This window comes from Rhinolophus sinicus, chromosome 1, assembly GCF_057876585.1.
Source record: "Rhinolophus sinicus isolate RSI-liver-muscle chromosome 1, RSI-T2T, whole genome shotgun sequence".
NCBI classification, from domain to species: Eukaryota; Metazoa; Chordata; class Mammalia; order Chiroptera; family Rhinolophidae; genus Rhinolophus; species Rhinolophus sinicus.
This window is the reverse complement of record NC_142501.1, coordinates 85,995,330-86,139,508: the sequence shown is the minus strand read 5'-3', so window position 1 is coordinate 86,139,508 and position 144,179 is coordinate 85,995,330. Positions and strand designations below refer to the sequence as shown.

Genomic DNA, 144,179 nt, shown 5'->3' with positions numbered 1-144,179 from the left:
TCCCTAACTCATTTTATGAGGCCAACATTACCCTGATACCAAAACCTGGTAAGGATAACACAAATAAAAGAAAACTACAGACCAATATCTCTGATGAATACAGATGCAAAAATCATAAACAAAATTCTAGCAAATCGAATGTAATAATGCATTAAACATATTTTTCATCATGACTAAGTGGGGTTCATCCCCGGGGCACAAGGATGGTTCAACATATGCAAACCCATCAATGTGATACATCACATAAACAAAATAAAGGACAAAAATCATATGATTATATCAATTGATGCAGAAAAAGCATTTGACAAGATACAACATCCATTTATGATTGAAACACTTAATAAAATAGGAACAGAAGGAAAATACCTTAATATAATAAAGGCCATATATGGCAAACCCTCAGCTACTATCATAATTAATGATGACAAATTGAAGCTCTTTGGTCTACATTCAGAAACACGACAGGGCTCTTCCCTATCACCTCTGCTTTTCAACATAGTGTTGGAAGTCCTCACCAGAACAATCAGGCAAGAGAAAGAAATAAAAAGCATCCAAGTTGGGAATGAAGAAGTTAAATTGTCACTCTTTGCAGATGACATGATGCTATATGAAGAAAACCCTAAAGACTCCACCAAAAAGCTATTAGAAACAATCAATGCATACAGTAAAGTTGCCAGCTACAAAATCAACGTACAAAAGTCCATTGCATTCCTATATACTAACAATGAAATCTCAGAAAAATAAATAATAAAAAAAAAGAATTCCTTTTGCAATTGCAACAAAAAGAACAAAATACCTAGGAACAAACTTAACCAAGGATGTGAAAGACCTATATGCTGAAAACTAAAAGACATTTTTAAAAGAAATTGAAGAAAATACAAAGAAATGGAAAGACAGTCTGTACTCATTGATTGGCAGAATCAACATATTTAAAATGACCGTATTACCCAAAGCAATATACAGACTTAAAGCAATCCCCATCAAAATCCCAATGGCATTTTTTTAAAAAAAGAACAAAAAATCATCAGATTTGTATGGAACCACAAAAGACCCCAAATAGCCAAAGCAATCCTAAGAAAAAAGAACAATGCTGGAGGTATCACACTCCCTGACTTTAGCTTGTACTACAGGGCAACAATAATCAAAACAGCATGGTATTAGCAGAAAAACAGACCAATGGAATAGAACTGAGAACCCAGAAATAAACCCACATAAATATGAACAGATAATTTTTGACAAAGAAGCAAAAACATACAATGGAGAAAAGACAGCCTCTTCAATAAATGGTTCTGGGAAAATTGGAAAGCCACGTGTAAAAGAATGAAACTGGACTGCTATCTGTCTCCATGTACCAAAATTAACTCAAAATGGATCAAAGACCTAAACATAAGACCTGAAACAATAAATTGCATAGAAGAAAGCATATGGACTTAAATTTATAGACCTTGGGTTCAAAGAGCACTTTGTGAATTTGATTCCAAAGGCAAGGGAAGTAAAAGCTAAAATAAATGAATGACTATAGCAAACTTAAAAGCTTCTGCACAGCAAAAGAAACCATTGACAAAATAAAGAGGCAGTCAATGGAATGGGAGAAGATTTTTGCAAACAGCGCCTCTGATAAGGGGCTAATATCCAAAATATACAAGGAACTCATACAACTTAACAAAAAACAAACAAACAACCCGAATGAAAAATGGGCAGAGGACCTGAAGAGACATTTCTCCAAAGAGGACCTACCAATGGCAAATAGACATATGAAAAAATGCTCAACATCACTAATCATCAGAGAAATGCAAATCAAAACCACAATGAGCTATCACCTCACCCCAGTCAGAATGGCTATCATCAACAAGACAAATAATAACAAATGTTGGAGAGGCTGTGGAGAAAAAGGAACCCTCATCCACTGTTGGTGGGAATGCAGATTGGTGCAGCCGTTATGGAAGGCAGTGTGGAGGTTCCTCAAAAAATTTAGAACTACCATATGACCCAGCAATCCCTCTCCTGGGTATCTACCAAAAAAATCTGAAAACATTTATCCATAAAGACATGTGTGCTCCAATATTCATTGCAGCTTTGTTTACGGTGGCCAAGACATAGAAACAACCAAAATGTCCCTCGATAGATGAATGGATAAAAAAGTTGTGGTACATATACACGATGGAATACTATTTGGTGGTAAGAAAAGATGAAATAATACCGTTTGTGACAACATGGATGGATCTTGAGATTATAATGCTAAGTGAAATAAGTCAGAGAGAAAAAGTAGAGAACCATATGATTTTACTGGTATGTGGTATATAAAACTGAAAACAACAAAAGAACAAAACAAACAAATGAAGGAACTAAAACTCGTAGACATAGACAATCGTTTAGGGGTTACCAGAGGGTAAGGAGGGCGGGGAGCTCTAGAAGAGGGTACACAGGGTCTAATATATGGTGATGGAAAAGGAACTGACTTTGGGTAGTGAACACATCATGTGAGATATAAATAATGTATTATAGAATTGTACACCTGAAATCTATGTAACTTTACTAACAATTGTCACCCCAATAAACTTTAATTTAAAAAAGAAAGAAAGAAAGGAAGGAAGGAAGGAAGGAAGGAAGGAAGGAAGGAAGGAAGGAAGGAAGGAAGGAAGAAAAAGACATGTCTAAGTGCCTGGAGATCATTCAGGTAGCAGCCCAATAGATCTGCTGCAATGACTTGTGGGAAGACAGTCTTAAATGCTGGAGAAGAGAGAGACTGATAATAGGAAGAGTTGTGTTTAGCTGAGTCTCGTTAAATTCCTTTTAAAGCCTTAGGATGGCTTGTTAGGGTGTATACATGACAGAATAAATGCAAGGGTTTCTGTGGCTCTAACACTTTGTAAATAGGATCTTTTAGGTAGATTTAAAAGAATTTGAGGTAGAGTTAAAAGAATTTGGGGGTTGAATAAAGAGTTTCACAAAGTGAAAGTCTAAATCTGGTGAACGTAAGTTAAAGATTCCACATTTCCCTGTTTGAATAATATTCATTGGTTTGAAATTATAATTGAGGAAGTTTTGGAGAAAACTTTAGACTCAAGAGCAAGGTGTCTGTTTTAATACTTAACATAACAATTTATTTCTATAAGGAAATGAGTAATTTTGTGGTGATTTTTGAGTTTCAGAACACCCCATTTGTAACCCTACTATAAACTTTGGGATATACATATATTGCACTCCATTAAGTTGCTACAACAGTTTGGATTTTTAAAATTTTTTTTTATTTTGCAGCCATTATGTGCTATAGCACTTGGATTAGATTCATAATGCTTCTCAGTCCAACCGTAAATCTCTAAAGCCCAGAGCCCTGGGACTGATTCCAACAGAGCAGTAGGTCAGCATTAGAAGAGAAAGAAGTTGTTGCCCAGATCGCCACAAATGGAAATGAGAGAAGAGAAATGTTTATCGGGGTAAATAAACTCAGTCTTATTATCAGTAAGTGGGTAGTGCGTGGGTGGAAGAAGAAAGAGGCATGGGGCTGACTTGACTGAACCCTTACTCAGTGTCTCCCATGTTAGTAGATGCTTAAATACTTTGTTTGCATCCTGGCCTCACTAAATCCTAATGGTTTTATTATCTTCATTATTATAGATAAGAAACTGAAGAGAGAGGTTAAAAAAATTTACCCAAGGTCACACAGCAAGCATATAGTGGAGATTTGTTAACTCAGTGACTGAATCTAACACCTATGTTCTTCCTACTCTGCCACAGGTAGGTATCATTTAGGTGAGTTGTTATTAGTGTCTACTGTAGAGCTGTAATTGTTCAGACCCATGTGCAGTTTTCTAGGGCTTCAAAAAGTCAAGGTACAGAGTTCATGGTGCCTTCACAATTAGCCTTTGTTAGACATCTTTGGCTTCGTTCACTCATTCAACAAATATTGGTTGAGTACTGAGTATGTGCCAGGTACCGAGGTAGGTATTGGTACTGTGGCAGGACATAAAAGAGATGCAATTCCTGTCTTCATGAGCTTACACGCTGGAAATAGTGAGCAAGTAAGGAAATACACACATTCAAGTCCCCAAAGTGATGAGTTCAGTAAGTAGAACCCCAATGTTATCCCCATACTCCAGGTTGCTATGGGGAGGAGATGGACGAGTAAATGGACTATTCTCGTTTTCTACATAGACTTTTTTGAGAAGTGGATCTGGCCTCTCTGCATGGGAACTCTCCAGATGAGGATGGATGCCTTCATCTATGGATTGTTTCACCTACTGATGAGCTGCTATAAATGGTTCCCCTCATCTTTCTGTGTATATATCTTTCAACCTTTGCTTCTTTAAAAGTTTTGTGTTTTTTTTGTGTGTGTTTTTTTTTCCCCCTTTGGGAGAATTTTGCTTCATGGCACTGTTACTGAAAGGGGAGTAGTAGAGCACTTCAAATAGGGTTATGACATCTCTATTTTGGAATGGGGGGTAATTTTTCAAGAAACGGAATGGATTTCTCTTATTTTAATGGTCACACTGTTTTGATTTAGAATACTCTCGGAGACATATAGATGAATTTAAAAAATAAAATTTACAAGTGAATGATATAATAACATTGATTTAAAAAAATATATCAAAAATACTGCAAAATTTTTAAAGGTAACATACATATGAAGAAAAATAGGAGACACTCCAGACCTTGGGGAGAATGTGGGATTACAAATGGTGCCCAAATGCAACTATGTTTAATTCGTGCTATTATAATATTTTACCTGGAGACTGTATACATATAATTAAAAAATAACAATGTGAAAATGGTAAGTTTAATGGAGACCAGCTGGGAAGCTGTGGTAACATTTCAGAGGCGAGATGATTCTGATCTGAAATAAAAGTGGAGATAGTGTGCCTAGTGTGGAGAACAAGGGCTCTGATTCTGGACTGCTTGGACTTCAATCTCTGCTCTCACCTTCCCCGGCTGTGTGCGCATTGAGTAAGTTACCTCACCTATTGGCGCCATGGCCACTTCATCCGTAAATGAATATGCAAAAAACAGCACCTACTCGTACAGCACTTGTGATAATGAAATGACTCAGTACATGAAATTTGCTTAGAACAGTGGTTAGCACTTAGTAAGGGCTCTATAAAATACCAGTTGCCATTTTAGGGTAAATAAACAGGACTGGGCTGGAGGAAATGGGGAGAATGATGCTAAGTAAAGATGCTAGTATATTGGATACCAAATTGATGCTGAATGTCTTGTCAGGCCCTGAGAATCATCATGCTTTTTGTACTTCCACCTGTAGGCCCTGAGGTCACGGGCATGGAGACCATCATAAGGACTCTCTACAGACTCTATGGCAGGTACCGGAAGTTGCTTTTCTAATCAAGAATTCTAATCTGGAAGGAGATGGTCACATCACTTAGCCTCCTGTCTAGTTCTCTAATTAGTAAGTCGGTAACCGTGTCACTTATCTTTAGTGCTTAGATTTTTTTTTTTAAATTAATAAGGTGACTATACACATTTCAATAGCTGTAAAATGCCTCTTCTTCACTTTCCCCTGCTTACTCTATTGCATTTTCAGTCACTGATAAATCTGCTTTTCTGATAATGTGGAAAACAAGACAGTTCAAAGGAAAAACTTATTACTTCTCAGGGTCTGTTTGTGTAAAAACACAAAGATAAATATCACGCAGGAGGTAGAAAGGGCATAGGGGGGAGATTCTGGCACATTGTCCACCTCTGTGGATTATTTTAAGGATCCACTGAAGAAAAATATGCTTTGAGAAAATGTAATGCACTGTACACATTAGTATTTAATCTATTGATCTTTTATATCTCATTTTTTTTCTATTCCATGTGAAAATACTATAGAGAAAATTCTTGATGGCTGCATTCTGAATAAACAACATTCACTGAGTTGAATTTCTCTTTAGTTTTATCGACCTGTCTCCTCTTTGAGTTTGCTGACTATTGAGTAATTGTTTAAACTTTGGCATTTTATTCACTTTAGTTTTTAGGACACTGATAGAACAATTGTCAAACCTTTGGAAGAAAACAAATATTTGCTTTAGATGCTATTCTCCCTTCTCTACGCAATGTATCCTTGTACATTTTTTCCCATTATGACCCTAAATGAAGTTTTGATGACTGTTCATCTGAGCTCAGGAAACTCTTTGAGCCTTTCCTGGAGGTCTTCATTTGGCTTTTATTTGCCTCACTTTGGGTCATAATCTTGCCCAATGTCTAGCCTTTTAGGTAAATCTATAATGATCTATGAACTATAACCATAATTCAAGTCCTTTCTCTATGCTGGCCCATATTCCAGGTCATTATGCCGTTCTGATTTCTACCGTAAGAAAAAAAATGTGCTTCTGTTCCTATTGGTCTTGCCCTTATTATTGTTATTTGTAAAACAGGAGTACTAATTTACATACTTCTGGGTTTTTCCTCATCCTGGATTTTTCTAATTCATGTGTCAGGAAATATCTAAATATGTTATTATGAATTTGAAATTTGATTCTCAAATGAGAAGATACCGATATTTTGTGATATTCTAAAGCATGGTTTTTAAAAATACCTCCTTATTGGAGTATAACTGGCATACAGTAAACTGCAAACATTTCAAGTGCACGTTTTAAAACCTGCTTTTGAGTAGTCAACCTCAATTCACTTCCCACAGAATCTCCTAGATAAGTACAGGATCAGCCTATTTTCCTGTCTTCAAGGCTAAGCTTGGCAAGGATACTGTCTTAACTCACATTCCTTCAGGAAAGTCCCTTCGCAATCCCTTTCCATCTGTTCTCATTACTCAGGTGAAATTGCTGTAGCAAAGCTCAACTGCCAAACCCAGTGGACATGTTTCTAGTTTTTTTCTTCCTTAGATATCTTGTGACACTTGCTGCCATTGACCATTCTCTATCATCTTGTGAATTTTAACTTTCTTGGCATCCACAGTGAAGCGCTCTTCTGGTCCTTCCAGCGCTGACTAGGTTCCTTCTCAGTCTTCCTCCTCTCCCTGCCCCGTAAGCGGTGGGAAGACCAGGGCTCTGCCTTTCATTGCTCTTCTTCTCAACCTCTACACTCTCCCCAAGTGAGCTTATGCACTCAACATGTTAGTCGTTAGTCACATGAAACAAATGCTTTTAAAATATATATATATATATAATTTTATTACAATTAAAAAAAATGCAACATTCTAAAAAACCCCAAATTTCCTATTGATACCAATTCCTATGTGTTTACTGTGTTGTCATACATAAGAAATTAAACAAACCATTAAATATTTAGAAACATTTAACATCAGAAGCCTTAACATCTAATGGTATGGAGTAGCTTGTCAAAAAGCTACAACCTGCATTTCTAAAAAGGTGATTTCCCTACATAGAATCTTATCAACTATACAAAAATCTGTACGGTGTTTATACTGAAGCTCATATTGGGCTGCCCTTGAATTCACATTCTTAGCAAAACAATTGTCTGAGCACACACACACACTCCACACACGTCATTACAGGGTAGCCACTTATTATTCGTCTGTATCCTCCTCCTCCTTCTCATCTTCCGCTTCCCTTTCCTCCCCCTCTTGTTCTGGTTCATTCTTCCTCTTTGAGCCATTCGGCCTGCCAGGGCCCTTCTTTCTCGCTTCACTTTTGCCCTCGGCATGGTATGCAGTAATATCCTTTTCATATTTCTCCTTTAGATCAGCTGCTTTCTGTTGATATGGCTGCTTCCCTGTGGCTGGCTGTTCAGATCACATTTCTCACAATTTATTTTATGTTGATGAGTCACAAACGAATGATTTCAGCTTAGACAACTCTTCTGACATGAGATCATATACATAAACTGCCTATTGGACAGTTCTACCTGCATTTACCATAGGCGTATACAACTTAGTATTTTAAAAGCTCACTTTGTTATCATTCTCTCAGCAAACTTCTCTTCCTCCTCTCGTCCTTGGCCTGAGACATAGGTTTCCCCTGTGAGAAGCTTATAGTATTGGCTAGGGACCCAAAATACGGGTGTGTGAAGTAATCACAAACAAGCTTGTGCTGTTTATATCAGTTTGGTGCAATGATGCAGCCAAGAGATGAGTGGTGCTACATGACCATTAGCAAGGAGGGCCTTAGAGAAGAAAGTCCTGGAGATGGGGAGGAGCTGAGAGGTGCAAAGAGTAATCAGAAAAGGGAGAACATCCAAGGCAGGCAGCAGTTGTCGAGCAAGACTTCACAGAGCTGATGAGACTTCATCCCTTCATTTATTCAACAGATGCCGTTGAAGATTTTCTTCTCTTTTTTTTTTTTTTAATTTATTGGGGTGACAATTGTTAGTAAAATTACATAGATTTCAGGTGTACAATTCTGTATTACATCATCTATAAATCCCATTGTGTGTTCACCACCCAGAGTCAGTTCCCTTTCCATCACCATATATTTGATCCCCCTTACCCTCATCTCTCACCCCCCCACCCACCTTACTTGTAACCACTAAACTACTGTCTGTATCTATGAGTTTTTGTTTCTCATTTGTTTGTCTTATTCTTTTGTTGTTTTTGGTTTATATACCACATATCAGTGAAATCATATGGTTCTCTGCTTTTTCTGTCTGACTTATTTCGCTTAGCATTATACTCTCAAGAGCCATCCATGTTGTCACAAATGTTCCTATATCATCTTTTCTTATCACCGAATAGTATTCCATTGTGTATATATAGCACAGCTTCTTTATCCATTCATCTATCGAAGGACATTTTGGTGGTTTCCATGTCTTGACCACCGTAAACAAAGCTGCAATGAACAGCACACGTGTCTTTTTTTTTTTTTTTTTAATTTTATTTTATTAAATTTATTGGGGTGACAATTGTTAGTAAAATTACATAGATTTCAGGTGTACATTTCTGTATCACATCATCTATAAATCCGACCGCGCGTTCGTCACCCAGAGTCAGCTCTCCTTCCATCACCATATATTCGAAACCCCCACCCTCATCTCCCACCCCCCACCCCCCACCCCCCTTACCCTCTGGCAACCACCAAACCATTGTCTGTGTCTATGAGTTTCTGTTTCTCATTTGTTTGTCTTGTTCTTTTGTTGTTTTTGGTTTATATACCACATATCAGTGAAATCACATGGTTCTCTGCTTTTCCTGTCTGACTTATTTCGCTTAGCATTATACTCTCAAGATCCATCCATGTTTTCACAAATTTTCCTATATCATCTTTTCTTACCACCGAATAGTATTCCATTGTGTATATATACCACAACTTCTTTATCCATTCATCTATTGAAGGACATTTTGGTTGTTTCCATGTCTTGGCCACCGTAAACAAAGCTGCAATGAACATTGGAGCACACATGTCTTTATCTCTGAATGTTTTCAGATTTTTTGGGTAGATACCCAGGAGAGGGATTGCTGGGTCATATGGCAATTCTATTCGTAGTTTTTTGAGGAACCTCCACACTGCCTTCCATAACGGCTGCACCAGTCTGCATTCCCACCAACAGTGTATGAGGGTTCCTTTTTCTCCACAGCCTCTCCAACATTTGTTACTATTTGTCTTGTTGATGGTAGCCATTCTGACTGGGGTGAGGTGATATCTCATTGTGGTTTTGATTTGCATTTCTCTGATGATTAGTGATGTTGAGCATTTTTTCATATGTCTATTTGCCATTTATAAGTTCTCTTGGGAGAAATGTCTCTTCGGGTCCACTGCCCATTTTTCAATTGGGTTGTTTATTTGTTGTTGAGTTTCATGAGTTCCTTGTATATTTTGGATATTAGCCCCTTATCGGAGGCACTGTTTACAAAAAACTTCTCCCATTCAGTTGGCTGCCTCTTTATTTTGTCAATGGTTTCTTTTGCTGTGCAGAAGCTTTTAAGTTTCATATAGTCCCATTCGTTTATTTTAGCTTTTACTTCCATTGCCTTTGGAATTGAATTCATAAAATGCCCTTTGAACCCAAGGTCCATAAGATTAGTACATATGTTTTCTTCTATGCAGTTTATTGTGTCAGGTCTTATGCTTAAGTCTTTGATCCATTTTGAATTAATTTTGGTACATGGTGACAGATAGCAGTCCAGTTTCATTCTTTTGCACGTGGCTATCCAATTCTCCCAGCACCATTTATTGAAGAGGCTGTCTTTGCTCCATTGTATGTTTTTTGCTTCTTTGTCAAAAATTATCTGTCCATATTTATGTGGTGTTATTTCTGGATTCTCAATTCTATTCCATTGGTCTATGTGTCTGTTTTTCTGCCAATACCATGCTGTTTTGATTATTGTAGCCCTGTAATACAAGCTAAAGTCAGGGAGTGTGATACCTCCAGTATTGTTCTTTTTTCTTAAGATTGCTTTGGCTATTTGGGGTCTTTTGTGGTTCAAAACAAATCTGATGACTTTTTGTTCTATTTCTTTAAAAAATACCGTTGGGATTTTGATGGGGATTGCATTAAATCTGTATATTGCTTTGGGTAATATAGCCATTTTAACTATGTTGCTTCTTCCAATCCATGAGCACGCAATGTGTTTCCATTTCTTTGTGTCTTCTTCAATTTCTTCCAAAAATGTCTTATAATTTTCAGCATATAGATCCTTCACATCCTTGGTTAAGTTTATTCCTAGGTATTTTATTCTTTTTGCTGCAATTGCAAAAGGAATTCTTTTTTGTATTTCTTTTTCTGAGATTTTATTGCTAATATATAGGAATGCAATGGACTTTTGTACGTTGATTTTGTAGCCAGCAACTTTACTTTATTCGTTGATTGTTTCTAATAGCTTTTTGGTGGAGTCTTTAGGGTTTTCTATATATAACATCATGTCATCTGCAAAGAGTGACAATTTAACTTCTTCATTCCCAATTTGGATGCCTTTTATTTCTTTCTCTTGCCCGATTGCTCTGGCAAGGACTGCCAACACTATGTTGAAAAGCAGAGGTGATAGGGGACAGCCCTGTCGTGTTCCTGAACGTAGAGCAAAGGGCTTCAGTTTTTCACCATTAATTATGAGATTAGCTGAGGGCTTGTCATATATGGCCTTTATTATGTTCAGGTATTTTCCTTCTGTTCCTATTTTATTAAGTGTTTTAATCATAAATGGATGTTGCATCTTGTCAAATGCTTTTTCTGCATCAATTGATATAATCATATGATTTTTTGTCCTTTATTTTGTTTATGTGATGTATCACATTGATGGATTTGCGGATGTTGAACCATCCTTGTGCCCCGGGGATGAACCCCACTTGGTTATGATGAATAATCTTTTTAATGCATTGTTGTATTCAATTTTCTAGAATTTTGTTTAGGATTTTTGCATCTGTATTCATCAGAGATACTGGTCTGTAGTTTTCTGTTTTTGTGTTGTCCTTACCAGGTTTTGGTATCAGGGTAATGTTGGCCTCATAAAATGAGTTAGGGAGTACTGTCTCTTCTTCAGTTTTTTGGAAGAGTTTAAGCAAGATTGGTATTAGATCCTCTTTGCAGGTTTGGTAGAATTCAGTGGTGAAGCCATCTGGTCCTGGACTTTTGCTTTTGGGAAGGTTTTGGATGACTGATTCAATGTCGTTACTGGTGATCGGTCTGTTTAGATTTTCCAGTTCTTCATGGTTCAGCCTTGGAAGGCTATATGTTTCTAAGAACTTGTCCATTTCTTCTAGGTTATTGAATTTGGTGGCATATAGTCCTTCATAGAATTCTTGGATGATTCTTTGTATTTCTGTGGTGTCCGTGATGACTTCCCCCTTTTTTTTTTTTCTGATTTTGTTAATTAGTGTCTCCTCTCTTTTTATCTTAGTGAGTCTAGCCAAGCTTTTGTCAATTTTATTAATCTTTTCAAAGAATCAGCTCTGTGTCACATTAATTTTTTCTATTGTGTTTTATTTTCTATTTCATTTCCTTCTGCTCTGATTTTTGTTATTTCCTTTCTTCTGCTGACCTTGGGTTTCACTTGTTCTACTTTTTCTAGTTCTTTAAGGTTTAACATGAGGTTTTTTGGGATTTTTCTTGTTTCTTGAGATAGGCCTGTAACGATATAAATTTCCCTCTTAAAACTGCTTTCGCTGCATCCCAAAAATTTTGGTAGGATGTATTTTCATTGTCATTTGTTTCTATGTATCTTTTGATCTCTCCTCTAATTTCGTCTTTGACCCAGTCGTTCTTTAAAAGTATGTTGTTTAATCTCCATGTATTTGTGTTTTTTCCTGTTTTCTTTTTGCAGTTGATCTCCAATTTCAAAGCCTTGTGATTAGAGAATATGCTTGGTATGATTTCAATCTTCTTAAATTTGCTGAGGCTGATTTTATGGCCCAATATATGGTCTATCCTTGAGAATGTTCCATGTACACTAGAAAAGAATGTATAGTCTGATGTTTTAGGATGAAGTGCTCTATATATGTCAATTATGCCCATTTCATCTAATGTGCCATTTAGGGCTGTTCTTTCGTTATTTATTTTCTGTTTGGATGATCTATCCATAGCTATCAATGATGTATTTCAGTCCCCTAGTATAATTGTGTTTTGGTCAAATTCTCCCTTTGGTTCTGTTACTATTTGCTTGGTATATTTTGGTGCTCCCTGATTGGGGGCATAAATATTGATGACTGTTATGTCTTCTTGTTATATATTCTCATTTACCATTATGAAATGTCCATCTTGTCTCTTGTTATCTTTTTCACCTTGAAGTCTGTTTCATCTGATACCATTATGGCTACACCTGATTTTCTCTGGGTACCATTTGCTTGGAGTGTCAATTTCCACCCTTTCACTTTGAGTCTATGCTTGTCCTTGTAGCTGAGATGTGTCTCTTGGAGACAGCATATGGTTGGGTTTAGTTTTTTGATCCATTCTGCTACTCTGTGCCTTTTTATTGGTGAGTTCAGTCCATTTACATTTAGGGTGATTATTCATATGTGAGGATTTCCTGTCATTCTATCTTTAGTTTTCTGGTGAGGCTGTGTCTCCATTGTTTCTTTGCCTTTTTGTTGTCTATTATTTCTGTGGTGGTATTCTATGATGTTTCCCTCTGTTTCTTCTTTTATTACCGTATATATTTCAGTTCTGGTGTTTTTTTGAGTGGTTACCCTGAAGTATATGTAAAAGAAAGTTTGATATTTAGCGTATTCCATTTTCTTCAGCACGCTTACTTTCTCCATTCCCATATTCCGGTTCAGGCCTTTACTCTCCTCCTTTTTATGTTTTAGTTGCCACAAATTGTCCCTGTTGATGGTGGTCGAATAGTCTCCTTTAGTACTTCTTGTAGTGCAGGTCGTGTATTACAAAATTCCCTCAGCTTCTGTATGTCTGGAAAGGTCTTTATTCCTCCTTCATATCTAAAGGATATCTTTGCTGGATATATTATTCTTGGCTCATGATTTCTCTCTTTCAATAGTGTGAATATTTGTTTCCACTCCCTCCTGGCTTGTAGAGTTTCTGCTGAAAAATCTGATGATAATCTAATGGGCTTTCCTTTGTAAGTTACCGTCTTCTTTTCCCTGGCTGCCTTGAGGATTCTTTCTTTGTCGTTGATTTTAGACAGCTTCAATACAATGTGCCTTGGAGAAGGCCTGTTGGGATTGAGGTAACTAGGTGTTCTATTTGCTTCTTGGATTTGAGTTCTGTCCACAAGTTTGGGAAGTTCTCATCGACAATTTGTTTGAATATATTCTCTGTTCCCTTCTCTCTTTCTTCTCCTTCTGGTATGCCCATTATTCTTATATTTCTCTTCCTGATGGAGTCAGAAAGTTCTTGTAGAGTTCTTTCATTTCTTGTGAGTCTCGAATCTCCTTCTTCTTCCATCTGTGTAATTTCCAGGTTTCTATCTTCCATGTCACTGATTCTTTCCTCCATCTGGTCAACTCTACTACCTAAGCTGGTTATTTCATTCTTGATTTCTTCTATTGAGTTCTTAATCTCCAGAAATACTGTTTGGTTCTTTTTTAAAATTTCAATCTCTTTCGTAAAATGCTTATGTTGTTCTTTGATTGTGTTTCTGAGTTCATTAAACTGCCTTTCTGTGTTTTCTTGCATCTCGTTGAGTTTTTTCAGAACTGCAATCTTGAATTCTCTGTCATTTAAGTCACATATTTCCATATCTTTAAGTTCCTTTTCTGGATACTTTTCACTTTCTTTCTAGCTGTCTTGTTGCGTTGGTTATTCATGGCAATTACTGATTTATTATTTCTCTTCCTAGACATCTACAGGAGTGGCTTTTGCAACAGGTTGATAGGAAGTGGTCTTTCTTTTGTTTTCCAGTACTTGTTGGTAGAATGTTTTATTTTCTCTCTGACTTCATTTTTTTTTTTTCTCTCTGACACAATAGTGCTATGTTTTCTCTGCACTATTCCAGCTTCTCACACAATGGGGGGATTCCCTGGGAGATGGGCTTCTCCTCTATTAATAGTTCGCCTGAGTCACAGGGCGAAGTGTCCGTGTGGGTATGTGGAGAACTTTAGAAGTTCCAAAGCTCTTCCTGCACCTGATTCAGAGCCTGTATGTTTCAGCAGTTCTGTTTACTCCTGCAGGGATCTGCCCAGCTATGTGGGGCCAGGGGCAGGGTTAGGTGTGAGAGGTGGTCCAGAGCAATGGCAGCGACCACCACCACAGCCGGTGGAGCTTCCACAGCTCCCTCCCCTTTGCCAGAACTAGTTGGGCTGCAAATCTGTGTCTGCGGTCCACTTTTCTCAGAACAGCAAATATTTTGTTCTTTTGATCTGACACTTCTGCTGTTACGCTTCTAGCACCAGGCAGGTGTGGTTGGGTGAGCTCTGGGAGGGTAGGGATGGGGCGGCTAGTCTCAGTGCCTAAGGCTCTGTTCTCTGCTCGGCAGTGAGGGCTTAAACCACCGTTTTCAGCCTTCTTCCCTCAGTCTTTTCTCCAAGGTCTCTGCTGTGAGCATTGGGTTCAGCCGTGTTATATGCTGTCCCCTCAGCCCTGTGGGCCATAAGCGGAGTCCTAGCAGTCTGAGTTATTCCCTCTCCCGCAGCTGCGGTAGTTCCAGGATGCAGTGAGCTCGGAGCACTGAGCTAGGTCTGCATCCTGCACCTGCGTGGCTCTGTCTCCGCCCTTCTCCCCTCTTTCCCCTGCTCACGTGATTCGCCCACCTTTAGGTGAATTCAGTAGTGGGCCTCTTCGTCTTGCCTATCAGCTGTGCAGGGAGTCCTTTGTGGAGTTATTGTTGTTCGATTAGTTGTAAATTCCAGGGGAGCTTTATAGAGGCTCACCTCACGCCACCATTTTGGTGACGTCTGAGGATTTTCCATGTGTTAGAAACTCTTAGCCCTTGGAGAAGTGTCAGTGGACAAGATTCAAGACTCTTGCTCTCATGAAGCTTATATTATGCCAAGAAGAATCGATAATGAACATGGAAAATGTGAATAAAAATATAATTTTTGATAGAGATAAATACTACAAAAAATTGATTGAGTGTAATGACCTAGAAAATGTTAGAAGGGTAGGGGGATTCCGTTAAACATTATGGAGGAGAACCTCTCAGAGGTTGGACATTTGAGATGCTTGTTGAGTGAATAAATAAATCTTCCTGTTTTTTTGTTGTTGTTTGTTTGTTTTTTGCTCGGAAGAAAATAAGGATTAAGAACCAAATTGAGCTATTTAAGGAAACCCACAGAGTGGGTGTGAGGCACTGAATGTATTAGAATCTCTGTGACAAATCTGGAACAAATGTTTCTGTTTTACTTTCTTTCTTTGGTATTTGAGGTAAGATGCAGTTATTGGACTTTTTTTCTCACCCAAATATTGTGTTTGTGCTTGCAATGCAGAGAAAAGAGAAAAATTCTGAGTAAGGACACCCCTCTGTAGTGTCTAAAGTGAAAAATCCTTAGCAATGAACAAAATTTGGTCTCTCCTCTTTGTCTTTACTGTTATCTCCAAATCCTACAGTTTCTCTAATATATGAGGAGAAAAATGTAACTGCCATATAAGTGATGTCCTGAATGTTATTCATGGAATTGAATCAGGATGCTGGTTCCTAGGGGAAGAGCAATAATGAAAACAAATTCACATAAAGTTCTTATCTTCTAGTAGGAGGAAGCAGAATAAATAAGTAAACAGATAAAAATATAACATCAGACAGTGATAAGTAATATTAATAAAACAAAGGGGAGGAGGGCAAGAGGATAGATGTAATGGAGAAGGAACAATTTTCGAAGGCATCTCCTGGGAGGTGATATCTGAGTAGAGAACGGAAAGGGGAGGAGACACCAGCCCTATGAAGAGAAGCAAGTCAGGAGGGGCAGCAGTGAGTCAGCCAGGATTCTGGTTTATTGAGCAGGAGGATCATTTCTCGCTTTGATACTTTGCTATTCGCACCATCCCATTTTCACAAACATGATATTTAGACCAGGAGGGGGAAGTCCATTTGACTTATAGACCTCTTAAATCAAGGGAGTTTTTTTTCTAAAGTTGTCTCACCATCCTGAATGAACTGATGTCTTCAAAAAGTGCAAGCTTAATTCTCTTGTTGAAGGCAAGTGTCATAAGGAGTGGACGCACCATGAATTTAATTTTGCTAGACCAGCAACAGGAGGATAAAAATATATAAGTACAAAACTTGCCCCTTTTGGTCTCATTGAGTTTAAATTCAGTGAAATAAAATGTAAGAAAATGAAAGGTGTATGTCACACTGTTAGAAGGAAGGAAAGACAATGTCATTTGTGAAAGTTTCATTTCCTAAGCTGATGCCTTGTCGCTCCACCCTTGGAAAGCCCGCAACTTGTCTGGGGAGTTATCCTTTCTCACATGGAACAAAAAGAAAGAACTAAGAATCGCTAACACTGAGAAGCCAGAAGCCACTGGTACTTGGTTTTCATTGTTTTTGGTTTCTATTTAAAGATGCTTGCTATTGGACAATACATAGTATTGACCTGGGGAATTTCTTCTTGAGGTTTGCAAATGACCCAGATGAACTAGCTGATGAGACAGACATCTTTTCTTTAAAGAGCATTTTAGAAGATGGGGGATTTGAAGTCACAGCCTAGGGTTGAGTCTGGTCATAAGGAGACTTGCTGTGTGGCTTTCAGCAAGTCGGAGAACTCACCTTCCAGGATCGTGAGGACCCCATGAGTCTGGTGTGTAGCAATTGCAAAGCACTTTGAAAATATTGTCTATTGGCCACTATTGTTCTGATTATCATTGTTTTTATTCTTTTGTTAGATTTCTCCTTCCTGGGACTCATTTTCCCCAACAAACTTACTAATTTGAGTTGTTTCATACCATTCTTGTTTTGAAGCAGGGTGTTCTAATGATTTAATTCAATACAACAAACATTTAATTTTGGAAAAAAAAGAAAATTTCATATGAGAAGGAGTTCCCAAGACAGACGTGGCCTTAACTTAATCCAATGTAGATTGAACAAAGAGCCAGGAAGAGAATGTAAGCCAAGGTTTAAAGGAGTGTAACAGAAAACAAACTCCCTCTCTCTGTCAGGGTGAACCAGGGCCAAGACTCCATGGAGAAAAAGTAGTGTGGGGAAAATTCAGTTACTTGCACAGGGGTAAAACAGACTGAGAAAGGCCTTGACCTGGACGTAGACCGACCCCCCGTATAGGGGCAGGCATGGGACAGAGCTCATACAATATGTGTCTGGTATGCATGGCAGCGCCAGCATGTGATTTTCCAGCAGAACTGTCAATATCGGAAGGACAGGAGCAGGAAGGAAGGGCAAGGCCCTACAGGCCCAGTGACAGGAGTACAGGAGTGAGTGATAATAATAGCTCCTGACAGCCAGGCAGCCGCTAAGTGGGACCTGACCCCCGTAGCAGGGTTTCGGAAAGCTTTCCTGCCATCACTCCACCACACACACACACACACACACACACACACACACACACACACGAGCACACACACAGATACACATACATACACACACATACACACACAAACACGCACACACATACATACACACACACATATGCACACAAACACATGCACACAAACACACACGTACACACACGTATACACACATGTACACACATGCATACACGCATGCACACACATACACGCATGCACACAAACATATGCACACATGGCCCCCACTCTTTCTTCTACTGAAAGTTATAACTATTTATTGAGCATAGCCTCTAGAGTCAGAAGGCCTGGTTTGACTGGATTCCACTGTCTATTGGTTGTGTTACGTTGGGTAAATTTCTCAAACCCTCTGTAACACAGGTCGATGAACAGTAAGGTTCTGGGAGGGGTAAACAAGACCATGTGTAGGAGGTGCGTACCACAGAGCCTGGGACATAATAAATGCTCAAGAAATAGGATGAATGAAAATGAAACCAGTGCTAGAGCCCAAACTGGGCTCACACATGAGATGCAACCTGGAGCAGCAGAAACCTAAGCTAGTGCTGCATCTCAAAGGGTGGGGGGAGTTATCTTTATGTCTCTTCTGCCTGATTCAGGGTAGTTCAATGGATTGACACAGGGTCGTGCTTCAGGTGAGTGTTGAGAAGAGAGATGCAGGGTCTGGAAACCTGGCAGGTTCAGAGTATGCTGCCAGGCAGTGGTATGCACATTCTAGAATGGAAGGAGGCTGCAGCAAGGCCACAAACATATAGTCAGGCCAGGAAGGCAGGTAACAAGGGCCTGAGAGTGGGGAAATCAGTGATTTAACCCACAGGTCCTGATGTAAAATTCCAGAGAGTTGGAGGTTGGTTGGAAAGATAAACAAGACTGAATGAGACCCCCTTCAGGAGAGGGGAGACTTGAGTAAATTGTTGGTTTAGGAATAGGTGGCAGGAGTGAGGGAGAAAATATATAAAGAAGAGAGAGCATGATGGTGGAACAAGTTTATGGAAGAGAGCGGAAGAGAGAGATCATGTGGTCAGGTGGAGTTACTTTTGGAATGAAGGAGGCATTCCTTTCCAGAAAATGGAAGGTAAAGATGTAGAGAAATCATGAGATGGAAAAAAAGGAAAATGTAGTTTTTGTCTGGTGACCTTGATCTTAGAGAAGAAGACAAAGTCATCTGGGGTGGGGGAAGGGGATTTAAGGAAACAGTGTTCAATAGTGACTACGGGGAGTTTGGTAGGAAGCCAAGTGGGGATGAATGGCTCCATGGTCATGATTTTGGCATATCTGGAAGGCACCTACCCAGGCTGGCTCAAATAGCAACTGAAAGTCGCCTGTGTTGATGGCCTGAAATAGCAAAACCAAGCTCATCCTCCCCTGCTCAGCTAACACAAGTTGCCCACACCCTCTGCCCCCACTTCCTACCACCGACGCTGCCCTTCTCACCCACCCCACTCTGCAGGCACTGCTCTCAGAGGTCGCCCAGGCAACCAGGAGGAACTGCTGCCTTGTCTCAGTTCTCATTCTTACAGCTCCTCTTTCTTCCTGAGACGTTCTCCCTGACCCTCTCTCCCCACGTTTGACAACAGATTCCTTCTCATTTTGCAAGTCTCATTTTAAAGGTCACCAACTCAGAGCAGGCTTTCCTGATAACAAACAGAAGGTCCTTTCCTAGCCCATGTTCTTATTGTATTTTCCCCTTTCCACCCCTGTAACATATAAAAAGGAAGAATAGGTCTGTTGCTTTGTTCATTTTCTGTATCTCCAATTAGTATGCCAGCTCCCTGAGGACAGAGATCCAGCATTTAGCACAAAGGATAGGACATCGTGAGTGCTCTACAAATATTTGTATAATGAGAGAATGCACAAAATAATGAATTAACTTTGAGGAACTCCTATTCTCTTCCCATCTCTTCTTGCCACCATGTATTTCTCCACCTAAGTGGCCCACTGATGCGGCTTCACATCAAAGGCCAAGTGTGACCTTCATTCTGGTCAGTTCCATTTGCTTCAGGGCCCTCCCTCGGAACTTCAGGCCCCTTTGGTCCCCTAAGCCATCCTATGCAACCACACCATCCAATTCCATGCCTCCCTTTTCTGCTTTACCAATCTCCCTTTTCTGACACAACCATTATTTCCACCTGCAGTTATTCTAGATCCAGACAAAATTTCTTATAATTTCAGATACTTCCTAGAATATACTCTCCAGTTTCCTGACAAACACAAGTATGAAACATAATAAAGGCTGAAAATGACCTGATCTAGAGGTAGCCCTGAAAATTGTCATCATGACGCCCAAGGTGGGAAACAAACTTAGTTCTAGTAACCACAACGGTTAGCACGAGGTATCAACTAAGCAGGCAGGGCATGGAGCAGAGAATAGCCACTACTCATGAGTCAGGTGGTGGTTTTCTGGAACCATTTCTCCCAGCTTCAGAGTAATAGGGAAGTATCCTGGGGAAACATCTGCTCAAGAGTATGGGCTCTGGAGTCAAATGGTAGATTAAAATACCAGCATCACCTCTTATTGGCAGAGCAGCCTTAGTCAAGTCACTTGGTGTCTCTGTAGCTCGTTTTATTATCTGTGGCAATAATTGTGCTTAAATCATTGGGTGGTTGTGGACATTAATGATTTAGTACACAAAGCACTTAGACCCATACCTGGCCCATCATAAGCGCCATCATAATTCAGCTGTTTGTGATGGAGGAGAGTCCAATCATAGAGTAGAAGACTGGCAAGAGAGAAATGGGGTCCAAAGACTGCCACCTTCAGGCGGTGGTTCATGTGGGGCAGGAGACTGGGTTCCATGCATGAGAACTAAAGAGGAGTGGGGTCGGAAACTGACTCACCCTCAGACCTTTCTGTCTGTAGGGTGGGGTTAAGGCCCAGAACATGTGCATGTCCTCTGAGCTGAGCTTCCCGCAGACCTTGCATGAGTTCTCTGCTCATATCGATGGTTTCCACCTGATGCGCACTCTCATTCTTCACTGGATGGGAGCCCATTTTGGAACCTTAGTCCCATTGGCTGCCTAGAGCCCCAACTTGATGAAGACCATAGACATGAGCATAACACATGAGCCTGCCAAGGACTCTGACAGGGTAGAGAAGGGACTTGGAGTGGCACTGGTGCTCTGGCAATTCTACTGAGGAGAGTTAAAGATGATTTTTATTGCTGTTTGAGTTGTTCCCATACCTCTTTGATTGCACCCCTTGTGCAGTTATGAAATCGGAAATTAGGTTTTTTCTGGAACTCTACAGTCAGCCCACATCTACATTTCCAGATTTTCCCTACCCCCCATGACCATCATGCCAGTATTTTGAATGGTTTCGAAGCAGGCCCACTTGCCATCCCCTAAACATACTTGAGAAAAACCGTGGAATTTTCCTCTTTTGAACTTTGGCTTATGCTTTTCCTTTTCACAAGTTCCATGGTGAAAGCTTAGCTATGCCTGAAGCTCCTTTGTAATGTAACAGGAGGTGTCCACACATGCCTTTGGTTTCTGAAGCACTGAGTGATATCCCCTTTTTCTGAAGTCCTAGATGTTTTTGTTTGGACCAGTGTTTCTCAATTGTGCATACAAATCACTTAGGGCATTTTGGTGACATGCACATTAAGATTCTAGGGGTCGTGTGTGTGGCCTGAGAACCTACATTTGTAACAGGCTCCCGGGTCGTGCAGATGCTGTGATTTCTTGTGTCAATTCCATGATGCTTATCTAATTTTGTCCTATGTCACAGTTATATCTATGCCTTTTTCCCATTATGTTTAAACTAGTTGAAGGTGGCATTGGTATATTTATACACCCAACTGCCTGGTGTGTTGTCTGGTTGCCGGTGCCCAGTAAATATCTGAGGAATTCATAACAAATGTTTAAAATTGCTACTTTGTGTCACACTGGGCTTATAGACAGAGCCTGCCTTCTCCTTTCCCTTCTCTTTATTGTCATCTCATCTCACTTCTACTAAAGCCTATAACCTCAACCCTGGGCCCCAGCTGTCACTAGAAGAAATCTCCTTCATACTAAAATGTTAATGATATGAAATATTACCTATTTGAAGATTATTTGAAAGACAAAAGATCACCCGAGAGGTCAGTGTTTAACATATACAATACACCATAGTCTATGTAATTTTTCTCCTGTTCCCTTAAGTAATCAATTTTATAGCATCTTGCCAAGTGACATAGCTCTCCTGGGTATATCTGAACAATGGAAGAGGCATTCCCATCACAGGATATTTAGAATTTTTATAATCTGAGAGTCCCTTATTATATAGATATCAGAATTGTATAGACACTTATAATTCTTCTGCTTTGGCTTCTGAATAATCACTAACCACCTGGTAATTGGGAGGAGGTATTTCTTTGTGATTCAGGCTTCACCATTTCCCACTGTCCTGGAACATCGGCGAGCGTGCTGATTTCAGTTTCCTCCATGTCCACATGGTACCACATGATATGCAGGCTCAGTCTTGGAAAAAGGAAAATAAACGCCCTCTAATCCTTCCTGGGGGAATTACCATCTCTGTTCCGCCCGTGCTTGTCTGGGGTGCTGTGTTCTGCTGCAGCTGCTTTTGAGAATTGATAGATCTTTTTTTAAGGTTCCCCATTATTGTCAAATTTTTTTTTTTTTTTTTAATATGGTGATACAAGGAGAACTGACTCTGGGTAGTGAACACACAATGTGATATATAGATGATGTATTACATAATTGTATACTTGAAATCTATGTAACTTTACGAACCATTGTCACCCCAATAACTTTTAATTAAAAGGAAGAGAGACTTGATAAATCTTGTAGTCACTGCATAGCCAGCTCTCTACTCATGGCTCCACATCAACAAATTCTGATGCTTCTGGAAAGAGAGGGAAGAATTCGTTTATTTTATGCAGAATGTCACTGATTTTGATTTTCTTTATCATGTCAACTATAATATGATGGAGAGACTTTGCTGGAGAGACCCTCTCTAGCTCCCAGTGGGACCTTTTTCATCCACGTGTCTCTGCCCACTCGGTCCTCCAGCCTATACTCCGAACTGTGGTATGTGCCTCTTATGACATTAAGGGCATAAAGGAAGTAGGTTCTCATGATGGGATTCTGGGGCTTTAAGCATTAAGCTTAAGCAGTAAGGATATATTTGACCAGAGTGGTCCTCCCACATCTATAGTGTCCATTCCATGTAGCCAATGATTTTCTATGCCTCTGTCTGAATTGCATCCTGACCAGGGGAGGTCATCTCATTGAATGAACGATAACTTTGGGATCTGCTTTGCCATCACAGCCTCATGTAGGCACAACATGCTTTCTGAATGTGGCCCTTTCTCAGGCTACGTATAACCTCCTACCATAAACCACTGGTGTTTAATGCTGCATGTGATGTAGTATGTAGGGCTGTTTGCCATTACAACATCATGGTTTGAGACAGAGCATTCTCCAGTGCTCTCTTCTGTAGAGACTCTTTACCCATCGTCTCAACCCTCCACTGTGGATGGTAGTTCTTATTCTGATCGTTTTAGTAACGATTTGCCCCCCCCCACACACACACAAAATGCATCTTTGTTCATCAGCATCATATCTTGGTCTCTTTTGTGGGGGAGGATGAGCCTGTCACTCAGAGTCATTTAAAATGACCCATCTTTAAGAAGGACATGTTCAGGGTATAGAGAAAGGAGTTTCATCTGAAACTCCAGAAATCATAGGTGGAGAGTGTTCCACAGCCTGTTTGAGACAGGCCACCCTGAGGTAATTATTACAAGTCTGGAGCAATAACTACCATATAGGCTGTTTCAGAAATTAACTTAATGTGAAAATAGGGGTCATCTGACTTGCTTAAGTATAAGGACAGGGTGCAGCATATGGGCCCAGATTTGGCTTCAGTTTCCCTTTGAAGTTAATGGACGTTGCAGGTGCTTATCTAATCATGGCATTTGCACCAGTGTGTTTTGCACACTCAGGACTTTATAATGTGATGCAATGTTTATTTCTGCTCTATACTCTTCCCCACAGACTGCAAAAATACCCTTTGCTCAACCCTATTTAATCATTGCAAGTGTCAACAGTCAAAGCAAATCACAGAAGGTAGGTTTATGGGGCAGTAACCCTGCCCAGTTGGCATCAAAGATCTAGTCCCAGAGGAAAGGTTTAAGCAATTATGTGAAATTCAGTGTGCTTAAAGGAGCCTCAAAGGTGTGGCGATTCCAAAATAATGATCTTTTGGTCAGATTAGTAGTCAGTATAGAAGTGTGGGGTGGGTAGAGGAAATTGCATTTGACAGTTGTTTAATATGTAGAACATGAGTCTCAGCTTTATTTCTTTCAAAGTCAAGTTCAAATCCCTAAGTGTGGTGTCTCTGTCCGCTAAAACACTCACAGGTCAATACCTAAATTAAACTCTATTTATTAAACATTTACCAAATACGTAGTAAGTTCCAGGTGCTGGGTTAGGCCTTGGAGAGTCAAAGATAAAAGATGTGAGAGTTCCCTTAAGAGTTTCTTTCATCTACTTCTGAATCTGGACATTATCTTTTGTCTAGAGTGTGATTCCCAAACTTGGCTACTCAGTGGAATCACCACTGTAGTTTTCTTTTTAAAAAATGCTGATGCCCGGATCCCTTCCCAGATACATCAAATCAGAGTCTCTGGGTTTGGGGCCCCCAAACCTGTATATTTCACATGTTGTCAATACAATTCTTATGCAGCCAGCTGTGCAGTAGTCTGCAGATCTGAGTTTGGGGACCACTCACCTATACTGCTTATTTGATACACAGCACAGTTATTATATGTTAAGCTCATACAACCTGATTTAAAACTACCTGGGAAAATTCTGACTTCTTATATTCTCCAAGTCAATCATAGTATTGTGTACAGGCCTTCAATAAGTCAACACTTCAACACTTCTTAAGCCTGAGTGCATGTTAGAATTTTGGGGGGAGCTTTTACAAAATGCTGCTACCCAGTCTCTACTCCCTACAAATTAAATCATAAACTCTAGACATTGAGTCCTGGGCATTGACATTAAAAGAAAATATTCTCCATAGTTCTGGACTATGAATCCAGAGTTGAGACCCATTGGAATAAATGTGTGCTGTTGCTGAGAATAAACAAGCGGAACTGCTATCTTATGTAATCAGGCTGTACCTTTTGGTAATTCCTTCCGTTTGTATGGTTATCATCAGTTTTCAAAGTGTTTTCATCTGTCTACCCATAATCTTGTAAACCCCTGGAAGAGATCTTTGAGATGGTCTATGCCAGGAATTAGCAAACATTTTCTGTAAAGGGCTAGACAGGAAATGCCAGCTTTGTGGACCAGATGTCAGGACTACTCTACTGCTGTAGAACGAAAGCAGGTGTAACAAAAGGTGAAGGAAGGCACTGGTGGGGGTGGGGGTTAAATTCCGGTAACTTTATTTACAAAACAGGTTGGAGCTGGATTTGGCCCTCAGGCTGTTATTTGGTAACCCCTCATCTACACTAACTTTGTAATTTTACAGATTAGGAAATGGAAATCCAATTGATGACGTGATTTGACCCAGATCTTACGGCTAGGAAAAGGCTAAAATGGACCTGAAGTTCAGGTATTTAGACTTAAAACAAAACAAAACAAAGACTCATAATCAGTGACTGGTGTTTTTAAAAATTAAAGCACTGGGGAGATGGTTTTTTCATTCTTATGTTTTCCTGGATTGCGTTGGCTGTGGTCAGGATGCAAGGTCCTAGGGAGTGGAACCTGCGTTTGTTTGGTGTTGTGTCTTCCTGGGCCTGGGGCAAAGTAGTGCCCAGTACATGTAAATGAATCAGCTATATCAGAAACTGTGTGTTTCTAGCTCAGTCTCATGGGTTTATTATTTCAAGACAACCTGAGGCTGGCTGTCTTATTGACTTCCTTAGCTGTCTTTTGTTAATATCTAGCTCACTAGGCTGTGCTTATGTTCTTTGTGACTTCCATGACGTTTATATAAGGACATAAAAAGTTTTGGGGTTGGGACAGTTGGATAAAGCAAAGGTCAGAAATCTAATTATTTTTAAAAAGTCAACTGTCATGTTTGCCAAAAACCTGAGAAATCAATTTCAGCATCATTATCCCAGATAATGTTTTCTCTTCACTTTTTCCTCTGTCCAGGCACGGAGGACAGTGTATATGCGCTGTGTTTCTCTAATTTCTTACGTCCAGGAGCCCTTCCCACCTGCCCCCAGTGCTGCGCAGACACTCCAGTTTGACCTTGGGAGGTACTGTTTACAGTTGGTGAACCTGGAACTCTCCCTTCTTGATTCAAGCTCAGCAAATGGACAAGAAAAACCTGCAGAACCTGTTAAGCAATTTCAGATTATAAACAAGCACTGCAAAGGGAATAAGGGGTAGATATTATTTGATGACTGCAATTAAAGTCTTTTCTCCCAAGGTTGTCAACACACTAAGTTGAACAGAGGCCTGAGAAAGCTGCTCACTTTCAGGCAGGTTTGCTGGTTAGCAAACAAGTAACACCATCCTGGGTGCTTGCTTAATGCAACGTACAGTGGTCTATTATCCTATATCTGTTGCTTTATCGGAACACATATTTTTCACACACACATACATGCACTTTCACACACTTACACACACAGTTGCTAGTATGGAAGAAGTACAAGATGGAATGTTACGGTCTTATGAGGGGAAAAAAACTTTTAAAGGACAATTTATTCTGGGGCAGAGTGTGTCAAATGCTTAGGAAATGAATGAGGAGGACATTTAACAAACAAATGAAAGGTGTGTCATATAATTTTCATATCTACTGTACAGAATCACATTGTTGGGTTTATAAATGTTGTACCATGATGAAGAATTTGGGAGCTACAAAAGAAACAGAGAGCATGGTTCCTGCTCCTCACTGGTTGACAACTGAGGAAAAAGGACAATGAATGCGTCTATTAGTGAAGGAATGAATGATGTACGATTTTTTTTTTTGAATGATGAAGACCCTAGATGAAAGTTTTACATGAATTCAGAGGAGAGGGTTTTCTGTGTGGAATGGAATGACAAGGAGAGGGTGGTATTTGAGTTAGGTTTTGAAGTATGGATGTGGAGAGCAGAGCAGAAGCTGCAGGCCATGTCAAGCTAGAGGCTGAACCAATAGAAGAAGTGAAGTGTGTCATCTGGGAATGGTAGTACATTTTCTTGGGGGATGGTAGTGCATTTTCCTGGGGGATGGTTTCAGAGGAAGGTAGAAATGGCTTGTGGGAAACCAAATGATGTCATGGTAAAGTTGGTGAGCTTGGGTTTAAATCCCAGCTCTCCCACTCCCTATCTATAACTTGGGGAAAGTAGCTTAATTTCCCTGAACCTCAGGTTCCTCTTCTGTAAAACTGAATAATAAAAGTGTCCACCTCATCGGATGTTTTGAGGGTTAAATGAGATAATCCGTGGTTAATCTCTGTGCAGTGCTTGGCATACAGTAAGCACACAATAAATAATAGCTCTTAAATGTCAGATGCTGAAGGTCAAAGGGAATTACATTTTTTCAGATATGTTCGTCCTCACCTTTTTTGGGCATTTCCTTGTGACCTAAAAAGTCTCTTGTCAGACTAGCACTTCTTTCTACTCTTGTCCCTGACTCAAGCAAAGCTTGTCCCCATCATGGAGAGCCATGTCATGCACTCATGGTAGGACGCGGAGGCCTAGCTCATAAACATCCTGAGTCAGGACTTTGGAGTTCTAATCTGAGTGATATGACTTACACATTCTCTGTGCCTTGCCTTTGGTTTTCCGGCTCTTTAATCTTTAATCTATAAATTGGCCTTAGCTGCTGATACAAGGAGAGAATAAACATCACCTCACCACCATCTGCCATTCCCTGAAAGATATAAAATTCTAAGAAAGATAATGTATCTCTTTGTGCACTTTGCTGCATGTGTGCTAAACCTCAACTAAAATTTTTTAAAAGGGAAAAATAGTAAATTTGGGGGGGGGTATTCAGAAAAGCCCACAAGATGCCTCCTTAAACAAAAGGTTTATAGATGAACAAGCGAAAGCCTCAGTGGCTGACATGACATGCTCAAGGTCACCCAGAGCTGGTCTGATGCAAAGTGGAGGGCTCCTTGTCCATCATACTAATCCATCTTGCTGATTTACAGAAATATTAACAGCCTTGTTTTCCCAATAATAAGGACCTTTGGTTAGGAAAGAGAGTAAATCTTGGTTCCAGAAAGAATTATGCCAAGTAAAGATTATGCATGAAACATTTATTATGCAAAATGCTAGCCTTCATAAATATTATAGAAAGACCCCTTGAACTGTGTTCCCTGCCCTGGGACTGTCAATGTGTCTAAATTGCCAGGAGAGTCTCCCACCAGCCTACATATATGAGCTGTTCCTTTGATGAGCCTGTCATGGCTGTTTGATGGCCATGAAATATCATTTAAGAGAGGGGTTAATGTCTCTTTGTTGTTGATCCTTAACCTTCATGGAGCCTGAGATTCAGAGGTCTGTTTTCATGCCAGGACCACAGAAAGGTTTTGCTCAGCCTGAGCCAGGGCGCTGCTGGTTGCCAGGACCAGTGTGCACGGGCTGCTGCTGTGTTTCCCAGCGGGGGTCTTTTTCTTCATATCTGCTCCCTGAAGCAATTCTTCCGGAGCAGCTTTGTGTGTGCTCTTCGGCAGGCCTGAATGGTTGGTGGCTTGGGGATGATGGCTGCATCCTGCCTTCTCTCCTTGTTTCTGAGCCCTAGGAATCTGATTTCCAGGGCAATTGCAGTTTGGGCTGCACCCCAGGACACCCTCTGGAGGTGGCTACTCTGTCCTGTGCTGTTTGGAGGACCTAGATAGGTCCTTTGGGAAGCTTATCAGATGGTCTGATGAGAACAGAGGGAGCCGGTCTCCCCCAGTCAGACTGTCATTTTCATCATCACCTTTGCTTTTGGGTTTCTCTTTTAAGAAAAACTAACAAAAACATACTCCTTTCTAAAGAAGGGGATTTTTATCATGATGACTCAAAGGAGCGTCTGTCTAAATACCTCTCCTTTCATTCTCATGTAGCAGCTTCTTTATTTGCTTTGAACCTGGCTCAGACCTGGTGGTTTTATAACCTTGCCCTGTTCCCACCATCCCTACCTTCTCCCCCTCTGGTCTTCCTTGATGTTTCTGATTCTCAGAGGATGGCTAGACAATGCTTCCCAGGATGGGTTAGGCCAGGTAAGCTTCTGAAGTTACCTGGGCAGCTAAAGACCCCGAATAGTCACAACGACCACATCATGGCAAGCCATGTCCAAGAGAGACTGACCAGGCCAGAAGGCTGGGAAAACTTGGCACAATAATAACCATTAGCAAGTACCGAGCATTTGGTGTTTGTCAGGCCAGAGGTCAGTGTTTACAGGGGTTGCATTATTACATTCATAACACTCCAAGAAAGTGTCTTCCATTATTCCCATTTTACAGATTAGAATATTGAGGCTCTGAAAGGCTAAATGAGTTTCCTGAAAGCACATAGTTAGTGGTAGAATCAAAATTTGATTTCCAGGACTGTTGGACCCTGGAGGTCATACTCTTAACCACTAGTTTATCCTGATTTAGGTCTGGTGTGTGGAGACCATTGCCAGTTTTGAGAATAAACTGTGTCTAGGTATAAATAAAGCACAAATATGGGTGTGTCCGGTTCATGGGCACATTCCTTTCAAACTGCAAAGGACAAGAGGTTATCCTCCTGACTTTGATAGGAAACATAAGACAGTTTGTGGAGTTTCTTGAATAATTCTGGACATTTGGACACCTGTTCAGCTATTCTGGGATTCTGTGGTGAGGGTAAGGGGAACACGGGGAGGATGAGGCCCTTATTACAAAAACCATTTCCTGAGAGCTCAACTTCAGGAAATGCTGGAGCATTAAAAATACCAGTTGTGTGGGAGCAGTGGTAGAAGCATGACTCATATTCAGCAATTGTGTCCATAGGTCACAAAGGAATTGGGGAACACAGGGGATATTCATACAAGATTGTGTTTGTGGGTGGTTTATGATGAAAGTTTTAGTAGGTTGAGCAGCAAGGTCAAATTTTGAAAAGAGTGACATTTAAGATTCTCCATGGAAATTATGAGACTTGCCTCATCTATTCATGCAATGACTCATAGATATCAACTGTCCACCTACTAAGTGCAGGACCTCGTGCCAGTGCTTTGGGGTAATACAAGAGGAATAAAGCATGGTTCTTACCCTTTAGTGCAGCATTTAGGAATTGGTAGCAGGGAGACAGGCTTTCTAAAATTCTTTCTTCCTTTGCCCCTTGAAGCATTGATGAAAAGAGGACTAGTCCTTAAAGAAAGACATTTTGTCTTATTTTTCAGCACAAATGATTTCTAAACACCTGGTTTGCTTTCTCCCGGGCCTTCCCATCGGGAGGAAGTGATTATCAGGAGGAAAGAATCAGGAGCTTGGCCTGGTTAAGATACATTTTTATCACTGTAGAATGAGGAGAGGAGAGGCAATAGGAGTTGTTAATTGACTGCTCATGTTTTGTACTTGTGACATGTGCCCAGATGATTTTTTTAGCTTTGTTTAATAGTTTAAAATTATATTTTATATAAAATTTGATACATACTAAAGTATAATAATGTAATAATGACCCGTGAAACCACCACCCAACCTAAGTACCAGAACAGTATCAATAACTTGCCTCTCCCCATGTTTTCCTCCTCTGGCCTAATGCCCATTCTCTTCCCTCCCCTCCAACAGGTAGCATTGTATTGAATTTGCGTTTACCAGATAAAGTGTGGACATTTAAGATCTGTCCATCTTTATGGGATGCTGTGCATGAGGGAAAGCTGGTGTATTCAGAGATGTAGCTCAGTGTTATTAAAAAACAAAATTCAACTGAGTAAATTTGAAAGATCTTATTGGCTTTCTTCAATGATTCATGAATTGTGCAGCATCCCATCTAGCAGATAGAAAGGAGCTGCACAAAATGAGAGACTTATAGGCAGAGGGGAGCAGACACAAGACACTAGCAAAAAGCAGATTCATTGTGGCAAGGTCACCTTCCTTTAGAGGATGGCAGGGGTTAATCGGACAGATTACCTCGCTAGTACTGACCAGGTTATTCTTCGTTGACTGCTTTGTGATTCTGTTTCTGGAAAAGGTCAAAACTATAATTAAGTCTTGATTTGGTGATGTGTGGCTTAGCATAAGTGACTCCATTTTGGGCCTGTTATCTTGTTTTTAGTAGTATCCCGGGCTTGTTTTGGCACTGCTAATATATCTGTGACTGTGTTTGTTTGCATACAGGGCACAGCCTATACACCAGTTTAATTCTTCCTAAAGAGGCTATAGAGCAAAAGGTAATGAGTATGAACCTAAAATCCAGTAGATCTGGCTTCAACTCTTATCTCCATTGGTATGAATCAGCTATATGACCTCAGGCTAAAGTTTCTTTTGGGGTTCTTAGTTTCCTTATCTTTAAAACAGAGAAGAAGCAAGTAATACCTACATCTCATAGTGGTGGTAAGAACTGAAGGAATAAATGCATGGAAACTGCTTTGCACATGGTTAGTACTCAGTTAAAGATAGCCAAAGTTGCAATTCAGCTCAAAAGAAGAACTAAATAACTCTTTGAATTAAAACACAGTGTGCTAGCTATCACTAAGGAAATACGCAGAATCTAAATTTGGTAATCTAATTATTTCTTTTTTTGCGTTTTACTTTCTCCTTTTATGGTCTTTCTGTCACTCTTCACCACTGGGTCTTCACATGTTTGCCAATATTATATATAGGTCATCAAGAGAAAAGTGAGTTGAATGGTAAGTATTTTAGGCAAGATGTAAAATGATGGAATTCTAGGTTAAAAGCATAAATGCTTATAGTGAGCAAAACTAATGCAAATTAAATGCAATCATAGAATTGATTTAGTCATTTCTTTGTGTTGGTGATACCTGATTAACAATATTTTGGTGGTTTAACAAATTCACTATTTTTTTCAATTACGTTAATCTTTACAACTTACAAGTACCAGTGTATAAAAGTAAAATATTTTTTACAGTCTTATTTTTTCCTTAGTAAATGAAACTATTTTTTCATTTTAAAAAACTTTGTCTCCGAATAGTATATATGTATATCTGTATACACATATACATATGTATGTGTGTATGTATATGTATGTGTATTGATTGCATTTTCAAGATCCTTTTACCAGATTTCACAAAGAAAGGGCTACTCAACTATGAACTGCTGCCTATGAATTGCCTACAAACGAATGTTAGGGTTTTTTTAAATTAACAGAGCTCATTCATTCAATAAAATATTCAGCAAATATTTATTGCATAGGTATTATGAAATAATTGTATTTTTAGGGGTTGGAGGGAAGGCATAAATGCCAGGAGACATGAAGATGCCATTTTTTTTTCTGTGAGATAGTTTTCAAGTTGGATTTTAATCACAAAGTTAGTACATTTAAGAACTCTCTATTTGAATACATATTTAAAATAGAAACAGTAGAAATTTAGAAATAGAATGATAGATTTCCTTAACAGATAAAGAATATATTCTAGATGGAATTAAAAGCTGTTAAGCACCTGAATGCTAGGTGCTTTACATGTGATAGCTCAGTTATACCTACAACTCTGAGACATAAGTGTTCATATCCTTATCTTATTGATGAAGAAAAACTAGAGTTCAGAGCAAGTGTGAGGTTTGGCCTGAGTTTCAAGCTGTAAGAGACACGATCAGTATAAAGCAACCGTAAAGTCTTATTCCAAAGTCTCTTTTCTCCTATTAGAAATGTTCCCCTTAAAATCAGTAAGAAAACAAAGACAACCATTTTCATACGTGTGAAGTATTGTCTTGGAGGTTCTGGTCAGTGCAAAAAGATATTTAAAAAATCAGAAGAATTAGTGTTTGAAAACAAATTTAAAATGCCATTTTTGGATATAGTGATTGAAAATTAAAATAGTTTAAAATAATCCTATAGACATCAATAAAGTGGAAAAATGAATGCAAAATAAATATATACATAAATCATTAAGAGCCTTTATCCCATGTCAAAATAATGAAATAAGACATAAATTACTTTAGAATAAGTATTCTTTTAAAAGAGATGCACATCTTAATAACATAAACAAAAGTGTAAATTTTTATTGAATAATATTAGAGAAGACAAATACAGAGATGCATTATTGTCCTTGAAAGTAATGCTAATAATTGGCTCCTGTTAAGGATAATGGAGTAGGTAAATGCTGTGCTCACCTCCTCCCATGACCACATCAAAATTATAACTAAACTACAGAACAACCATCATTGAGAATCACATGAAGTCTAACTGAATAGAAGTTTTATAATGAAGGACATATAAAAGAAGCCACCTTGAGACTGGTAGGAGGGGACACAGGCTCTGAGCAGGCTGGTCCCACACCCACATGTGGCGTTTAAAAATCTGGAGGGCTATCAGGGCTGTGGAGGTCCCCCCTGAGGAGTGAAGTGTCCCGATCTGACACCAGGCTCCCCAGCCAGGGTTCCAGTGCCAGGAGGAAAAGTCACCATAACTTCTGGCTGTGAAAATCAGTGGGGACTGTGGCTGAATGAGATGGAGTGTGGCTGGAGTCCCAAGAGTTCCTCTTAAAAGGTCAATGTACAGACTTACTCACTGACAAACTCACTCTCTCTGAGCTTTAGCACTGGGGCAGCAGATCAAAAAGTGCCAGGGACATATGGGGAGGAACTGAATTATCTGAATTCAGGACGAAGGCTGGAGGGGAAGCTTCTGCCCAGAGACAAGTGCTGGCAAAAACATTGTTCCTTTGTTGAGCTCCCCCCAACCCCACCCCCAGCCTGCACTCGCAGGTGAAAGTGGATGCCATATCTGCTTCATCAAACTCGCTAACACCTTTTGCCTGACCCTGGTGATTCCTTGAGACACCACCCCACCCAACTTGTGGCTCCACCCAAGCTACTTAGAATGTCTTTGCCATGCAAATAGCCTGTCTTGGCTCATGTTGTGGACTTTCCTAAAATCTTTCAAAGCTTTACAAACCCCAAACAAGCAGAATCTGGCCTTGGCATGCCCCATGCCTCTTGCTAAGCAAGCCCAAGCCCAGCACTGGTGGCAGCTGACCTTGGTTTGCAGCTTGGCAAGTTCCAGGCACCTCCAAGCCCAGCACAAATGACAACCATCTGTAAATCACTTCGTAGCTCTTCAAAAGTGGCCCCGGGCAAGGCACAGGCAGTGGCTGACCTTGGCCGGAAACAGAGCCCCTCCCTAGAGGCTCTAAAACCAACATATCTGGTGGCCAGTTTCCAACCACACCAGAGCATCACCCAACCACCTCCACAAATGACACACCCAACGGTCAAACTGTGCAGGCACCAGAGCCCCACTAAAGTGAATCCTGCTCTGTAGGAACAGTCCCCGCACAATACTCCTCCACTGTAGCCACAGCCAGTCCTCACAACCAATCAGGCCAAAGGTCAATTTCTCCCACTGATGTCTATACAGTAATCAAAGCTCAACTATGGCAGGAGGGCACAAACAACCCACATGAGGGAAACACCTGGCTGAGGTGACCAGGGAGACTGTGCCACTGGGCCCCACAGGGCATCTACTACATAAGGCCACCTACCAAGACCAGGAGGCATAACAGCCCTACCCAATACATAGAAACAAACACAGGGAGCCAGCCAAAATGATGAGACAAAGAAATATGTCCCAAGTGAAAGACAAGAAAAGGCCCATAAAAAGAACTAAACAAACTGGAAACAACCAATTTACCAGGAGCAGAATTCGAAACACTTGTTATAAGGATGCTCAGTGATCTCAGTGAGAACTTCAGAAAAGAGATAGGAAACATAAAAATGGAGATAGGAAACATAAAAATAGAGATAGGAAACATAAAAAAGAATCACTCTGAAACAAAGACTACAACAACTGAAATGAAGAATACATTAGAGGAAATCAAAAGTAGATTAGATAAAGCAGAGGCTCAAGTCAGCGATTTGGAAGATAAGGTAGCAGAAACCACCTAATCAGAACAGCAGAAAGAAAAAAAATTTTCTCAATGAGGATAGTTTAAGAGACTTTTGGGACACATCAAGCATACCAACATTTACATCATAAGGGTACTGGAAGGAGAAGAGAGAGAGCAAGGAATTGAAAACCTATTTGAAGAAATAATGAGAGACAACTTCTCTAACCTGGTGGAGGAAATAGACACACAAGCCCAGGAAGTGCTGAGAGTTCCAAACAAGATGAACCTAAACAGGCCCACACCAAGATACATTGTGGTTAAAATGCCAAAGGTTAAAGACAAAAAGAGAATCTTAAAAGCAGGAAGAGAAAAACAGTTAGTTACCTACAAGGGAGCTCCCATAAGACTGTCAGCTGATTTCTTAACAGAAACTTTGCAGGCCAGAAGGGGTTGGCTGAAAATATTCAGTGATCGAAAGCAAGGACCTACAACCAAGATTACTCTACCCAACAAAGCTATCATTTAGATTCAAAGAACAGATTTAAAAAAAAACACACAAAAAAAACTTGCCAGACAAGAGAAAAACTAAAGGAGTTCATCACCACCAAACCAGTATTACAAAGAATGCTAACAGGACTTCTTTAAGAAGAAGGGGTGGGGATAAAGATAAAATGACAATAACTACATATTCATCAATGGTTACTTTAAATGTAAATGAATTAAATGCTTCAGTCAAAAGACAGTGTTGTTGAATAGGTAAGAAAATAAGACCCTTACATGGGCTGCCTACAAGAGACTCACCTCAGATCAAAAGACACACACAAATTGAAAATAAAGAGTGGAAAAAGATATTTCATGAAAATGAAAATGAAAAAAATAAGCTGGGGTAGCAATACTTACATGAGACAAAACAGACTTTAAAACAAAGGCTATAATATGAGACAAAGAAGGATCTAGCAATTTCACTTCTGGATATTTATCCAAAGAAACACCAAACACTAATTCAAACAGACATGTACATCCATATGTTCATTTCAGCATAACTTACAATAGCCAAGATATAGAAGCAACCTAAATGTCCATCAATAGACAAAAGGATAAAGAAGTGGTAGATATGTACGATGGAACATTACTCAACCATAAAAAAAAATGATACCTTGCCATCTGCAACAACATGACAGACTTAGAGGATATTATGCTAAATGAAATAAGTGACAAATACCATATGATTTCACTTATATGTAGAATCTAAAAAACAAAATAAATGAACAAATAAAAGGAAACAAACTCATAGATACAGAGAATATTTTGCTGTTTTCTGGATGGGAGGGGTGTTGTGGGGATGATTGAAAAAAGGGAAGGGATTAAGAAGTATAAATTGGTAGTTACAAAATAGTTATGGGATATAAAGTACAACATAGGGAATATAGTCAATAATATTGTAATAACTATGTATGGTGTCAGATGGGTACTAGATTGATTGGGGTGATCACTTTGTAAGTTATATAAATGTCTAATCACTGTGTTGTACACCTGGAACTAATATAATATTGTATGTCAACTACAACTGAAAAATAAAAAAAATATTTTAAAAAAGAAAGTAATGATAAATTGGGAAAGACTTCTATTGTATTTAATCAGATTAAAGGTTGGACATAATCCAACTCAAAAATGTTAGTAATATTTTTGCCCTTAATGATTATAATTTGCATGCATTAATAGATATTTTTATTGAGCATTTATAATATGGCATCATTTTTTTCCCCAAAGCCTTTACATACAATAAATACCTCACTTAATCTTCACACAAAAATGATAGCTATCTTTATTATCTCCATTTCACAAATAAAGAAACTGAGGCCCAGAGAGATTAAGTAACTTTCCCAGTTTATACAATGACTACTAAATTGTTGAGCCAGGTTTCTAATTCAGGCCACCTGGTTCCAGTGCCATGCACTTAATACTACCATGCTCAACTAAGACTTTAACTAGTACCTTGTAAAGTGGAACATTAAAGTAGAGCTAAATAGGTCTTCTCCAAATAAGCACGTAGATAAATAAAATAAAATAGTCCAGAAAAATGCATATTGTATATAAGGATATAATAGACAACAAGAGATACTGCAAAAGAACGGTGAAGAAAAGAATTATTTAATATACATTATTTAGGATACTTAGCATTTTTGGGGGGAAAATATCAATTTAGTACTCCAATTTCATACCCTTGATCAAAATAAATTTTGGATGAATAAAATGATAGATAACAGTAATGTGGCAGAAAATATAAATTTATTTCTCATCAGATGTCTGAAGAAAGCATTTTTATTTTTTACTTAGAAGTGACAGAGGAATCACAAAGGAAAAGATGGACAGATTTGGCTACATAAAGAATTGTCAACACATGTACAACAACAAGAACAAAATAACTTAGGTCAGCAGATGTGAAAGGATTACATGAGACATGATAAACAGTGCCTGTCATCTGTGGTGAAAACCCTCAAAGGAGAAGTGAAAGCAATGGACCAGTTCCTCTTCATGTGCAGGGCGGTGAGGGCAGAAGAAGACCTGCTTCCACACAGGAGCAGGGCTGGTGTTGTTGGGATTCACCTGGCGTCTCACCATGGCACGCAGCCTGTACACAGGAAGAAGGGCGCTGGCTGGCCTGATGCTTGCCTGTGTCGGGTGAGGCGCTGGGGAAAGGAGAATCAAAATGGTCCTAGGGCAGGGCAGGATGTGGTCGCCCAGGAATTTTGTCTTTCTAGGAGGGTCCTTTATTTCAGAAGGAAAAAAGGAAGGAAAAACAGAGGATACAGCCCTAGATGTGGGAAGAATTGGGAGAGCTGTCCTAGAAAATCAACCTCTGCGACAGAGAAACTGCTTCCACAGGCAAAGAAGATAGAGACGATGTCTCCCAAAGATGCATTAGAAAGATGGAAGGTCTCCAAGCAGGAGATACAGGGTCCCATGGCAGGTGGATGTTTTTTAGCTGTGAATAAACTCTTTATGTGGTGGTGACAGGGCAATGGTTTCTAAGGGTGGTCATCCCAGGAATCAGGAGGCCACAGGGAACTCGAGGGGAAATAGAAGCTGCAAGGCACCTCATGAGCCTTAACGTTATACACTCACATAACATATGGAAGAAGACACACAAAAGCATGTCATGAAACTGCAGTGACAAACAGCAAAGAAACACAAAATAGTGATCATCACCTTCATAAGTAACACAGAACATGAAGCTGAAGCAACACTGAAAATGACTTTATGGCTGGTAAACCAGCTCCCACCCACAAAATCTAAGTTCCATGCTGGCAGAGAATTTTGGGTGTTTTCACTACTCTCCTGTACCCAGAAGAGTGGTCAGCCATACTACAAACTCAGTAAATATTTGTGAAATGTAAAAGAAAACATCTAGCTGTCCCACTTGTGGCAAAAGCATGGTAACTGAAACACTGCTGGTGGCATGCTAAATGGGTTCAACATTTTGGGAAGCAAGACACAAGAAGATGGTGTAGCACCACACATATGCAAATGTTCAACTCTTTTGAACCCATCCGTGCATCGTTGGAAATTTATTTTAGAAAATAATTGAACATCAAAACAAAGCTATATGTATGGACTACTATAATACCAGCAAACATTCAAAAACATACAGGAGGTTAATAAACTATATATATAATATCAATAAAACATTATTGATCCATGTAAAATGGTATTTAGAAAGACCCTAGAAATGTGGACAGAGATTTTTTAATGCTAAGTGAAGAAAACAGAACGCCAAGGGGTCTCCCTGTTTGCCTCCAGTGTTCTTTATTGAAGCACATATCCCTGCTGCCATACGTGCAAACCCTGAGGACACCTGATGGATCTTCCAGTATCACCACGACGCTGCCATACCCATCAAATGTGACTGCTGCTGTTGCTGACAATAGGGTGTGCTTCCTGCCAATGCCCCTGATATCCCACCATTTCAGCACCCACCTTAGTGCCACATCTCCCACACTGATCCCCTAATTGTACAATAGTATCTTTTCAAAAAACATTTAATAATAAAGATGCTATGTTTACTTTTTGTGCTTATGCTGTGCTCCCAATTGTCGCACCCTCCCAACGCTGACCAAAAGTATGTGTCCAACTCTAACTTGTTTAAGTTAAATTTTCTTAGGAGGCCTTGCAGTTCCTTATGCAAATTGACCTCCACTGGGTCGGACGACTCATGCCCAGGCATATCTGAATCCTGTGGTGACAAGAACCACTTAGATGCAGATTAGGACCATTGATACGAAGGTAACTTTTTTGTTTAGTTTTAAGATATGATATGCACTTTTATTTGAATGATGTTTTTATATTTTATACTTATATTTTAATGCAAAATCAATCACTGATATTTGTTCATTTCTTGACAGTTTGTGAGTTACCATTTTGTGCTTTATTCTTGTATTTTTAAATTTAATTAAAAAATTACTAATATAAGGCATGTTTGAAGCCATTTAAAGATTTATAAAGAAAAAGTTGATAATCTTTCCTCATTCCATCCAATCCATTTTTACTTCCCTGAAAAACAAAGGTTGTAGTTTGATGTATGACCCTCCTTACATTTTTCTTTTTCTTCCTGCTTATACAAATAAGCCTAAACACATGTCCTCATATATGGGGAGCCTGTATGTGTATTGATGCAATCATGCAATAAACATACATTTGAAACTTGCTTTTTTCACTTACTAATTTATTAAAACATCTCTTCTGGTCAATTAATATAGATCCCATCAGTTATACTTATAGTAGCATAATATTCTTAGTATAAATGACTCAGTTAATTCGATAATTTCCCTATGTTTGGACAGTCAACCTATATTTGCAATTATTTAAAAATGCTGCAACAAATATCGTTACATATACAGATATATATTATAAATAAATACGTAATTATAAACATATATTTACACATACGCACAGAAAAATTTGGTGCTTTTTTCTCTCACAAATACAATATTGACATTCTTCATCATGTAATTTACATTTTAATAGATGTTCCTGCATTTCCCAAAATGAGATGGCAATTTACAACCCCATCAGCCACATCCTGGGTGGACATGTTCATTTTCTTCCCTCTTCACAAAATTGAACATATTTTAATTTTTGCCAATTTGATAGATGAAAAATGGAATCTCGTCTTTATTTTAATTGACATTTCCCCGACTATTTGTTAGATTGTGTATATTTTCATAATTGTCCTTTTCATTTATTGTCCTTTGAATTTTTCTTTCTGGTAACATCACTTGTATATTTGCCCATTTTTCCATTGGGATGTTAACCCCTTGCTTATCAATTTGTAGGAGCTTTCCATCATATGATTATACAGTCTGTGGGATACGGGAGAGAACACGATTTTCCCTCTACCCATCATTGACTTAGGCCTTGTCAATAACACTGATAAGACAGGTTAACAAGAAAAAAACAAAAGTTCATTAACATGAGCATTATACATAAACCTGGGAGTACTCATGGGAGTACTCAGGGACGAGTAACTTGAAGAGGTGAGTAGAACGAACAATACGTTTTTACAGAAGTGACAAAACAAAGAAAAAGGACTGAATTTCTAGGTGGCAAATTATGGAAAGGAAAATGCATGAAGAAACTAATGGAAGATAAGAGTAAAATTTATTATATTAAATTCTCTGGTGCCATCTTTGGGTGGATAAGGGTCTAGAGTTGTGTTCAGTGTTAGCTTATGTTCTCCTGGGAGAGTAAAGAGTAGGGGTGACACCTTTTCAAATTTATGAGCTGCATTTATGCAGATGGGGAGGGCAGAGAGCTTTTTTGTATCTGCTGCTTTTCAATTGCCTTTAGCTTCAAATAATCCTTATGCCAAAGTGGCATATTTTGGGGTGGCATATTCTGCTACTTTTCAGTTGTTTACCTTTTAATTTCTTTTAATGGTGTCATTTGTCATGAAAAAAGCTTAAGAAGCACATAGTTAAGTATATCTATCATTTCCTTTATGATTTATGAGTGTCCTTTTTTTGGTTTTAGGAAGCCCTTCCTTCCCTGAATTATAAAATCTTTTTTCTAAATTTTCTATTTTTTTGTTGTTTACTTTAAATTTTTTTTAGCGATCCAGGCTCAATTTTATTTTTACCTTCCATATTGTTCTTAGATGACCTCATTCACTCCCATGGCATTAACTCCTGATGATATGCTGATGTTTTCTAAATCCATATTTTTATTTAATTCCATAACTCTTACTATATCTCTAGAGCAGGCCTTATATATTCCTCTGTCTACTGAGCATCTCACTTGCACCAAACTGAACTCATGATTGTACTCCATCCACATCAGAATTTATGTTCCTAGATCTCTAGCCATGGTTGGCACCACCATCAACCAGTAGCTTAAATCCAGAAACCTGGAAGGGTTCTTTCAGTCCTCCTTTTTACTTAAGTAAAATGTCCAACAAACTTTTATTTCTCCTTACTTCTTCCCTGTTAATTTCTCTTGAATCTGTCCACTTCTGTCTGTTTTCATTTCAACTCCTAGACTACGGCAATAGCCTCCCAACTCTTTCCTTAACAGTTGTTTTTGCCATTCAATTTAATTTTAAAATTGTCTTTAGAATCATCTTTCTGAAATGCAAATCAGGTTAGACCTATATCTAAATTCCTTCAGTGACATTTACTTTCTAAGAAAAGTCTAAATTTCTAGGCATGGCCTGAAAAGTCACTCATGAGAAACTCCTTGAGAGCAAGTCCACATCTTACCTAGTGAGCTACAGTAAAGTGCTGAGTACATATTAGTGGGATAAACAAATATATGAAAGAACAAATTTCTGAAAAAAAAACCTATCACATATGAGTGCATACATTCCATTAGTGTCAAAAGTTAGAATTAATTTTATATGTCTTCTTTGTAATTATTTGAGTAGTTTTTCATTGGATCATGAATAAGAAGTAATGTTATGCTGGGATGACAAAAAAAAAAAAAAGGAGGCTCAGATTGAGGAATGAGAATAAAATATCTTTTGAGTAAAGGCTTAGATGTGAAATTATATCATCCAATTTTGTATCTTGTAGGCTTTGATGCATCTTTCCATATTGATTTTGAAAGATATTGTTCATGTTTAAAAAGTGTGCACCTACAGGTTAAAATCTTTGAGCCTGAAGTATTATGATATCTATAACTAACGTTCAGATGGTTCAGCCAAAAAAAATTTATATATATCATATAATACATACATATATGGATATAACATAAGCACACAGATATACATATGCATATATGGTGAAAGAAAGAGAGAGAAAAAGCAAATGTGGCAAATGTTAACGATTAGTGAATATAGGTGATGGGGTATATGGGTGTTCATTGTACTATAAATTTTCTAAAGGCTTGAAAATTATCAAAAGAAACCATTAGGAAAAAGAACTCCAATATCAGTGTTCAAAAGCATGCATTTTAAAACAATCTCAACAACCCTAATGCTATAGTACTTTTGAAAAAAATCTTTGATGATTCAATAGAAAAAGTTGTATACAATTTTATTCTTTACTTCCTTAGTTATGAAGATGAATATTTTTCATATGTTTATAAGAAATCTTATTTCTTCTTTTATGAATGGTCTTTGTCCATAGTTCTATACGAGGTTTATTTCTTAAGAGCTTTTTATATATGATATAAGTGTATTGAAATTTTGTAATATATAAACAGATAACCCTGAAACACATATTATTATATAAGTATTTTATATATTACAAAGAAGTAACACAAACCAATAGAATAAAGATAAATTACATAAATTGGCAAACTCATGCACACACATGTGAGATTTTTACTGTATCTTACACTAGGAAAAATACCAAAATTAATATTACATGATTAAAAAGTTGATAGCAAAAAATTGTAAAATCTTTAAAAATTTTAAAACTAATATAATTATTGGTCGAGCTAGAGATTGAAAAGACTTTCCATAAAAACAATGGAAGGAAAAACAAAGAAAAAACTGGCAATATATTTGATTTCATACAAGATTAAAAAAAATACCTACATAAATACCAGAGAGTTGAAATTCTTAATATAAAGAGAACTTTTGAAATCAATAAAAAGCAATAATGTCACATAGAGAAAAATATTAAAAAAAGAAAAGGAAGGAAAAAAATTCAAGTCATGAAGAAGTAATCCAAATTCTATAAAAACATATGAGCAGATAGATATTTTAATACAGAATGTAGGCTGTTGGTTCAGTTTGCGTGAGTGAGATTCGACCTCAGCTGATGATGACCCAGAAAACTGGCAATAATTCTTTCAAAAATATTAATATAATACTCAACTCTCTTATCAAAAGCATAGCAAGCAAGAAGGGCAGATCATCCAGCCATACTTGGCATTTTTTCAGGCCCTTATTAGAGTATTGCAATCAATGTGGGGTTCCACCTTTTAAAATGCATCTGGGGAAACTAGAAAGGACCCCCTAAGAGGCACTACCAAATGATTATAAAGAATGTTAAACCAACTGGGGAAGATTAAGGGGGTTGTATTTATTTAGTCTAGAGAGGAAATAGCTAAATAGTGAATAGTTATTTTCAATCATATAAGTATATGAAAAAAATGATTAACCTAAGGAAAGCTAGATTATTCTATTTGTGTGATAGACAACAAACTAAGAGGAATATGGTTAAATTGCACCAAGAGACTCTAACGTTAGACCTTGCAGAACTTCAGGGCAGACTAACAAAGAAACAAAGGAATCACTGTCTTTGCATATCTTTCTGAGCAATTTAGACAACTGCCTATCTTGTGGCTTAGTTATAGAATAGCAGGTGGCTGGGTCCTTGATTAGAATTATAGGTTTTAGAATCTTAAAACTGAAAAACAGTCTCTGTAGTTTAGTTTCTCATTTATATGTTGTAGATTTCCGTTGCCACCCACTCACCAATAGCATATACACAAAAAACTATAGGATATGAAGTCTTGAAGGTTAGAGATTTATCATGGTCAAATGACTGGAGCTTGTTAAAGTGTCTACTCAAATAATGGCAACAGATCTTAGTTATCTGGTATGAAAAAACAAACTGTAAGTTGGGGCAGTTTAGCACTGTGGTTCTCTTTTTTCCCCCCTACTTACAGACAAAAACTAGTCTTTTATCCCAAGACAAATACATATAGTTGTGTGCACCCATCCATAGTACTCTGGTCCCCAAGTTTAACGGCTAAGGTGGAGGTAGTGTGATATATTAGTTAATAACATAGCATTTGTACTTATTATTATTTATATCTATATTGAAATCTTCCCTTTACCACTTACTAGCCTTATAATCTTGGGAATGTTGATCTAGTTCCTCAATTCTAAAGTGGGGATAACTTATCTTCTGTGTGGAAATTTTTGGTGAACATCAATTAAGCAGCAAAAGTTAATTAAAAAATTTTAAGCAAATGGTCTGACACACAGCAGATGTCATAGAAAAGTATTTTTCCAATTTCAAGTTGTCATCCACTGTAAGAATTTGGTAGTAAAATGGATTCAACAGATAATAATTGATTTAAAAAAAATGAAAAAGAATAAAAAATATTCAATGTACTTAGCAATCATAAGTATTGCGCTGAAAAATTTTTTCCTGTTATACATTTGTGTGAGAGTGTTGCAGAGTACTTGTCTACTTGTAGTAATAGATATGTGGTATTTCCTATTGTGGGTCATGATCAAAAATCTTATAGTCACTATAGGTTATTGTTTTTAATTTTATCCCTTTTTAAATTTTTCTAGTGTTTTCTGTAGGACCACAATATATATCCCCTCCTTACCACTGTCTATTTTAAAACATGACATTACCTCATATGTAAGCTCTACAACAATATGCCTCCATCCACCCACTTCAGTCTTGGGTGCCATGATACTCATACATTTTATTAGGTTGGTGCAAAAATAATTGTGGTTTTTGCAATTATTTTTAACCTGTTAAACCACAATTACTTTTGTACCAACCTAGAGCTTTTATACATGTTACAAACCCTACAACATATTACCATCAGTTTTGTTTTAAATGATTAACTTTAATAAATTGAGGAAAAGAAAAAAATATCTACATTTATTACCTCTGGTGTACTTTAGGGTTTCCTAGTGATCTGAGCCTATGTCCTCCACTATCCTGCCTCACCCTAAAGAATCTCCTTTAGCATGCTCTGTAGCATGGATCTTCTGGCAATACTCTCTCTCAGCTTTGACAATCTGAAAACATCTTCATCTTATCCCTACAATTAAGGGACATCTTTGCTGGTTATAAAACTCCAGACTGACAATTCCCTAGGTTCTCAAAGATGTTCTCTTGCCATCTGGCCTACTTTGTTTTTTTATGAAAAGTGAGAAAATATCTTCATCATTGTTTCTTTAAAGGTATGCATTGTCTCCTCTTCATTTGTTGCATATAAGATTTTCTCATTATTTTTGGTTTTCAGCAATTTGACCATGATGTACCACAGTGTTGTTTGGCTTGTGTTCTTCTGTTTGAGAGTCATTGAGTTTCTTCAATCCTGGAATGGATATTTCTAATCAAATATGAAAGCTGCATAGCCATTAGCTCCTCAAACATTTTCTGTCTCTCCCTTCCCTCTTCCCTGGCCTCTCAAAACTGCAGCCACAAAGACCTTATTTCAGTTTCTCAAGTGGGTCAAGCTCTTTCCTGCTTTGAAAATTTAACCCTTTCTTTTTCCTCTTCCCAGAACATTCGATTCCCAAATGTTTGTATAGCTGGCTTGTTCTTCCAATTCTAGTGTTACTTCATATGCTACCTCCTCATGAGGTCTTTCTTAAACTTCTGTTCTAAAGGAGTTCCATTCTATCTTTTTTTTAATGCTACTTATAAAAATTTGAAATTATCCTCCTCAGTTATTTGTCTACCTGTTCATTGTCTGTCTCCTACCACTAAAAAGTAAACCCTGTAAGAAAATAAATCTTGTGTATTTCATCTACTGTTGAATCCTCACATTTACAAGAGTGCATGACACATAAAAAGCATTCAAAATATACGTTGAATGAGTAGATGAGGAATAAATGTTTTTTGTATTTATTGATCATTTATGTTTATTTGCTAAGGAGTGCTATGGACTGAACTGTTCCTCCCCCCTAAATTCATATGCTGAAGACCACACCCCTAATATAATGGTAATTGGAGAAGTGGCCTTTGGGAGATAATTAGGTTTAGATAATTTATTAAGAATGGGGCCCTCATGATGGAATTAGTGCCCTTATAAGAAAAGGAAGACAATCTGAGACATCCGAGAACACAGTAAAAAGGTGGTTGTCTACAAGCCAGGAAGAGAGCTATCACCAGAAACTTACCATCTTGGCACCCTGATCTTAGACTTCCAACCTCCATAACTGTGAGAAAATAAAATATTTGTTTATTATTGGTTGTTTAAGCCAACCAATCTGTGGTATTTTGTTATGGCAACCTGAACAGACTGAGACAAAGAGTATATAAGCATAATGCTTTCCATTTTTTTCATATTGAGGTCTTCAAGTTTTTCTCTTTTGTAAAATATAGTTTACTCTTTATCAATGGGATTTTTACAAAACTGAAGAGTGAAGTTTGTCCCACAGTTACACTTCCTTCTGCATCGTTCTCCAGGAAATCCTATTGGTAAACACTATGAGATGATGGCTGAAGACTTACAGCTCATTTACCTGTAGTTGAGCTTGAAGTTATTCAGTATTGATATAATATTATCTATTGAAATTTGGCACCAAGAAAGAATAAAGGGTTTGCTCATTTCAAAACATCTCCTCTCAGTATGATTCTTCCTCTTGCTCATTCCCATTAGCACCCGGTAATCTGAGGGGAGGATTACTCTCCCCTGTGTTTTCTCAGTGCTGTCCGAGTAGCCTTTAAACGTGTGTATATTTTTGCTTGGCTATTATTCTCCCTCCCCAGAATACCTTCTTCCTCATTTTCTAGCATAGTGCACTCCACCAAGACCTACCTCAAGTGTCACCTACTTTGAGAATTCTTTTCAAAATATTTTAAAACTGGAGTCAGTAAACTTTTTTGGTAAAGGACCAGAAAATATTTTAGATTATGTACATCAGATTCTGCCATTACTACTCAGCTCAGGCAGTGTAGCATGAAAGCTGAAGATTCTGAGGCCTTCTTGGTCATTCTTGCCTTCCTGCAGATTCCAAGGTCACTACACAAATAAGATTTAAATGAATAACCATGGCTATGTTCTAATAAAATTTAATTTCCCACAACAACCAGATTGTAGTCTGCTGACACCTCTCCTAAAAAATTGGTAGACCTAAATAATTGTGTTCATCAAATGGTAAGGTGGTTGATTGTTCAATTGAGCTACTTTGAACATAGTTACTGTGCAATGTACTCTGTTCCTAGACATATGTTGGGCACACAATAATTCTTGGCAGAATAAATGAAAGATAAAAAGGAAGAAAATGTGAGATGACTGGAAATGAAGAGACAGACACAAGTGAGAAAATAATTGTATTTGATAAATTGTGCCAGTCGCTGTAACATATAACCCCCCCCAAACCTCAGTATCTTAACACAAACGGAGATTTATTTCTTGCTTCCATGGTACTTTAATGTGGAATGGCAGGGTCAGGTGGAGCAGACTCTGTTCCACACACTCATCCAGGGACTCAGAGCCTTCCATCTAGAGGCTCCATTCCCTACTCTAGGTCCCCAGGGTCCACTCCATTCAAATAGGGAAAGAAAGCAAGGATCACAAGTGGGAGGTTATAATGGCCCAGGACTGGAAATGGCACCCATCACTTTTGCTCATGTTCTGTTATCAAAATCTCAGTCATAGACATCACCCTATGATAGAAAATGGAATGTGAAAAATGTATCCTAGCTCTGTGCCTGGGACAAAGAGGGAAGTACAGCTATTGGTGAGCACTGACAGTCTAGTTTGGGTTACATTAACAGAAGGCAATGAAGGGATAAAGCAATTTAGATGACAAAGCAGTCAAGAAGACACTTCCTAGAGGGAGACAGCTGCATTTTCAATGGTAGAATACAGGTTAATTTTCTCAGTAGAAGCTTGCAGCACTTGTAAGTGCTGTCATTTGCAAATACATAAACCATTTTAGGTAAACATAATTGTGTGCCAATGTGGGAAAAAAACCCACAAAATTATGATTGGTCACACTCCAAGATACACTAAACGCTGTGACAGATGTATGGGAGGGCACTTGCCCTTGATCTGGGTGAAGTTACAGACATTAAGTTTGGTTGTCTTAAAGCCCAAGGTACAATTATCAATCTCCGAAAACAATTTGATTCTGATTTAATCTTAATTACATTGAGTCTCTTTCTCAGTAGCTATAATTATGTCCTTCAAAATAACCCCACTGGACATTTCTCAGTGTTATTGAGAGTGCTTGCTTATCAGAGTTGGTGGGAAATACTGGTAGAAATGGGAAGGCAGAGATCTTGTATATAAGAAATCACTTTATAAAGTATTGCATGAAAGAAAGACATTGATAATGCAATGATATTATGATTATCATGATTTTAGTTTATTGATTGTAGTTGAATTACTTGTGGAGATGAAAGACTAGTAATGGTACTGCTCTAATGGACATTAATCCATGAGACCTTTTCTTTACTAAGGGATTACAGGCAAGCTGTTTTTCTGGTGATGCAGAAAAAGGAATGTGGGTGCCTTCCAAAATTCTACTTCCTTTAAAAATCTGCTTTCAAAGTGGGCTTTCTGGCACAATAGACAATTTGGAGATACTGTAATTTAGCATTAGTTTCTGGGCCTGAATTCCTGTTGTTCCTCTAGTGGTTTGTGGCACAAATGAAAAATATCTGGAATTAGATTCAGGCTCTTGAGCCTGAGATAGCTTGAAGAAAGCCACCAAAGGGGTTGGAAAGAAAATGCTGCCCTTTCCTTTACAAAAGGACGAGGCATCTCCACTGAAGCCACAGTTCCTTAAACAGGCCTTCCATTTCAGCTATGAGAGCTCCACAAGAACTCAGCACTGGTCCCCTCACAGTCTAAAGCAAAGTTCCAACATTTCACAATTGCTGCCATGACTGTTGTTCCCTTGGCGGGTGTATCATCTTTCTCTCTGCCATAGAGCATGGATATATTTAGTTCAGCGGCCATGCTTAGAAGTTGGGCAGAATAGGTTGCCATGACCTGTGGTTTCTGTCCTGTTTTTTTCTCTAAGGATGTGAGTTACCTTTGTTGACATTGAAGGATGAATAGAATGCAAGTGCAGTGAGGGCAACTGAAGGCGATACGTTTGTTTTTGTGATTGTTGAAGTTTTATTTTATATACTCAGGAAATTTGCATGTATGTCTCAGAATGTAAAATTTACCATTACAAAAAATTAAAATGACATATTTATGAGTACTGTCAACTAATGATAGAGCTAACCAAATAAAGGAAATATCATCATTAAACAGCTAGTTGAGATTTGATTTCACTTTAGAAGGTAGAAATTTACAGGAGTAATTTAAGAGAAGTGTGTGCTGCATTAACCGAGCACTTAGAAACTCAGTAGGCTCTCAATAGAGGATAGTCATTAGTAATCATTTTAATTAATACTGATTGAGTGCTTACCATGTGCCAAGCCCTGTTCTAATATCTCTATGATATAATAACTCTATGACATAGTAACTCTATAAAGTAAGTCCTATGATTCCCATATTATAGATGAGGAAACTGAGGCACAAAGAATATCTGGATCTTGTCTAGGTTCACAAAGTCTGTTCAGAGCCAGAAATCAATTGCTGCCAGGCTGACTCCAGGAAACCATGAGGATAAACTTTCTCACATTTTATTGCTCACCAACTTGGAATGCGGGTTCACTTTCCTGTGCACCTTTTCTTTTTCCTGGTTTTTCAGGGTGTGGTTCTAGGGAAAAGAGGGAACCATCCTTTCTCACGTGATACACACAGCTTTTCTTCTCCTGCTCAGGCAGCAGCCCTGCAGGAGGAAAGGGCAACCTACCCATTAAGGAGGTGTTGATGTCTGCAGCTCAGGCTGAGTCAGGGTTTTTGGAAAAGCTGAGGAGGCTCTAGGTAGTGAGAAAGGGGAAATGAAGGGCCTTTGTCCTCTGCAAACACCCCGAACGGCTCCAGCACAAATTAGTTGGAATAGCTGTCTTGGAGTAGGTTGAAGAAACTTTTTTAATGGAGAATAATTAAACCACAAATAACCTCCCGACGCCACTATAACACACACACACACTCACACACACACACTCACACACACTCACACGCACACACCACACATTTGAAATATTTCAAGCATTAATAAATCAAGATTTGTTGGATTGTGGCTTCATTGAGCTGATGAAAATCATTACATTGTAAATGTTTCTGCCCTTTTTGCATAATGAATAAGAGAAGTAATAGTCTAGGATGTGTAGCAAAATGTTTTTCAGCTTTGGCTTCAAACCATCTTATAGAAAAATTTTGAGATATACCTCTGAAAGTATAATGTTGGTTATTCAAGTCAAAAAGACCAGTTTTAAGAAATGTGCCAGAATGTGTTCATATTGACGGAAGCAGTCCCTTCCTGTAGTGAAGACTGGAGGGTCACGTGCTTATTCCGATGTTCTTGCCATGGCTAATCAAATTTACTCTAACTATATGAAAGAACCTGATTAATATGCTTTCCAAATGATCTTGATTGGCAACCGGTCATTGCCCTTTGAAGACAAATTTTATTTATTTTTTTAATGGGAGGAAATAATCAGGAGCTGAGTCTGAAGAAAAATATGAGTGATTAGAAAAAGGCGATAATGCTTTTAGTGAAACACAGGGTGTGGCTATAATAATAAGATTAAATTTAATTGTGTAAAGTCATTGCTGTGAATGCAATTTCCAAAAAGGCAAATACTTCAACAACAAAAATTGCATAACTGTGCGGCAGTGTTGTTTGTTGGTTTCTTGATTTAACAGGTGGCCACTTGATCTAATGACAATTTTTTGTATGTTTGAATTCTCTTAAAGAGGTTTACAAGACTCAGTTTCATATTTTATAGTCTCGTGATGTATAAATTTAAGCTATAATTCTGGTATAATTCAAACCTAATAGTAGGAAAATTAATTTCCTAACATTGTCTGATAAGAAAAGTTAAATTAGGTCAGCATTTCTGGTTTAGAGATAACTTAACAATAAAACCATGTATTTCCTTTCTGTACCTTATATACAGAGGGTGCCAAAACGATGTACATACACATTTTAAGAAAGGAAAAACTGTATTAAAATTGTAACACTCAATATATACCAATAACAAAAGATGAATACAAGTCACGTTTGACTTCTGCAATGACAAGAAGTGCTCAAAGTGGTTACCATCAGCGTCCAGACACTTCTGATTACGGCAAACTACTGCTTGAGCAACATTGACCAAAGTGTCCACTTGTATCACTGCTCATGCCATTTCTATTTTTTCACACAGTACCATGCGTCTCAAACTTATCATGAATGCATGCATTTGTTAGGTGTGTTGGAGGTTCTGATGCTTACTCGTGTCTCCATTGTCATTGTACTTCCACAATGTTCCCGAATTTCAAATACCACTTCAAAATGGTCTTGCGCTCCTGGAATCACAACCATGCTTCTGCCATTTTCTTTGACTGTCCTGCCTGTTGCATGGTGACGCTAGCATTCATTTGATTAATGCTATCTTTTGAGCGAACGTCATACTACACATTGCCACCATAATTCAATTCAATTTCAAAAAGTAATACATAAATAACATCTTATAAAATGTGCATACATTTTTTTGGTGCTCCTGGTATAATCCTTTAGGGAGTATTCAGAATGGATAAGAGTAGTAATATGAGGGCATTATGAGCAGAAAATAATTTATGGAGTTCTCTTGGTAGCTTGATATATGAGTAGCAAATCTTTTTCTTATAGCATGGAGGAAAAAAAATGAACATACATTAAATCTCTAGTAGTACTTTGTTTTTATTATTGCTACTAGATTTAAATTTTCAAAAGGATATTTTATAGTTTTGAATTCTAACTGAAAAGTTTTAATTTCATGCTTGTTACTCATGGGTTCAGTTTTGGGAAATGGTTGTTGTTTCTCAAGTGATGTGGCAGAGAGGAAAGCCTTGGGCTAGGAGTAAACAGCTTAGGGAAAAGCCCTTTCTGTATGTTTTTTATTGCTAGATTTGTGATGTTGAACAAGGTACCCTGTCTCTCTGGGCCTCAGTAATCACATCATTAAAATGAATAGAATGAACTACACAATGCCTGAACGTTCCACTCACTTCTCACCTTCCGTGACTTAGTGTTCTCTAAGTCAGAAATTGGGTATTTTGTGGTTTTTCACAGCACAGATATACTAAGACACTGGCTTACTTGGCATTCTGGCATTAAAGAAAAGAGCCAGCTCAGCAAATTCATTTTTTCTTCCCTCAAAGTCTGATCTGGGAGAGGGAATGACCTACCCAAGCACTCACACAGTCATTATTCTTATGGTGAGGCAACTTAACAACTAGCTTGCCTGTTCCTTGGTTGACATACCCAGGAATTATCATCATTATATGCTTTATATACGAGTATTGCTTAATTGATGGACTGCAGTATTTTTGGAGTGGCACATTTTGCAATACGCCCTTTCTTTTGATGGTTTTAAACCATGCAGCCATACGGAAAATCAACTATCTTCTGTACGTTATACATAATTAGCATTGAATTCTCATGCAGATCGATCTGATATAACCATTCCAGATTGGTCTAGAGTAATTCAGAACAAAGAGCAGTTCATCATATTCATGGTGATGAAATTGTAAACCATTTACATTTTTTGTTGGGTTACAAAAATATTGCATATAAAACCATTTTAGATATCCCTAAATCCCTAACTCCTCATCCAGGACTCTTCACTATATCACAAAGTTACAAAAATAAAGCAAAATATTTGCTGAGAGTAACTCAGTTTAACTCCTCAGATTTACCAGAAAACTTTGCAAATTCAGACACCATTGCACATAAATTTATCTGTTTCTACTCCTGGTTTTAGATGTCTTTCAGGGACTTAACCCTGAAGTGTCTGAATTGTGTATCAATGCTCAGCTTCCAGAAATGATTGAGTGATTAAATGGTAAGTCTAGCTTTGCATATGTACCTTTTATTGAACATTTAAAAAGCTCAGCACATTTAGGGGAAGGACAATATTGCCCAACTATAGGGAGTGATAGTTGGTAATATGCAGTTCAAATTCAGGAATATTTGGTGTGCCTGTGTGTGTGTGTGGGGGGGGGTGGTTAATTGGAATTGACCTTGGGATGGAAAGCCCATGGCAAAAAGGCTCTTCAGTAAAATAATCTGTACTTTTAAATTGCAAGTTATATGTGGAGATGTAATTTATGTAATTTATGGCCCTAGAAGGCACTCAAGGAAAGCTTATGAAGCTGAGTTGAAGTTATTCATGGCCAGCCAACCCTGAGAGAAATGGGAATACACTTTGGCATACTTAAAAGAAAGGGTCAAAACCCTCAAATTTCAAGTGTTTTTTGTAGTTTCAAGCTTTAGAGTTTTAGGGTTATGCAAGTTCTCTTAATATTTTAGAGTTATAAACTAAACTCCTATAAATAAATGTATATTTAATATATCTTTCACTTTTAATAGAGATATATCTATCTCTATATCTATTGATAGCTATCATCCTTGCATCTTCCCAAGATGGCCATGAGTAGACTGGGGCAAGAAAGGACAATGAAGAAAGACAGAGAAGGGAAATGAAGCAAGAACGGGAAGAAGAGGAGAGGAGGAAAAGGAAGGTTAAGCAAGAACTTAGCCAATTTGTATAAAATATTTTTGTCTTGAATAAGTTTCTTTTGTATTTCTCCATGAAATATTACTATTAAAAATGATATTATGGCAAGCTCTGACTATTTTTGTTCCAGTATAAATCAGCAGATAAAGCTCTTTTTTTTTTTTTTTCTCCCAATTGATTTTCCTTCCCAGGAAAGGAAATCCTCATCTAGTTGTCAGGAATCTCTTGCTAGTTTTCTTCCATATCTAAAATGGGATCCACTTGGAACTTGCAGCAGAGAGCTGCAAGGCAAGCTGGCTTCTGCATCTTTCAAGCCAGTGAATGCAAAATTTAGTCCACTGGCCTCAATGGTTGAGAATTTTACTTTCTACCTCATGCCTGCATTTTTGCCGTCCTGAAGCTGTGCACTTGGATAAAAACAGATGATTCATCCAAATGGGTGTGACCATGCTTTCATTAGGTATCTAGCTGTAAGTTTGAGTTTAATTATATACAATTTTTATGAAGAAAAGTATGTCAGTCAGCTGATGTTATAATAACAAATAGCCCTCAAATTTCAGTGCCTTACAAGAGTAAAAACTATTATTTTTCTCATGTTACATGTTGGCGGTAGGTCAACAGTGGCACTGTCCCTCATCCCCTTCACTTGGTTGATAGAAAAGCTCCATCTGAAAACATGATGGTCTTTGTGTCAGAAGAAAAAGAGGGAGGTGGTAGATTCTCACAAAAGCCTCTCAAACTCTCACTGCCATATCATTTGACAAAGCCTGACAGGAATGTGCAGTCCTCCCTTCCACATGGCGACACAGTGAATATTCTGAAAACTAATACAGTCTACCAGAGGAAGTATAAGACATAACTGTTTATAGTCTTGTTCTCTGCTGGAGGACTAAAATGCCAGCCTGATCCAAGCCTTGTCACCCTTTCTCATAACCGAGGATGTTATCCTCGTGATAACAAAACAGAAAAGCCAAGGAACAAGATTTGTGAAGAAAATTTGTTGTTGCCACTCAAGTTACCAAATACATGTTTAAAATAGTGTCATAAAGAGGCCTCTAACCTATACCAAAAGATCACCTCCCCCAGGAAGGCTTCCTGGATTAGCCCAATAGTCCTACTTATCAGTTCTTTTGTAACGGTCCCTTTACATTGCTGTTACTCCACCAATGAGCCCTTCTCTTTGTGGTGATACAAAATCAGGATGAACACAGGTTTTATTGCTTGTTTCTCCTATCGAGTTAAAAGTTATTGAAGAGCAGAGGTTGCTATTCAGCACAGTAAAAGTTATTGCTTAACTTGAAGTTCCTTAAAATCATACCCAATCCTGACTTGGTTATTCTATTCACTTCTCAAAATTAGAAAATAATTTGGTTTCAAATATTTTACTGCTTAGCTTTTTCTTTTTCAAGATATAGAGTGAAACACGGGCAACATTCATTCATTCATTCATTCATTCAAGAAATAATTGAATGTCCATTATATTCCATGCACTGGCAGGTGCTAAGTTGTAGCACCAAGTGCTCACAGATTCTGCTCTTATGAGCTTACCTTTTAGTGGGGGTGACCAAGAAAAATAAATAATCACACAAATATAGTTATGAGCCATAGCAAGCAGTAGGAGAAAAACTTAGTGTACTTTAAGAACATATAAGAGACCTGACTTAGTTTGTATCTCTGTGAAACATTCTTTGAGGAAGTGACAGATGAGCCGATCTGAGATCTGAAGAAGAGTGGCAGTTCACTATATAAAGAATAAAAGAAAACAATTCAAAAATGCATGTGCAAAGGCCCTGAGGTGGGAGGAAGGGAACAAAAAGCCAGTTGGATGGAGTACATAAAGCAAAGCAGCACACGATGTGAGAAGCAGGTAGGGTCAGTTTACTCAAAACTTGGTATCACACATTAAGGGCTTGGGTCTTTAGCCACTGAAAGGTCTTTAAGACGGAGTGACATAGGTAAATTTGAATTTTCAGATGTCACTCTGTCTGCATGTGAAATAGACTGGACAGTGTTAAATGGATGGCAGGATAACAACATGAAGTCTTTTGAAGCAGTTGAAATAGGAATTTCTGCTCAGTGCAAAACTGGCACCTAAAAGTTGGATGGCATACTATTGAGACGCTGAACCTCTAGTTCTACCATTAATTTTAAAAAGTTAGACTGCACTCTAGCAAAAAAGAATAAATAAATAAATAAATAAATAAATAAATAAATAAATAAGTTGGCCCATTCTTCATGATTTACAACACTACTCAAAACATAACTCTAAGCTAAATAATCTCAACTATAATAAGATTATAGGTCTAAGACCCTCTAACGATTTCAAGGGATGTTCTTCAGGGAATCCATGAAGCTCCTGAAATTCCATGAAAATTGTGTGCGCTTATGCTTATATGTTTTTCCTAAGGAGAATGTCCGCAAATTGTATTAGATTCATGACCTTCAATTGGTTATGAGCTATTGGTTTACATTGTCACTTGACCAATCCAACTTACTTCATCACCAGAATGCAGTCTTAGGTAATCATCTTGAATTGGTGAAAGATTAGCTGACTGCCAAAGATTTGAGTTCCTCTTCCCTAGTGCAAAGCTGGGCAGTGGCTGTCCAGGCTGATACGTCTTTTCCATAATTTTCCCACATTCGGCAGTGACCTTGAAGGCTACATTTTGAAACTGGCAGCATCACCAGATGAAAGAATCCTTGATTACTGAGTCACGGAGGCAGCCAGGAAAGCTGTCCAGCTATGAACACCTGCTTTGGATTTTCGTGATTAAGAAATAAATTTTTATTATCTCATGTAATTGAGATTTGGGTTATTTGTTAGAGCAGTTAATCTACCCTGGCATACAAAAATAACATCTCACACAGAAGGATATAACAAAATGAGTGTGATGGCTGGAGAACAGTAATCTTTGGGTTTCTTCCTGGATCCAAGAAACAACACTGCCTTGTAGGTCACAGTTTCCTGGTGTCATTTTGCAATGTGTAAATTACTCTGAGCTCAAATTTCTCACAATTCTAGTCCTCGATTACATGAGAGTATGATTCCCATAGATAGTTAATGTAAATGGCTTTTAACCACATGAGAACAATTCTAAGAAGGTAAAAGAGAGACATGTTTTAAGCGGGTGGAGATATTCATTCATTCATTTCACAAATATTTGTTTATTGAGTTTCTTTAGTATGTTTTAAAATGTGCCCAGGAATGGTAAGATAACAGATGTGGAGACAATTGGTTTTGAAAAAAGAGTTTATGTCTTACAGTTAATTGGATGAGACATGCCAGGCCATGCAGGGCCACATAGAGAAGCACCAGTGTTAGTCAGGAGGCAGAAGGAGAAAGCATGGGTAACAACTTTTATTTTGGTTTTCATGGGAAGGAATGAGAAAGGCATGTTAAGCAGCTGAGCAGGTTTAGGATTGGATAGTTCAAATAATTTTGTCAGGCTCTGGGATATAGCGGTGGTTTCTAGTTATTGGGTACCTGGCCTTGGGGTGATTGAGAGCAGGGTCATAGGGTTTTGGACCACAGGCACCGGAAAAAAGGAGGTGAATAGGAATATTGACTCAAGATGAGTTGGTTTACATGCGAAAGGTGCTTACAGGCAAATTATTTAGTATCTCGGAATTAGCTAATCCTGGAAGGGGCAGTTACTCCTCTGTGCACACAGCCCCGACCTGTCAAAGCATCATAAAATGTGATTAATAAATAAACCGATAAATAAAATAAGGCACTAGGACCTATGTAAATCAAATTAAGTAAATAATGACAAAGACATAGATGTGCCTAATAATCAATAGACAGTTTAGCATCTCATTATTCCACACCATGGAAGTCAGTTTGACCACTGTACGTTTCTACTAAAATTATTCACTTAAATGTATGCATCAAGTTATGTAACATTAAAATAAAGTCACGGGTATTTCAAATTGTTAAAAAGAGCTTCTTGCAGAGTTGTCTAAGTACTTCAGGGTTTAAATTAAATTAGAGTTTATATTGAAACACGAACCTAAAAAATATGCAGAGTCTACACTGGTACTAGAAGATAAATGCAATCCTTTTAACACATATCTCTAGTGCCCACACTAGAACAACATTCTAAAATATAATCCAATATCTAGAATTTTTCAGAGGCTCCCTATTGGCTAATGCCAAAGTTTGCAAACTTCAGTCATTTATACACCATTGTCCCAATTTTTGCTTTATCTGTGTAGACTCTCCTTTAGTATTTTCTTAAGAGCTTCTATAGATCAATGAACCTGGTACTATTTTAGCTTCACTTTTAGCAATATATTTGTATCTGTATAATTTTGGATTTAATGTGCTAATTACGTAGTTTTTCTACTTTGTATAAAAACAAAGGCATAACCACTGAAAACCTTTAAAACATTGTTTGTGTACCACATGACAACACATAGCTAGACGCCAGTGGTGCCCATGCCACCCTGTGGGGAATCTCAGCTGGGAGGATGGCATTCTGTCCACTGAGCCCACTTTTCAAGGTTTCTTGTCACATAGCTCCTGACTCCTCCTTTTCTAACGTTCTCTTCAATTGTCCAGCATCAGCCATGATGACTGGCCTTCATTCACTGACTATGATATGCTGTGTCTTGCTTCCACGAACAGGTTCTGTGCCTTTAACACTGCCCTTAACCCCCTCAGACTGGCCCTCAGGCTGCCTCTAAACACCCCGGACAGCTCTCCTTCCTACTCTCAGCCCCACGCTGTGATGCCTCCAGTTCCTTCTTCGTTACTACTGGGTTCTGTCTTTCTAGTTGGTCCCTTCAGGATGGTGTGTGGGTGTCATTTTCCACTGGTTTTAATTCTACTTTTATCCCTAAATGCTGCCTTTGGGGGCTTCTTGGTTTCAAACTCTGAACCCCGTGGGACAGTTTTATCCTATCCAACTCATATTTTGCATAGGTTCCTAGAACCCAGCCACAGAACAACACGCAGACTTGCCCACTTGCCCAAGAAGAAAACAAGGCTCTCCCACAGCTTTCCCTCTGCCTGAAATGCTTTCCCTCTCTCTGGTCTTCGGGTAGGTTCCTACTTAGCTTACAAAACTCAGTTCCAGTATCACCACTTCCTGGAAGCCTTCCTTGTCCTCGCTCAGCAGAGTGATGTTTTTCCTGTTCTCTTGTCTCATAGAATTTGCTGTAATTGCTGTAATTACTGGTCTAGACATCTGTCTCTCCTACTTATTTGGGGATGTACAAGGCAGAAAATATATTTTAATTATCTTTGTTTCTCAAGCACTTACTACAATGCCTAGTACATAGATAGTGCTTAAGTAATGTTTATTGAATGCACAAATAAATTAATGAACTGGGAATGTGTTAAGTAATGGGTACTCTGGAATTTGGTTTTGGGATTTAGTCCTTGGATGTAATACAAGAATAGGAGAAGTGTGCCTACAATAAAATCATGTAAAGAATGAATAGTCTATTGAGCTTCCCCCCACCCCCCACTTCCTATCCTCTCATCTCCCGCCCCACCCCCACTCCTGGGCACAGGAGACCCCTGAAATAGCAAGTACTTTTGCTTACAAGACACACAGGCCACAGGAAGTGGCCTGTGACCTAGGGGTGAAATGTCATGTTCACGCCCAGTCTCCAGAGATCCACTAAACTAAGTTTTGTGAAGAATTTTGTTAAGGCTAAATAGGGAAAAAAAACACTGGATATTTATTTACTCAGTACATTTTCCCCTAGTTTAAGCTGAAGAAAAAAAAATGTAAAAGAGTGGAGGCAAAATTAAATAAGCCAGCTGGTTTAACTTCTCTTTTTACATGTTTTCCATTGCAATCCTCTCTTAGTCACAAAGTCTTTCTCAATCACTTTATTGCATTTCATTTGGCTGAAAATTTTCAGCTTTTTCTACATTAAAAAAACACAGAATAAAAGGTTCAGTTGATTGTGACTTTATCCTTTCTCTTCTATCCTTCCCCCTTTTATACACACACACACACACACACACACACACACACACACACACACACTCCAACTGTGTTTGGTTAAAACCAGTTTCTGATAACAGCTACCCAGAAACTGGATCTCTGCTCTTTTTGAGAAACAAAGCCCATCTTTCTTGAGGTGTAAAAAATATTAGATGTTACTCCCCACCCCCACCTCCTGCCTGCCAGTGTCACATATTCCATCTCCCAGTCTACTCACAGGCAGGGCTTCTGAAGAACCAAGAACAGCTGCCGAGCAACAATAGTTCCTAACGGAGCCAGTAAATAGAAAGGCCTAATTTTCTTGACCTTTTCTGCCCCTGCTCCATCCTCAGAATGAGTGTTTTGATTCTGGGCTGTGAGGGGGAAGGGAAGGCGGATAAGGGAGGCTCCTTTTTCACTTTGTCTTTCTCTGTCCTTAAAAATAAAAGAGAGAAGTGTTTATTGGGAAATTTTGCTTTGTAATTTTGTTCCCAGTCTTAAGAAACAACCAAAAGAAAAAAGAAAAACACGTTCTGGTGAGTGTATGCATGTGTGCGTGTATGTGTTTAGCAATTCCATTTTAAAAGGAGTTGCTCCATAAAAGAGGCCACTCTTTCTTTTGGAGGCTGGGTGATTTGCTTATTGGAGGAGAATCTCGTTGGTGTTGTCGCCCCAGGTCACCGCAGTTGGACAAGCCTGACAACAAGGGGGATTTGGGACACTTATAGCTATTCAGCATTTCCAAGTGGACAAAAATAATGTTAACTCCTTCAAAGAATCAAGTAGGAATCCATATGTTCCGTTCAGCTTTCAGACGAGGACCACCCAATAACGTCTTTCACTATGTGATAATGAGGAATTCCTTTCTATAAACTCTCAACAGGTTGGGAATGTTTCATCTACATGGAGCTCAAACCTAACTCCAGCTTGGTGGCTGGGAACTGCATTCTGGAAATGCTGGTCACCCCGACCCATTGCCATATAAGCTTCCCACAGAGCAGCCTGAAGCGATGAATCCTTTCTTTTTTGGAAAAGTCAGCGAGTGAGAAGTAAATTAAAGCTTTGAGGCTTGCCTGCTGGGCTGCCCATGTGTATGGAGCTCAAAGGAGATGCTTCTCTACCTCTCCTCACTAACAAAAGACCCACTAATCCTGATTCCCTTACACAAAACCAAAGTGGAGAACCAGCCGAGGGACTGCAAATAAAATGAATGCTGCAAGAGCAGCTGGTACATGAATGCCCCCAAAGCGCTGGCTGGCACCTCACCCTGAAACCTAATCACCCTGTCTCGATGGGGGCTGGGGAGGGATTTCATTTTGCTGCAACACAATGAAGTATATTTTTAACAGAAAACACATTTTGGCAGAGTGTAGGCATCTTTAGCCAGTAAATGCTTTATGCACTCATTGTCAACTCTTTGTAGCCCTTCCATCCTCAGCCACCCCCGAGCCCCAGGAGAAAAAGCTGAAAGAAGAAGTGAATACCCACAAATGTACCATTAAATCAAAAAAGAATGTCTGTGCCCCACGGTACAACCCAATATTACTTTCCCTTCTGATTACCCATTGCCTAAACAACCCTTAATAATTTTATTTTCATTTTCTGAAGTCTTGAATATTGCGTAATAGCTAACAAGGTTTGTATTTAATCACCATTTTCTGAATTGTGCCTCTTGTCAGCTTCATTTTCTCAAAGTGAACCCAGCCCAAACTTTTGGGAAATCTAAGTGTCAAATCTTTTTAGAAGAGCTATACAGTTTTTTTTTGTTGTTGTTGTTGTTTTGACATCTTGGTGTCAGTGTCTGCTGATTCTTTGGGATCAAGGGTGAAAAAGGTTAAGGAACACAGCCAGCTTTTCTTAGTACCTCTGCCATGTCCCATGCTGGGAATTCACAGCTGCTGCACAGTGGCTGGGGAGATTTATTGGGAAAGAATAAGCTTTAGTTAATTTCAACAGCTCTTGAAGTCACATGCAACTCTCACCCAAGGGTCCAGATATACTCTCCAAGGGAGAGAGAACTGTGAGGGAGAAGTGAGAAGAATATGCTAAAAGCAGGAAAAAAGAATCACAGAAGAGAAAGAACATTCATGTGGGATTAGGGCTGCAAACAGGGAAAGTCCCAGAGAAAGAATCCCTTCTCTTTTTCTGAATGCTACTCCCAGATCCCCGTGGCACAAAGCCTCTCATCACTGAGGTCTGAATTGGAGTGCTTCCTGCGGGGGTTGAGTGTGATCACACTTAATTTCAAGTAGCAAAGTCCATTTCAACCCGTATTTTTACACTGACAGGGTGAATCTGAATAAAAGCTGTATTGAGCCTGGTTTTTGAATGACTTGCCCATCCCATGTGAATGTTACTTTTTCAAAAGGGAATGTGTTTAATAGTTCAGAAACAGCCTTTTGCTGATTCAAGGATCCCTCAGGAATCCTGTCAAGTGCAGCTCTTTGAATATGAAGGTCTGAAAGGACGATTGTCTTCCAATGCTCCGTTCCACGTCTAGCTAACTCTGCTGTACTGGTATGTTTCAGCCCAGCCCAGCCTAACCCCTGTCAACATCCCTTCAGAGCCTAAGTTGATTTTCTTTGTCTTCCTAGCATCTGACCAATCTTCCTCTGTGTTTTGTTGATTTTGTTTCCTCCTCCACGTCTCTGACTCTGAATAATTTCGCAAGGTTTGGTTTCTGGTGGGATCACAGGTGCTTGTGCCCAATGAAGCGTGACCCTTCCAGGTTTCATGTCAAGACAGAGACGAACGGCTTCTGCAGGAAAGCAGGACTCCTCTCAGGCCTCTTTGGGAGTTTCTCAGTGGCTTCTCATTGCCTAGATTTGTGTCTCATGCACATTCCTAAGATGAGAATGACCCTTATTGGCTTAGACTAACCAGGATCCATGGGCTGAATCTGGGAACAACTTCGAGTGAAGCTCATGGCTGAGAGGAGGTAAGAGGATAACTGAACCCCATGGGAATTCAGTCAGGAAGGTCAAAGTGGGGAATGGATTTTGGAAACCAACAATGCCTGTTACTCTGCTTTTCTTCACCTTTCCTCGGAAACTCAGACTCAAGAAACTCATCACCTACCTGCCATTGAGTTCCAGGCCATTACATTTGGCCAAGACCCCTCCTGATTTCTAGCTATGTGTTCACTTCATTGTCATTACCTCTATGTAGCTGAAATTCATCTTCCCTTTCCTCTCACCCCTTCCCTCAAGCTCAGTCCTTCTCTTCACCTTTCTATTTCTGTTTATGGTAGCAACGTTCTCCTCTTCATTCAGGCTTCCTCTTCATGACTCCCCTCCCCTGGCCTATGTTAAATTAATCACCACACCATCAATCTCTCAAGTAAAAGTAATCAGTAAAAAGTTATTGAGATTTGTTGGTGTTGTGCGGGGTGTCAGGAGGGGTCTCAGCTACCGCTCCCCACATAAGAATGCAGGATATGGTGAGGCCTAAAAGGAGCACCCACGGAGCCATAGGTAGGGGAGTCATACCACTATATTCTCGCTGGCAGCTGGGTTGGAGACACAGGAAGCAGGAGCCACACAATCCGCAACCCGCTGTCCTAACTGCAATCCGTGCTTGCCAGCCACCATCTCCTTGCTAGCCCCCATTTTCTGCTAGCGTAGCCACAGCAGTTATATTAGTGGCCAATGGCTCACTGGTTACAGCTGACGGCCAACTAGCCACAGCTGATGGCCATGCAATCACAGTTGATGGCCATTTACTACCTGAGCCAGCACCTTTCTATGTGAGGCTGAGAGCCTGGAAACTGCACTCCTGGCTCTGTCCCCACAGTTGGCACTAAATTTTCAAAGAATAATGTGTATTTCACACCTCCATCACATCTCAGTTCAGAGAAGCAACATTCAGATACTCAGTAGCCACATGTGGCTAGTGGCCACCATATTAGACAGTAGTATTAGACAGCACAGGTCTGGGCCATATAGCTAAGGAGGCCAATTAGCACTCCATCAGCCAGCTGATTTGGTAATTGTTTTCAGGAGAGCTCAAAAGCCTCTTTACTCAGGTAAGTGAATGAGCAGGTGACTCACATCCCCAGGGGTCCTACTCTCCCTTTTCATCAGCTCTACCTCAACTCACTGCTAATAATTCTTCAGGTACTCTCCATGACCAGCTGGCTAATGGAGAAGAAGAAAACACCGATTCTGGTTTCGCTCTCCTCCTCTCTCCTCACCCTCTCTCACTCTCCCTCTCTCCCTCTCTCTTTTTCCCTCTCCTTCTCCCTCCCCCTTTTGCCACCTCCTTCGCACCCCACCCCACCATGTGAGGACACAGCTAGAAGGTGGCCATCTGTAAGCCAGGAAGTGTCCTCACCTCAAACTGACCTTGCTATTGCTGGACCTTAATCTTCGACTTCCAGCCTCCAAAAAGGTGAAATGACTTCTGAAATAAACAAATATCTGGTGTTGAAGCCACCCAGTCCATGGTATTTCATTATGACATCCCAAACTAAGACACCAAGGAAGGAAATACTCTGCAATGTCTACTTCTGCGGTGGCTGTGAAAGACAATCGACACAGAACTTCCTGGAGTAACCAGGGTTGGGGCCACCAGAGACAGTGGACAAGGGAAACTCCCAGGGACTAGAACCGTGGGCTGGCAGCTTATCAGCTGGGTCCACAATAAACCTCCCCACTGTCATGGGTGTGCTGTTTCTGCCCTGTAGAATCTGATCATTGCTGAGGAACTGTACCACTATATATTTTCTTTTCCTTCCTCCCCCAAACAGTTTTTTATTGCAGTTTCCTCATTCCCTTCATTACCATGTTATGTTTGCTGTAATGGGAGGAATAACTTGTCTTTTGGTCTTACAGCAGCTACATCTGAACTTGATAGAGAGGAAAGCACACAGAGATTCTAGGCTTCAAGCTGGATGCAGTAAATGGATGAAACTTGTCCTGTTCATGGCAATGAGTACATACATATGTTTGGGTAGCTTAGAGGGTGGCGTCTACTACTGGCTTCCCAATAGCCATTCCTCCTTCTTCCTTAGTAACAGAACCTTGGGCTATGGCCAGGCTGGATGGTTTAGCATAGGAATAAACCTGGTAGAAATGATTGTGTTTGTAGTAATTATTCACATGCTGTTCAGATCATGCTTATTCATTTTGCTTTTCAGGGAAGTGATGGTTATGAAATTGAGCAAGGGAAAATAAGTGGTAATAGTAGAATGGGTTTTTAATTAATCAGCTGTCACCAAATTTAATGAAGAAAAAAGCACCAGTGAGGCTTCTAAATGTCCAGCAATACTGAACAATTGTATCACATCTGTAAATGCTCTAGCCCTCACTTCTGTTAACAGAAATATTATATAACAAATATTCTCCAGTTGTGAGGTATTTGGCCCACTGCATCTCCCAGATGAAAATCTAGGTATAAATTAGGGTTACTCCAGTTAACAGGATTTCAGATTGAGTGTGTTTCACTGTTGAGATTAGAACTCAATAGAGATTTGTTTTGGTTTTGTCTTGGGCCCTCAAACTATACATGTTGGCTTAGAGAACTTTGTGAATATTCTTGTCTCATTATGTTCAAGTAATGTTGGTATAGCTCAGTAGAAAACATACCTATTTGTCACCCTTTAAATTAATCATAAAAACAAAGGAATATTGATGCATAGCAGGTCATCTTAAAGATGGTACTCTCCCTCTTATTGCAAGAACCCACTAATAATAGTTAAACAAGCTTTTGTCATAAAAATGGGGTATGAGAACATCCACATATAGCTGGTCTGCTTTGAGTTTTCTTAATTTCAAACATTAAATTTGAAACATACTGAATAAAAAGCCAACTTCATCATGAAAGTAGAATTTCCCTTCTGTTTTTTTTATATAGCTACCCCTTTAAGCGGGATGTTGTTCCGTGAAATTCCTGCACTGAGTGTAGGGCTCAGTCTTACACACATGCTTTCCCACATGTGATCCTGAACAGGCTGCCGGGTGATAAGATGAACAAAAGCAACACCAGAAGGTTGCTTTTCTTTCTTTCTTATTTTTTTAAAGGAACAACAATAGGTTTATTGTACAGGCCTCCAAATGACAAAATAGCTTACTAAAAATGCAGGTTTGAAGCTAGTTGATGTTTCACTGCAGTTTAAAAGCTCTTTCCGAGCTTAGATTAACACACCGATAGTTGAAAACTATATGGACACGTTATATGTTCTAGATATTAATCTGAGGCTTTCATGAGTACCTATACCTTCAAACCTTTCTACTAGCTAAGCTGCCTTAAATTCTTTCTGGGAAAAGCCAGGGTATAAATACATCCATTGGTTAAATTAAATGAACTTAATACAATTGTTCTACATTTGTCAAGACAGGTTTCAATCTAGAGAGTATCTGTTCCTCTTATCTAATCAGCATCATTAAAGATGCAACTGCCCAAAGCAACTTTATAGGAGCGAAATACCCTGAAATCATCTAAATTAAATGATTTCTTAGTGCGGTGTTAAAGAGCTTCCAGATAATTTTACAACGCAGTGAACCAACGGCATTAACTTCATTTTGCTGCTGCCTTTTTCTATGTAAAAAGATGAAATTTGTTTTCCTGGAGAGGTGTTTATCATCGGATGGTTTGCTTACATTTATTTTCATGTGAACATAAACATCTCCCAACTGCAGAATCTCAAACAGATATCAAACAAAGGAAGGCTCTGCTGTTAAAACTAATGTTTGTCACCACATAAACTAAAAGAGCCATTGGCCATTGTGAATGGCAGCGGGTTTTCCGGGATTTATACCATTTTAGTCACCACAGAGGGTAGTTTGGGTACTTCCAGTACATGGCTAACCTGGGGATATATAATTGTCCTGAACACTTCATTGAGTATGGTGTTTTTCCAGGTAGTTTGTTTAAAATGAGTCTCTAAGGCTTGTAACCACTGGGCCCAGATCTCATATGCTTGTGAGACTTGATGGGTCCTATGAGAAGATGTAACCAAGCTTTGGCTTGTCTTTTTGCTACCTGCTTCTTTTAAAATCTTTCTTGTACTGATTCTTTTAGTTTGTTCCCTTGCTTTAAAATTTATGTGAACCATTGTCTTAGAATATAATTTTAAATTTCAAAGAACTTGGATGGGAAAGCAGTTTTTTTGTTTCCTCCACATTTGGTCTGAGTGTGATTATATTAAATCAGACTTTTATGGAAACACTATCATTAAAAACTTCTCATGGTTCCTAGGGACAGGATTTGAAAATACGACACAGGCCTCTCTGATTAGGGGTATGAGAACTCCCACTTGTTTGCAAAGGTTTTGCTTTGTTTTTATTTTGTAACTCCCAGCTAATAATCTCATTTTAGAGCTATTTAAAGACATTCTAAACTAAAATTGTAAAGGAACTAGATGAAAAACATTATCAAAAAACATTAATACAACAAATAAATTGATGTTCCCACTCCCCCAACAGTGCATAATCCTGCAAACGTTTCTCCTGATTTTTCTACCCTTTTTTTTTTTTTAATTTGACTTGCTGCCTCCCTTGTCCCTCCCTCCTTATCCTCAGGGGGCCTGGCCATTCCTCTGGACTCTAGAAATTTTTATCTGCTTACTTACATTCTTTCTCCCATGATCCTCCAGGACTTCACTTCTGTTGGTCCTCCCACTAATTTGTCTTGAATTTTCCATTGCCTGATCCTCCGTGGGGCTGTTCCTCTGTCCTTCTCTTCATTTCCGTTGGCCTGAATCATGGAGGCCTCTTTTCCTTGTCTTCCTGTTTATTCTACCATGAGTCAGAAGCCACTTCTTAACCTTGAAGGGTTTCCCCACCTCCCTGGAATCAGTTCAAATCTGGACAAATTTTTCTCTATAACTCTAAGAGCAGGTATTTCCTGACCTGGGAAAGCAAACATCAGAGCATAGCATCTTATGTTTCAGAAGGAATGGTTTTGGTTTAAGAATGATAACGAAACGTGCCCCTCCCACTGTAAGCTGTGAAAAATAGATAAATAGATACAGGAGGCAGAGGGGAGATCATAATATTAGCTATGGGTAACAACTGATATTTATTCATAAAGCTGGATTGGCAACCCTGGCGTGACCTGTGCTCTCAACCAACCTTTCACCTTCAACTGTCCCTTCTGGTCACTGGCAGAGCAGCCAAGCCCCCAAATGTTGAGAATCTTCCTCAGGTGTTTCACAGGGTGGATGTGGGTCAACTGAGAGCTCTTGTTTTTCAACCTTGGCAATGTTCCTCTAACACTATTCCCTGTGGGAACATTATGGTGAATGCAAGCACACATTTAATGTTGACACTCAGTCCCTAATTTGATCCATTAGGTCAAATCATGCGTAAGAATTCATTTAAATTAATCCATCCCTTTACCTAATATATCAATACATTGTTATAAAAATTCCGGCTGAACACTTGGTAACTTTCTGAGCACCAAGGACACACAAATGAATTGGACGTGGACAACTTTGACCAACATGGTATAGGTGCAGGAGTATTAATTATACATAATTATATGCAACAATGTTCTTATCTAGGAGTCCTGTATGAAAAGTCCTTATGGAGGAAGGCGATCCATCTTTGTTTGGTAAGTGTTTTTATAAATCCATTTAGGCAGAATAGATTGGTTTTGTGAAGTTTGAAGCTTATAGAATTTGAGGGAATTTAAAACTTTTTGAGAGAATATAAAACTATGAATTCAAAATCTGGTTCAAAAGTGAATATCTAGAATAAAAAGAGAAACCACACACACACACAAAATAACTAAAGCCTTAAAGATGCAGGTCTCTTGCTTCTGAAATCTCTTGAGGCATTTTCCCAGAAATGATTCACATTCACCACCTGGTTTCTTGCTCCATCTAGAACACTCTGCAGCTCCCTATGACTCCCAGAACTCAGGAGGAGTGTGCAAGTAGAGCCTGAAACTTATGTGTTGATGGCTTCAGGGTAAATCTCCTTGGAGGCAAATTTACAGAGCTTGAGTGTTGGTTGGCCCATACCTTCAATAATAGAGGAGTAACTTTGTAAAAAGGGGAGGGACACGGAAGAACTCTATAGATGCACTGTGACAGCATCTCAGAGCCCCACACATCTTCAGGAAAAACTACAAAAATCACATGAGGTCCCTTGTTTATGATTCTTATGGAAATATGTGAAGATGACCTCCGCGTCTTGGTTGGTGTGGGATTGAAGCAGAGATGACAAGTGAATTGACACGGAAGTTACCTGCATTGCAGTCTGCATGGCTTTAATGCCACGATAGTCTTTATCTGAACTATATTAGCTTATAATGTACATCAGTATATACACCAAATCCTTACAAAATGTATCATGACACATGGTCATATATTTTAAAGATGTTTGTATTTGTATCCGGTACTGGATTAATTTATGCTATAATATATCTCAAACTGAAAATATCTAAAATCCTATTTTTTTCCCAAATCCTTCTCACATATTTCTGACCTTAGATAAGGGCACTTACATCCGGGCCAGCTCTCTAAACCCAGAATCCAAAGTCACCAAGTCTTGGCCGTTGCACTAACAATACTTCATACTTAAGTCTCGTTTCCCTTTTCCCTGTCTTGACCAGTGAGCACCCTTTTAAAGAGCCCTGCTGTCTGCTAAGATGATGATGGGTGCTGATAATACATTCATTGCTAAGGCAATGAAGGGAGCTTACAGTAGACAGAATAATGTGCCCCCACAGATGTCCACATCCTAGTTCCTAGACCCCGTGAGTATGTTACCTTACGTGGCAAAAGGAAGTCTGCTGATGTGATGAAGAGTATAGACCTTGAGATGGGGAGATTATCTTAATGTTCTGAGTGGCTCCAAGGTAATCACAAACATCCTCATATAAGGGAGGCAGTCGGCTCAGATAAAAAAAGAGGAGGAAATGTGACTCTAGAAATAAGAGAGAGGGGGCAGGGTAGGAAGAAGAAAAAGAGAGATTTTAAAGATGCTACATTGCGGGCTTTGAAGATGAAGGAAGAAGCCACCAGGCAAGGAAAGCAGACAGCTTCTAAAAGCTGAAAAAGGCAACAAAACCTTCTTCCCTTAAACTTCCAGAAGCGATGCAGCCCCAACCACACCTCAGTTTTAGCTTATTAAGATTCATTGTGGACTTCTGACCTCAGAACTGTTGAATAATGAATTTCTATTGTTTTAAGCCACTACGTTTGTGATAATTTGTTATGGCAGTAATAAGAAACTATACAGTACCAGTAATTCATTCTTTTCCACTGTGGTCGAAACGGCCTATTCATAAGCTTGGAATATTAAAAAAAAAAAAAAAAGCTAACACTATAAAAAAATAACTAACTGATCACTAAACTTTCACTTTTGTTTTCCTTGAGACTTTCCTCTTCTCTTTGTGTGAATCCCAGGAACCTATCTGAGACAAAGAGGTGGGCCAGTGCTGCTTAGAAATCCCAGGTGGCGAGAGAGCAGAGGCCCCTGATCCATCAGAGAAAGACTGTGGGTTTCCCAGTATCTCAGTGGAGAACCTGTGAAGTTGGTGTGCGGGTATCTATTGCTATGATGGCGCTGGGCCAGGGCCTTGGTGGTTATTCAAGTGAGGATGATCTCAGTCTCGCAAAAGGCCTAATGTTCCTAATGCTGTCATACTTATCTGTGTAGATGCTTCCAGTCTTAGCCACTCTGTGCCAGAACCCTAAGCCCTGATGGAAGCTTTATCACTAGTCCAGACACACTTTCCCTAAGAGACAGCCCCTCCCCCCCTTTTTTGGTTCCTTTCACTGCCAAGAGACCTCAGTTGATATTATCCCAATCCATTAACGATGTCAAAAATCCATTTAATCTTCCAGGAAAATGGATGGGATCACAACCTCTTTCCTTCTAAGGAGGCAATTCGGTCCAATGCAAAATTTCTCCTCCACGCCCTTGTGACTAGCTATACTGGGGATATTGGGAGGAGACAAAAACCACATTTCCACCTTCCCCAGAGAAATACGTACCTGTTCCCCTTAGCTTCCATAACTGCTTCCAAGTAGGGACAGCAAGTTACCAGAAAGCCAATTTTCAGTATTATGAGAAAAAACAACTTGTCCTTTGCAGGTTGTCACTGAAAGAACAAAACATTACAAGAGAGGTAAGAAGCTGAGCGTCATCCTCAGGAAGAGAGGGAGACGCCACATAAAGTTCCGATCACTTACGTAAGGTGAAGTCGGGGCATTGCTCCATCCCCAATGTGCTCAGCTGTTGTGTCTCTTTGGGCTTTCTGTCTTTAGAAATAAGGAATTGGTGGAATCACCTTTTGACATGTGCTGCAGTTTCTCGATAAGAAGATGTCTGCCAGAGCTGTATTTAAAGTGATCTTTTGGCAATCTGAAAACTCACTTGGAAACTGTTATTTCACTCACTGTTACAGTCTGCTTTGTAGAAGCACATCAGCTTCTGGGCTGCCTAGATGCCATTACATATTTTCTGGTTTATTTTTATTTTACAGATATTTTAAGTTTGGGCTGTAATAACAAGAAAGAACAAATCTATTTTTATATTTTCATCAACATCTACCCTTGTCCTAAATTTCTATCTTAGGCTTTCATCTAGGCAACAGTAAACAAAGACACAAGTAAACAAAAGCCTTAATAATTTTAGAAAAATTTATGGAAAACCATTCTGTTTCCAGGTAAAAATAGAAAATGAATTCAACTTAGTCCCTGTTCTAGAGAAACTACCAGCTTAATGGTAGAGAAAAGCATGTCACTGCCAAAAGTATGTAGCTACTCCATTGATATTTGAGCTCCTACTCTGTGCAAGTTTCTGTTGTTTCAAAAACGAGCACAACTGACATGAATCCTGCCCACGTGTAGCTTAGATTCTGGCAATGAAAGCAGCCATTGAACTATTTAAGTATAATCAAAGTCTCGATTGAAAAGCAAAGCACTATATGGAACTGTTTAACAGGCCCCTACTTCATATTTGAAGGACAGAACACGACAAATATTAATTTGGAACTAGTGGTGTCAGTTGGATGTGGGTGGGAGAAGACGGCAGAGAGAAGAGTCCCAACGTAGCATGTCTGTACAAAGAAGAGAGGCTAGAAAGAGTATGAAGTGTTCTGAAAACTAAAGACTAGAGTAAAAGGTGGGGGAGAAAGGACGGTGGCATAGGTTATGTTTTAAAATCTTATGAGTAGATGAAATCTCTCAAGGATGGGGAGATGTCAATATCAATAACTTTTTAAACAATAAAATGGTTGTACACGTTCACGTGTTTTGCTTCAGGTACTTATTCATTTAATAAATACACATTGAATGCTTGTTATGTGCCAGCTCAATGGAAGTCATTGAGAATAAAAAGATGGATAAAACAGGGTCTCTACATGCACATCAGGTAATTTGTATCATGATGGAGGAAGATACAAGGTATTATAAAAACAGAGATGAGGAAACATTCTTATTCCTACTATTTTAAGAAGAGGTACAATTCAATTCTTATGCAGCTATTCTGAGATTTCTGGCCCAAATCAAGTCTAAAAATAGTGAGTGCTAACTGACTATAGAACTCCAATCTGGTTATATGTCTGAATCTTCTGGGAAGGTTTTACAATTGCAAGTGCCTGAGTTCCTTTCTAGAATAGTAGATTTCCATTTGTGGAAGTGAGACTCAAGAATCCAGAATTTTAAAAAGCACCCTCAGTGATTCTGTGTATATTGTGCAAATGGCATTTGGGAACTATTGAGGCAGACCTGGGTACTTGTGAGACCACATTAACATTTCCCAAAATATTAGTATGTTAGATGACAGGATGTGAGATGAGAGGCTGTTAGATGACATTTGAACCAAAGGTTCAATGGTGTGATGGGTTGAATTGTGTCCCCATCCCTCCCAAATTCATATGTAAGTTCTAACACCCAGTATGTCAGAATGTGACCTTATTTGGAAATGGGTCTCTATAGAGGTAATCAAGATAAAGTGCAGTCATTAGGATGGACCCTAATCCAATACGACCAATGTCCTTATCAAAAGGGGAAATTTGGATACAGACAGATGCACAGGGAGAACGCATGAAGATGGCCGTCTTCCAGCCAAGGAGAGAGGCCTGGAACAGCTCCTTCCCTCACAGCCCTCAGAGGGAACTAGTCCTTCATCTCAGACTTTTGGCCTCCAGAACTGTGAGACAATAAATTTCTGTTGTTTAAACAACCCAGCTTGTGGTACTTTGGTAAGACAGCCCTGGCAACTTAATACAAGCAATTAAATAAGATTTGGAAATTCAGAGTTATAGAGTTAAAATGGTTTCTCTGCTGCAGGGCCCTCAGAAGCTCAGATATGCTAACGTGTCTTGTGGCACTTTGAGAGGGGACAGTGAGTGCATCCCATCCCAAATCTGATGAAAGAAGGCTTTTTGTTTATTGCAGAGTATTGCATGAGACTGGTGTTCTGGGTTCTGAGGCAGGGAAATATTGGACTCATTACTCTTGAGGAAGTAGTCATGCTGTGGGTCTCATAAGTAGAAAGGTCAGCCTCATGGAGCTTGACTGCCTTCAGTAAATAAGAGTGGAGGTGAACATTTTTGAATGTATTAGTTCAAATCCATCATACCTCCTGGAAAAAAACAGTTCCAAGGGAATAACCTACTGGAAGTTATCAGGAACCGTCATTCTTGATCCATGAGGCCTTTCATTCCTGTTATTTTACATCATTGACTCTGAAGCAGCCATTTGAACGGGAAAAAGCCAAGAAGCGCTGTGTTGTCTCCCTTGGTAGGAGTAGTTCAGGAAACGTCGGAGAAAAGTATGCAAGGCTGATTCTATCAAATGGCACACACCACTCCACATTTGTCTTCCAAGCACTCTATTTATTCCTATTGTTGTTTCCTCATACTTTGCTAAAACAGTGATCCATCTTTCTTGAAATGGAACATTGGGAGAGAAATGGACCATTGTTACTGTCAGTGGTTAAAAAAGTAAGACTGCGAAAATTTAACTGTGTATTTCAGTTATTAAACACACACACACACACACACACACACACACACACACACACAGTGAGATGTGAACTAGATGAAGCCTGGCTTTTTAAGCTTTTGTAAAACTGTAGTACTTCAACTTTTTATTAATGTGTTTTATATTATTTAAGGCTAGACTTATACATATGAAAGTTTTAGATGATATTTGATCTACAGTCGTGACAAATGCTTGTTATTACACTCCATGAAAACTTGGGATCATGCAAACAAAGCATTCATCAATCTTTGTTTCCTATTTGAAACCCATTAACTGTGAATGCTCCCCACGCTTCACAGACCCTCCAGTTCCCTCCTAACCACCCTCTGCAGACTTGGTGATCTAACTCATTCAACATTTGCCTCCAATCTCAGTGGCTCATCAAACAAAACGAGTGCCCACTTAAACTAAAACGTAGTTTCTTTGGCCCTTCTTCTAGATTTTCTAACTTGTAAGGGTTGGGCAAGTTGAAAAAGCTCTGTTTATAACAGACGTCCCAGGTAAGTCTAATGACCAGCTCAATTTGAGAATCAAAAGTATGCAATTGGCTTTTTCCATATACTCTACTGCCTCACAGTGTTAGGGAGCCTTCCTCACCTGGGACCCTCCTTTCTCTAACTGGATTAAATTTTTAAAAAATTTAAAACTATGTTTTTAAGTGCTGGAAAATTATTTTAATGCTCTCTCCCTCCTCACCCCCATTTCTGTGAGCTTTTTATTCTTTGTTAAAGTGATTATGTGTCTCCTCTGGCCTTCTCTATTTTAGCAGAAGAATATTCATTTTAATCTGTGTATTGTTATTCCTCGGTCTGACTACTGGGTCCCCTTGAGATGTTCATTGTTCTCACTGCTGACCCCTTGTTCCAGTTGCCTGGTTTAGCATTGAGGAAGCTTGACTTACAGGAAGTGGGGGGGATACAGCAGTCTGGGTCTCTGGTGGCAAATTGTCTGCAGCAGCTAAGGTGTCAAGCGGAAGTCACTTCCCCACAAAGCTGCAAGGTAGTTGACCAGCCTCAAAGGCAGAGAGAATCTGAGCCCATCTGTCCAACAGCGTCCAAACTCGTCCAAAGCCAAGGAGACTAGCAGGTGCCCCGAAGATCATCCCTCAAGCTGGCACACTGTCCCTTAGGGGTTCACAAACCCCCCCAGGGCAGCACTCTCTCTAGGAAGCCCCTCCATTTCATCATTATTGATACATAGAAGTCAGCGCATCCCTGGCTCTCTCCAGGTGGACCCCCCACAGATGGCAGGTCTTGCACACATCCTCCAGGCACTCCCTATCACTGTGCCCCAGGAGATGTTCTTCTTAAGGTAAGTAGCTGGAAGATGACTGAAATTAGAAGGGAGGGGGCCATGAGCGGGGAAAGTTAGGGTACTCAGGCCACCATTTTCTCAGAATACTCTAATTGTTATCGAACTTTCCATGTATATATGTCTGATTTTCCAGCTAAGGGGTTTTAGATATATCCCCTAACCTCACCATGTCTTACTTCCCTTATTTTGAAAGCAGAGGTAATAATAACCTCCAGATAAAATTGGCATTTCAATCACAGCTATCACTATCATGCACTTCTTCTGTGCCAGGCACCTGGCTAAGTGCATTAATGCCAAATGAGATAATGCAAATGATGCACTTAGCATGTAGCCAGGCACAGGTGGGTGCTCCGTACACATTGGTTATTCTCATCTGTACTTGCTCTTAGCTGCTGACTTGCATGAGGGTAGATGCTGTCTTGCACATTTTTACAGTCCCCCTCTCCCCTCTGCACTTTATACTCTAGCTTCCATAGAGTTGGTTGAGTACCTGACTACATCGTATGCTTCTAAATGGCAATTCCTGTTTTCTCTAAACTTGGTCAACTCGATTAATTTCACATGTTTCTAAAAGTCTTAGCTAAAAGTTCACTTCATTTGCAAAACAGTGTGAATCTTTCTCCTCTGATAGAATGTCATCTACATTGTATAGATTATTCTACCCCAATTCTACCTTGTATTCAAATTATTTATGCACATGAATTATATTCCTTACTAGAATCCACTCCTTTTCTGCTCCAAGCTAAGAAGTGTTCTACATCGGGAATTCCTTCTTTTACAACCTTGCTCCTAAAACTTGGGAGATGTGCCATAGGAAGCAACAATTAGAGGAATCCTTTCTTCATCGAAATGAAAAGCTGTCAAATTGGGACTGGATCATATGAAGCAAGGCCAGTTTGTAAGTTAGACAGTAGATATACAGGGAGAATACGGTAGAACATTATGGTTAAAGTCTTGTGCTAACCTATCCTGGGCATCTTGCTCTCTCTTTTGAGTATCCCCCCCCCCCCCACTAATGCTCATACACCCATCTACTCACATAAATTAGCACTTCCATTTCAGTTGACTCAAAGTTTTAAATGATTAATCATATATTAGTATAGGAACCTCATATTTTACAAAAACTTTCTTTTATAGTTAACTGTGTTTGGAAGTACAGCTTTTTAGGAGTTGAAATCAGGCCCCAGTATGACAATCACTGCCCCAGCAGTAGGTGCCAGGGGTCTGTTTAGTATAATACATGCTCATTCATTGTCTGCTGTGGACTCTGCCTTGTGGTAAGAACAATCGGACTTGAGCTCCTGCCCCCAGTGATTGCAAGACTGCAGAGGTCGAGAGGAAAGACCACGGTGTGTACACACACCCACAGGGTTTGAGTCCTGAAATACCACCGAAACACTGGGGCTCAGATGCACCGTGAGCTTGGCATACAACAAGCTTTTAATATATATATATATATATACAAGAATTATTGGTAAAGAAATAGGATACTTGGAAAAAATTTGCTCAAGTGCCTGCTACTGGAAGACTAGATCCCAGTTAATCTATTGTTCAAAATTCCCCAATGCCCAGCACAGTACCTTATTACAGGTGTTGTGACTAACCACTTTCGGAGTGTGAAGTTGTCATTGGGAGGTGGCTTACCCACTGGGAAATACATTTCTCAGCCATCTTGCATCTAGGTGTGGTTATGTGAGCAGATGGTGCTTACAAACAGGGGCGACTTCTCAAGCTTCTTTTCCCTTATCTTGGATAAATGCAGAGGACTCTGAGGCTCTCAAAGATGGTGTGGATACAGGATGCAGGAGATTCTGTCTCCTGGAATCCAATCAGTCACTTGAATTGCACTGTTTCTTGACTGAAAATTAAACATTCATGGTATGAAAATTTGGCGACTGAAATTTGGGTGTTTATTTATTGTATCAGCTTGCATTGCTTTAACTAAATCTGCTATTCAACAAATTTGTGGAAGGAATAAATGGGCTGCATAATTAAATCACCCCTAAAACAATGTCTTTAAGTACCTAAATATGTATGTATGATAAATCCATTGATCTTATTTCATCAATCTGTCTCTAGTCTCACATTGAAACAGTTGTATTGGTTTCAATCAGAATTTGAGGTAGCGTAGAGAGATGGGGTAGTGCTGAAGCAATATAGTGGCTTTTCTTTCTTAAATTTGTTAAAGAAGCAAGCGAAAGAATTGCCTAATGAAATGGGGGTGGGGAAGCTCTTGTACACTGTGAGAGTGTTTCATCTTAGTAATCAACTAATGAATGAAATAGAAAGCATTAGTCTATATTTTCTCTTCAACCTATTGTGTATTTTTGTCTTTTGAAAACAATATATGGGATTGTGGAATATAGGAAATAATTCTCTTACAGAACTAAAGAGAATTAGAAAGGGCTGCTAATGGCTTTTGCGTTTAGAAGTATAATGGATCCCTGTGAATTATTTTATGGGTGAAATGTCTGGAATTGCTTATACTGGGTTATAGATTTTTTTTCCTTTCCTTTTTCTTTTTTATCTAAGAGAACTTAAACATGATATATTTTTTTTTTTAAATCTTATTTTGTGGTTGAAATGTCAGCCATATTTCAATATTCTCTTAGGCTTCTCCTAAAAGGAATGACTTTTACGCATAACAATAGTCTTGTTTTTTAAGTGTTTGGTTGTATCTGCAAATGTGTAAGGCATTCATTTTCCAGGAGCTCTTTTCTCCCTGGTAACACACCAGGAAATATCAGAGTGTTGTTCTTTGAATTCTTTCTTATGCTCTGACTCCCAGATGAATTGAAATTCAACTTCACAGTCAAATGAGTAGCCATTTAAAGCCCAGGTGTGTATTTCCTAAGACCCTCTCAAAGGATATATAACTGCTTGTGTCTTTCCTAAAGACAGCAAACTAAATTTTAATTGGATCGTGCCTCTCCCAAGAGATCATTATACCTCTACTCCAACGCCATATATTACAGAGCTTCAGTATGAATTGAAACATGGAACCCATGTTTGGGTTCAAGTTGAAATTATATTAGCTGACGCCCTAGTCATTTCGGCAACTCCCCAACCAAAATTGTATTTAATTTGAATCCCTTAAAAAATGAACACACACGCACGGACGCATAAAACTTGCATGTCAAGTTTTCAAATTTCCATAAACTTGCAGATTATGAAAAACAGTTTGCTTTCTCAGGAAACAAGTCTCAGATGGCACTAGTTCCAAATTTTTCTGGTCTGAACCCCACCTTGACCTTGTCAAGTGGATTTGAAAAAATGAAACAGTGGAAAGTTTATATATACTGAAGACCTGCTGACTCAGAACTGGACCTGGGAGATTGTCAGATGGCACAGAATGAATAGAATGAATCTTTTCATCAGAGGGGGAGAGATGGTACGAAAGACCTTCTTATGCATGAGTGCTTCTAGAGCCAGTCTCCCTCTGATCTTAGAAACTGGCAAGACAACATCTAAAGGGAAACCCAAGGACTCAGGAGACTAATTCAGTAACACTAAATAATGCAGCCATGTGCTTCTTTGTTCTTTATAGGTGAAAAATCTATGTAATTTTCCTGAGGTAAATTAGACTTTGAAGACCAAGGTTAAAATACTGTGAAAACATCCCAGAGCATGCTGAAGGGTGGAATTTATACTTAAAACTCTTAAGGGGCAGTGTTATGTTCTTGCCTTCTGCCATAACAAAGTGGATCTTTGTGTATTATATGTAGTTTCCCCCACCACCCAACCCGGAAAATTTAAGTGGTATCTTTATTCAAGATTTGAATGTTTTAGAAATCTGGATTCCTGCCCCCCCACCCCCCACCCTCTTAAATCTGTAGACAGAGACTTAGGTTGGCAACCAGGGTACCAGGGTAGAGAGTATGTCTCTTGGTTTTTCTGAGATGTGCTTTCTTCAATTGTCACATTAGGGGGCTGAAGTAAGTGATCTCTAGGTCAGTTAGAGTTACAACATTTCATGGTTCTAAATTTCAAGTGGCTTTTTCTCTATTTATACATCTCTAGATTTCAGCATTTTTCTGCCATGATGTAAAAGAATATTTGGATTACACACTCAGTACACTCAGTACTGGAATCTTAGACAGGCTTCAGTTTGTCCATTTATTCCTACTTAATTATCTTCCACTGATAATGGACTTCTTGCTTCTCCTTCATTTTCTTTATCTCCCAATGGTATCAATAGCTTCTCAATTACGAGGCTCAAAACCTTGAAGTTTTCCTCAATTGTTCAGTCTCTTTTGTCCCAAACATTAAATTAATCACACTGCTCTGTTGGGTACACCTCTGTGAAAGGTAAGACTGGTTTTACAAAACAGAATTACTGAATTGCAGAATTGAAAGGGACTCCATTTATTGGTTCACAGATTTTGTAAAATTGCTTTGAGGATATGAAGAAATATATGAACCAACTCCCCGGAGGGGATGATATATATATATATATATATATATATATATATATATATATATATAATTTTGCATATAATTTCCAGAAATTCAAAGATTTCATGAAATTCACCCATGGATCTCCAGTGAAGAATCCCTCAAATAGGCCAAAAGACTCCAAAGGCAGAATTTCACTCATGAACAACCCTGGTGGGTGGCTAACACCATCGGCTTGAGTACTTCTAGTGACCGAAACCTCTCAATCCTTTTTGGAACTTTCTCTCCCCTTGCTTGTAAAGAAACCTTTATTGTTGGATATTTATTTAGGGTTAAAATCTGTTTGCCTCTAGCTTCCAATTGACCTTAGATCTTTGGTATTTAAAGATACCTGCTATATCCCTCAAAATCTCCATTTTTCATGTCCAATATTTATCATCTTTAACTATCTTCTACTTTATAACTTCCAGACTCTTTACTTTTTTGGTCCTCTTCCTCTAGGCACTTTCTCCAGACAGTCTTTAGTGTTTTTATTTAATTTTGATTCCTTAAGATGACTAACAGTCTTTATATGTGATATCAATAACCAATGCAAAGTTCTTTGAAAATGTTTTATTCTTGATATCCATCCTTGACTGAAGTCTTGGCTCTGCTATTTGCTAGCCATTTTGACCCAGTGCTGGTTACTTAACCTCCTTCATTTTCTCATAATTTTAATTTTATAATCTTAGCACATACCAGGTACTCAATAAATTACAGGTGGCCTTTTTATCATTAATTCAGATTAAGATGACTTGGGCTATTTTGGAGGTTACATGATATTTGGGGATGGACAAAAAAAATTCTCCAAAATATTTTTAACCAGTATTAAACTTGACCTCTCATACCCCAAAATTGATATTAACTTTTTTAATTTAAATGCATAGTTTCATTACTTAACATTGCTAAATGTTATATTGGGTGTGGCCCACATGCCAGTCTCCTAAGGTATTACAAAACCCAATCCCATCATTCAGTATGTTGCCTGCTCTTCCCAGTTTCGTGATCTCCGGTCAGGGGTAGGACTGAGGACCAAGATCAACAGCACACATTAACCATTTCTACCCAACGTGACTTTAATTCATTAAACAAGTCTCTGACCGGAACAGAGTTTGTCATGTACCTTGCTGACAACCAGATAACTGTACATTGGGGATTGCCCTGATCTAACTACCAAAAGGAAAAGAAAAGAAAGAAAATGGCATTCATGTGAAACGAGCTGTTCTGCACGAACTCACTATGACTCAGTTGTTTAACTGAGTTCTTTCCAAGTTTCCTAAGTCATAACAAAACCATATGAAGAAGGCAGGAAATGTACCTTATTTGCACAGAGCCAGATTTTGAGGTGCTCCCCTAAATGTATAATAGATCACTTCTTTGACTCACAGATCATAGCGAAGACAATTTCAAAGACATGTAAAGGCAGGAAGCTTGCATCTTCAAAGTATGGTCCAGTTCTCTCACAAATACGGTGGCTCTCTGTTCTTCCAAGAACATCAATGGAGCACGACAAGGAAGTTTGTCAGAATCTCTAAGGAAAAGTGCGGGTAGTTAGATAATTGCCTTCTCTCCTCGCTCAGACTCTCCAATCTTCTTGAATCTTGGGGACAGGGAGAAGGAGAAATAATAAACTGGACTATCATGCCTCCCAAGAGATATACTAAACTGTAACTAGCTGAGAAATCCCTCAAAAACCTTTATGAATGAAATCTTTATAAAAAAGGTTTCTGATAAATTTTCCAGACATCTTGTAGTCATAAAAAAGAAAGAAAGAAAAAAAACCACACACACAAAAAAACGGACTCAGTAGTAAATACCCTTCCCATGAGCTCAGTCTATTTTGCTCTTCCCACCAGCTGTTGCATGAGTTAGGGTCATATTTAGAAGGACAGCTCATTTGGCTTGGAAGGTCGTGTGAGGGAGTGCGGAAGAGGCCTGTGCAGAGATGCCAGACAGGCAGGCGAGCCAGCAGACACACGTGGACAGGGCTCAGCGAGCTCCTCTTACTCGTGGAGTGTCGCTGCCTGAAATGGAATCCAAGGATCCCGGCTTAGCAGTGCAGGATGACTGTGACCTCTCCCTGACCCTGGCAGTAAACTCTCCTCGAAAGCGCTTTTGCTCAAGGTCCCTGCCTCTCAGGGGGAGCCTTCACTTTGAATTGACATTCATCCAGAGCTCTGGTAATATAATTGAGTGCCCTTGCCCAGCCCTCCCAACTACAAATTAAAGGACATTCAACAGGCTTTCCTTTTGTTCGTTTTAAGATATGATGAGATGTAGGGTATGAAAAGTTTCCCTTTTTCCGGAGAAGATGCAATATCCAATCAATATCTTAACTTAAGCTGTTATTGAAAATAAATAACAAATGTCCAAAAACATCTGGCTCTCGTTTCCTGGATAAAATGCAGAAATGAATTAAATTCCCCAAATACATAAACTTCTCCCTACAAATTAGCACATGGAATAAGGCAATGATGTTTGCAAATAAGTATTTAGGCTTTAAACTGAATGGGAACATAAGAGCACTTATAAATAGTATCCTAGGACATAACAATAAATTAACTTTCCCAAATCCCTCATTATCAAGAATACATTAAACTATGGAAGAAATTTGCACTATAAACTATATGACTCCATTGCAAAGATGATTTTTTACATAATCTATGCTATTTTTTTTAAATGATACCTATCAAATTGTGTGGACCAGGGCATGTTACCTTCCATTCTTATAGCTCAAGTTCCTAATCTGAAAAAATTTTACCTAGTTTTTACCTTTCATACTCATATTAAAAATATCTCATATAAGCACAGTTCCTGACACCAAGGGTTCCCTTCACAAATGGCAGCTCACCCTTCTTCTAATTAAAAGACAGTCAGACCCGGTAGTCCGTGCACTGGTTTCACAGATGTCCTGACTTCAGAGCTGCAGAAACCTACTGGGGGATCCCCCTTAGGTGAAACTGTCTTGAAATGAGCACCTTTGGTACTAAATTCCCCTTGAGTTGATCATATGTTAATTTCCAGTAATTTTAAGAAAGAAATACTGTTTATTGAATTTTAGAGATCATGAAAATCATTGATTCAAAATGGTTTTCCTCCCAATCTATGTGGGGTTTATGAGAACTTTAGCCATTTCTGAGTGTCACAAAACAGTCTGACTGTGAGGGATTTTAGAGAGACCTTTGGCTCAGGAAAGGCTGCCAGAGTCCAGGAGATGGTTGGAAAGATGGGCCCATATGAGACGTTTGTGTTTGCTTTCTCCTGAGGTGAGTGCCTTTGCTGGTGAAGTCTCCAGGGACCACGGGGCAGTGACTCCTTACTGGCCAAGGCAAATTCACTGAAGAGATGTGAACTGAATTTAAAACCCAGATACTTGAGGAAGGCCATCTCATGTTCCTTCAGGTCACACAGCAGCAGCAGCAACAGCAGCAGCAACAAAAGGTGATGATAATGTCGGGAGCTAGAGAAGAGACCCAGTAAACAATGTTCCTTAACTTGGGTTTTCATTTATAGACACGAGGGAAAAAAAGATGAAGGAAATATTTCAAATTTTAACTTCTTCCCCTAACTCCTGTATCTGCCTCTTTGAGATGACAAAGATGAGCAGATTCCATTGGGGGTTAAATGTTTTGAAAAAGTAATCCATTGATCATTTCCTCTCACTTGACAAGTTTAACTAGACCAAATCAATACTTCTTAGAGAAGCAATGGCTTTGTAAAAAACAATTAGGTGACATGAGGCATCCTAGGGTAAAACAAACCTGTAGACAAATTCTTTTCTTTATCCCTTAGCCCACCAGGAATATCTTTGATTAAAAATCATATGCCTATGGATATATTGGACTTATTAAATGATGGACTTCAGGGTACAAGATCATTTATTTTCCCACTGCATTTACTTGCCAACCAAGCTGCTTTAAATGCACACGAAAACAAAGAATCTTAGTTTTAAACCAAGAAAAGGAGATTGAAAATACAGCTAGTCAAACATCAAAAGTTCCATCCATTTTTTAAAGAACTTGCTTAATTGCAGCCTAGTTAGGAAACAATGCCCCGCTGAACACATTTACATTACGTTACATCAGCATGGTGGCCACTCACAGGTTTTATTTCTTGCAGTTCAATGAGTACAGGATTTCAACTAGAGAATTTGAAACAAACAGAAAGGCTTTAAATTTTTTTTAACTCCCTTCAGAGAAAACATTCAGGGACAATCACTTCTTCATTTTGATTGTCACCTGGATTCAAAACTGTGCAACCAAAAACGGTTTCAGACAGACAGATGGCCCTGGCAGTTAAGAGGGGTTGGGAAAAGGAATAAATGAATACTCTGTTTTCTGTATACGTGAATAAAAGAGAGGAGGAAACAAAAGGAGTAAGCCAGCTATTTGAATCAGAGAGCACCTCTAAACATACCTTGACTTTCCTATACAGGGACCTCCTTCTCCCTTAGCCAGTTTAGCACAGATAGAGACACTCAGGCCACTGAACCCAAGAGTGCTTGCCTCTCAGAGATAAACACTGCTTTTTGTGCCTGGTGCACTTACAGGCTGCTGAAACTTGACAAGTCCCTGTGTGATAACCAGTAATGGAATGCTGAACGAGTCAGGGTTGAATTGCCCATCTTGGGCAGTGTTTGGTCAAGTGAACAGGGCACGCAAAGATCTCGCTTCCCCTCCATGCTGGGGAGAACTGAGCCTCTCAGATGCTGGGATGGAGACATTGTGGGGGGAAATCCCTTTGAATGCTTGCTGCTGCACAGTGCTGAGCTTGGTCAGCTTTTGTTTACTTTGTCTTACATGTGAAGATCGCAGCTGTTGCTTTCAGTAAGGGAGTAGAAGAATGTAACAACCCACCTCACATTTTGCCCTCCTCCAAATGTTTGTGGAGCCCAACAGCTGTCTCTGCAAATCCTGCCACTCAAGATTGGAATGGCTCTCCATAATCAAGAATGGAGTGGTGAAGCTGAGATTGTTGGCTGGCTTGAGGTGGCAGGTGGGAATGAACTGTTCTCTTAATGGTCTCACATGGTCTGCTCCTGTGGGGACTGACTCAAAAAAAAGCATTTAAAGGAGGCGATGAAGGAAAGTTGAATACATGCGTCTTGTATTTCATACTTCTAGATGTGAATGGCTGTGAAGCATGAATTCACTGGTTGTTAGAGCTGGAGGGGATTTGAAAGGTCCTCTTGTCTAGGAGTTTTCAAATTATTTTTAGCAGCAGACTTTTTTCTTTTTTTTGGCCAGAAACATCTTAGACCAGGGGTATCGTGTCATAAATGGACATACTTCCTTAGAACAAGCAGGAACATCAGTGTGGAAAGTGGGGTATAAGAAAAGCAGATTCAGTAACAAACGAACTCAGTACTGGGAGCACAGTGGGAGTGGTGGGGACTCTGGCAAACTGGGGGTGCCAAGAGGGCCAACTGCTGGTCCCTTCTAGTATGTTGTTGCCTTTGCCAGACAGGGATTCAGTGATTCATTCGTTTCATCAATACTTACTAAGTGCTCACTACATACCACGTATTTTTTAAAGCGTATATAAAGCTGACAAGATCACTGCTCTCACAGTGCTTCTGTTTTAGGCAAGGAGACAGCTAAAAAAAGGGGGGGTGCATGAAAATGTGTATAAGTACTGATGAATGCCAAGAAGAAAAGTGAAGCAGGGTACGGGATAAAAAGTAATTGGGAAAGGAAGTACTAGAGAGGACTGCCTGGGACAGACTTGCAGGGCAGTACATTAGAGCAGAGACTTAAATGATGGAAAGAAAGGAGCCGTGTGCACACCAGAGGGGTGGATGGAGTTGGGCGTGTGAACATTCCAGGGACTAGAAAAGCGAGTGTGAACATCCCGAGGCAGGCTTTGCTCTGCTCTTACCCACCACCCCCACTAACTGAGCACCATTTGGAATTCTATCCTAGTTCAATCATCTGTTGACCCTAGCTGGTAGACCAGAGAGGTGAAGGTGCTTGTCCAAGGCCACACAGGGATGTTCTGGGACTGGAAGCCAGGTCTTCGAACTTCCACCCAGTTCAATGCCTTCTTCCTAAAAAGCGTGTGCACTCAACATTATCGCCCATGCCCCAAGAGAGGAGTAGTCTTAATAGAATCTACATGACCAAGACTTAAATGGCTAGTGAACAGCAACACAAATAGTAGCATTTTCCAATTAGGAATTCAAAGAAAACATTTACATTGTCGTAGAGCTCTGTCCCAATTCACCTAGCCAACTCCTACCCGAGGGTATACTGTGTTGTTTACAACCTTCACATCTTTTCTGAGCTTTTGGCAAATAATGATTACAGTTTAAGTCACTTACTCTTATCGTGTAACAGATCAAATCCCACAGCGACAGAAAAAAAAATCCAAGTTACTAATAAAGAGAACAAAAAATATTAGCTAAGTCTGACCAATTTCAAGAGACACGCTGATTTTTAAAAATATGCTTAAATTATGCAGTTATCTCACATTCCTAGTTCATTTTCCACTCAAAAGTTAGGTCAGCCAAGAGATGAAATAACAGTCTTCGATTATCTCTGGGTTGAAAGACCAGAATACAACAGATTGCTTCTGCTCAGTCAACCAAGTTCTTGTTTTCCAATCACCTTGACATTGACTTCAGGTGAAGAAAGAATATTTACATATCAGAATGGATAAAACTTTATGCCAGTGGTGGACCCTCAGCCTCACTCTTTCCTCCTCCACATGGGCTGTAGCCAGACTACCCTCTGCCTGTTTTGAAGGAACTTGACTTGCAGATTGGCTCCAAGACCAAAATACATAATCATTTTCCAGAACAAGTGCAAAACGTCCCCTGATATTAACAACCTACAACTGCTCTCTATCTCATTTCTTAAGTACAATTTGTCTTTCATGCATACTGTAGTTTTTTTAAACACATAATGGTTGCAGAATAGCAGACAGAATTTTACTCAAAAGAATTTTTTTTTGGTAGTTAGCTTTCCTTTCTAGTCAGTGTATATGGGAGGTAGAATCATGTCCCACTCATTGAAATCTTGTGAAATGCCATTAGGCTCCCAAATCTTCTAGATAACACTAAAGGCAATCAATAGAGATCTTTCCAGGTGAAAGGAGTTTGACTAGCTAGTGCATTGCTCATTTTGTTTAAGCAATTAGAAAGCAGTCAGTTGTTAAATATTTGCTGTATTTCATTCTTGGGTATTTATATATGCTTCAGTGGCAGATTTTATTTATCAATAACAATGGCTATGCCCAAGGAGGAAAAACAAACTTTTCATTAAAAGTACAGTGGAAAATTATCTTGAGATAAGCATGGACTATGGGTGGGACCTGCCTCAGAAATATGTTTGTTTTTTGTAACTCTGCTTTGGGATGATTTCAATTTAATTAAATCTATGAATTACTTCATTAATCATTTACTCTAATTGAGTGGGTATCTACAGTGAGTGAGGTAGGGTAATGTGGGTACAATTTATATGGCTGCCTATGGTTCCCATAGAGATTTGACTCACCCATATAATAATACAAGTGTCATCAAGTATAAACTTTGTGCTATGACAATTCTAAAGGGCTGAAATAACTGGAGAAGCGTCCATGGAAAAACAATGTTGGATTAGGTCTGAAATACTGAGTAGGATTTAGATCTAAGGAGAGAAGTGGAACCTGGCAGACAGACCAGCATTTGCAAAGACTAAAGGCAGCAGTGAACATGCCGTGTATGAAGGACAGTGGAGAGGATGACGAGGTAGGGATGGAGAGGATGGCGAGAGTGGGACAGAGAGGACACCTCATCATGCCCATGTGATGGAGAAACTTGAATCCTAGGAAGAGAATCTTGCCTTGTTTGGAGAAGCCCTAGAGGAACCCCATGGGAGGCTGTGAGGTTACACTAATGGTGATAGAAAGAAAACAATCTGAGAGAGGTAAGATCAAAATTTAAAAAAATAATTTGGGAACTTATTACAACGTTTCTGCGTAAGTGTCCCCAAAGTAGTGGTGGCAAAAAGAAAGGAGATCTAAAGAAAGAGAACAAAGAGTGGTGCTTGACTCCATCCTACATTGATTCACAGATATGATTTTGATACCTCCAGGTGCTGTAGACATAAATACCCAATACTGCCCCCACACTCATGAGCATAAACCCTAGGAAACCATAACCAGGACTGAGTTTGAGACCTATATGTGAAGTTTTTACCAAAGTGTTATGTCAGATGACTTCTTGCAGAAAGTGAGACAGAGTCTAGAAAAATAAATTAAAAACAAGTATCTAGGCTGCCCTTTTATCCTCCGAGAGCCTCTTCAGCATGTAGGAAAACAACCAACTAGTAAGATATGCTTGATGAACCTGCATCTCCATCAATTTCGGTGATGGTGAGGTTGACCTCTGAGCTCCCAGAGCCCCCCTCCAACATCCAGCCATCTGTATCAAAACTGGTGGTAAAAAGCTTTGGGTCTTGACTCTGCCACTTGCTTAATAGTATATTTTTGAGAAGTCAGTTATGCTGAGTCTCATTCAGCTTCTCCATTTATAAAACAAGACTAACACTACCTGCCTGTCAAACTCAGAGGATTGTCAGGATCAAAGGAGAAATATATATTAAGGCTATGAGGGCATAAGATGATGGGGGTGAGGAGTAGAGGAGAAAGAACTCTACTTGGTAACTACCTTGTCCTAGTTATCAAGGTGGGATTTTAAAAAAGATAATAAGTAGCATTTTTATGCTAGGAATTTCAGGCCTTGATCTAAAAGTGCCTTAAAGACTTGGCACTGGTCTAGTTAATAAGAGTTAGTTAAATGTTTTGTGGGGAAATGCCTTTTTTAATTCCAAATGAAAGCTTACATTAACCTTCAGTATATAAAACAGAAAAAAAACCACACAGAGAATCATTTTTAGTATAAAGGTTTTTTTATAATTTATAATATATACTTATGAAATCAGTCCATGGGAATAACAACGTTTTTCTGATTAACACAAAATTAGAATCTTACATCCACTTCGACCTCTAATTTTGTGTTTTTTTACTTTGGTTGCACAGTGTCAAGACAATTCTGGTTCACATAGATATGTAGTTAAAAGTGGTAGTACTTACGTTTTTCAGCTCACCTTGAATTCTCTGCGAAATCTTTAAATAAACAGAAAATAGGAAAAGGTTAGCTCCAATGTCTGAGCACAAAAACGTTAATTGACAGCATAGGGTAATACGTAGAGGAAGAAAACAGGTTGAATTTGGTATACATTGCATGAGTATAAGTTTCTTTTTATTCAAGTGTTTGAAATAGGGAGAATTGTTTTAACAGCATTGTTTGGATCAAACGTTTGTGGAACCTTTGAAAAACTCTCTGGAGCCTTAAGTGTCTACAGAATTGTGTTTGTAGCTGGCCACATGCACTGAGAATGGCTTAGAAATAGTTCTAAGCACTATTTGTGGTTATTTCTTGATCCTTATAACCACTGCATGAGACAGGTGAAGATGCTGAGACACACAAAGTTCGAGTCATTTTCCACGGCAAGATTCAAACCTGGGTTGTTTGACCCCACGGTGCTAAGTCCTGGAGGAGAATGGATTCATGCTCTGGCTACACAACTTAATGGCCAGATAGTTTCAAGTTTCCCACCTATCAAATACGGATCACCTGTGAGGCTTAGTTATGAAACCATCTGGAAACCCTGGCGTTTAGTAGGAGTTTAATAAATGTTTGCTGACTCTGAATTTACTCTATGGTTTACTCCCCCCCAACAAAGCCATCTATCTATGTAGTGATTATTTAATACAGGGTATGGCAAACTACAGTCGCAGGCCAAATCTGTACCACCCTACCCCCTGTCCTTGTAAATAAAGTTTTATTATAACACACCTACTGGTATTCGTTTATATATCATCCACGTACATGTGATGGAGACTGCATGACACGTAAAGTCTAAAATATTTACTATCTGGCCTTTTACAGAAAAGTCTGTCAACTCTAGATTTAATACGATGATCGTATGTTCGGGCATCTTCCCATAACATGGACCCAGCTAAGACAGCAATTCGAGTGTGTGTGGTTGAAGGAGAAAGCAGGGATGAGGCCTCACTAATGAGTTTGTTTGAAATCAGAACTGGTGAGGTTGTTGTGAGCACAGTAAATGTTGTTCCTGCCACCGTCATGGCATCGTGACCCTGCTCTGTCTACAAACATATATGGGTTTACATTAAGATGTTTTAGCATGGCTTGTATGTCATAAAGCATGGCCATGTTTACTAGGAGGGATTGTTTATTAAGTTGGGATTAAGAAACTCAAGCCACTGATGACCCAGAAATGATTTAATACTTTAATAACTCCAAAATTCAGGAATTTTATTATTTTTTTAAAGAAAAACTTTGGGTTGTTCTCCATCATGAATGAAAACCAAAGAAAAGAAATAATATTAAACTGGGTTAGATAAAGTAATTATTTCCTTTTTGTTTAAATTGTAGTTTTTCTTTTCTGTAGGATTTATTTTCTGTAATTTAAGGAATAAATAATTTGATGAAGGTAGGGAAGTGGTAGAGTTACAACATTTCATGCTACCAAGTGGACAGGGCTCTGACAGTCAACAAATTCTATGATTATATTTGTTAATCATATCACATTGACAGTTTCATGCCTCGTCCTCCATTTTGATAACATATTTGAAACTTATCAGAAAGTGGACATTAGCAGAATAGATTCTAAGTGTCAAAAAGCTCAGCTGTCGCTCCTCTACTTCCAACCTCAGTAATCCATTTTTGTGGGTGAATTTTCCCCTACTTATAGAAATGTGTTTGAGTTGAGCATATACGGGTATAATATGAAGTTGTGAGTATATAAGGCAATGACTGAAAATTTGAGTAGAAATTGCTGTCACTCATTTATATACTGAGCGCCAATGATGTACCAGGCACAGTATACTAGCCACTGGTTAAACATGACATCCAAAACAGACATGGTAATAGCCCTGATGGAGCCAGGGGAGACATAAAAATGCATGAAGGGCCCCCAAGCCATGTGAGGAGAGAACAAGTTAAGATTTTATATAATTTTTAAAAAATGGGACGTATAACTTCATTTAATAAAAGAGAGACTAGTACAAGGAAACTAGTCTGGATGAACTCTTGATGTGTCTTTTCAGGGGCATCATTTCTCATTTACCTTTGAAACCTCTAGCTAAGGGAAAGGTAGTGATTGTGTAACATGACACACTCTTTTGTGGATAATTATATAACGCTACCAAGGTAAAACCATTTAGAGAGAGGAGGAAATTTTATTCTTTTCAGCCTGAAATTTTTAGTAGATAAAGATAAAACCTTTCAAACTGTCTCCAATACATTGTCACCTCTGCAGAGAATCAAATTACGTTCCTTGCTCCCTTTTACAAAAGACTCATGTCTTAATTTATCACCCTAAATAAAAACATTTCCGTAAACCCTGCAAATTGCATTCCTGAGAAACCACAACAATCAAAAGAAAGTAATTAATGCAGGGCTAATCATATATATGTTATATATTTAACTTTCTTAACAGCCATTTTAAGAAATGACAATTTATGGTACTACACTAATGAACTTAACAGAGAATCACAACTTGTGAAATATTAGTGTTTTGCAGGTGTTAGTTTACGACACTATCATACGAATATGGTCTCAGCAGATATTCAAGACCAGATTGAAATTTAGGGGATTCTTAATACAATTGATAAAAAATAATGATGAGGAAAATTATTAGAATGAAAGCCAGTTAGTCCTAAGCAGCTGGATGGAAAAGAGAGGTCAGGACTTAATGACCCTTTAGCGCCAAGAAGAGGACTTGCACGTTCTGTGCTGTAGGTTACTCTGCTTTGAAGGGCTTGGTTGCGAAACACTAGATGATAGCATGTATTCCCTTAACATCATGAAGCATCAAATAGGATCGATACAGAAATGTGAAAGGTAGAGTTTCAAGTTCTATAGTTTCCACCTGCAATTTCCCTGGTAAGTGGAAAAGCCTAGGTTGATTACTTAGAAGATTAAATTGCTATTACTGTTGAACTGTTATGCAGAACAGATTATATGTCCTTTGTAAGTGTGGTCTTTTGGGGGAACCTGTGTGATGTCCTGGAAAGAGCAATCTTGTGCACCACAGATTCAATATGACCTTAGACAAGTCACTTAACCCCTTGAGTCACCAGCTGCCTCATCAGTAAAATGAAAATAAAAAACTATTATCATCTCTTTTTCCTACTTCACTTGATTTTTTGAGGTCCAAAGAAAACACTTTCTTGTTTGGGAAGCCCTACACTTTTGCTTTAATCACTATATTTTGTTTTACAATAGGCTTCACAAGATTATGATGTGGTCTCTGTAGTGTGGTCAGTGGCACATTGAGTTACCCACATTTTGGGCTCCAAGGGACATCTCTACCTTAGGATATGCTGCAATGATGGGAAAGGGTTATAGGTGTACTATATCTTTTTAGTTCTACTTGGTCTCATACAAAGCAACTCTAGCACTCTTTTGCTTAAGATTTTAAGGTGTGATTAGAAATCTTACAAGTAGAATAAAGCAATTAGGTATCAATCAATTGAAATTTTCTTGTATGCAACTCTATACTCTGAAAACACTTCGGTGGTTACAAAAAAATTATAAATACAACTGCTCTTTTGGATGTCTCATAGACACTCAGTGTGTCTGCAACTGAATTTGTTTCTCCTCCTTCTCATAATGAATTTCATGCTCTCTTTCATGGCCCAAACCAGAAACCTTGGAGTTATTTTAGATTTTTCTTCTTGTTTAACTCCCATGTCTACTTTCAACAACAATCTTGTAGGTTGAATTTCCTTAATTTATTATGCAGCCATACATTCCATTCTATGTGCTTTGCCTCTGCCTTGATTCTTGTCTTCATTGTTTCTCACAGCAGAATTACCACAATAACTTCCTAACTGCTCTCCTTTGTTCAGAACTATCTCTTATAAATCCTCCTCTTTAGTGATGGCAGACTTAACTTCCTAAAGATCTGACCAAAGTATTCCCTTGTTAGAATTTGTTAATGCTCCTTAGAGCTTTGAAGTTACAGTATCTTAGCACATAAGGGTTTTATTCTCCAGCCCCATATCCACCAAATCTCATTATCCCACACTGCTCAGCGTGCCCTTTATTCTGTCCATTTCATGCTGTTCCATGCCTCCACATTTTTACACATGATGCTAAGACTGCCTAGAAAATTATTTCCCCATTAAATGCCTGGTTAACTCCTATTCGTTCTTCAAACCTCACCTGTACTGCCACCTCTTTCTAGAAGCCTTCCCAATGCCACTTTATTTAAATGTCATTTCTCTTGACTCTGAGAGTGCCCTGTGTATACTGCTCCTGAATTTATTAATCCAGATTAATTCTAATCTTAATGTTTTTCTGTGTATCCCTAGACTCTAACGGTGACTGTCACATAACCTGATACGCTTCTTTTGAATGAATCGATTAGCCCCATCTAATATGGTGGCCACGCCAGAAGTGAAGATAAAAGTCATATACTGACTGAGTTGAATGAAACAAAGGAAGCCAAACTGTTAAAGTCAAACTGTTAGAGTGAAGAGTTAAGGAGTCAAAAGGAACAAATTGAAAAACAGTGAGAAGCACGGAGACCAACAGAAGTTTGGGATAAATCTTACATCATGTTCTAGCCAAGGGTTGACAAGTCCATCAGGTTATGGGAGCAGCCTTAAAGTTATAAGATTGCAGCAGACATGATTGTGCTTTGCAGAGTTTAAGTACAAAGGCAAGAGTGTGTTTGAAAAACAGACAGAAGGCCAATTTCACTGGAGCAATGAGGGACGGTGTTGCGGGCTGAATTGTGTTCCTCCAAATCTCACATTGGGGTTGAAGTCCTAATGCACAGTACATCAGAACATGACTGTTTTTGGAGATAGGGCCTTTTAAGAGATGATTGAGTTAAAACGAGGCCATTAGAGTGGGTCCTAATGTTATCTTACTGGTGTCCTCATAAGGAGAGGAAATTTGGACACACAATACAGCTATAAGAAGAGGAAATTTGGACACACAACACCGCACCAGAAGAAAGAGCTTATGAGAACACAGTGAGAAGTCTACACTTTGCAAGCCAAGGAGAGAAACCTCAGAGGAAACCAAACCTACTGACACTTTGATCTTGGACTTCCAGCCTTCAGAACTGTGAGAAATAAATTTCTGTTGTTTAAGTCATCTATTCTGTGGTATTTTGTTATGGTAGCCCTAGCAAACTAATGCAGAGGAAAAGAATAGTAAATAAGGTCAGAGAAATGACAGAAGTTTGGGCAGGGAGGATGGGGGAGAATCATGTTTTGGGGTCTTTGTAAGGTTATTATAAGGACTTCAGGTTTTATTCCAGTGAAATGGAAAGCCATTGGAAGATTTTGAGTAGGTGAATATTATGACCTGACTATTACCTTCATGGAGATTGGGAACCAATAATGCAGGAGTCATACTGAGAAGGCGGTCAGAGTTATCAACTGTGTAGGAGAGAAGGGGTAGAAAACAGTCAACAGGGAAAGGATATGGGAGATGCTGCCTTTCTTCCATTTTACAACTGAAAACAACAACAACAATAATTACAACAAACAAAAAACTGAGGATACTAAGTGAGAAAACTGAAAATCCAAAAGTGACTTGCCTAGTATGACACAGTAACTGTGTGGCCATCCCAGAAATAGGAATCAGGCACCCAGTGCTCTTTAATACTTTGTGCTTGGAGAGAGATACATTTGGCTTCTCATGGAAAGAACACAAGTTTGATAACCTAATGTTTGGAGGGGGCTGGATTTATCTTTGTGAGCAGATATCAACACTTGAGTTGGTGGCCATGGAGTAAGCTGTGACACTCAGCTGTCCATCCATGTCTCTATGACTCAAGGACACATAGCTTGAAAGACTGGCAGGAACAAGTGGAAATTATTCATGGGCTCTAGTCACAGACTGTTTCCACAGATGTCCTTTATGAAAGATCATTTCATTGATAGAACAGTTTTCAGAGATGATGCTAGCAAAGGCTGATCTCTGAACTGTTCTCCCACATGCTAGAGGGATAGGATTTTCTGATTCAAAGTTAATAATCAGTGTGTGTATGTATACATACCGGAGGTGCCAAAAAAATGTATACAAGTGGACACTTTGGTCAACATTGCTCAAGCAGTAGTTTGACGTAATCAGAAATGTCTGGATGCTGATGGTAACCACTTTGAACACCTCTTGTAATTGCAGAAGTCAAACGTGACTTGTATTCATCTTTTGTTATTGGTATATATTATTACAATTTTAATAGTTTTTTCCTTTCTTAAAATGTGTGTACATTTTTGGCACCCTCTGTATAATATATATATATATATATATATATATATATATATATATATATATATATATATAATATTATATACATATAAATACAATGCATATAAATACATGCATATAAAGTTTGATATGTGTATTATATTGTATATATATGTATATATGCAATAGAGAAATATCAAACTTGAAGATAATAAAATATGTTTAACAGCATAAATATGCTCGATTAAATCTGCAGGATATTGCATAGAGATCTGAGTTCAAATGTGACAACTCTGACTAACTACATGAACTTGGGGTAGTTAGTGAACCTCAGCAAGGTTCAATTTCCTATTTGAAAAATGGGATAAGGTGAAGGGATTAAGAAGTACAAACTGGCAGTTACAAAATAGTCACAGGGATGTGAAGTACAGCATAGGAAATATAGTCAATAATATTGTAATAACTGTGTAAGCTCTCAAGGGGGTGCTACATTTATCAGGGGTATCACTTCATAAATTATATAAATGTGTACTCACTGTGCTGTACACCTGAAACTAATTTAATATTGAATGCCAACTGTAATTAAAATGAATAAATAAATAAATAGAAGGAAAAGTGGGATAATTATACCTAACTCATAAGGTTGGGACCAGATTAGAAAAGATACTGGGCATAAAGCATTTAAGACAATGCCTGGGTCATTGTAAGTGTTTAATTAGGGTAATTTTTATTTTTTTATTCCTTCTTTTTTATGTTTTTCCTTCTTGCTTCAGGTTTAATTTCCTCTTCTCTTTCTAGTTTCCTAAAGTGGAAGTTGAGAACACTGATATATAAAATCTTTCTTCTTTTCTAATGTAACCATTTAATATATATTTCTAAGTACTGTTTCAGTTGCAGTCTACAAATTTTGATATATTGTGTTTTTATTTTCATTCAGATCAACATTTTCTAATATCTTTTGTGATTTCCTCTTTTAATTCATAGGTCAATTTCCAAATATTTGAAGATTTTTGCATATATATTTCTGTTATTGAGTTTTAATTCTCTTATAGTCAGAGAACATGCTTTGTATAATATTAATCTCTTTAAATTTATTGAGAGTTGTTTTATGGCTCATAATAATGTCTATTTTATTTAGTGCTTATGTGCCCTTGAAAAGAACATACACTCTGCTGTTGTTGGATGAAGTGTTCTGTAACTGCTAAGTAGGTCAAGTTAGCTGATGGTGTTGTTTCTGTCTTGTATATACTCATTGATTTGCTGTCTATTTTTGCTATCAATTACTGAGAATGGGGTGTCAAAATTTCCAATATAATTGTTGGAACCATAAAATGTCAGATATTAATATAACCACTCCAGCTTTCCTTTGATTAGAATGTCCATGGTATATTTTTTTACTATCCTTTTATTTTTAATTATTAAAATCTATTTGCTAAGTGATATCTTTCAGGTATCACATAGTTTGCTATTGCCTTTTTATCTAATCTAACAATATCTGTCATTTAATTCAACTGTCTATACCTTTCCATTTAATGTAGTTATTGACATTGTTGGTTTTTAAATCTGTTATTTGTTTTCTATTTATCTTCTCTTTGTTTACTCCTCCAGTTTTGTTTGTTTGTTTTAGACAAGTATTTTTATTATTCTGTTTTATTTTCACTATTAGCTTATTAGCTGTAACTCTTTTTATATTTTAGTGGTTGTTATGGGGTTTTCGGTACACATTTTTTACTTATCACAGTTTACCTTCAAGTAATATTGTACCACTTCATGAATGATGTGAAAACCTTACAACATTACGTATCATTTCTCCTTGCATCCTTCTTCTTTGTTGCTATATTGCTATACCTTTCATTTCTATTTATGACATAAAGTCCAAAATTTACTGCTTTTTTTTTTTTTAACTTTGAAGAGTTTCCCATATTTTAAAAAGGTCGTAAAATGACAGAAAATAATTCTGTTCTATATTTACCCATATAGTATTCATTTCTGGTGCTCTTCATTTCTTTATGTAGACGGGAATTTCTACCTGTTATTATTTTTCATTTGCCTAACGAATTTTCTTTAATATTTGTTGAAGTAAACATTTGCTGATTATGAATACTTTCCCCTTTTGTTTGTTTGAAAATCTTTATTTGGCTTAATTTTGAAAGGATATTTTTATTGTATAAAGAACTCTTAGTAGACAGATTTTTGTCTTTTAGTACTTTAACGATATCTTGCTAGTATCTTTTAGCTTAAATAGTTTCTGATGAGAAATGTGCCTTCATCTTCACCTTTGTTCCTCTCTAAATAATCTATTCCCTTCCCCTCACCCCCATGTTCCCCTCCGTTGCTTTTAAGATTTTGTCTTTATCACTGTGATATTTTTTTCAATCTCACTATGATTTTTATTGGCTTTTTTTTTTAAAGTATTTTTCCTGCTTGAGACTCATTGAACTTCTTGGATCTCTAAATTTATAATTTAAAGTTTATCAACGTTTGCAATTTTTTAGCCATTATTGTTTCAAATATTCTGTTCCCACTTCTCCTCCTGGAACTCCAATTTCATGTGTGTAACATCAGTGATACTGTCCTGTATCTCACTGGTTTTCTGTTTGGTTATTAAATCTTTTTTCTTCCCTGTATTTATTTTGGATAATTTATTTTGCTCTATGTTCAAATTCACTAATATTTTCTTTTACAGCATCTAATCTGCTGCAAATCTTGTTAGTGTATTGATGGGTTTTGTTATATTTTTTTAAGTAATATTAGATTTTTTTCTTTTTTCTGGCACAAGGTTACTTGTGAGTTACTTAAAAGCAGTTGGATCCTATCTTGTTAAGCTTTGTTAAGATAGGTCAAGATAAGTCTAGGGCTAATTTATCCCCATTTCTAGGATATAGCACCTCTGAAGATTCTATTAATATCTCATAATTCAATGAACATTAAGGTTGGTGCAAACGTTATTGCTGTTTAAAAGGTTAAAAACAATTGTAAAAACCGCAATTACTTTTGCACCAACCTAATATTTCCATTCTTGCTTTTAGGGTAACAAACTAATTACAGCCCTATGTGAACTCCAAGGGTTTTTCCACTTACCTCTTTCTGGTGTTTCTTTCCCCAGCCTCAGTTGGTTGTCTCTCCTGAATGTGCATATCAGAACTCAGCCAATGACTTTAGGGGACCGATTTGTATTTCTCTAGAGCTCTACCTCTCTTGGTGTACAACTTTTTTTTTTTTCCCCCTGTTACTCACCCCTCAAAGTCTATCCTTCTTACCTCTCTTAACTTCTGTCTCTGTCTCTGCAACTCATCAAATAGGTGGGTTATAGCTGGGTCCCCTTCTTCCTGTGCCACAGCTTGGAAACTTTCTACAAGCAGTCAGCTGGTGAAATCACAGGGCTTTTAGGATGAACAGCGTTTCCTGATTTAGCCAGGACTTTTCCAGTTTCAGCACTGAAAGACTGATTTCCTGAGAACCTCCCCAAGTTCCACGCAAGCTGGGACGGTTGGTCACTCCTGGCCACAGTGTTGCTTTCCATATGCGGTGGATCACAGTCCTGTACTATCTTTGGACCAACATCTGAAAATTGTTCCTGTGTTTGTGTGTATGTGCATGTGTGTGTGTATTTTTTCAGTTTTCTGATTGTTTCAAGTTGGCCCTGTTACTTCATTTTGGCCAGAAGCAGAAACCCTGATTTATTTTTAAGGTTATTTATTCTTGTATGTGAAAAATCAACCGGAGAGAATAAAAGTAAAAGTCGGCAGACCAGTTGAAACCTATTATTGTGGTCTTATATGATGGTGGCCTAGACACAAACGGTGATATAAATGATGGCAAAATGTGGAAGGAGTGGAAATATATTTGAGAAATGTGTTGAATAGATCAAGGTCCTAAAGTAACTTATAAAAGACTTTTTATAGACTGATTTAGATAATCCAAAGCATTCCGAATCCAGTTACAGTGTTTGATACAGCCTATAATTTTGTCTCTTGCCCACAAGGATTCATTGATGAAATCCCCAGATCCAGGACCCACATTCCCGGACAGAGAATCTGATATGTGTTGGGAAAGTTGGAAAAATGGAGTCAGCAATTCACAAAAGATGTGGAGGAAGAGACTGCATTTCAGGGCGTAGTGGCTAGGATATTTGGGTCTCTCCCTGTAATGGAAATTCCCACTAAACCTGTGATGACTGAAAGGGAAGAGGAAGTTACATATGTCTATGACCAGTGGACCATCTCCTTTTGACATCTGATATGTCCACAGCTACTCAGGCACTAAGTCCCTGCTCACCCCATGCAGAAAGCGGGGGATCATCAAGCTTTACCCAGGATCCGGGTAAAATTTCTTACTAGCACCCTCCATATTTTCCTGAACACCATTCCTCAAGATTTAGATGCCGTAGTTAACTGAATGCAGACACATTCTTGAGAATAGAAGCTAACCGTAGCACAAGAAACACCTAGATGAGAATATCCTTTGGGATACCACAGGGTAGAGAAATTTCTGTTGTTGCTAAACATAGACCTCTTACTTCACTTGCAAGAACAAGACCTTGGATTTGGCCCTATTTTAAGGGAGTGTGTGTGTGTGTGTGTGTGTGTGTGTGTGTGAGTGTATGTGTACATGTTTGTGTGTGCATGTGTATTAGACTGATGAAAAAGAAAAAAGTTAAGTGCCCAAAACTGTCCAGCTATACTCACCAACGTATAACTAAAACCTTTGTGGAAATGCCTCACAGAAAGTTCAAACAATTTTAAATGGCTGATGTCAGATATTTTCTGAGTGAGGAGAGGAAGGAAATTGTGGGGATTTGTCTTTTGGTACAGGGGAAAGAGTCAAGAGAAGGGGGAAAAAGAGAAAAGAGGTGGATAGCTATATGAGTTTATCAGGGTTTTCATCCTCAGCTAAAACTGACCAAGGATAGAGAGAAAAGGGGAGCACAGCATTTTTGTCATGCTTGGTTGTGAATGCATGTTTTTATTATGTTTTATAAAAACACATCTATCTTACAAGGCAAATTCTTCTTAGGTGATTTGTATGTTTGTGTTAACAAATAGGTTTTCCATGGCAGAAATCTGGAAAAGTGGCATACAGAAGATCTTTCCAAAGAGAATTCTACAGAACAAAGGACTAAGGTAAACAACCCCTTAGAATATAACAACTTTCAGGGAAGGGAATATGTCTTAGGTAGTCAGCTAATCCCCAACACCCATCCCTCAGACCTGCACATGGTAGGTGTTCAGAAAATATTTATTAAGTGAAAGCCAGAAGTTTGGGGAATAAAAATATTCCATGGACAAATGAATTTGAAAATGCTCTATACAATATCCCCTTATATAGATTCACAACACATGTTCACCTATTAAAGACTCTTAGAAAACCTACCGTAAGAAAACCTATTTATTTTTTGAATAAACTAGGTGTTTCCAGTATCTTTGACCCTGGAATACTTATTACCATCCTGCAGGACTGCTATCTTAACCCAACACATCTTTGATACAGCAAAGCTGATCATAAGGACGAGACTTTGAAAAGATGACTGTGACATTACATTGCACTCTAATTAAATTGAATCTGTACCACAAAAACATTTTATGTATTCAAGTTAAACTGATTTATTGTATGAGCTGGGTTTGGTAGGTTCCAAGCAAAATTTTTATTTTGCTTCTGTCCCTTCAAACCTGGTGTTTTGACTATTCACCCCCCGGACAACTGCCAGGTTCCACTAACCAATAAAACTCTGGGCAGTTCTTCATTGGCTTTTCTGATTACTAACAGGTAATAAATGAAATAAAACAAATTTTTTTTCAAGGTAGTGTGAAGTGTAACGCAGTTGAAAGTCTATTCCATATGAACTTTAACCCTGTCTCCTGTCACATCTCTGTTATCACTTGGGTTGGAAATCCAGGAATAGGGGGAGGGGGCAGGTTGGATTCCTCACGTTTTTCTCTCTGTAGCTTCTCCCCATTTCCTAACGGTGATTTCTGGCCTCTCCAGAGAAAGGGGAAGGTAGGCAAGCAAGGGGAAGGTTGAAAGGTATAATAAAGTGGACTGGTGCTATTATAATCTGTCATTGCAATCCTCTGTGTGGATCCCAACTGACTTTTCCCTCATGGGCATTTTGGTGAGGTCTTTTTTTTATTCTTATTGCTTATTATTTTTATTTTATTCTGACAATCCCTTCCTTTAGCTATCTTTCACGGCACCTCCCAGTAACTATTTCACTGACTCCTTGTATGCTGTCTCAGGCTAGCCACTTATAACTTCTTCATTCTCTCTTCATCCCTACTAATGTGGTCATCTCACCTTTCCAGGCAATCTCTCCCCAAAAGACTCAATCTGCCTTTTTTGCACAGGGTCCTATTTGTCCCACCAAATTCGGGAAGGGCTGCTTATTCCCAAGAGAGCTCATTCTTAGACATCAGAAAAAGGTAGTCCAGGCCACCGTCCCTGTGTTTTCAAGTATGAGTCAGACATCAGTCCCTTTGTCCAGAAGGCATATAGCAAACTCTCCAAGTGGTTCCACTGATGTGTTTCTCTTTTGGTTTGTGTTAAGGAAGAAACACATCCCTCTCGGGGGGAGAATGAGGATGAGGACACTTACTAAATTGGTAACACCATTCAAAAAAATCCTGAGTGTCGGCTTCTTTAATCACTCTTCATTGATTAGAGGTTGCCAATGTGATAACATGGTAAAACCATTTCCATAATCTCTTAGTGGATCCTTTTATAGGTAAGCTTTAGAAGTGGGGCTCCTTGGCACCAGCTCTGTTGGGCCGCTTCTGAAACACCTAGACAGGAGGAAATGCCTCATTTAACTTCCCGATGCACATAACTTAATATACTCAATCCACACTAATATGTTTTATGAGAAATAGAGCAGCAGGAACCAAAGCTGAAATAAGAACTAGCCAGGGATATAACCAGTGAGACTTATCATGTCTAGTTTTATGCACCAATTATTAACTTTACATGGTGAGTTTTACAGCCATTAGAATGTAGACAGAGATTGAATTTGACTTATAAAAGACTCATTTTGCTCTACTGCCCAGTTCATGGCCATCAGACAACAAATTAATCTCCCTTATAAATACGTAGCTATGCTTTGGCTTGCACTGTCCTTTGGCTTTTGCTATGTTTGACCTTTACAACAATACCCTTGTTTGCCCAGCAATCTGTTGTCACTGGATCCTAATGAGCCCAAAGACCTTAAGGCCACCAGCAATGATGCTCGAGTTAAGAGTCCCAGTTTAAAAAAAGAAAAAGCAGTCCAAATTGTATATCAATTCTCTGACCCACGTTCAGGGATTAGCTATGCATTTTAGCAAGTTAAAAGTTACCCACCTTTCTGGAATTCTCAAACTTTTCTACAATCCCCTACTACTCCCTCTCAATTGTGATTGCATGTTAGAATCACTTGGGGAGTATTTAAAAATTCCAGTGCTCAGACTGCAGCCCACTCTAATTAAATCAGAATCTTTGCGTTGGAACCCAGGTATCAATGTTTTTAAAACTCCCAGGTATTTCAATGTGCAGTGACACGGTGGCGTGTCACTGATAACACATTTTGCCTCACACTTACATGTAGCTTCTACCGACTCAAAGCAGAGCACATAATTAAAACCCTGATGAATTCCATCCCATCTCCAGGTCAAAGAGACATGGAAAGTGCATTGCCTAGGCTATACTATGTTTAGCTTTGCCTGGTCAGTACCCCTTTAAAAGCTGATTAGGCTTCATCATCTATAAATTAAGACAAAATTCTAATTGTTTACTTTCTCTTCAAAACTCAGCTGTTCAGGCAACAGCAGCCTATGTCTCTCCCCATGACAGTTATCTGGTGCTGGGTAGCAACAGACCATTTTACAGGGGGCCTGTGCTCCCCCAGTGTGTCCACAGCCTCGCCTACCGGAATCCCCCACCTGGCAGAGTTCTGGACACCTGCTAGTGTCCAAGTTTGGAGAAGTCTTACAAACTTTACCCCTTCCCTTCCGTTTGCAAATGCAGGCAACTCCAACTTCCTCCAAAGAGCCTTCTTTGATCTGAATGGCTCAAACAATCCTTTAACCCCTCGATTGTTTAAAAGGTTATTTGGTTTATTTCTTCTTTTCTCTGCCAACTCATTCTCCCCCCAGAGTTTGTTCTGTTCTTTCACTTTGAGAAACAAAACAAAGTGTGACTACACATCTATTCTCCAAAGACCACAGCTCCTCAAGGCTGAGAGCCAGATGCTTGATTTGTTTTCCATCTAGAGCTGTACATACGGAGAAAGTTCTCAACACAAGGCCATTCTGCTTTTGACCTTCCTAGGGCTGAATGCACAGCTAGTCAACAGTGGAGCTGAAAATAGAACCCAGGACTTTCAAATCATTGTTCTGCTCACTGGGCTGTGCTTCCTCCCATAAGGACTCGGTTAAACTATGTCCTGTTTTGCAAAATCAGAAATCATAATATACGTATGAGAAACTGGACGCAGAAGAAACACAAGCCCCACCCTCAGGAAAGATGGCACTGTAGCATCAAGGGAGTGTGAGTTCACTTCTAGCACGGCAGCTCGTAGGTTGGATGCACTAAAAAGTGCGTGTTGAATCATCGACTTCGTAACGCGTAGCATTTTGAACAAGGAGTTCCTGCTGAGTGCCAAGAATGTATGTTCTTGACAATCCATGGAAAGGGTGTTTAGAACATTAGAGAGGTTTTTGTGAAAATGACGGGACCTGTATGCAAAGATGGTCAGGGACCTGGAATCGGTGTGACTTTCCAGCTTAGGGTAAGAAGTGTCGTGGGGAGGAAGTAGAGCTGTGGTAACGCTGTAATTCTAGGTCAGGTGTGTGGGCGGGCATTGGAGAGGGCAGGACGCAGACCGGAACAATAGGAGAACTGGGAGTGACTGACACTTACCAAGCTCCCAGGAAGAGTTCAGAACTCTGTCTTCTGCACCACCATTTTGCGAAGGGCTTACTTCTCTTTTAGGGATCATCACACTGCATTGGTTTTTGGTGAGTTCCTCTGTTTTTAGACAGAGGAGGCTGAAGCCCAGGAAGTGTAAGAGTTGCTTTGGGTTGCACGGGGAATTACTTGATAATAAAGCCAGAACCAGAAACCTCCTCTCCCAACCTCAAGTTTGATTTGCTTTCCACAACATTAGAGTATTCCAAATAACTTCCAAGAAGAGAAAAACACCTCATTATTTCTCCTCATATTTATAGCTGGGGAAACTGGTTAGAGATAAAGCATGTAAATAAGTAAAATATATCATAGCTAAGTATATTTTAGTAAAGAAGCAAGCAAAAGATCATGGTGCTTCATGTCTCAGGAAGCTCTTTTGTTAATGTATTCAATGGCTGTTATCTTGCATACGTGACACTCTCATATCAAATTGCATTGTGGTGTAGCAAAATACTAGTTTGACTTGTTCTTTGTTTCCTCGGGCTAATTATTATTTTTAATACCTTTTGATACGCTAAATAAGGCTCCTATGCGTAGGATTTCTCATATGTTTATTAGTCATCACCATCATTTCACACGTGTGTATTTTTTACTACTTTCAGAATGTCAGTAAATGATTATATTTGAGGCTCATAAGAACATCATAAAGCAGCATTTACCTGAATATTCTTAGAAAATACATATTTAAGTAGTGAAATATGTGGTATCAGACCATATAGTTTCAAACCATTCCTCTGTCACTCACCAGCTATGTAGCCTTGAGTAAGTTTCTCAACCCTTCTGTACGTTAGTGCCTCGTCTGTAATATGGAGCAATATGAGTAGATATTGCGTGCATCTATTTTTAGAATTAGATGGGGTAATCCATGCAAAGTGTTTATCAATTCACATGGCATATTCTCACTATCCTATATTGTTAGCTAGACTATCCACTCATAAATGATGTATTGATGGGCTATAATAACTAACATTTAATGCATGTTTGTTACTATGAAGTACCATTCTAAGAATGTCACAAGTAGTAACACATTTAATATTCATAATGTCCTTTTGAGTTAAGAACTATTATTACTATTTCTGTTTCACAAATGAGGAAATTGAGACACAGAGAAGTGAAGCCACTTGTCCAAAGTCACACAGCTGGGAGATTGCAGAGCCAGGACTCAAATTCAGAAAGTCTGGTTCTAGGTTCTGTTCTGCCACCTCCCAGGACAGACTGTGTGCTAGGCCTGGAGCAATGGTAATGGGAACTGGTGAGTTCCTTGAGGAACTGAAGCCTTCCTGGGCTTCTGATTTCTCTGTCTAAAAAGAGAGCTTTGGGGGCGACTGATTATAAAATTCCTAGTACCTTTAACAATCTTTGATTTCCCTCCTGGGAATTTTTATTATGGAACGTATCTTCCCCATCCCTACCCCCACACGTACATTTCAACGTTTTTGGAATTAGATTATTTCACAAATCACATACACATTAAGTTTATCTTTCTTCTTCTCCTTCTCTTCCTTCTCCTTCTTCTTCTTGCCTGAAATATTGTCAGTAAATGGATAGTATATCTGAGATTTAAGGCTAAAGAACAAAATCTAAATATAAACTAACAACTTAATATCCAGCACCACAAACAAGAGCTGAAGCTATTCTAAAGGCTTGTTTCATGTGTGAATGACGTTCTGTACTGAAAACTAGGAAAAGAGCACTTCACGTATCATTACTGCTTAATTTCTTTAAAATTCAGGCCATCTTCCAGGGAATGCATTATATTTTCTCTGTAGCAGATATGATCCCTAGTGTTCCCCTCCCAATGATGACAGTACCCTATCAGAGACAACATACTTTTAAAAACAAGAATGTCTCAATACATTTGATTCGGCATCCGCAAGTACCTGTGACTCATCTGGATGAGGCCAGGTCATTCTTTGCAGTCAGCTGAGAATACCAAGGGCCCTTCGTTACTCCAGGCACATCCAAGTGGGAGAACAGCTGTCCTTTGTTTCAGGAAAGGATAAGACGAAGGTGAGCTCATGGGTAGATTTTCCTGTTCGTAACATCTGAAACCAAGGTAGCTGCCAACAGTTTGGGAGGTTTTATTAAAGGGGAGATAGTTCTTGCTGGGGTAAAGTTACAATGGAAGGAAAATTCCTTCCCCAGTCGATGCCCTGGTGCTTCAGATGTGCATAAGACAAATCACACTGCGGCCCTGCGAATGGTCCTTCGATGCCTCCCCTTGTGTGCTAGATAAAAGTCCACACACTTTAGCACTTTCTAAACTCTACCCATAATTACGTGCAGTTCTCTGAATCCACCTTGCTCCTTTGTGCTTGGCATGGCTTTCCCACATCTTCACTTGGACAACTCTGCTGTTCAGATTCAGCTCAGATGTCATCTCCCCCAGGTAGCCTTTGGTAGCTTATCAGTTAGGATAAGAGCCTATTCTTGGACATCTCAAAACATCTCATTATTTTCTTTATCCAGGGGATTCTCAAACCCAGCTGCACAATGGAATCACCTGGAAAGTTATCAAAACACACCAATACCCAAGCCCTGTTTGGGGTTTTTGATTCCACTGGTCTGGGTTATCAAGCGTCGCTAGTTAATGTACCCAGGTGATTCTAATGTGCATCCAATGACATTGTATTAAAAGTTTGATATTTATCTTTCCCCAAATGGAATTATTTTATATTGATATGAATGTCCTCTGAGGTTTAAAAAATGCCAAACACTAAGAGTTGCTCACTAAGTAGTTTATGAATAATGCATAGATAAATAAGTAAACAATACATACACGCTAACCTCCCATCACCTGTGTTTAGAAGCTCACCTATGTTCATGCAGTGATTTAGGGTAAGCAGTTGTGAAAAATAGAAGAACCCATGTGGATCCCAGGTGTTTGGGGACAAAGGATGCCATCTAAGGAAGTGTCTGAGAAGACACAATAAGGCCTGAAAGAAAACCTGGGAATTTTGAATTAATTAAGAGCAGGTGCTGGAAAAATGGAACCAGGAAATTTGACCTAAGCAGGAACTTTGGGAGGGGTCAATGCAAGAGATTCTGGGGCTGGAGATCAGGAGAAGGGAACAACCAGTTCAAAATATAAGAGACTGGAAAGAGGCTAACTTCTTCCTACACAGAATATAAATACAAGATACGTGGAGTCAGTCGAGAAGACTTAGCTTTCCTTAAGACGCAGGGTCCAGGGCCTAAAAGTCAAGACTTCTTAGTAGCCAGAGGAGAAATCAGCAGAATAGGAGTCAAGCTCGAGCATCACTGGACCCCGCTCTACTCTGTTCTACGAGTTTGTGTTCTGTGGGTCATAAAATATGCTACGTGCTCTATATACGTCATCCCATTTCACCTGCAAGATTAGGCTTATAAAGCAGGATTTCTTGTAAGAAATCCTGTTTGCCAGTTTTACAAATGAGGACAATAAGGTTTAAGGGAGTTGAGTAAGATTCCCAAGTCACCTGTACTATAAATTGTAAACGTCATCTTCGAAATGGCCAGTGAGCGTTACTGACTTGATGACCCCTATGGAAGAGAGCTATTGGAGGAAATGGAGAGATGGGCTGGAATTCTAGGGTCTCAATCTCAAAAGAGGGCTGATCCTCTAGTCCTGGCCATGGGCTGGGGGACCGCAGGTGAAGGAAACTTTTATTGGCGGTTGCCTCAAGTGTTTTCATTTTTAAAAGCTCCACTTGTCTGGGCCCAAGGCCACTAAGTGGCCTGGAACAGTGAGGGCACAATATACCTCGCTTCCGGACTCCTAGTGAGTATATTCTGTGGAGGCACCTGCTCTTTCTCAGAGGAAGGAAGATGGATAAGAACACTTAGAATTCAGTGATTCTAAAAGATGGAGGAATGTTTCGGTATAAAGTTTGAACTGTTTTGTTTTTTTTTTTTTTCCTAAGGATGAGTTACTAATTCATTACTTGTGTAATACGGGAATTGGTTATATTCCATATGATGTGTCATTACAATTTTAGTCTTGAAATATTTGGTTTGCCATGTTAAGGGGAATTCCCACTCCCTCTTGACTGTTGACGGTCTGTGTTTGGGCAAGCTTCTCCTCTCTTAAGCCTTTATGTTCCAAAATAAGATCTGATCTTAATTATTAGCCTAACCAATCAGTTTAGTCTATCTACGTTATGGTGTGATGAAGGTGTCTACAGATTTTGGTTCACTAAAACCGACTTCCCCTATCAATCAATGGTGGTAACTAGTTCGTCTGGAATAGTTCCTGTAATTTCAACCTTCATGCAAAGCCCATTGGAGCTACTGGCCTTTTCCCCAGCCCTGTACGCAATTTCTGTCAGGGGAAACTATAATCATCCTGTTGCAAGAGACGTTTGCTTGTCAACTTGCCATGAGTAGGTTGGAATTAGAACATTTCTTTGGCTTATTGGGAAATAACCTGGGTTTTGGACTTCATTGAATCTGGGTTCAAATCATGACTGTGCCATCTGCAAACAGTTCCAGGGCCAAAGAAAACTGAAAAAAAAAAAAAAAAAAAGAAAAAAAAAGTTGGTTTCTTTCCTTGTCTCCCCTTGTAGAGAAACAGTGCACTTTTCTTTCTAGTAGATCATTTTTGTGATCCAATCACAAAATATACCCTCTATCCAATAAACCCACACAAAAAGTACACATTATGGCTTTTACTCTCCACTGACTTTGGTTTGTTTTCAAGAAGCCAGGATTTCACAAACAGCTCAAAAGCAGTCTGTATTTCATGGTGATTTATTATCTCACCTTTCTCGAAAGTGGATGTTCTATTACCCCTGGCTTCCTGACATATGAAAAAATATATTCCTTCCCTCTCAGTCTATGTTTCCTGATAACAAATTCGGACGAACATTTTCTAAACTATAAAAGAGAAGGTGGCTGCCACAGGCATTTATAACTGACCTTATTCCAGAATTCGGCTGGGGAACTCTTACCTCACTTTCCAGAAGAAGCAGGGTGTGTCATGAGATCTCTCGAAAGGTATTCAAAACAAATGGCAGTGCCTGACCTTATGCATGCTCCCTCACCATCTCTGGTTTGGGTTTGTTCCTCTCTGTGAAAGGCAGATTGTGCCACATGGCATCTAAGGTCCATTCCTCCTCTCAAATATCTGAGTCTACTTCTTGCTGATTTATAAGAAAATACATTGACTTGTCCAATGACAAAAACATATTAAATGGCAAATATTTAACGAGAGAACTCATCTTTCTCCTCTCTCTCTCTCTCTCTCTCTCTCTCTCTCTCTCTCTCTCTCTCTCTTTCTCGCCTGGGTTATAAAGCTATTGTAATGATTACGCTTTCATCACCCACCTAATCCCAAAAAACACCTCTCACTATATAAATGCATACGACCGTTTTCCCGTAGTAATTCTTTATTCTGCCCATGGGAATCAGGGCCAGTAAAGCATCATGACAGCTTTCTGACAGCCACCTTTGTTTTTCCCTCTGGGCAGAAGGTTTACTGTGACGAAGATCAGTCACTCTATTGTCTCCTCCTAAGGGAGAATTACCAACCATGGCTTAGGTGCTCCAAACACTGGCCATGTGTGCCACGAGGATGAGGGACAGGGGAAGGAACAGTTATTAGTTGGAATAAATGAGACATAATAGATTCTCCTTGTTGTGTCTCTCTACATTGCTCAGTATGAAACTAAAATATTTTATATAGTGATCTCATTTCTTGTTTTACAGTCAGGACTGCCCTTCAGAGAAAGTCTTACACTTCTTTTACAGCTAATAACATAGAGTGCTCAGAGATGTTAATGAATTTCCCAAGGTCATTCAGGTCTCTGGCTACAAAGCCTGTGCTCATTTCATTTCATCAGCATGGCCCCTGCCAGGAATTCCTAAATGTGTTTATAGTGGGTAAAGACAAAAATGTTCTGGGATGTGGAGAAACCCTGAAATGATGAGGCAAGCCTGCCAAAATGGACTATTCCATATTTGCAAAGCTTCGAGGAGGGACCCCATGAACCTGGAAAAAAAAATTAAAATAGTTGATATCCCTATGTGTATGCCAGAGGCTTTTGAATCCTTTCCCCCAGTAGAATCACAGAAGACAGACATTATTTGAAATTTAATAATAATGGATACTATTGATTAAACTCATTATGCTCCCGGCTTTGTGCCAAATATTTCAGAAGCATTTGCTCATTTACCTAGACAATGTCCCATGAGATGGTTACAACTCTCATATAGAAGTGAGCACAGAGTCTCATAAAGAGGTGTTACTTATCCAAGTGGCATGGCTTGGAAGCATTGGAATCCAGGTACATCTGAATCTAAAGCAAAGTGCTTCTATTGACTACTCCATAATGTCTCTGCACTGCAGGAAAGAATAGGACTCAGGGAGTCTTGTTCGTTCTCTTCATTGGGTCTGCACTTCCAAATGGTAACTTGAATAACTTGTGAGAATCACTCTTGTGAATACAGAATGTTCACAACTGGCTCTAACAAGTATAGGGAAGATCAGTACTGTAAGTTCTCACTATACGCACATTCTTTGAAAATAGCAATTAAAGTGAAAGAAGGCAAAAATAAAAATCTCTGTCCCAAATGAGGTCACCTGAACAATAGAACAATTTCAATAATTATTTAGAGAGAACAGAGAAGATTAGATATCAGAAACAGAACTACAAAGAGACCCTGTCCAGAAGCTGCCTCCCTTGCAGCATTTCCCTGAATGATCACTTATACTTTAGCTTAATAGTTTCAAAACTAATACGGAATAACAAGATCTGTGAAGCTAGATTGACTAGAAGATAAAAGATTCCCAACAATGGAATGTAGCATAAAGAAGCCAAATTCAGTTGATGGTAGCATAAAGAAGCCAAATCTAGCAGTTCATCATTACAGAAAAGTATTTAAAAACTGCCCGTGGACTTCACAATGCCAACATTTAAGCAATCCTACCCTAATCCAAGTGTGTTTGTCATGGGATGTTAGACTTTCGTATCATGGCTTTCACTCCTTAGCTGAGAACTGATTATGACAGCAGCTCTTTTCCTAGAAACTGAGTGAGTTTAAAATTGGTAGTGACCTGATATAAGTGGATTAGAGAGAAAGGGTCAGAGATGGGAACTGAATCAGAGTTGGCCACGCATGTTGCAGCTGTGTGGGATGAAGGGCAGCCAACACATTCCCTGGAGTCCGGTGGAATGGACTGGCCTTGAAGCATCTGCCAGCCTGTTTTTTCATCTGATTGACAGCCCACACATGACTCTTACAAAATGGCAGAAACAAGAGGTTCTGTGTTTGTACCCAGTTTAGAAACATCATCATCTCCAATTTCCAACTCAGGCTGGATATGTATAGGCATTTGGAAGGTGATGGGAGAACAAATTCACTCATTTTTCAAATATTTAGTGAGTACCTACAAATATGCCAAACATTGTGGAAGACGTGGTATAGATGGAGGCGCAGGACAAAGCTACTGAAAAACAAACAGCAATGCAAAATGGTTCATGCTAAGTGCAACAAGAGGCAGAGGCCAAATTGTAAACATATGAAGCAACCACTGACAGCAGAAGGTTGCTACTCTCTCTCAAAGAGCTACAGACCAGATACTTATAATCAGAGAAAGGAAAATGTCTTTAAAAGTGGTGGGTGCCACACAGCATTGCTTTTCTGATATTAATCTAGATCTTAAGATGCCTTAGACATAAAAAATTTAGACCTTTTGAAAGAAAGAAAGAAAGAAAGAAAGAAAGAAAGAAAGAAAGAAAGAAAGAAAGAAAGAAAGAAAGAAAGAAAGAGGGAGGGAGGGAGGGAGGGAGGGAGGGAGGGAGGGAGGGAGGGAGGGAGAAAAAATTCACGCACCTAATCCTACAATGGGAATTCCATGAGAGGGCTTGGAAGAGACATTAGTTCAAAGATATTTTATGTTTTCTATTCACTTTTTAATCCAAGATCCATATAGCATTGTTTATAAGAGTCAATTTTAGTAGAAGTCAACATTTACCAGTCCTTATACACATAAGAATGAAACAAGGCTCAGAGACAAGGTGGACCAGGAATAGACGAGCAAAATTCAGCTGTCTTGACTGTGTTGCTTCCCTAATCTTTGTTATGATGCTGAACTTGGCTATTCCTGAGCAAAAGGAATGAGATTCTCAGAGAAAATATAAATAAACGTTAAATTATGATAATAACTGAGTCACTGGTTGGCTGCTCTCAAGGGCACAGACAAAAAGTACATAAAGAAATATGCCCTGTAACTTTCTGAAAGGCCACAGGAATTGAGAGCAAGCTCCCTACTTGCATTTGCAGGTTGGGGCATGAAGATATTGATCACTGTGCAGCTGGGAATTTCCTGCCTGCCGCCAATAGAGTTCATTCCCCAAGCCTGCTATTCTTAGAACATAGTGATAAACCTTGGAGTTTCCCTAAATCTGATTTCAACCTCTTTTCTTCTCAATAACATAGTCGAACTTCCCTAAAAAGATGGATGTATGTATGTGTTAAGGACTTGATATCTTCACTTCCTCTACATCCCCTCCAATTTGCTGTCTTAATCTCCATCTTCAGGTGGTTGACACCATCACCTTTAAGGAAAAGGCTAGCATCTCTTTCTCCTGACCATCCACACAGATCAACTGACTCACACATGGGCTGTTCCTTACATCATTGGCACAAACCTATTACATCATTAGAAGTTTGGATTGCCTTTCCTCCTGAACTTAATTGTCTTTAAAGCATTTCTGAGGTGGAGTTAACATGTCTGTGTATCCTTGATCAGAGGGACAAATCAAGAGGTGGAGTCCATGTCACATTCTCTCCTTAAACCTAGGAGGTCTTTGTGGCTGCCTTGACAAGCAGAATGCTGGAAAGGACATCCTGGGTGACAACTGATATTAGGTTGGAAAAGTCCGTGTAGCCTTTGCCAGTGTCTCCTGGGACAGTTTCTCCAGGGGCTTTTGCCCCATGTAAGGTTCACTTACGCTGTGTCAACCACATGGAAAGACGACATGGAGATATCAAATTGAGAAAGTCATGCCTGAGGACCCCCAGCTAGTCCAAGCCCCCGCTGTTTGTCTTCCGAGTACGGTATCTGACGCGGGTGATGAAGCCTTCATGATAATTTCAGTCCCAGCCACTGCCTGACTGCAATCTCATGGGATCCTGAGTGAGAACTGCCTACCCATGCCCAGTCAACCCCCAGATCTGTGAACAAAATAAGAGTTATCATTGTTTTAAGCCACTGTTTTTGCACATTGTAATAGAGAATGGAAACAGGTTCTGAGAGCTGGAAGTTGGGTGCTGCCATAACAAACCTAAAACGTGGGGTCCATTGAATCTGAGATTTGGTGGTGGGCAGAAGTTGGGAGGGGTTTGAAGAGACTGTTAGGAGAAGCCTGATGGCCCTTGAGGAGCCTATTAGTAGGGCTAAAAGGAAGTGAGGGGATTGTTATGGAAAACTATTGATCCTTATGATAAAGTGGCAGAAATTTTAGCAAGACTATCACCTACAATGACAGAAAATACTAAGGATACTTAATGAACTGGTGGAGTTGGCCAAGAATTCTAACCAGAAAGTTGAAAATTCCAAATGGCTTATTTTAATCACATACAACAAGTATGTAGAGAGATGAGTTTAAAAAAGGAACTGTTTAATTTTTCCAATACTTTGTACATTTAAATACAAAATGATTTCTTAGTCTCAGTCTCTTTATATAGCAGAGGATTCTTAAATTAAGAAGGGGTATCGAATCAAAGATCAAATTGAAAAGCCAAAGAGCCTTTGTTAATACCTTGGAAAGATTTAGGGTAATACCGTAATGTCTCATAGACCCTTTGAAACAAAGTTCCTCTAACGACCTTAAGGACATCAGACAGACTCTCTCAGTTAAACAATGAAGCTGCTAATAATCTTAAAGTTATGGTCCCAGATAGCAGCTTTATAGGAATCTTAAGGCAGAGAAGGGGTTATATCAAAGAGATTTGCAGGTGGGGTTTTTGTCAAATGGAATATACTCCAATAAGAATGATAGGCAGTCCACAGAGATTTTTTGGTTTGTTTTGTTTTTTATTGAGATATAATTGACATATAACGTAATACCGGTTTCTGGTATACTACATAATGATTAGATATTTGTGTATATTTTGAAATGATCACCACAAGTCCTGTTAGCATCCATCACCACACAGTCACATTTTTTTTTTACAAAAAATGCAATGACAAGATTGTATTAATTAATATTTTGCCAGAGTGGGCTAAAAGGGACAGAAACAGTATAAAACGGTCTTTGGACTCCAGAATTTCCATGGGCAAGAAGCAGAATCATGAAACTATTCAGCTTCACATACAGGGCACATTTTTACATAAAAGGAAAGATAATTTAAAAGGAGCAACCAAGAAACGGGAAGGGAGACCCAAGAGCAGTGGGGAAATTTTTCCTAGGCGGTAGGACTGAGACCTAAAACAAGGAACTGGCAATGTTTGGCTGGCTGGATTTCAAAATTACTATGAACCAGTGACTGTTGTGTGCTTTCATTTTACTCTAGTTTCAGCAAGAGTGTCTGTAGTGGTTATCTCCTGCCATACAGCCAGAGGGCCCAAACTAATGACCCAGACAGTCCACAGTCCATAACCATTGTGCTTCTCTGCTTCTTATGATGGCATTGTCTACTATAATTGTTCCACTTACCATTAACACCAGAAAACCTCTTCACCTCCATAACTCTAGCCTTTTCGGTGAGGGAATGTCTTGCTCCTAGTACTAGGCAGACCACAGTCTACATTTTGTCCTTAAAGACCAGATTTACTGAGATCAGCCAGCTATGGCCTCTGGGTCAAATCTGGCCCTGCCCCCTGCTTTTGTAGGTAAAGTTTTGTTTTGTTTTTAAACACAGCCACACTTGTTCATTTATGTTTCGTCACGGTTGTTTTTAACTACCCAGCAGAGCTGAGTAGTTGTGACAGAGACCACATGGCCCACAAAACCTAAAATATTGTTATTTGGTCCTTTACAGAAAAAATTTGCTGACTCCTGAGTTAGATCACTGAAGATCCCTCTCTTACTGAATTCATAATATGTCATAAATAGAGTACATGGGAATTATAGAAGACAGATCTGGACTAGGTAACCCACCTCTGTTACCTATGCTTGGTCTTGGGAGAATCTCTTAACTTCTTTGACTCAGAGAAAACAGTAAGACCTCAGTCTTAATTGATTAATGCTAAGATACTGACACATGAACAAAATATTGCTAATATGCTAAAAGTTTTACCAGTCTTGCTTTCAGCTTGGAGGAGGCTGTGGTGCAACTTCATTTGGTCATCCAGAATCTGAGTTCATCTGACACCAGCCGCCTCCACCGTGCCACTTAAGTTCACCTCCCAATGAGATCCAGATCACATACCTGAGGTACACCGGTGAGGAAGTCAGTGCCACGTCTGTCCTGACCCCCAAGATTGGCCCCTTGGATCTGTATCCAAAAGAGATTGGTGATGGCATTACCAAAGCAACTAGTGATTGGAAGGGTCTGAGGACTACAGTGAAACTGACCATTCAGAACAGACAGGCCCAGATTGAGGTGGTACCTTCTGCTGCCTCTGCCCTGCCCTCAGAGAACTGCCAAGAGACAGAAAGAAGAAAAAAACATTACACACAGTGGAAATATCACTTTTGATGAGGTTGTCAACATTGCCCAACAGCTGTGGCACTGATCTTTAGCTAGAGAACTCTCTGGACCATGAAACAGATCCTGGGGACTTCCCAGTCTGTGGGCTGCAAAGTTGATGGCCACCACCCTCATGATGTCAACAGTGATGCAGTGGAATGCCAGGTAGTTAATAACTACATAGGAAAATATTTCAATTAAAGATCATTTGACAACCAAAAAAAAAAGATAATAAGTTTTACCAATCTTTTATGATTAAAGCCAAATTTAGGGGATCATATAATTAGAGGCAAAGAAAATAAAAGATGCTTTCTGTTTTATTTTAACAAACATTTACAGCTGTTAGGACACATGAAGGAAAAACAGAGGCAACAGCTTCTGTTTGGTGGAAGATACAGGTGGAGATCGATGGTCCGTGAAAGTCCAGGGTGTGAATTTCCTCCTATAGTCCAGATTTTGAAAGAAAAACCCTACAGGCGGAGATGGCTTCATAGGAAACAGTTTTCCAAAACCAATTTGTGATTGATTAAATGTCAAAATTTGAAGAAAGAACTCTTGGTTGCTTATTGATCTAAAAGAATAATCATATTTTCCCCACTGTAATTGAACACTTTTCTTTGAGAATATGAGTAAATTTAGAATCCCAAAAGCAGAGTGACTTGACCTGATTAAAAGTATTTTTTCCCATGTCTACAGATATTCCAAGCAACTGTCAGCAAGTTAGTTATTTCATCGTTCCTTCGTTATTTCATCATTCCAGCCAAAATGATGAAATATTGTAGGGGTCGGGATTTTTAAAATTGCTCCAAGTAGCTGAACTGACTGTTACAGTTCCTTGGAGAGGTGAGCAGTCACATTCTGATTTCTTGAGGGGAATTATGAGAACCAGATTCTAGGAGAGAGCTTTCGGGAGGTCTCTCTTTTCGTATTGTTCCGTCCTCAGTGTGAGAGCTGTGGAATCAGAGTTCATCTCAGCTCCCAGGTGAGGCCCGTCAGCTTTGTGGGTATTCATTGCCTAGCTGTCCAAGTAGGGGGCGGGGGAGGGGAGGAGGGTGACAACCAGAGTGTGTGAGAGACTCTGCTCTGAGAAAGTAACTGGAGGCCTGTTACCACCTACGGGGTGTGAGATGAGTGAAGAGATGAACACTGGGGGCTTGATGAGGCAGGCCGAGTGGAAACCGGCTGAACAGCACCTTCAAACCACTCTGCTGATTCTGATTTTCTTCACTTCAGTTTCTTTTCTTTTCCTGTTTTCACTTGTCACACACATAAAGGGCAGTGAAATGCCAACCTGACCTGATTGAAAAGCCTAGAGATATGAAACTATAAAAGAAGATAATGATTAGACACATGTGGAGATGACTGGAGACCCTTGATAGCATACTTTATGTTCCTGTGTAACCTTTTAACTAGAAAAACACCCACTCATTTAATAGACACAGTGTGGAAGGAAGGAAGGAAGGAAGGAAGGAAGGAAGGAAGGAAGGAAGGAAGGAAGGAAGGAAGGAAGGAAGGAAGGAAGAGAGAGAGAGAAAGGAGGGAGGGAGGGAGCGAGGGAGGGAAGAAAAAAGAAAAGGAAAAATGAACAAGATTTTGTCTCAAATCATCTGGACATATTATTAATATTGTACCATTCCAACATGTTAGTTCATTAAAGAAATCACTAAATCTAAAGGTGGAAAATTCCTCAGAGGTCACTTTGTCCAAATTTAGAGTCGCACAAAACATTTTGGTATGACGACCAAGTAGGTTCATTTATTCGTTCAAGAACATTTTTTTTCAGCATGATCTATACCAGATATTAATCTAGGTAATGGGCTGAAGAAAAGAGACAAACATGCTTGCTTTCACGGCATCTGCTTATGTTTCAGGACTTGAGCTTGAACATTTCCAGTGCCTGAGAGCTGTCAGTTTAGATGGGAGTAAATAGGTTAAGATCTTTCTTCATTAACAAACTCTTAGGGAGCAGTGTTTTAAGCACATTACAAAAATTACCTCATTTGATGCTTTTAATAAGCCTATAAGGTGGATACTAACATCGTCATCATCCCTCTTCTACCCATGAGCAACTTGAGGCACAAAGAGTTCCAGGAATGTCCCAAGACCACACAGCTTGTGAGCAGCAGGGCCAAGATTTAACCCCAGCAGTCTGGTTTGGAGTCTGGGATCTTAACTACCAGGCTATGCTGCCAGTGTTTGTCTAGCTTATATTTATGACTTGGTTCTATGTTTTCTGATGTTGATATCCCTTACCCTAAAATGTTTAGCATATTTCTATTTGACCTTTGAGATCTTCTACTGTATATTGCAATCTGCTGGATACAACCAAACAAAGACAATGCCTGATTCTCTTGAATTATGTGATTATATAGGTTAAGGCAGCACCTCCATAAGAGGTACTCCTCCCCACGCCCCCTGGGCCACCACTCTCCCTGTCTGTCCACATGACAGGGCGGTGCCTGCACACACTAGGTAATCAATAAGTGATAACTCTTGATATTAATTCATAAGTTTCTGGCTCGCTGGTGCTTGGAAGTCGCCAGGTTAGCTTCCTTCTTCCAGCCTTTTCTCTAAGAGAGTAAGCCAATCAGGCTTTATTGGACACGTTTTCAAAATTTTCCCTGAGAGCACATTTTAATAAATGGGAAAGGACCTCACAGGGCTGATGGAGGGACATGGTCATGACCAACAATGGAAAACAGGGGAGGGAGCATGACGAAGAAACTGGGAACACAGAAAAGCTCACTCATGTGGAGATATCTTGAGGTTGCCTTCCACAATGGCCCAAGCAACTGACCATCTCTCCATTCAACATGTAAATAACACAGCTCTGCTGAAGCAGGTTTCTTCCATTGTGTCTGAAAAAAATCACGTATGCCATTCTGTCATGGAGTAAAAAGTAAGAAGAAGTTAGATAAAAGTTTGACTAGGGCTACAATACCTCCAAAGCTTTTCTGAGTCAACTCATAAATTGGTTTAATCTTTTGTTTGAAAGGAATTTAAAGAATGTCAGGTGCCTTCTCCTTGCAAATGGAATGATCTCAAAATAACTTCTAACATTAAACCCCAGTGCTTTCTGGATTATGGCTCATGATGCCTCTTCCTGTCATTAACGAGATTAATCTAGTTAAATTTCTTTACTAGTTTACTAGTTTAATGGTTACAGAGTTCTATGCCAATGAGCCTCAGCCAAGATGACTTCTTTTTTCTTAATCAGTCTTCCTAAGTGCAAATTTGGTCTATGGAAAATATAATTCCTCTTGCATCCCCTTTTCTGCATCTGTCATTCCAAACAAGAGGATCTGCCCTACATCAAATTACCCACCTCTGCTATGTTCTTTTGCATGTCACTCCCTGGGTACTCTTCTAAACACAACTTGCAGTTGTTCCCGTATCTACTGCTCCCGGCTTCAGTCCTTCCCATAGAGCCATAACTTAACCTAGCAAACCAGTTGTCTCAATGAGTATTTCCAAGCAGAGTGGTTATCATAGCTCTTCTAAAATGAATCTAGTTACAATTGCCAAAGTGTAGGTAGCTAGAGAGCAAAAGCAACAGCTACTCAACGTGGCATTCTAAAGATTATTTGCATGAGTTTGTGAAAGATGGTGTCCTTTAAAATTTTTCACAGTACGTAGTACTTATTATTTTTTCCCTAATGAAACCTTAAGAGAGCCAAACACATCTGCAAGGAAGGTTTTTGAAACTAATGAATTTTAGATTCCTTGACACCCATCCATGAAACACTATTGTTTTCTAAGGTAAAGAAAAGTTGGCAAAATAATTTGAGACATTTGCCATAATCTCACAAAGAATCTGGCTCAGAATTTGAGTCTTGGGACCAAACACAGATACTGACAACCCAGGTGGGTTCCTACTTCATCTAAATGAGTTTGTTTTTCTTTTTGCTGCCTGGATATTTTTAAATGCCTGCTGGTTATTAGTCAGGAAAGAAGTGTGTTGTAGCCATTAACTTAAATAAAAAATAAATTTTAAAGAAAGGACATTTCTTTTCTGGAATTTCCCGTCAATTGCTTTGGATAGATTTCTAATGCATTATTGCTTGAGTATATTCTTACCATGATAATCCTTTTTCAGTAGCTTCATTTACGTTAACTATCACTCTGGAGAGCCATAGTAACAGGCTGATGAATTACCCGAGAGAAATTACTCTTGAAAGTAATCATTGTGAATGAATTTTCATCACTTGGTCTCATCATTTCATGCTGTTTTGTCTGTTTCTTTGCCCCTGACAAAAGTTAAGCATAAAGAGGTCTTTTGTTATTATCTCATTTTCTTTAGAAAACTTAGTCTTATTAATCATGACAGCCAGTTTATATAGACAACAAAAGGATATCATACAGAGAGAGAGGGAGAGGGAGAGAGAGAGAGAGAGAGAGAGAGAGAGAGAGAGAGAGAGAGAGAGAGAGTTTTAAATGCATTTCATCTTCTTGTGGTGAATGTTGTTTTGTTTTACTTTAGTCTTTAATATCTCATGTAAATTTGGTTTGCATGTAACCTAATTGCTGCAAGGTTGATGTTTTGAAAACAGGGGCTTGGATTTTTAAGTAGGAGGACTGTGGTAAATTTCATTCAAGTTACAAACACAAAAAAAAGTTGAAATTTTAAACTCTTGGGGAATAAAACGCCTTAGAATAAATAACAGAAGAATAGTAATAAAAAATATCTAGCAAGTACTTAATACCAGGCCCTCTTTTAAAAGAGTCTTAAAGGGACTTTTTGTTGTTGTTTGTCACTTTTAAATCATTTAATTTGCCCCCATGAGTTTGACGCTGTAATTTTTGTTATTTTCCCCAATTATCTGGTGAAGAAACAGGATTTTAGGTAGGTAACTTGCCCAAACATACATAGCTATCAAGCAGTGGATCCAGATTTCTAACCCAAAAGTGTGGTTTCTTAATCTTTCCATTACATTGCATTATATTATATGGTATGTGCTAAAAAATAGTAAAGTGGGATTTTGACATCATAGGAATGGCAACAGCAGGGTGCACTTTTTGAGTTCTCCTCCGATCTTATCAGAAATGGGACATTTATAACCCATCAAAGGGCTCTCTGCTCATCACGCAGAACAGCTAAGAGACTCGTGCAAGGATTACTTGCAGGGCCCAGCTTAAGAGACACAAGATTCAACATACCCAGAGGCCAACTCCAGACCAAACCAGAGTACTACCGGTTTGACCTACAAGTGACACACCCAGAGGGAATTCTCTACAGGCACAAAAGCCCATAGAGGCGAAACCACATTAAAGTGGTCAACCCTCATGCAGCAGAACACCCTGCAGTGGGCAGAGCCAAGTCTCACAACTAGTCAGCCTAGGAGTTAACCCCACCTACTCACAAGCGAAAAGCAATTAAAAATCTTCTTTAACAGGACAATATACACAACACAAGAGTCACCTTTGGAGCACATGCAGAGGAGAAGAACGAAGTAGTGCAAGTCAAATATAAAGAACACATACTACATAAGATAACCCAGCAAGAACTAAGAACTCTAGGGGATCTACCTAACACATTGAAGCAAACACAGAGAGTCAGCCAGAATGGGGAAACAAAGAAACATGTCCCAAATAAAAGAACAGAAGAAACCTCCAGAAGTGGAACCAAATGAAACAGAAGTAACCAACCTATCAGAGACAGAGTTCAGAACATTGATGATAAGAATGTTTAAGGAGCTTAGAGACAACATAAAGAAGGATGTAGAAATCATAACTAACAACCAGTTAGAACTAAAGAACACAATTACCGAGACAAAGAACTTACTTGAAGGAATTAACAGCAGGTTAGATGAAACAGAGGATCGAATCAGCGATTAGAAGACAAATTAGCAGAGATCACCCAAACAGAAAAACAGAAAGAAAAAGAATAAAAAAACAATGAAGATGGTTTAAGAGACCTCTGGGACAACATCAAGTGCAACAACATGCGCATCATAGGAATACCAGAAGGTGAAGAGAGGAAGCAAGGGATTGAGAACATATTTGACGTAATAATGTCCGAAAACTTCCCTAACCTGATGAAGGAAACCAATATACAAGCCCAGGAAGTGCAGAGAGTTCCAACCAGGATAAACCCAAACAGGTCCACACCAAGACACATTATAGTTAAAATGGGAAAGGTTAAAGACAAAGAGAGAATCCTAAAAGCAGCAAGAGAAGGACAGAGCGTTACATACAAGGGAACTCCCATAAGACTATCAAATGACTTATCCACAGAAACATTGAAGACAAGGAGGGAGTGGCAGGAGATACTCAAAGTGATGGAAAACAAAGGCCTACAACCTATATTGCTTTATCCAGCAAGGCTATCATTTAAAGTTGATGGAGAGATAAAGAGCTTCCCAGAAAAGAATAAGCTAAAGGAATTTATTACCACCAAGCCAGCATTGCAAGAAATACTAAAAGGACTTCTGTAAATAGAGGAAAGATGAAAACAATCTAACTACAAATTTTAAAATGGCAATAACTATGTAACTATCAATAATGACTTTAAATGTAAATGGATTAAATGCTCCAATCAAGAGACATAGGGTGGCTGAATGGATAAGAAAGCAAGACCCTTGTATATGCCTATACAAGAGACTCACCTCAGATCAAAAGACACACACAGGCTGAAAGTGAAGGGTTGGAGTAAGATACTTCATGCAAATGGAAATGAGAAAAAATCTGGAGTTGCAATACTTATATCTGACAAAATAGACTTTAAAATGAAGAACATATTAAAAGACAAAGATGGGCACTATATAATAATAAAGGGATCGATCCAACAAGAGGACATAACCCTAGTAAACATCTATGCACCCAACATAGGAGAACCTAAATATATAAAACAGATATTGACTGACATAAAGACAGAGATCAACAGTAACACTATCATAGTAGGGGACTTCAACACACCTCTGACAACAAGGGACAGGTCTTCCAGACAGAATATCAATATGGAAACAACAGCCTTAAATGATACATTGGACCACTTGGATTTAATTGATATTTTCAGAGCATTTCACCCCAATGCTGCAGAATACACGTTCTTCTCAAGCGCACATGGAACATTTTCCAAGATAGACCATATGTTGGGCCACAAAACAAGTCTTGATAAATTTAAGAAAATTGAAATCATACCAATTGTCTTCTCTGACCACAGTGCTATGAAGTTAGAAATGGACTACAAGAAAAAAACTGGAAGACACACCAATTTATGGAGGCTGAATAACATGTTACTAAATAATGAATGGGTCAAGCAGGAGATCAAAGAAGAAATCAAAAGATATCTCGAGACAAACGAAAATGAAAACACGACGACCCAAAATCTATGGGATGCCGCGAAAGCAGTCCTAAGAGGGAAATTCATCTCATTGCAGGCCTACCTAAAGAAACAAGAAACATCACTAATCAACAGTTTATCTTCACACTTAAGGGATCTGGAAAAAGAACAGCAAAATAAGCCCAAAGGGAGTACAAGGAAGGAAATAATAAAGATCAGAGTGGAATTAAATGAAATAGAAACCAGAAAAACAACACAAAAGATCAATGAATCCAAGAGTTGGTTCTTAGAGAAGATAAATAAAATTGACAAACCTTTAGCCAGACCCATTAAAAAAAAGAGAGGACCCAAATTAATAAAATCAGAAATGAAAGAGGAGAAGTGACATCAGACACTGCAAAAATACAAAAAAAATTAAGAAATTACTATGAGCAACTATATGCCAACAAATTTGACAACCTGGAAGAAATGGACAATTTTCTAGCGTACAGTCTTCCAAGTCTAACTCCAGAAGAAACAGAAAACTTGAATAGACTGATTACCACCAGGGAAATTGAATCAGTAATCAACAGTCTCCCAACAAACAAAAGCCCTGGACCAGATGGCTTTACAGGTGAATTTTACAAAACGTTCCAAAAAGAATTATCACCTATTCTCCTCAAGCTCTTCCAAAAAATCCAGAAGGAGGGAAGACTCCCAAACACTTTCTACAAAGCCACTATCACTCTGATCCCAAAATTGGACAAAGACACCACAAAAAAAGAAAACTACAGGCCAATATCGCTAATGAACATAGATGTAAAAATCCTCAACAAAATATTAGCGAACAGAATTCAGCAATACATTAAAAAGATCATACACCATGATCAAGTGGGATTCATCTCTGGTATGCAAAGGTGGTTCAACATCCGCAAATCAATTAATGTGATATGCCACATTAACAAAATGAAAAATAAAAATCGCATGATCATATCAACAGATGCAGAAAAAGCATTTGATAAAATCCAGCAGCCATTTATGATAAAAACCCTTAAGACAGTGGGCATAGAGGGATCATACCTCAACATAATAAAGGCCATATATGATAAACCCACAGCTAACATCATACTCAATGGGGAAAAGCTACAACCATTCCCCTTAAGATCAGGAACAAGGCAAGGTTGTCCACTTTCTCCACTTCTAGTCAACATAGTGCTGGAAGTTCTAGCCACAGCAATCAGACAAGAAAAAGAAATAAAAGGCATCCAAATCAGTAAGGAGGAAGTAAAATTGTCATTATATGCAGATGATATGATACTATATATAGAGAACCCTAAAGACTCCACCAAGAAACTATTAGAGCTGATAGATGAATTTAGTAAAGTAGCAGGATACAAAATTAATATTCAGAAATCAGTTGCATTTGTATATACCAATAATAAAACATCAGAAGGAGAAATTAAAAAAGCAATCCCATTTACAATTGCTCCAAAGGACTATAAAATACCTGGGAATAAATTTAACCAAAGAAGTAAAAGATCTGTACTCAGAAAATTATAAGACATTGAAGAAAGAAATGAAAGAAGATATAAATAGATGGAAACACATACCATGTTCATGGATAGGAAGAATTAATATAGTTAAAATGTCCATACTGCCTAAGGCAATATACATATTCAATGCAATTCCTATCAAACTACCAACAATGTTTTTCACAGAAATAGAACATATAATCCTAAAATTTGTATGGGACCATAAAAGACCCTGGGTAGCCTCAGCAATCTTGAGAAATAAGAACAAAGTGGGAGGTATAACAATACCTGACATCAAATTATACTACAAGGCTACAGTAATCAAAACAGCATGGTACTGGCATAAAAACAGACCCATAGATCAATGGAACAGAATAGAGAGTCCAGAAATAAATCCATGCCTATATGGCCATTTAATCTATGACAATGGAAGCAAGAATATACAGTGAGGTAAAGACTGTCTATTCAATAAATGGTGCTGGGAAACCTGGACAGACACATGCAAAAAAAATGAAGCTGGACAACCACCTTACACCATATACAAAAATAAATTCAAAATGGCTTAAAGACTTAAATGTAAGATCTGAAACCATAAAATTCCTAGAAGAAAATATAGGAAGAAACTTCACAGACATTACCCAGAGTAAGATTTTTACTGATATATCCCCTTGCACGAGGGAAGTAAGAGAAAAAATAAACATGTGGGATTACATCAAACTAAAAAGTTTTTTTCACAGCAAAGGAAACCATTAATAAAACAAAAAGGGATCCTACTGAATGGGAAAATATATTTGCCAATGATATATCTGATAAGAGGTTAATACCACAAATTTATAAAAAAATACTTAACTCAACTCCAAAAAAACAAACAACCCAATTAAAAAATGGGCAGAGGACATGAAGAGACATTTTTCTAAAAAGGACATACAGATGGCAAACAGACATATGAAGAAATGCTCAACCTCACTAACCATCAGAGAAATGCAAATCAAAACCACAATGAGATACCACCTCACCCCAGTCAAAATGGCTATTATCAATAAATCAACAAACAACAAGTGCTGGTGCGGATGTGGAGAAAAGGGAACACTTGTGCACTGTTGGTGGATTGCAGATTGGTGCAGCCACTATGGAAAACAGTTTGGAAGTATCTCAAAAATCTGAAAATGGAACTACCTTATGATCCAGCAATTCCACTCCTAGGTATCTATCCGGAGAAATCCAAAACTCCAATTCAAAAATCTTTATGCACTCCTATGTTTATTGCAGCACTATACACAATAGCCAAGACATGGAAACAACTGAAATGACCATCGGTAGATGACTGGATTAAGAAACTGTGGTACATTTATACAATGGAGTATTGCGCAGCCATAAAGAAGAAAGAATTCTTATCATTTGCAACAACATGGATGGACCTAGAGAACATTATGTTAAGTGAAATAAGTCAGACAGAGAAAGAAAATACCATATGATCTCACTTATATGCGGAATCTAAAGAAAAGAATAAGTGAATAAACTAATTAGAAACAGTTTTGGAGACATAGAGGAAAAACTGAGGGTTGCTACATGGGCCCGGGTTGGGGATAAGGGGGAAGGTGAGGGGATTAGAAAACAGTCGGTAACCACAAAATGGCCACGGGGTTACGAAAGTTAATTTGGGGAATGTAATCACTAATGTTGTAAAGATTTTGTAGGGTATCTGATGGACATGTGTCCCATTTGGGAGACCACCTCAGGGATGATGTAGATGCCTGATCTCTCCACTGTACACCTGAAGCTGAAGCTGAACAATAATGAATGCCAACTATAATTTATATATATATATATATATATATATATATATATATATATATATATATATATATATATGTATGTATATATGTATATACTTACAAGAAGCGGAGTACAGCGTTAGGAATAGAGACAGTGGAAATGCAATGGCTCTGTGCGATATCAGAGGGGTAGTGGAATGGGGGTGGGGGATTCACACAGTGTGAGGGATATAAAAGATAAATGTCTAAGTATTACTTTGTCTTGTGCACCTGAAACTAATAAAAACAAAATGATTGTTTAAAAATAAATAAATAATAAAAAATAGTAAAGTGAATGGAAAAAAAGAATTAAAATTCTATTTAGTTACTATTTTATATGGGATTATAAAGCAACAGATAATGACTGATCTAGTGGTTGAACTGTTGTAAAGGTTTCTCCCAAAATATAATTTCCCATCTATTCACAAGAAAATTAGGTTTTTTTCATGGTGCCTAAAAGTTGGAAGTTTTTCATTTTTTGCTTTTCTTTTAAAGTGTCTAAAGAGTGGTCTAACAGTGAGATAACCAATGGGGAAAACATATACCAACAGCTGTTTCTTCACCCAAAACACCTGCATTCATAGTCATATTCAGCAGCATGAAGTCAGAGTTTTGTAGGTTGAGAAACTGGTAGAAATTTCTACCAGACTCTATTTAAATTTAAAATTAAAGTAATAAAATAGTGATTAGAAGTGTTATCCTTTTTAATTGTTACATTTGGTTATCAATACTGTTTCCAGATGTCCATTCTACAATTAGTTCTTTCAACAGATGGCCATTGACACCTGCTCTGTGCCAAGCTCTGTTGAGGTCCCCAAAATACAGTAGTAAACAGAGTAGACAACTGACTCTTAGAGATTCTGTTCCACTGAGGGAAACAGATGATTGAACAAATTAAAAAATAAATATGTAATACAACATCAGGAAGTCATAAATTCAATGAAGAAAAAATACAACTGAGTAAAGGGATAGAGACTGAGTAATCAGCTTCCCAGATATTTGAGGGCCTTCTTTGAGAAGGTCACAGAATCAGTATAAAAGGGTGATGGGACACTTAACAACGTGAGGCACGGGACAGGCCTTTCTGCACATTTTAAGATTTAAATGTGGGCATCTCCTTTTTAACCTTCGGCCATTACCAGCCCCTCCCCACAGATATTGTTCTTTTAAAACTCTATTCAGGGTAGAAGTAAGTTAATATTTGCTGCGTAAAGGGGTGGCTTTTTTTAATGTGTTGTTGTTTTATTTTCCACATCTGGACAACGAAATACTATTTAGCCAAATATTTGTGAATTCTTTTTCATTTTATAAATATTGTTAAAATTCCAATGTGATTGATGCAACATTTGATCTTTTTACTTTTCCAAGAATTTGATAATAATCAATTCTCTGAAAGGAGACAGGCTTTTTCTTTCAAAGTTTTCAGAAATAGGATGCTTTGACAATTGTCTTGCTGTTTAATACAGATAAACTTAGTTTGACTTCAGAATTAATGATGAAAATATTCTCTGGTCTGTATTTATAAACACCCACCTTAAAAATTAGTCATTTGTAAGAACGGGTAAAGAGTCCCCAACTTTTCTTCCACCAAGGCCTCCTTTCTTCAGCCCTCATGGAGTCAATTGCTTTTCTTTCCTCAGGATTTTTTATTCTTTGAATTCAGAACTCTTCCCAGTAATTACATTGGGAGAACTTAAAAAGCAGCAATATGCTGTGTTAGATTCCACAGTGTTTTTGTAGCTTTCTTTTTTAAGTAAAATGGTTGGGGAACTTCTGAGCCTTTCTAGCTCTGCTTTTTAAAGGATTTTCCTGTTTCACACAGTGGCTGCTAGTCACGATGGATCAGTGTGGGCGGAGCTGGGATCAGAAGTTTAGGGGTAAGCTTGAGGGCTAAGGAATTCCAGCCCAATGGACCCTATGACGTCATGACAGAGATCAGAAACACTGCATATCTGAAAAGGCCTGTGCAAAGAAACCTGTTACTACTTTTGTCTGTTTCAATATCCATTCCCTTTCTGTTGGTGGTGCCTTGATTTTCCCTAGGGAACATCCCTTTTCCTCTGTGATTTCTCAGATTGAGTGGGACTAATAATACTCCCGGCATGACCAAATAAACTGGTGAGTTCCGAGCATTTGAGTGCCCTGCCTCAGGATGGGACCTGATCCAGATCAGCCCAATGAAATGTAATGCCAGGCCTTTGGCTGGCCCACGGGGAGAGAGAAGCTGTTCTTTCTGGGAATACTAAAATGGCATTATTTGAGTCTGGGGCTGCCGGAAGCTGATTTGCCACATCAATGGAGGAGAACCTGTTTGAAAAGGAATCTAATAAAATGAAAAGCACATTAGAGAGGTAAGGGATGGGGAACCAAGTTCTGTAACATTGTCTGGTTCTTGAATCCAGATAGTTCTGAAATCATTCGTACTCATGGACTGACTTCTCAGTTCGTTTGCAAATTGATCTGAGTTTATGTCACTTACAGCTGATTAGACACTAAAGGAAGACCTCAGGACTGGTAGGTAAGAAATCAGTCAAAACAGAATGGAACAAAAAGATCTAAGTAACCAATAGCTTGGGATGCACACGGCTGCATACTTTGAGATAATCATACCAGGAAACAAAAGCACCAACTGAATCCTGATCTTATGTAGGGACTGCTTCCTCTCTCGCCTCTTAATTTTTGCATGGCGGCTCTAAGGATATGGCTGTGTAGGACTTAGCTGTAGCTGAAGAGAGAACCTACAGAGCTACACATAATTTAGTATTGCCTGGAACAAAATATGAAGCACTAGGATGACTAGGAGAGTCTTTCCACCCTGAGCAGCTACAGGATCAGTAAAAAGATTTCAGGACAAGAGTGGAGTTTCTGCTAATTACTACATGTGGTCACCAATAAAGCATTCATGCTTTCTGAGCTTATTTTCCTCCTTGATGAAATAGAAGAAAGTTCTACTACTTAATCCTCACAGCAGTTCTGATGTTATTCAAACTGGGACACTTCTGAGAATAAAGAGGGAGTATTGATAATCACAAGGGACAGCCCGCCTCAATTAGGACTGTTCCAGGCAAATCAGGACCTGCGGGCGCACCCTTCCTGAGTCAGTCCTCCTGGGTTCTTCACACCTACCTTCTGCCTTTCGTCATCTTTAGAAAAAAGAGAGCATTCTAAACAGCTTGTCTTTCTTGCCTGTATACAGCTGACTGCGTCATGGTACCAGGCACTGCTTTTTATTCACCTTGTTTCATTGCATCTTCCCAGCAACCCTATGAGGTAAGAATAACTTAGAGATGAGAAACAGCCGTGGAGAGGTTGGATGCTCACACTTGCTGCCAGCAGAGCAGCAGTGGGCCGACCCTAGGGAACCTGGCCCTCAGAGGCCAAAACCTTCGCTCTTCTCACAGCACTCTGCTGACTCTTTGTCCTTCAGATATCTAGGTGGGAACAGCCAACCTCACTTTCCTCTGCATCATTTAAAGTCTGGGGGCTCATAATGTCCAATGAGATAGATAATGTTTTTTAAAAATCAGAGATTTACCTCATAGTCTTTCCACTGTGGCTTCTGAAAGCTGTGCTAATAAAAACCAAAGGGAGTTCTCCTTTACGTGTCAGTAGAGTCTGGGTGTCTGTGCTCAGAATGGAGAAACTGTGCCAGGTCTCCTGTGGTCTGAGCCCTGCCACCTGTCACAGAAGCTCCTAGAAGGGTGAAAATGAAAGTGAGGTCCCAGCTCCATCTTAAACAGTCCCTGGACGTGGTGGTGAACTGGTGAGTTTGACACCCAGACTGGAACATTTCACCACCCTCCTCTCCCATTCCACAAATTTATTTTCGGTAATCATCCTGTAATAATCAGTAATAATTATTTTTTTTTCTTAACTTGTTCTTTAGTTTTCAAATAAACATCAATTTTAAAAAGAAGAAAAATTATACTTTTAATGATCCTGTTTAAGCTTGAAAAATACTTCATGTATTAAAAATTTGTGCATAAAAAACAAAAATATTACAACTTGCAGTTCACACAAATAAAGATCCCAAGATTCTGTCCCAAAGAGTGATAGAATTGAAGCAATTCAGTTCCTTTGCCTTCACAATTACTGTGCTATTCTCATTGCTGTTGAATGTGTGATTTTAAAGCAGGAATGCATGATACCACCGCACCACACAGACTAGGAGCATGAACTTACAAGCACTCACCTGGGTCTGTGTGAGTTGGAAGCTGACTACGTACCTGGACATTTTCCAAAATAATTTTCATGTCAGATTTAATGTTTATTAAAGGATAGGTAATAAAACTGTGCTAATTTGAAACTTATACATGTATTATACAATTCAGTGGTTACCACAACAATTATTTAGAATGTAGACTAAGAAAATATTTTTTTCAGGGAGGAGTATTTTACCACTGATATGATTTAGAAATGTGTTGAATGGTGATAATGATAGCAGACTGGATAACTATTGTTTTCAGATTCTCTACAGTCAGTGTGGTTCCGTGTTGGCTAGACCAGAGCTTCCCATGGCCCTGAACGTGGGGCCCCACCGCCTAGGAGAAATGAAGGTCAGTGTTCAAAAATATTTATGTAATCCTGCTCACCCCAATTTTGTCCATCAAATGTCATCTGTCATAAAGAAATGGATATTGGGGAAAAAAATCACAATTTTTGACAGATTTTGAGAGAGGTTTGCCATAAAATATTCTTGTTGAACCCTTGATGCCACAGGCTGATGACCTGGATTTGTCCCCGTTGATACTCCACTCCCAAGGAGCAGGGCAATAGCCCCGTTTACATACCTGTCACCACATATGTTTAATCAAAACACTGAATTTTGAACTAGAGTTGATCTGAAATGTCACATATAGACCAACTGATTAGTGACCCTTCACTTCTCTATATAATTGACAGTAAAGACTTGTAGATGGTCTGTCTGCTTGATTTATAGCTACCCAAAGGTTTTCATCAGCATTCAGAAGTTCAGTTTGATTACCTCAAATCAGCCTGAATTTGAACTTCAGCTAAAAGTGCTGAGGCAGTGCGTTTTTTTGATCTTGTCCTTAGAAAACTATGAAATAGAACTAATGACATGGTTTCCCTTATTGGAGAAATTCTGTTCTCAGTGGCCTTGCTAAAAAGTTTGCCTCCCAAGCTATGGTATTTCAGGAGGAGAATAAAGAGCCACCGCTGTGTGCATAAGAGCTGCAAAGGAAATATGCCAAGGAGAAAAAGACAAGACGTGCTCAGGCAGCATTTACAAGGTGATGGCAGCACAGGAGAAAAATGTAAGAAACGTAGAGCTGAGAGAGAGTAGAAGAAAAACGTGAAATGTGGGAAAGCAACAGTAGTAATAACAACAAACATACTAAATTGGAAACTAGAAACAGTGTATGAAGCCTATGAATAAAGCTGGTGAAGCTCCAAAGATGGAAACCATCCCAACCAGTGAAAGTGGAACCACAACAGATATTTCACATGACGACTCAGAACCAGATAACTGACCAAGACAGCAGACCAAGTGAGAGGTAGAGAAGCAACCCAGACCTGGTCCTTTCGGGCTCCTGAACTTGACTCCATACCTTGTGTCAGAATAATCAGTGACCAAAGGAAATTATCTTTAAGTACAGAGGTAGGGATATACTTAATTTTATATTTGGCTGCATATGTTTAAGGTCTTAATACTTCTATAATCAAAATTATAATGTATTAGATTCAACCATTTGAAATTGCCAATATGCACTATTTTTTTTTTTGTTTTACCTATAAAAATTGTAATGTAATATGGTTCAGACTAATAGATATGCAGATCTTCTCAAGCAAACTTTCAGTTCTGTTTTAAAGTCCGTGTTGGAGACCAAGGAGAACTTTGGCTGTTAACAAAGATTTCAACATTCTCCCGGAGTTTGTGATTTATGAATTTGGTGCCATCTCGGGAAGTGATAATCCTTGAAGTGTTCAGCCTGCCCCTTCCCTGGATGTGAGAAGAAGCTGGGGAAAAAGAGAAGTTCTAGAATTATGTAGACTGAGGGAGGTGGTGTAGCTTCTGTACCTGTTTATTTCTTTTTATTGCTTTGCTTATTATTTCAAACTCATTTGACTTTGGGTTCCAGATTTGTTTCTCTCTTTGTAAACTATATTTTGAAATGATTATCTGGCCCATCTGTTTGCTTCTCTTAAATGAAATGTAAAAGGCTTTTGTTTTAAATTTCAGGTGCTTTAGGTTTGACTCTACTATTCATCTTCTAAGGCAGTTTGGCCATGGTGGTGAATATTTTGCTTCCAAGAATAGAGAAGCCTTGCTGTTGAGAATCTTTTTCTTTAAATGAATGTGCATTTTAGTACAAAAACAATTCTCAGGTTTTAATAGGTTGATTTGCTTGCCTCTGATTTTATGTTGTCTTTTCTCTCTCTCTCATTCTTTCCTGTCCTATCCCCCTATATTTATGCTACTATCATATTTCTTTTCATTATCCCATCCCCTCTACAAGGAACCCAAGATAAGCCACTATTTCTTTCTCAAGAAAGCAAGGAAGGAAGGAAGGAAGGAAGGAAGGAAGGAAGGAAGGAAGGAAGGAAGGAAGGAAGGAAGGAAGGAAGGAAGAAAGAAAGGATGCCTATAGGATCACATTGATTCCCGTAGGCCCATGGGCCCTTTGCATAAATGATCATGGTGCATTAGGTAATGACCCTTCATTGACCAATCAATAATATTGAGTGCCTAATTTGTGCAGAATACTATACATAGAATAACGTGGGTAATGATGAGAACACATTTCATAAGAGACATTGAAATATTCACAGACATAGATTTTCTTGGCAATTATGATTTTGAGATCCATTTATAATGGACACATATTTGGAATGGAATAAAGCTGGAGACTCTCACAAAAGTTTGATGCATACCTTTTTGATGAATCTGACCATTGTGATGCTTGCCATTTATCTGTGTATCCATCCACTGTGTACCACTGGTGGTGCAATACTATGTAAGGTATGCAGGTAACAGGTAGACAGTTGTTCTGGGGATGGTGAAAGTCCTGCCTTACCAAACATTCTCTCCTTCCCATCACCTCTATCATACTACTAAAACGTTTTCTTCTTGAGGACTACCTTAAAGGTACATTTTTTTCCATGTAATATTTTGTTAACTGGGACAGGATGCTTCTTATCTAGCCACACATTAGAAAAAGGAGCCGATCCTATCTTCACACAGCAGAAAACAAGGTTGCAAGCAATTGTGACACAGGACCGTTTTACTTTGACGTAATACAAGTGGTTTGGAAAAGAGCTAAAAGAAAAATCATCTTGAATAGCCCTAGGGAAGGAAAAGAATGCTGGGTCTCTCAACAAATAGTGCTACTGAAAAGAAGGAACAGATGCCAAAGAAGGGAACTGAAGAAACGTCACGAAGCATTCACTCTTGTCGCAATTTAGCTTTTGCCCAACCTGAGTAGGGAAGTTCCTGTGAGCAGCAGAGCAATTTGTTTGAGAGTCTCGGAAAGAAAGCATTTAGCAGCCTCCTAGTTGGGCAGGCTCATGTAGAGCGCGCAGCTCATCTGGGTTTGTCTGGGACTTCCTTGGTTTTAACATTGAATGTCCCACATCCCTGGAATTTCCTCAGTCCCAGGTACACCGGGATTGTTGGTCTTTCTAGCTCATACGCCAAATACTGAAAACACCGCCATCTGATTCATAAATAATTCTGCTAGGAAATCTGCATAAAAGTCATCATTATACGGGCTAGGGCAAATAGTGTGGTTCAAATGCAAATCATTTATTTCTTCCTGCATTTGCCAGAATTTCTGGACCATCTTTATAGAAGGTTATACTGTCCCTTGTTTTTCCTTAGCACTAGCCTCACCTTTTCTCATTCCCTATAATTGTTTTCCTTTTCAACAGTAGAAATCAATTCACTTTAGGAATATCACCTCCTAAAATTATTGTTTGGTGCTATGTGAGAAGATTCTCTAAAGGCTCTAATAGGAGTTGTGAAGCTGAGAGATTTCAGAGGTGTCATTCTCACTAGAATTCAACAGTGGCCACCTGTTTCTACATGGAGATAAGTGTGAAGTGTGGTGGTGATTTCAGGAACGCCAGGTCCTTGGTCCTGAGAGATAAGTAGTTAATGATTTTTTTCATTGGAGGCCTCAAATATTCCAAGATGTGCAACGCTTATAAAATGTGTGCTTGCCTTTGTCTGGACAAGTCTTCGTTTAACGATAGTTTATGGAAAGACATTAAGCTATAGTTATAATCCTGTATGTTGGTGAGAATCTATGGCAACACCATAAAATCATTTATAAACTTCATAACTGGAGAATGTTTTCCAAAAGTTTTAAAATAAGATTAAATAATTCACTAAAATAAGTCACCTAGGTGAAATCTATGGCATTCTACTACCTGAAGATATTTGTAATAATGTTTCATCCCATGCTAATTCTTTGCTACAAGATAGTCATATTCTTATGTCCTTGATAAGGAAAACAATGAGAACATTTATAAATTAGGGTTTTGTTCGTAAAGTCAACTTTCCACTGACTTGATTAACAGTGGAGAGAAAATGTATTGCTTTCTTTTCCTTTAAGCTGAATCACAGTTAAAACAAAAATTGACCAAAAGTGGTACAAAACTCAACTAAAAGTGCAACCAATGTTTAGAATACAATTACTATTGAATTGAGGTCATCCCAAAGTGGAAAATCAATACGAGGACATTAGTTTAGGAACATTAAACTTTACATAAACTGTTAGTGGGGGCAGGAGGAGGGACAAGCCTGAAGGTTTTAATCCGCAAAATAGTCTACTATTTTTGGTGTTCTTAGTTAAGTGCTCTTTCATTTAAGTTTTGAACAGCAAGAATCTTAATAACTAAAGTTTACTGTGTTTTGTGTGAAGTAGGTAAAGTTTACTGGTTTCTTCACATGTAAAAATCTCATTTAAGTCACCCAACAATTGTATGCGGTAGGTACAGTGATAATTCCCGCACATTTACATCTTGAAGTCTAGGAGGTACCTACGAAGGAATGCATCATGTGGCCCACACCTTCTGAATCAGGGTCTCTGGAGGTGGATCCAGGATCCTCATTTTTAACAAGTTCCCAGATAATTTTTATACCCGCAAAATAAAATACATATCTAATAATTAACAGTCTGCTATTACCATCAATAGTATTATTACTCTTTTAGTGACTTTCCTGAAATAGCCAGTACCCTGCCCTCATTTTTAGCCAGAGCAGGCACAATAATTTCCCAAATTAGTCTGTGGTGTACAAGACTTTCTGAACACAAGAGGGAATTTATCTTAATAGCACTCATATAAAACATATGAATGTATCTAGGAAGCAAGTTAAACCTCCCTAGACTACTAATGCAAATACCTTGAAAATTTTAGTGACCATTAAGGTAATACAGCCTTTTGTCTGTGTTCTTCACATATTTTGTAATAGTGAAGAGTGGTTGCAGTCAGGAGCCAGCGGGAGCTGGGGAGAGAGAGAAAGTCCATTTTGATTCACGGTCTCCTAGAAATGCCCTTCCTGGTGAGTTCACAAAGAAGTAGACACTGAATTGCATGAATATCTTTGTAAAAATATCACCCCGGAGGTTTATTTAAAGGCAAGAAACACATGGTACTAAGGAGAGCGTAAGAGTAGATGCAATGGAGAACTGGTTGCTGTAAGGTCGGAGAGTTGGGGCAGAAAGAAATGCTCCTTCATGTCGTATGGACAAGTAGAGCAAGTATTTTGAAACCAGGGCTTTGACAAAGATTTCACAGTGTGGACTAGATTTCTCTTCAAAAAGACTGAAATAAGTGTTTACTTGCCTCCCCCCGCCCCCCACCCCAAACATATATTTACTGTCATGTAAGTCTGAGCTGCCAAACCTGAGTTTCTGGATGTACCAGTGAGGGCAAAGTGCATTTTGGTCAACATGGCCTATTAGGAATTGCCATCTCTCCTTTTATCGCTTTCCCTATCCACTGCCTACCTGCCCCTCTCCTTTCTCCTTCCTCCTGGGAACCTGTTCTCTCTCTCTCTCTCTCTCTCTCTCTCTCTCTCTCTCTCTCTCTCTCTCTCTCTCTCTCTCTGTCTCTCTCATTCATCTCTCTGAATCTTACTCTTTCTCCAGTCTCATGTCCATTCCCCATGTCATGTTCCCAGCCCACAGTAATTTCTCCTTTTCCTGATTTCTCATATTACCAATTGTCTGGGCCAAAGACTTTGGCTCATAGATATTCTAACTCACATTGTTGTCCAATTGTGTTTTACATATGAGGTCTGACAATTAAGTTTGCAAACTCATCCTGGAAAAAGTGCTACATACCTAATGGCTGAATATCACTACAGTCTCCTTCGAAGTACTCCCCTTGGGAAGCTATGCACCAATGCCAGCTCCTAGTCCACCCTTCAAAGCAATTTTGGAACTTTTTTTCTGGAATGTCTGTTGTCAGAGTTGTCATCATATTACCCTTGATGTCCTGAATCTCATCAAAATGTCTTCCTTTCAATATTTCCTTTATCTTCGGGTAAAGAAAAAAGTCATTGGAGGCCAGATCAGGTGACTAGGGCAGGTGTTCCAATACAGTTATTTGTTTACTGGCTAAAAATTCCCTCACAAACTGTGCCATGTGAGCTGGTACAATGTCATGATGCAAGAGCCACGAATTGTTGGCGAAAAATTCAGGTCATCTAACTTTTTCACGCAGCCTTTTCAGCACTTCCAAATAGTAAACTTGGTTAACTGTTTGTCCAGTTATCATAATGAATAATCCCTGTGATAGCAAAAAATCCCTCTGATATCATTGCAACAAGTTCGCAAACTTAATTGCCAGACCGCGTATAAATCCAGTTCCTTCAACTAGATCCTAAATGTATGAGACCCAGAAAGAGAACATACATTGCTTTTTTATTTCCAACAGGGTACACTACCAGTGTTCAATAAATATGTGGGGTTTTGAATCACATTGAATTTTTTTCCATTTTCCTAGTCAAATGTATCTCATTCATTGTTCTTGCCCAGCCATGCTAATTTTCATCTGTGACTCCTTTAATAGGCTAAGGGAGAAAAAAAAAGAGTTAGCAATCACAGTCCAGTTATTCATTTATGGAAGGCAAAGTGTTGAAGAATATTATTAACTCTACTAAAGAATTTAAAAATAACTAACAAACTGAATTTCGTCTGAAAATTTACTGAGTTCATACAAGAAAAGTGAAGACGGTTATATTTCAACTCATGTTGACCAGTTGAACGGTAATAGCAATCCGTCGGTAGATAGAGCCCACATACTACTTAGAGAAACTACCTGACAGTCAATATAAATTTCAACTCTACAAGTATCCATTGAAAACATGTCTATGTAGAAATAACATCAATTTATAAAAATGCCTTTCCTACTTAATTGGATCATTGCTTATGTTTGACACGAAGACTTTTTACGTAATTGTTAGACGTTGCTTTCTGACATTGGTTCTATTGCTAAACATGATCTGTAGGATTCTTCCAATTATAACCAAGTCATTCTTTCTAATAACAATGAAACTTTACCAAAGGAGAGTAAAATCTCATGGATAGTGATAAAGGCCAAAGGACAAGTAACCAGCATGCTTTAGGTGATCTTACTTAGTGAGTACAAGGTCTCAGTAGAAAACAGGTATTTGATAAACATTTGAAATATATGAAAGCAGGTTTGTACCTGTTTTCATCCCCAGTGTAATGAAGAAAGCATGAGCTGTGGAGTAGGAGAGCTTTACTTCAAACTCCATTTCTCGACTTTCTAGCTGTGAGACCTAGGACAAGAGGCTTAATGCATTTGAATATTAATTTCCTCATCTGCAAAACATATGTAACAATATTTCACTGGGTGTTTGAAAGTAATAAGAAACATATGTAAATATTTGGCAAAAAAATAAATTGCAGGTCCTCTTTGAATGATAGCGTTTGTACCTCAGTTTTCCATATCACACATGATGGGATTAATGTGGACAGTATAAAACAAAGATAATTAAAATTTATAATCTGAGACTCAGATCAAGAATTGTGACTTAAAGGTTAAGAATGAGTTTATGAATTAATCTGAAAAATGATGCTTCTCTATGTGTCTGTCACCAAGGCAACTAACAGCAGTTTCCTCTATGGATACCGGCCACTGTGAGTACCTAGTCCTGTAACGCAGGCCAACAATGAGGTGGCTGAGGGCCGCGAGGGGCCCATGTGTGCTTACCTGTGTGAGTACCTGATGGAACGTGCAGTCCCCACATTGTGCAGCAGGGGTCCAGAATCAGCCCCAAACCAGCCACAGCCAGGCACCTGCTGCCTGGAAGTCAGAATTGTCCCCGAGTGGTGGGATAGCCAGAGAAGAAACTAGAATTCCTCACAATGACATCTAGCCACGGTTCACCCTTTCTCTAGCATTTACTGTGTGCTGGCACTGTACTTTACAGTAATTATCTCATTTATTCCTCCCAAGAACCCTGTAGTAGGCATTACTAGCATCTTCAACTTACAGAGGAATAAATTGAAGCCCAGAGAGGTTGCGTAACTGGCCCTAAGGCACACACCTAAGAAAACTACCAGTGTCGAGCCCAGGCCATCTGACTCCACAGGCTGCTCTCTTAAATCCTTCTGAAAACAAAACACATCTAGATAAACTTACAAGAACACCAAAGGGGGTGCCTCTTGGATCTGGGATGGGGAGATCGATGTATGAAAGGAAGGGCAGTTCGGTCAGACTGCCCTGTGTAATTTCGTCAGTCTGGTATGCTCCTAAATGGCGTGGAATCTGCCCCCAGAAGAATGCTGGATGAGAACGTCTCATGATAAGAATGTCTGTGTGCTCTGTGTGTCCCAGGGACAGGGTGGGTTGTCTATTTCCAGGGCCTGGGGGCTGCTCAACCCGACTTGACCCACATAAGTGCCAGACGTGGGAGCGCAGGTGCAAGATCAACTGGTCTGTTTCTTGGGTGGAATTTTCCTGCTTAAAAAAAAAAAAGGCAGGAAAACAACAGCTTCCTATGACCTCATTCTGCTTAAAATTCCTGGATATGTCTCTATTTCTCCTCTGGTTCCAGAATTTTTCTTACTTACATTTAGGCTAAATTCAGCTTCTTTAAAAGGAAACAAGTGTCAACTTCATAAAGAACTGGTGTTGATTTTTTTTTTTTTCCTCCCCAGAACATTTTGCACTACAGAGCCAAAGCATCTTATTTAATTGATCCCGGATTCAGATTTTCACCAGATGGTCAACTTTTCCTGAGGCGGTGGCTCATGGACTTTCTGCATTAGAACATCTGGGCATAGTGCTTAAAGGCAGTCATTGATTTATCAAAGCTATTTACTGAGTATATACTATGCGATAGGCATTATTGTGGTACTTTCCCCACACCTCTGAATTAGCGTCTCTGGAAGTAGGGACAGAAATCCTCATTTTAAACAATATCTCAGATCATTTTTATGCCCTCAAAATTTTGAAGACCACTGACCTATATCATGAACTCTTCCAATGCAGAGCATGGGGTTTACATAACTTTGTTTCTCGTAAATTGCCTGGCGTGATGGTATTAAGGTATGCTTGGTTATGATTCAATGAGGAAATGACTTTCCAAACTCACTGCTTGGAGTGACTAAGGAAGATCAAACCTATCATTTATTTTTGCTCATATTTTTAATTTTCTGGTTCTCAGCCTAGCTGCTCAGACACCTGTAAGTCAAGAATTTGTTTATTTCAGAGTTTTGATTTTTTTTTTTTTTTTGGCCCAGGAGTGTATAAATCTTTGGATTATGTGTTTCTTTACTGGGATATTCTCAAAGTCCACTTTGCTTTTTTTATTATAAAATCAAAGATTGTCAAGTTTGAGTAGACTTTACAAGATAAGTATGTCAACCATTCATCAAGTACGTAAATTCTCCCCACAGTATACTCTCTGTATTAAAGCAGAGTAACTGCTGTAACAAACAGCCTGAACATATCATTGGCTTTATCACAAGGAAGTTTATTTCTCACTTATGTTTTATTCCGATGCAGATTAGCAGGATGAGGCTGTGTCATTCAGCAACTCAGGTTTCTTCCATCTTGTGGTTCTGTTTCCCTCTAGATAAAATAACCAAGGTCTCAAGATAACCCTTTCAGTCAGCAGATGGGGCGAGAAGGTGGCAATCACATACAGAGATAAAGTGCAGCCTGGATATGACGTCTTCCACTTTCATTCACATTTCATCAGCCAGAACTCAGCCACTGGCCCACACCTACCTGCAGAGGAGATTGGCACACGCAGTTGAAACATATGGCCATATATGCTCTTTGCCTTAGCCTCCAAGGGTTTATAGGGCTTCCCCACAATTCTTCTAGTGAGAGGGAACTCACTACTTTTTGGGTAAGATAACCTATCATCTTTAAACATCCCAGACAGTTAGAGTTCTTCTTTATATAGTTGAGGTGTATGTTACTGCACTGGCAAGATAGCACAGTACTTAGGAACGTGGGCTCTGGAGCCAGACTGCTTGGGTTTGTGTTATGGGAGTCTCGGTTCTTCTTGCCCAAGCAGTGAAGAATCAAAAGTCAATAAGCGAAGAGTATGCAAGCATGGTTTATTAGTGATACATTCTCAGGGAAGAGAATGGGCCTAGCCAAGGTGGGAGGGAGAGAGAGAGGGAGAGGTAGAGAGAGAAGGAGAAGGAGAAAGAGTGTGAGGGAGTTACGTATTTATTTAGCAGGGAAAAGGTGGTGCGCACTCTTCCATGGGAGGGCGTGACCTCCTGAGATGGATGGAGGTCTGTTGACTCAGATCCTTATCTTGCTCCAGACCACCTCTTGTCATCTGTTTTTGCAAAAACAGATACATGGCTGGAGGCAGTTAATCAAAGCTATTAATATTTATGAGCTTTTTCTGCAGGCACTATGGACCCCCTCCCACCCCTCGTCCTTCTACATTTTCTAACTTCTACCTAACATTTGTATCCTAACTCCATCAACTTCATTTCTCAGAGTCTGTTTCCTCATAAGATAATCTATGTATTGCTTGACTTGCGCCTAATATGTAATAAATTCTCAACAGATGTTAGTTGTTAATATGTGGTATATTGGTCCTCGTTCTCCCCCTTGTCCTCACAGAGATACAGCCTCATCCTGCGATATCTTAAGGTGGCCTCATTTAGCATTCCTTTTCTATCCCGGCCACTCAGATTGTGACCCAGTGTTTCTACAGCCCTTTGAAAAGTGCGGCACTCTTACCAGAATATAAGATTCTAGTATGCTCTGACCAGGACAGAGAGCAGCAAAACTATAACTCCGTTATTGTTAACTGCTATACATCTATTGCTCACTCAGGTAGCCTATGATCACATTAGCTTTTTCTACCACCACCTCACCCAGCTGATACATATTGATCATATTTTCTACTAAAATTAATAAAATGTTATATAAATGTTATCTTTTTCATGGCTGTAGGGTTTTTTGGTTTCAAGAGAAGATTCTTATATTTATATCTACAAATTTTTAGTATATTCTATTTGATCGTGCATTTTTCATCTAAAAGGAAGAGTTACTGCACCCTTGGGGCTCTTCTGTGACCTAATAAGGTTAATCCAGTTTACTTGACACACAAGAAAGTGAGTAAGACTCACCTGTCAGTGTAAATTTTTTTTTGGCCTAGAGTACACAAGACACAACTGCTAATACCAGGAATATTTGATGAGCTGGTTGTGGGGACAGAGCCAGGAGTGCAGTTTCCAGGCTCTCGGCCTCACGTGGAAAGGTGCTCACTCAGGTAGTAAATGGCCATCAACTGTGATTGGATGGCCATCAGCTGTGGCTAATTGGCCGTCAGCTGTAACCAGTGAGCCATTGGCCACTAATATAACTGCCATGGTTATACTAGCAGAAAAATGGGGGCTAGCAAGGAGATGGTGGCTGAGCTAGCAAGAGTGGATTGCAGTTAGCACGTGAGGTTGGTTGGCAGAGAAGCGGAAGGCAGGCTGTGGATCGTGTGGCTCCTGCTTCCTGTGTCTCCAACCCAGCTGCCAGCGAGAATATAGTGGTATGTCTCCCCTACCTATGGCTCCGTGGGTGTTCCTTTTTGGCCTCACCATGTCCTGTGTTTTTCTGTGGGGAGCGGAACCAGAGACCCAGAATGACACCCTGCATGACACTGGTACTTGTGCTTTTCAAAAATTATTATTTATTTTTGAAAAGTTAAAAAAAAAGACAAAACACCAACACATTCTTTCTTGACATGGAGACTCATAGCACTTTCCCAACCGTAATTTTTTCGTCCATTTCTTCTTTGTGGGCAGGAGTTTCTCTGCCACAGTAAAGTCTCAAGCCACATACAACTCAGACACTTTTGTGGACACTCTTCACTGATTCTCCTGACTTTGCTATATCATGCTTTGAAAGAATGTCTGTTGACCTACTGGTTGGTAAGAAACGAAAATGGAATTTTTGGTATAATTTCAAAATGATCACCACGAAGTGCTGGGCCACACTTAGATGAGTGGCACTTCAATGAATACAAGGAGAAATTGTGTGCATTTTAACAAGATGACTTAAAAACAACAACAACAACAACAAAAAACCTTACAGGACCAAGGCCGCTAATCCCTTTAGTTCACTTGGGCTGGGGGTGGGGAAAGCCCAAGACACAGAACAATGCAATCACCTTCTCCAGCAGCCCACATGCAGAGCTGATTTCTGAGAAATGAACTGTACTTTTATAGGTTTCATGATCAGCTGCTGGGTGACATGTCCCTGCACCAAGCTAACCACTAGTCTCGGATCTCATAGCAACACAGATAGCTTGGAACCCAAAATAGTCCTGCCCAGAGCTCTTTTCACTTCTTATCATTTGAGTAAGAGCATATGTAGGGAAGGTGTCTGTAAGCCGACAGCTGCTGATTTTCAGAGAAATGAGTGGATGTGTGGCTGCTTCCTTTTAATCAGTCATCGTCTATATCAGCACTGTTAATGCTTCCATTTACCAGCCACCTCTATCTATGCATATTTCCTTTCATCCAAGAATCTACTGGATTCTTGCAAATTCACTTGCACATATGATGTTTTCTTAGGGCTTAACATTGAATAAAATCCCCTTTAATCCCAACCCTTCTCCACTTTATTTTGTTTCTTAACAGTTCCCTTTTGTAGAAATGCATTGGAAACTAATCCCCAAGACCTTGAGAGACATACACACAAGAAAACCTTTTTAACTTTGCTAGAGGACCTGTAATCTGCCTCAAGCTTGGATATTATCTGATCCCAACTCCTCATTTCTTCATCCCTAGCACTCAGTTAGAAACTCTGCTGCCATGAAGTGGATTCCCCCTGAATAAGGGCATAGTGTCCACTGTGGTGACATTGCCTCCATCCATGACAGCTATGGGACCTGCAGCCTGAGAAAACTTTGCTTGCTAGTAGGTATAATGTAATTTTGAATGAATTCTTATCTAAAGAAAACTCTCTGGGCTTGCCCAAGAACAATTTATATCAGCAGAAGAAATCAATAAGGAAATTGTAATGGGGTATATTGTTGAAATTTATTGCGACAAGGGTGTATTGTAGTATAATGCAACACCAATAATGATTTTTAATTGCATATTTCTAGATCACCTAAATGATTTGTTCCTGCAGTAAATTTAATATAAGGAAACAACACAAAAAAAATCCTCATTCTTCCCTTAATTTCTGCCAAGCCCCTCTTGAGTGGTTATATGCACACTTTTTGTACATTGTCATTGAAAGGAGTTGAATAGCCATATTTATTCTCTACAGTTCCTGTATGTTCTTGCGTTATGGTAAAAAACAACAAAGGATACACTTTTTTTTACTTTGTAGGAGCCAGGAGTTCAGAGTCGAAATTAAATGATCCCAAAAGAGATCTTCAAACTCTGAAGAAAGCCTAGCATATGAGAGTTTGTTCATAAAGACCAAGTAGAACTACTATATTGCAGAGGAAGCTAAGATTTGACAGAATTCAATTCAATTTGTAAGCAAGTTTTAAGTATTTACTATGGATAAGTCATTTATTTCAATTACAAGTGATCTATCCTGCCTTTAAAGCAAATTTGAAGAAGAGGAAGAAAAAGACAAGGAGGAGGGGGGAGAAAAGAGGAGAGGAGTAAGGAGAAGGTGATGATAATAACACCACCTGTTCAGGAATCAAAAAGTGGATCTATTCCGTCTGCCTTGCCCCCAGGAACCCATTCTCAGGTGTTGTCCCACTTTGACATTCACCAAGTCAGAGGAACATAGGACAATACGATCCTCCAAACTGCCTGCCCCGACGATATTCCCAAATGCCATGACTCTGCAAAGCTTTTAAAAGGGAACTAATATTTACAGGACTATTGGGCACTTTACATGCCTTAGATGCATGGCTTCATTTAATTGTCTAATTTATGAGGCAGGCAATGCAATGTTATTCCCATTTGTATAGACTAAGCTCAAGCAGTTGAGAAACTTGCCACCAGTCACTCAGCTAACAAGTGAGGAGTTGGCATTTAAATCTCTATCCTTGGATTGCCATGCCTAAGTTTGTCCCTTCATCTCATATGTACTTCAGCTCTGTTCTGCCAGGAGATTGATCTGGTATCTCTTTTCCAACCTGGTGGGCCTGGCTTTCTGGCATAGCTCACTCTAAATGGAGTTTCCTGTACCAATCCACATCCCCCTACCTCACTGATGAAACCATGCCCCAGCAATTTCATTTTGCTTTT

At 38.9% G+C, this 144,179-nt stretch overlaps 1 long non-coding RNA gene across 2 annotated transcripts; it reads left to right on the top strand.

The window, feature by feature from the left end:
• The first annotated feature begins 74,230 nt into the window (after positions 1-74,230).
• Positions 74,231-140,846, top strand: LOC141570067 (uncharacterized). Of its 2 annotated transcripts, none has more exons than XR_016022475.1 (4): positions 74,231-74,610; positions 92,434-93,196; positions 99,373-99,450; positions 129,954-140,846. It is a non-coding gene; the product is annotated as an uncharacterized LOC141570067 (long non-coding RNA). The 2 variants fall into 2 exon arrangements; XR_016022476.1 differs by having other exon boundaries at positions 74,232-74,610; positions 93,013-93,196.
• Positions 140,847-144,179: the final 3,333 nt, after the last annotated feature.